Source organism: Amblyraja radiata, chromosome 30, assembly GCF_010909765.2.
Source record: "Amblyraja radiata isolate CabotCenter1 chromosome 30, sAmbRad1.1.pri, whole genome shotgun sequence".
Lineage (NCBI taxonomy): Eukaryota > Metazoa > Chordata > Chondrichthyes > Rajiformes > Rajidae > Amblyraja > Amblyraja radiata.
Window position 1 is genome coordinate 20623721 of NC_045985.1, and position 144179 is coordinate 20767899.

At 47.0% G+C, this 144179-nt stretch overlaps 4 protein-coding genes and 1 long non-coding RNA gene across 8 annotated transcripts; 2 read left to right on the forward strand and 3 right to left on the reverse strand.

The window, feature by feature from the left end:
- Positions 1 to 27550: 27550 nt before the first annotated feature.
- Positions 27551 to 39841, reverse strand: LOC116990182. Its single transcript, XR_004416456.1, has 3 exons — positions 39823 to 39841; positions 35510 to 35580; positions 27551 to 27861 (listed from the first exon to the last, which is right to left on the reverse strand). It is a non-coding gene; the product is annotated as an uncharacterized LOC116990182 (long non-coding RNA).
- Positions 39842 to 43893: 4052 nt separating this feature from the next.
- Positions 43894 to 78693, forward strand: LOC116990180 (zinc finger SWIM domain-containing protein 3-like). Of its 4 annotated transcripts, none has more exons than XM_033047732.1 (9): positions 43894 to 44077; positions 48697 to 48998; positions 52606 to 52714; positions 59124 to 59422; positions 62447 to 62555; positions 68973 to 69213; positions 72843 to 73278; positions 73791 to 74641; positions 78089 to 78693. In XM_033047732.1, the coding sequence occupies exons 2-9, from the start codon at positions 48742 to 48744 to the stop codon at positions 78139 to 78141; spliced, it is 2355 nt and encodes a 784-aa protein (XP_032903623.1). In that variant the 5' UTR covers positions 43894 to 44077; positions 48697 to 48741; the 3' UTR covers positions 78142 to 78693. The 4 variants fall into 4 exon arrangements, with proteins under 4 accessions (XP_032903623.1, XP_032903624.1, XP_032903625.1 ...); XM_033047733.1 differs by having other exon boundaries at positions 43971 to 44077; positions 73791 to 74511; XM_033047734.1 differs by lacking the exons at positions 59124 to 59422; positions 62447 to 62555 and having other exon boundaries at positions 43971 to 44077.
- Positions 78694 to 87011: 8318 nt separating this feature from the next.
- On the forward strand, positions 87012 to 107210 carry LOC116990181 (zinc finger SWIM domain-containing protein 3-like). Its single transcript, XM_033047737.1, has 7 exons — positions 87012 to 87115; positions 90895 to 91196; positions 93604 to 93712; positions 95908 to 96148; positions 98603 to 99038; positions 100778 to 101498; positions 105045 to 107210. The coding sequence occupies exons 2-7, from the start codon at positions 90940 to 90942 to the stop codon at positions 105045 to 105047; spliced, it is 1767 nt and encodes a 588-aa protein (XP_032903628.1). The 5' UTR covers positions 87012 to 87115; positions 90895 to 90939; the 3' UTR covers positions 105048 to 107210.
- A 22310-nt stretch (positions 107211 to 129520) lies between these two features.
- On the reverse strand, positions 129521 to 131652 carry LOC116990183. The gene has a single exon (XM_033047738.1). It carries the CDS (start codon positions 131538 to 131540, stop codon positions 129645 to 129647), a length of 1896 nt encoding a protein of 631 aa, XP_032903629.1. The 5' UTR covers positions 131541 to 131652; the 3' UTR covers positions 129521 to 129644.
- LOC116990033 (neoverrucotoxin subunit alpha-like) lies at positions 131599 to 143831 on the reverse strand. Its single transcript, XM_033047558.1, has 4 exons — positions 143592 to 143831; positions 140309 to 140435; positions 131733 to 133417; positions 131599 to 131640 (listed from the first exon to the last, which is right to left on the reverse strand). The coding sequence occupies exons 2-4, from the start codon at positions 140394 to 140396 to the stop codon at positions 131599 to 131601; spliced, it is 1815 nt and encodes a 604-aa protein (XP_032903449.1). The 5' UTR covers positions 140397 to 140435; positions 143592 to 143831.
- Between the last annotated feature and the right edge of the window lie 348 nt (positions 143832 to 144179).

Consider the following 144179-nt stretch of genomic DNA (forward strand, 5'->3'; position numbering starts at 1 on the left):
CGATGTTAAGTAAAGTTTTGAACTGGTCTACCAAACAGTTTGTGTGGTGTCTGTTTATTAAGAAGCGAACCTGGTTTAGTAGTTAAGAAAGTAGCTTTGTCATTGGCGCAGGCCTCGCTGGGACCACATCAACAGCTGACTCTGCAAGAGGTTGCAGAGGTTGCCGGGATTGGAAGGGAGATAACTGAGCTCTATCGGCCCCCTTGTAAGACCGACTCCCTAGAAACTCCCGGGAACATCTGTGATCCTTCGTCTGACATTGAATTGGTTCCCTGCCGAGGTTCTTAGAAACAGACAAAGGTAAGACCAGTTGGGCTTTATATGGGGTTTTTTTAAGACGGGATTGTGTATGTATTTTTAAGACAGAATTGTGTATGTATTTTTAAGAAGGAATTGTGTATATTTTTAAGAAGGACTTGAGCAGTTTCTCTTTTTCTCTCTCTGTCTATCTCTCTTTGTTTTCTTTTTTTCTCTCTCTCTACTAAGGGCTCATCGGCCTCGTTGAGACATCCGTGATTTGTCGGGTTGAGATACGGGGGTTGAGGTTTGCGTCTGGCTTATTGAGACATCCGAAGAGTTGTCGGATTGAGAAATAAGTGGCGTTGTATATTAAAGAGTTAAGAAGTCTGCCAGGTTGAGAAACGGGGGTCACGGATAGTGGGTCTGCTTCGTTGAGACACTTGGGGCTTATTTTAAGAGTTAAGGAGTCTGCCAGGTTGAGAAACGGGGGTCCCGGATAGCGGGTCTGCTTCGTTGAGACACCTGGGGCTTATTTTAAGGGATAAGACGTCTGCCAGGTTGAGAAAAGGGGGACTCGGTTAGCGAGTCGGCCTCGTTGATACACTTGGGTCATATATTAAAGAGTTAAAAAGTCAGCCAAATTGAGAAACTGGGGGTCTCGAGTAGCGAGTCGGCCTGGTTAATATATTTGGAACGATTCGGAATTAAGAAGTCTGTTTTCTCTTTCTTTCTATCTATCTATGTGGAATGCTCTGGATAACAGTCCAACATATGTGTTATTTGAATCCTAGGTATAATAAGAAATTTAGAATGTTAAGTTACAAGTTGACCAAACGGTTAGGGGATGAAGTCTGGCCAGTAGGGGGAACATGGAATGTAGAGACATTTATATGGGAAAGGAAGGCAGGAAAGAAATGGAAGAAAGGAATTAAAACATGGGACGCAGACGCAGTGAAGAAGCATGAGGAGAGTATAGAGTTTGAAGTTGGATGGATGCTGTATGTAAGAAGGGGATAGAGTTAAGAAACAAGGATAGCACTCGGAAAGGATGGAACGTATTGCAACTGGAATGCCAGTGGGCAGAGGAACAAGAGGAAATAATTAAAAGACAGACAGGAGGTGAGAAACAGGTGATGGTTAGTAAAAAAATAAACCCAGTACTGGTAAATCCTCTGGAGGAGACTTCATGTCTGGCACGACGACCCTATTTGGTAATGAAGATGAGGAGTTAGATAATCTTGGGAGATGTCCACCTCCATATGCCCTACCAGTAGCAATGGCATCTTTACCTGGGACAGTTCCGTCAGTAACATCCCTATACCTTGAAGTTCTGACCTTACAAAGCTCCCCAGGATTGGGAGCACGGGAATGCCTTTCTGTGCGTAATTTGTTTAACGCATTGATGCTACCAGAACAGCTGGTCATTGTTAAATGTACTGCACACACTGGTGCTGGGGACCCTATAGCAAAGGACAATGAGTTGCTGATAGTGTATCCAAACAGGCAGCCTGTACATCCAAATGCTTAGTGACTGCACATAAACAGATGCTAGCACATAGAACGGTCCTGCCAAACATGAAGGAGGTATGTACATTACAGAGGGACGCCTCTCATATATAATAATAACTATGGAAACAAGAGGGCTGTGCCATTGATTCAGCACACCCCGCTTGGACAAGTTGGTGTACACTACATTTTTACTTGTCTTACCCATGCTGGTAAGGAGGGAATGATAGGATAACAAAGGAAATGTGGTGGCAGGCCTCTGAATGTAAAATTTGCCAACAAAATAATCCAGGCAAATCAATTAAGATACCCTCAGCGGTGACGCCAATGCCATCACGATCGTTTGAATGCATACAGATTGATTTTATTGAAATGCCAAGGGCCCAGTGTTATAAATATTGCTTAGTGATTTTAGATTTATTTAGCAAGTGGAGTGAAGCTCTACCAACCACTAATAATACTGCTGAAACTACAGTAACATTGTTGTATTCCCAGGTTTGGCCTACCTACTGTCATAAGTTCAGACAATGGTCCTCATTTTAACCACTATTAATAAGGGAAAATGTGAACATTTTAATATCCGACAGCAATTCACTGTGTACACCACCCACAGGCATCTGGGATGGTGGAAAGAGTCAATGGGGATTGCAAAATAAAATTACCCCGGAGGTAAATCCTTTTTCTGACAGGCAACTATGTTATAAAAAAATTGGGGATGAAGGGAAATTTGATGGAGAAATGAGGAAAGAGCTAGGGAGACTGAAAAGTCAAGGGGAGTCTGACTAATCATGATCTGGATCAATGTCCAATTAGGGTTAGGTAACCAGGATTTTGGTAAACAGAAGTCTTGTCAGAAAAAGGGAAATTACAAAGAGACGTCTTTGAAGGTGAAATTATATACTGCTGGTAAAACAATGTTTTTGTATATGTACTGATTGTAAAGCAATGTTTTTTGTATGTGGAATGTGTGAAATTCGAAGCAATGAGCAAAATTGTGTGTCGCTTTAAGAAGTTTGTCCTTTAAAATGCAAATGGACAGTTTATGGTGTGCTCCGTTAAGAAACAGGCATGAATGGGGGGGGCGGAGCTATACTCGAATGATAAAGTGTTGGTTGATTATAAATCTTTTGAACCAAGTTTTTAAAAAAAAGACTCTTCCCGATTAAAGTGTTAAATGAGATTGGAAATGTCAAAATTACAGAGAAAAAGAAAATGTATTATTGATTACTGATTCTGAGTGAGTTCTTTTGGGAAAGATTGTTTTGATATGATAACAGAGGTTGTCTTTTAAAATGCAAATGAAGCAAGATTACTGTTTTCAAGCAAACAAAAAGATTTTGAAGCATGGGCTGTTTGAGGGAAATGATGGTAGATGAAAATTTGTATTATGACTTACAAAAGGGGGTTTGAGGGAACTCACAATGAGGGATGAAAGGTGAGAAGATAAAGTAGATTGGGGAAGAGAACATATTTGGAGAATTGAATATTCAGGTGGAGAGAGCCTCTTCGGATATAATCGAATTAAAGAATAAGTTCACAGGAAGTGTTAAGAAGGAACTGAGATACTGGAGGATCAAAGGAAGACAAAAGTGCTGGAGAAACTCAGCTGGGAACAAGATTGATACAGGAAAAGCTGCTGTGTCCACCCCCTGGAGAGTGGGGGGAAGCCACTTACAAGCCCTGGGCAATTAACTAATTATGTATGGTCGGCAATTAACCCATGTCTTGCCAGATCTACATTCCCAGGTTGGAGGAGTTTTTGCTGGAAACCAGTGACCAAGGCCATAAAAGCTATACGATGATGGTGCTGGGACTGAGAAAAAATTGAGACTGTATTGAAAAGAACAACCAAGTGTTGCTAACAACATGAACTGCTGTAAAGATTGAAGATCATCGTCGCTGGATACATTTGATTGACTGTGAACAGTTTGTGGAAACAAGGACGATGGGCTATTGATGCTCCCTTTATTCTGGGGTGGCCCAGCCCACATGGACTGAACTTTCTTCAGAATGGCAAACTTGCGGACTAACCCACATTTAAAGGATGGTACACACCTCCTTTTAAACAAGATTGAAGTCAAATATGACAAGCGCAGCAAAGATAGCCTGACTACAGACAGTAAGAGGTCTGCAAAGGCCAGTTAAATCTACCTGTTTTTGCCACAACCAAGGCACTGGTGTATTTTTAGGAAACAGTATATTTGTGACAGGGCATTGTTATGTTGCAAATGCAGTGCCACACAAGAGAAGCATGAACCAGTTACACCAGCACAAGGGGAATTCCAAGTGAAGCCGAATAAAAGCTGAGCAATTTTTATGATCCTTTTCCTGTCCTATGGTAATATATTAGTGTCACGTCCGGGGGAGGTTGGTGGCCATTTAAAATGTTTGGAGGGACTTGTGGAACGATTGTCCACTATGAAATGATTGCGTTACTAGTGTACTATTAATTTGTCTGATGAGATGCTTATGGTCTTTCGTATGTACTCATCAAGGACTGTAGTTGTTATCAAAATTTTAATAAAAGGATGGAATGATGAAGCTGAATTTTAGTTACAAATATAAGAAGATATGACTTCCGGTTGGCGCCATGATGTGAGTGGAATCGCGCCATTACAGCTCCGCAAAAAACTGAATTAAAAACGGGGGTAAAAGGGTCAAACAAACGCACTTACCACAGGAGATCGATTGCAAACGGCTCCGGCAGCGTTTAAAAGGTGCGTGACGTCATCAGGCGCGCGATTTTAAGAAGAAATTATGACCCAGCGCTCCCCTCCCCCCACCACTGGAAAAAAATCTATGAGAAGGGAAACAGGCCTGAGCTCGGGTGCTGCTGCTGCTTCTCAAGAAGATGTCTCACAGAGGAAAGCTGAAATGGAGGAACTCAAGACTACCATTCTAGGTGAGATAAAGAAGCAGAGGATGGAGTATAAGGAGGAGATAAAAAGTTTAAAAGCGGATATGCTGGTGTCTCACGAGAATATTAAAGAAGACTTAATAAAACAAGTTATAACGACGGTAAGAAGTATGATGGATGAGTGGAAGGAAAAGGCTAATGCCGAGTTACAAACTCAAATCGAGGAGGTAAAGGATATAGCTGCTGGGATGGAAAGAAAGCTGGATGGCAAGATAGATCCTACTATAATTTCGCTAGACCAACAAGGCGAAGCAATTAAAGAGCTAACTAAGATTGCTGAACTGAATACTAAGGAGACCGAAAAACTCCGTGCCGAGAACAAACGCCTCTCAGAATTATTACGCAAAACAAACGAGAAATGTATTGATCTGGAGGGACGCCAACGCCGTAAAAATTTGCGTATAGTTGGTCTGAGCGAAGGTCGTGAGGGGAGTCAAGATCCTCGAAAATTTGTTGCAAAACTTTTAAAGGATATTCTGAATTTGGATCAAGAACCCCTGTTGAGCCGTGCACATAGGGCTCTAAGACGGGCCCCTGGGATAGGTTCATCGCCCAGACAAATGATTGTAAAAGTGGCCTTTGATCATGTCTTCGAAGAAATGATGAAGATAATAATAAAAAAGAGAAACCTGAAATACGAGGGAGACAACATCAGTATTTTTAGAGACTACCCAGCAGAAGTGGCCAAGAAAAGATCACTATTTAGAGAAACAAGAGGTATCCTGAGGAATACTAAGGATCTGAGATATGGCTTGATGTACCCAGCAACACTGAGAGTAACTTATGATGACAAGGAATATCGTTTCGTTAAGTATACTGAAGCATTGAAATTCGCCCGAGGCATACAGCAGAAGCCAGAAGATGAAGAGAGAGAAGACGCGGAGGAAGGACCCGAGGGAGGAGAGGGCTGAACTTTTATCATCGACCTGTGGTTATGAAATACTCACTTAGGAGGAAGTGGAATAATGGACATTTAGTTGTAGTTCTGTATTAATTATTAGGAAATATTTAATTATTCCATAATAGTATTACATATTATAGTATTAAATACAATTGATATTAGTAATTAGCAAATAGTAATATGAATAATAGAAATAATTACTAAGTACTAAGTATATAAAGTTAGTACCCCACCCCAATATATATAGCATTTGAGATAGGAGCTGGTATAATTAACATCTTTTTTTTTTTTTTAAACGGAAGTCTTTAGATTAATGGCCACGTTAGTGTGGCTTTCACCTTCACATACTACACACTACATAAGTGTAGTTTCTTTTTTTTCTGAGCACCCTATTAACACCCTTTACTTTTTTTTTATTATTGATATTTCTTATTGTTTTTGTTTTTTATTGATCTTATATTATATATTATTTGAATGTAGATGTGAAGGATATTGTGTATTTAGTTTAAGAAGACATAGATGCGGATTAAGGTGGATAGAAATTCTCATTGGATTGATGTCCGGGCGCAACGGGGAGCTGGGGGAGTCAAGAAGGCTACTCCAAAAAAAGCCGCCCTAATAGTAAAATGCATGATATAAAGGTGAAGACTGGGGGTGATGGAGTAACCTTCTGCAGTTGGAATGTAAAAGGAATTAATGAACCAATTAAAAGGGGAAAGGTGTTAGCTCAGTTGAACAGATTGAAGACAGATGTCATTTTCCTTCAAGAGACTCATCTTAAAAAAGATGCTCAACATAGATTAACAGCTAAATGGATTTCTAAGGTGTATCATTCTACATTTATACATAAATCTAGAGGAGTTGCAATAATTATTCGCAAAGGTATACCTTTCATACAAAGTTCTATTATAGAGGATAAAGAAGGCAGATATGTAATAATTACAGGGGAATTATATTCAAAAAAGGTAATTTTAATGAATATATATGCCCCTAATTTTGATAATCCACTATTTTTTAAGAAAATATTTAATAATATTCCTATATCCACTCAACACAATTTAATAATTGGAGGTGATTTAAATTGTACTTTAGATAACTATCTAGATAGATCATCTGCAAAAAGGAAAGCTGCCTCGAAATCAAGTAAATTCATAAATGCTTTTATCAATACATCTAATATTAAAGACATCTGGAGGTTAGATAATCCATCCGGATGAGAATATTCTTTTTTCTCACCCGTACATGGAACCTATTCGAGGATAGATTATTTTTTAATAGATTCTAAATTACTTCCTTTTACGTATGACGCAAAATATCATAATATTATCATCTCGGATCATGCGCCATTAACATTTAAGATAAAATTAAAAGATATATCTAATAAAACTACTACCTGGAGATTTAACCCTCAGATATTAAAGGACAATGACTGTTGTAAATATGTGATGGATCAGATTAAATTATTTTTTGAAACTAATGATAATCCTGAAATTTCCCCATCACTATTTTGGGACACATTTAAGGCATTCATGCGTGGCGCAATAATATCCGCACAAGCACATCTCAATAAAGAAAATCGAAAAATAGAACAAAATTTAGAAAATGAGATAAAACGTCTAGATAATGAAAATATAAAACAGCCTTCCAAAGAGTTAAGTAATAAAATTGCATCAGTAAAATATAGATTAAATAAAATATATTCTAATCAAGTTATTAAACTTTTTCAACAAACTAAACAAGTGTATTTTGAATTTGGAGATAAACCACAAAAATTACTAGCACGACAGCTTAGAAAATTAGAAGATGAGAAGATGATACACGGAATTAGATCTGAGTATGGAAATATACTGATTACTCCAAAAGATATTAATGATAGATTTTTACAATATTATAAAAATCTTTATTTGTCAAAACTAACAGGACAAACAGATAGTATGGAAATATTTTTACAAGAATGTCAAATCAATAGCTTAGATCAGGAAGGTAGAGAATTGTTAAATGCTGAAATAACAGTAAAAGACATTATAGAATCAATTAGTTCGCTAAAGAACGGAAAAGCAGCGGGCCCGGATGGCCTGAGTGCAGAATTTTATAAAAAATTTCAAGATCTGATTTCTCCAAGATTACAAATAATGTATAGATATGCATATGACCAAGGAAAATTACCAGAATCTCTAAATGAATCCACAATTACACTCATCCCTAAAGTAGATAAGGATTTGGAAGATCCTGGATCATATAGAGCGATTGCCCTTTTAAATACAGACCAAAAAATATTAACTAAGGTCTTATCTAGGAGATTAAGTTTAGTGATCTCTAAATTAATACATTATGATCAAACGGGTTTTATCCCAAAACGTTATTCATCCCATAATCTCAGACGCTTGTTTAATATTATATATTCAAAAAGAATACGAGATACGGAACTAGCGGTTATATCATTAGATGCAGAAAAAGCGTTTGATCAGGTGGAATGGATGTATTTATTTAATATAATGGAAAAGTTTCAATTGGGGGATAGATTTTGTAAATGGGTAAGAATTTTATACTCGAATCCTATTGCAAGAATTTTGACTAACCAAATTTTATCAGCCAAATTCAAACTCTCTAGGGGATGCAGACAGGGATGTACGTTATCACCCTTATTGTTCGCATTGGTGATAGAACCATTGGCGGAAAAAATTAGATCTGAACCTGAAATATATGGCTATAATACTGATACAACAATTAATAAAATTTCTTTATATGCAGATGATGTTTTGATTTATATTACAAAACCGGAAATTAGTATTCCCAACCTGCTAAACATTATAACTAAGTTTGGTGCATTTTCTGGGTATAGGATTAATTGGGATAAAAGCGAGATTATGCCAATAACAGGGATAAATCTAAATACATTACAACAATACCCATTAAAAGTAGTTACAGACAAACTTAAATATTTAGGGATTAACGTAACTAAAACTCATAACTCATTAATAAAATCCAACTATCCTCAACTATTAGATAAACTTAGAAAAAATATTTTATATTGGAAAACACTTCCTATATCCATGATTGGTAGAATAAGTGCCATAAAGATGGTATTTCTACCACAGTTGTTATATTTGTTTCAGGCTATTCCTTTTTTTCTTCCGAAAACTTTTTTTTTTTAAATTGATAATATTGTTAATAGTTTTATTTGGGATTATAAAAATCACAGAATAAATAAAAAACATCTATGCAAAGCTAAGATAAATGGAGGATTAGCACTTCCAAACTTTTTATATTATTTTTGGGCTGTTCAGATTAAGAATATGAATTTCTGGTGGGTAAATATGGATCATGAACCGACATGGTTAAATATAGAAAAGGAAGACTGTCTACCTTTCAATGTAGGTTCGATAATTTTTGCACCAACGGAAGTACAAAAAAAAAATTATAAAGACAACCTAATAATATATAATAATAGACGTATTTGGAAACAAATAGTTAAGACTCTACATTTGGATAATCTCTCATTTAGATTACCAATTATGAATAACCCATTGTTTAAACCTGCTATATTAGATGGGGGGTTTAAACAATGGGATGATTTAGGAATTACAAGGATAGAACACCTTTATAGAAAAGGAAAATTTATTTTATTCCAGGAGTTACAAGATATTTATGGATTGTCTCCACAACATTTGTTTAGGTATTTACAAATTAGAGATTATATTAAATCCAATACACAAGATTATAAAAATAAAGAAGCAGACTGTTAGACGAACTGTTTAATTTATATCCAAATACAGAAAAATTAATAGCCTATATATATAACATCATTTTGGATAATGAGAATCCAATAACGGAAATATATCGTCAAGCATGGGAAAATGAAATGGGATTGGCTATAACAAAAGAAAACTGGGAAGAAAGTCTACAATGACATTAAACGCCAGACATATATTGATACAATTTAAAGTATTATATAGGTTACATTATTCGAAAACTAAATTAAATAGTATTTTTCCGAATCTCTCCGCTATTTGTGATAAGTGCAAGAAAGCAGAGGCAAATTTAATACATAGTTTCGTTACATGTCCTAAATTGAATTATTACTGGACAGAAATTTTTAAAGTTATTTCTGAAGTCATCAAAGTTAAATTGGACCCTAACCCAAAGCTAATAATATTTGGAATTCCGGATTTACATCTATCACTTACAGTAAATCAAAGAAATTTCTTTGATTACTGTTTGATAATTGGGAAAAAAATCATATTGAAATTTTGGAAGGGAACATTATCCCCCACAACCAAAATGTGGGCAGCAGAGATGATGGAGACGTTACATCTGGAAAGAATTAGATTTGTCCTATTGGACAAGTATAATTCTTTTGAACAGATATGGTCTCCATATATACAGTATTTAGAGAAGTAGCTGTTCTTGGCAACACAGCTCGGCGTGCACCCTGCGGGATTTGGTGAGAATAATTCATTTTTATATTGGAATTAACATATATGTCTTTATTGATACTATCACTTGTAGTAGTGTTATTAACAATACATATTGTGGTTTTTCATTTTTTTTTTTTTTTTTTTTTTTCGTTTTTTCGTTTCTCTTTTCTTTCTTATATATAATCAAATTATTATTTAATCACTCTCTTAATGATTTATAACTGTTCTATTCTTTTTCTATCATTATTTCTAAAAAAAAATAGTAGATAAGTATTATTAGTGTTTTACTTAATGCAAATTGAATTAATTTGATATAAAGTTGTTTGAAGCATTGTAATTGATTACCTTTAATAAAAAAATATATTACAAAAAAAAATATAAGAAGATATTAAATTGGCTTCTGGGCTAGCTTACAGCTTATATTTATTGTCAAATTAGGCTTGCCTTAGGTTGCGGTGTGTGAGATAATAAATCCTATAACATTGTCTCCCAAGTGACAAGCAGAGAGAAGCTAGAGAGATCTCTTTGAAGTAAGATGCCGTAAACCAAATGGCCAATGTTATCTTGTACTATGTAAACAAAAGGCCTTTGATGTGATGCGTTCTGTGGAAACCTTTTCCTGTACCTCTGACCATGACTAATGTCTGTGAAATGTGCTAAGGGGACAAAAAAAACCCTATTTAAGGCAATGTAATTCTGTTGTACAGGGAAATGGACGGAAGACGGTCAAGTGTCTGTATTGGTCACTTGACTGGAATTCTCGCTCCCTTCCATCGGCCGATGTTAAGTAAAGTTTTGAACTGGTCTACCAAACAGTTTGTGTGGTGTCTGTTTATTAAGAAGCGAACCTGGTTTAGTAGTTAAGAAAGTAGCTTTTTCAATAGTCAAGCAAAATGCAGTGATACGAAGTGATATGCAGTTACGTCGAGGGACTACGTGCCCTCCGCTCCCACCCTAATAAGATCAAAGGTAAGTTACGTTTGTATCACGTAGCTTACTATTATGCTTCGGAGTATATCATCTGTGATTTCACACCGCTGCTTTGAAGTTTGACGCGCGTGCGCCTGGACGGCCTTCTTCACGTAGTCCCTCGACGTAACTCCTCATAAAATAAAGATCAAACATCAAACTGGTAAGTTCTCATTTAATCTTACTATAAATGTGGGGTTATCCACTTTGGTGGAAAAAACAAGGGGGCAGATTATCTCAATGGGGTTAGGTTAGGTAAGGGGGAGGTACATCGAGACCTAGGTGTACTTGTACACCGGTCACTGGAAGTTGGTGTGCAGGTACAGCAGGCAGTGAAGAAAGCTAATGGAATGTTGGCCTTCATAACAAGAGGATTTCAGTATAGGAGTAGAGAGGTTTTTCTGCAGTTGTATAAGGCTCTGGTGAGACCACATCTGGAGTATTGTGTACAGTTTTAGTCGCCTAATTTGAGGAAGAGCATCCTTGTGATTCAGGCAGTAGGTTCACGAGATTGATCCCTGGGATGGCGGGACTTTCATATGAGGAAAGATTGAAAAGACTAGGCTTGTATTCACTGGAGATTAGAAGGATGAGGGGTTATCTTATAGAAACATATAAAAGGATTGGACAAGCAAGATGCAGGAAAAATGTTCCCAATGTTGGAACAGTCCAGATCCAGGGGCCACAGTCTTAGAATAAAGGGGAAGCCATTTAAGACTGAGGTGAGAAAAAACTTTTTCACCCAGAGTTGTGAATTTGTGGAATTCCCTGCCACAGAGGACAATGGAGGCCAAATCACTGGATGGATTTAAGAGTTAGAAGGAGCTCGAGGGGCTGGTGGAATCAAGGAATATGGGGAGAAGGCAGGCACGGGTTATTGATTGGGGACGAGCAGCCATGATCACAACGAATGGCGGTGTTGGCTCGAAGGGCCGAATAGCCTCCTCCTGCAGCTATTTTCTATTTTTTTGGACCCAGACAGGGGCCTGTGTTTTACAAGAAGCTCACTAATGCAAGATATAAGTATGCTGTTCGCCTCATCTATAAAAATGAGCAAGCTATGAGGGCTGATTCCATGACTAAGAAGCTGCTAAGTGACAATGAAACTGATTTTTGGAAAGATGTGAGAGCTCCTAACAGTTGCAAAACATCTCTACCATGCACTGTAGATGGAATCTCCGGATTAGCTAATATCGCGGAGTTATGACGACAACATTATAGTACTTTATTTAACTGTGTCCAAGGTGATTTGTATAGGGTGGACAATATTGAGAGTAATGACTCAATGGTGATTATGTCACATGAAGTGTATCATGCCATGAACAAGTTGTCCAACAACAAAGCAAGTGGCTTAGATCATATATCTGCTGAACATCTTAAGTATACGATACTTAAGTATACAATAACCAACCTGATCTCCCGGTACCTCAGCACTTCAACTCCCCCTCCCATTCCGAATCTGACATTTCTGTCCTGGGCCACCTCCATGGCCAGAGTGAGGCCCACCTAAATTGGAGGAGCAGCACCTCATATTTCGCTTGGGTTGTTTACACCCCAGCGGTATGAACATTGACTTCTCCAATTTCAGGTAGTCCCTGCTTTCTCCTTCTTTCCCCTCCCCTTCCCAGCTCTCCCACAGCCCACTGTCTCCGCCTCTTCCTTTCTTCTTCCCACACCCCCCCCCCACCCTCACATCCGTCTCAAGGGTCTCAACCCGAAACGTCACCTATTTCTTTTGCTCCATAGATGCTGCCTCACCCGCTGAGTTTCTCCAGCAATTTTGTCCACCTTCGATTTTCCAGCATCTGCAGATCCTTCTTAAACATTTCATCTACCCCACTACGAAATCTCCTCAAGGTATGCCTACTTTGAAGAAGTTCTCCTTCTCTCTCAGAAGACAGTTTAACAACCTCCTCTCTCACTGCCCCTCCCTCCCTCTATGATTCCCCATTCACTCCAACTCTACGACCACATCTTAACCCAGACCCATTTGCTTTCTCGGGACTCGATCCATCTTCTACCTCACGGTTTCCAGGTCCAGTTCCCTACCTCCCATTTCGGACCCAACCCGGACTATAGATACCGAATGACTATCTCCCGCCTTACATGTCAGTTCTCCTTCCGTGCTCTGCGATCTACTCTGGCTGCGATTCGCCGGCATCAGCAGGACCTCGCTTTGACTCTCCCAAAACTTCGGGCCTCACTCATGCAGACCTGCAACGGACCACAACTCTACTTCATCCAACGGCAGATCCACGCCTTCAATAAACGATTCCTGGCCCACTTGGACTCCACCAATAACTTTAAACTCGCCCGCCTCCAGATCGTTCCTGCCACCGACACTCCAAGCCTCGACCACCTGCAGGCCCCGGGCCCCATCACTGACCCCTGCATCACCAGGGCTGCCGAAACTCACCGCCTCACCGGACCCGCTGAACCTCGACGCCTCACCGGGCCCGCCGAACCTCGCTGCATCACCAGGACCGCTGAACCTCGCCGCCTCACCGGGACGGCCGAACCTTGCTGCATCACCAGGACTGCTGAACTTCACCGCCTCACCGGGCCCGCTGAACTTCGCCGCCTCACCGGGACGGCCGAACCTCGCTGCAACACCGGGACCGCAAAACCTCGCTGCATCACTAGGACCGCTGAGCCTCACCAGGACGGCAGAACGTTGCTGCATCACCAGGACCACCTCACCTCACCGCCTCACCGGCTGAACCTCGCCGACACACCGGGACAGCCGAATCCTCACCGCCTCACCGGGCCAGCTGAACCTCGCCGCATCACCGAGCTCACTGAACCTCGCCGTCTCACTGGTCCCGCTGAACCTCGCCGATACACCGGGACAGCCGAACCTCGCTGCATCACCAGGACTGCCGAAACTCACCGCCTCACCGGGCCCGCTGAACCTCGCCGCCTCACCAGGACCGTTGAACCTCACCGCCTCACTGAACCTCGCCGATACACCGGGACAGCCGAACCTCGCTGCATCACCAGGACTGCCGAAACTCACCACCTCACTGCGCCCGCTGAACCTCGCCGCCTCACCGGGACAGCCGAACCTCACTGCATCACCAGGGACCGCAAAACCTCGCTGCATCAACAGGACCGCTGAACCTCACCGGGATGGCCGAACCTCGCTGCATCACCAGGAGCGCCTCACCTCACTGGGACCGCCTCACCTCGCCGCCCCACCTGGTGGCCGCCCCACGGGATGGCCGAACCTCGCTGCATCACCGGGACCGCAAAACCTTGCTGAATCACCAGGACCGCTGAACCTCACCGCCTCACCGGGACGGCCGAACCTCGCTGCATCACCAGGACTGCTGAACTTCACCGCCTGACCGGGCCCACTGAACCTCGCTGCATCACCAGGACCGCCTCACCTCACCGCCTTACCGGGCCCGCTGAACCACACCGCCTCACCCGGATGGCCGAACATCGCTGCATCACCAGAACCACTGAGCCTCACCGGGACCGCCGAACCTCGATGCATCACCAGGACCGCCTCACCGGGACCGCCTCACCTCACCGGGCCCGCTGAACCTCGCCGCCTCACCGGGACGGCCGAACCTCGCTGCATCACCAGGACCGCAAAACCTCACCGCCTCACCAGGCTCGCTGAACCTCGCCGCCTCACCGGGACGGCCGAACCTCGCTGCATCACTCTGACCGCAAAACCTCGCTGCATCACCAGGACCGCTGAAACTCACCGCCTCACCGGGACGGCCGAACGTCACCGCCTCACCGGGACGGCCAAATGTCGCTGGACCACTGAACCTCACCGGGACCGCCGAACCTCGCTGCGTCACTAGGACCGCCTCACCTCACCGCCTCGCTGAACCTCGCCGCCTCACCGGGACGGCCGAACCTCGCTGCATCACTGGGACCGCAAAACCTCGCTGCATCACCAGGACCGCTGAAACTCACCGCCTCACCGGGACGGCCGAACGTCACCGCCTCACCGGGACGGCCAAATGTCGCTGCATCACCAGGACCACCTCACCTCACCGCCTCACAGGGCCCGCTGAATCTCGCCGCCACACCCGGTCCGCCGAACCTCACTGCATCACCAGGACCGCTGAACCTCACCGCCGAACCACGCCGCATCACCAGGACCGCCTCACCGGGACCGCCGAACCTCGCCGCATCACCGGGACCGCCGAACCTCGCTGCATCACCAGGACCGCTGAACCTCACCGCCTCACCGGGACCGCCGAAGCTCACTGTATCACCAGGACTGCCAAAACTCTCTGCCTCACCGGGCCCGCTGAACCTCACCGGGACGGCCGAACCTCGCTGCATCACCAGGACCACAGAACCTCACCGCCGAACCTCACTGCATCACCAGGACCACCGAAACTCTCCACCTCACCAGGACCGCCTCACCGGGCCCACTGAACCTCGCCGCCTGACCGGGACCGCATCACCGGGCCCGCTGAACCTCACCGCCTCACCGGGACGGCCGAACCTTGCTGCATCACCAGGACCACCGAACCTCACCGCCGAACCTCGCTGCATCACCAGGACCACCGAAACTCACCGCCTCACCGGGACCGCCTCACCAGGCCCGCTGAACCTCGCCGCCTCACCGGGACCGCAAAACCTCGCTGCATCACCAGGACCGCTGAGCCTCACTGGGAAGGCCGAACGTTGCTGCATCATCTGGACCACCTCACCTCACCGCCTCACAGGGCCCGCTGAACCTCGCCGTCTCACTGGACCCGCTGAACCTCGCCGATACACCGGGACAGCCGAATCCTCACCGGGCCGGCTGAACCTCACCGCATCACCGGGCCCGCCGAACCTCGCTGCATCACCAGGACTACTGAACCTCGCCGCACCACCGGGACCGCCGAACCTTCCTGCATCACCAGGACTGCCGAAACTCACCGCCTCACCGGGTCCGCTGAACCTCGCCGCCTCACCGGAGCCGCTGAACCTCGCTGCATCACCAGGACCGTTGAACCTCACCGGGTCTGCGGAACCTCACTGCATCACCAGGAACGCCTCACCTCACCGCCTGACCGGGACCGCTGAACCTCACCGCCTCACCGGGACGGCCGAACCTCGCCTCATCACCTAGACTGCAGAACTTCACCGCCTCACCGGGCCCACTGAATTTCACCGCCTCACCGGGACGGCCGAACCTCGCTGCATCACCGGGACCGCCTCACCTCACCGCCTCACCGGGACGGCCGAACCTCGCTGCATCACTGGGACCGCGAAACCTCGCTGCATCACCAGGACCGCCTCACCTCACCGCCTCACCAGGACCGCCTCACCTCACCAGGACCGCTAAACCTCACCAGGACGGCCAAACTTCACTGCATCACCAGAACCGCTCAACCTCACTGGGTCGCTGAACCTCGACGTCTCACTGGACCGCTGAACCTCGCCGCATTACCGGGCCCACTGAACCTCACCGCCTCACCGGGACCGCCGAACCTCACCGCCTCACCGGGACCGCCGAACCTCGCTGCATCACCAGGACTGCCAAAACTCACCGCAACACCGGGACCGCCTCACCAGGACCGCTGAACCTCACCGCCTTACCGGGACCACCGAAACTCGCTGCATCACCAGGACCGCTGAACCTCGCCGCCTCATGGGGATGGCCGAACCTCACTGCATCACCGGGACTGCTGAACTTCACCGCCTGACCGGGCCCACTGAACCTCGCTGCATCACCAGGACCGCCTCACCTCACCGCCTTACCGGGCCCGCTGAACCACACCGCCTCACCCGGATGGCCGAACATCGCTGCATCACCAGAACCACTGAACCTCGCCGCCTCACCGGGACCGCTGAACCTCGCTGCATCACCAGGACCGCCTCACCGGGACCGCCTTCGCTGAACCTCGCCGCCTCACCGGGCCCGCTGAACATCGCCGTCTCACCGGGACGGCCGAACCTCGCTGCATCACCAGGACCGCAAAACCTCGCTGCATCGCTAGGACCACTGAACCTCACCGGGACCGCCGAACCTCGCTGCATCACCAGGACCGCCTCACCTCACCGCCTCACAGGGCCCGCTGAATCTCGCCGCCACACCGAGACCGCCGAACCTCACTGCATCACCAGGACCGCTGAACCTCACCGCCGAACCTCGCCGCATCACCAGGACCGCCTCACCGGGAGCGCCGAACCTCACCGCCTCATCGGGACCGCCGAACCTTGCCGCATCAACGGGACCGCCGAACCTCGCCGCCACACCGGGACCGCCGAACCTCGCCGCCTCACCGGGACCGCCGAACCTCGCCGCCACACCGGGACCGCCGAACCTCGCCACATCACCGGGACCGCCAAACCTCGATGCACCTTATTGCTTTTAACAACAATTGCTTTTATCAACAATAAAGAAACTATTAATCAAAAGACTGTGTTGTGATGATTTATCTGTGATGAAGCTCTGAAGGTCTCATGGAGAGCTCACATGCGTATTACGACATTCTCCTTAACCATGTAGTTCAACTTAGTGGCTAGAGGGAGTAATCTCTTGAACGATATAAAAATCTGCCAGTACAATGACCATCTATCTAGACCTTTTTATTTTAAACCCAACAACAATGACTATTATGTTAGAGTGCTAAACGTGCATATACATCTAACCTACAATGACTGAATTAGCAATGTTTGCGATTTTGAGATTTAAAAAATCTAGTCTGCAATTTATCCCATCAGATAAAGCATAAAAAGAAGTTTAATTTGACACCTAATTCACTTTCATATCTTCAGTATTAAAAAAGTTATGGCCATTTTCATACTCGGAAATTAGCATCTTGTTCCCCAATGCTTTTCCACTGACTTAACACAAAAGCTGTGATGGAGGACAGTCAAAAGCCCATAACTTTCTTAAAAATTTAGAGAACTGAAAGAAATTATCAGTTATTATAGATTGAAGCATTCTGAAACGAATATGAAACAATCTTACTTGGATGACCTGAAATTAAAGCATATAATTAGTTACCCAATTGTAGCTAATTACAAAATTCAATTACTGGATCTAAACATCTATCCATTTCTTAAGAAAAGATGAACATTTTTAAATAGCCTAAGTACGTTCACACAAGAATTCACAATATAACATGATTTTTAAATCTCATTGTCATTAATTTATAGGCCAAATAGAAGGAATTTAGTGTTTAATCTGTTTTTAAATCACTTCTTAAAACCCATCTCTTCTCCGTGGCCTTTGATACCCAGTAAGATGTCGACTTTATTTACTTGATTTAATTTCTTATTTTGATTGCTTTTATTGCGTGGCTATTATTTTTACTCATGTTTTATGTCTTTTAATTCATTGTTGTATTTCATATGTAATTTTTGCGCCTCATGTGAGCTGTTATGTTGTCTGTTTATGATGTCTTGTTTATTCTTCTGTACAGCACTTTGGTCAACATCGGTTGTTTTAAAGTGCTTAACAAATAAAGTTGGATTGGATTGGATTGGATTTAATTCCCGTAAATTAATGGCCATTTTAATCATCTTGCGAGTGGGATTTTGGTGAACGTGATCGATTGGAACGTTGCGGTGAATTTAAACCCCATATCGACAGGAAAAATACTGCCGGTTCATATGGAGCTAAATCACCTTTTCGCAACGTAAAATTTGGATTCAGGTCATCCTAAGAAGCACGTTTATATGCAAAATAAACGGCTTTTAGTTGTCCCGTACCTGAAATCTGTCCATGTTGTCAGCATTCACGGCATTAGAAGCTAATTTTTATTTTACTCCAGCGCTGAAATTGTCCCGCGATTTAAAATAAAAAATTCACAGACCGACAGTTGGAACAAATCATCAGCATAAGCTCGCACCCCGAGAAAATAAAACCCCGGCAGGCAGGAGAAAACCGCATTTTAACCCCGCCCATCCCTCCTCACAGGCGCCAAAGTCGTGCACACGACCAATTGCAGAATTGCAGCGCCGCTGAAGGTAAGTTATGTAACATACCTAACTGAATAAAGAAACCATTGATTCACGGCGTTTGTGCCTCTACATTGGTGACCCGCGACGATCCGAATTGGTGGTGACTTGATGTCTGCAGCTGACAGCCCAGTCCAGCTCTACGGTAATTAACGCTATGTATGCTGCCATCAACTCTGCGTGGCAACCGGACGCCGCCTTGGGCCCTGCCGCCGCGGTCGGACCGCTTGATTCCCGCCTATGCCTGGTCTAGCCGATTGCAGGCTGCCTGGGTCGCCCGCCCACGTCCCACCGCGGTAGACAGCGGTGCAGCAGCCTCAGCCCTCGCTTTCTCTCCCGCTTGAGCTGAGCTACTGCGTAGTAGCCCCGTGCTCCCAGCAGCACTGACGCCCGCCTGACGGCCCCGGGAGCAGGGAGAGAGCATGCCCGCCCATTTCCCCGCCGGCCGCTGCTCAAGGCCTAGCCACCCGATACGGCGGGCCTACTTGGGGTGACGTCCCGAAGACGTCCTTCTGCTCCTTGCGCAGCTCAGATTTCACCGCAGTGACTACAACAATGGCCGCCACGGCCGGCCGGAAACGACTCTCGATCTGTTGACCGCCGTCAATAGCGCCACCTCTGGTCGAGTGGCGACTCTGCAGCCCGACCGTCGTCAGCAGCGCCATCTCCGGTCGAGTGTCATCTATGCAGCCTGACCGACATCTACAGCGCCACCCCTGGTCGGTTGGTGTTATTACAGCATCCAATTACAAGCACAGCTTCTCATTGCACATTGGACATTTCCAACTTTGGTTTCCTGTCCTACACTGCTTGATTCAACCACAGAACATTCGGCATCCGACCGCTTTGGACTTTGATGTACATTTGCAGTTTGTTCTCTGCAGTTTTTTCCATTTTACTCTGTAATGCCTTAACTTCACGTTACTATTAGTTTCTTGTTGTATTTGCATTGTTGCCGACGTCTTTCTCACGATCCCCTGTTGGTCGAAATGACTGGTCTATCCCTCGTCCGTCCGGCGGCTTTTGCGTTGGTCTTCTTGCACCCCTCGGCATACTTCGGGATCGGTCACAGCCCGGAGCGTCGATCTGTGCCCGCGGGCCCCTCCGTCCCAACTCACAGCCGGGGTGCCACCGTCCCCACAGCAAGAGCCGCCCTCGACCCTGCTTGTGCATCTTCCGGTAGAAGGTGAGAGCGCTCCATCCCTTTTCGACGTTTGCCCTCACGGTCTGCCTGTTAGTTTACGGGTCAGGCTGCATCGTTTTGTCGGCCTGCTCATTTTCCTGCCTCTGGTTCTGGGGGGGGGGGGGGTCCGGTGGCGGCACCCCGGTGGTTCGGCCACTAGCTAGACGATCCCTCAGCAGTCACTCACGTGAATGGGCAATGGCAGGGAGGAGTTGTGACGGGGTACAGGGGTGTGTCCTGGGATATGTAACGAACCCTGACACAACCCTCTCTTCCTATTCCTCTCTCTTCATGAGAGTGTCCTGCCACATCAGCAGGAGCTCAGCTCGAGCCCACAAGGTTACAACCTTTCAGCAACAACAATGACTATTATGTTAGAGTGCTAAACCTGCATGCATATCTAACCAACAGCAGCCAGTTGGGATTGAACCTGGTTCTCTAACGCTATAAGGCAGCAACTCTACCGTTGTCCCACCATGCCACCCCACTTAAGCTACCATGGTCGAATATGAGGTGCTGTTCCTCATGTTTGCCTGGGAGCACTCTTTGGCCATGGAAGAGGCGCAGAACAGAAAGATCACTATGGGAATGGGAAGGGAGAGGTGGAACAAGGGATAGCCAGTTAACCAAACCGCTCATCTTTAGGGAGTAAGGAGGAAAGGTGTGAAGCTGTGGGGAAGCACAATAGATCATGGAGAGAAAATATCACCTCAACATAGAGATCAGAATCAAACTCATGTCCGTGGAGCTGAAAGATCGCACCTCCTTGAAGAGAGATCGAGCAACTGTCCATATTGTGCCAGCGCAATAACCTGGCCCTCAACACCAGCAAAACCAAGGAACTGATTGTGGACTTTGGAAGGAGTAGGAGGGGGATCCACAGCCCCGTTTATGGTTGAAAGGGTCAAGAACTTCAAATTCCTGGGCGTGCACATCTCTGAAGATCTTTCCTGGTCCGAGAACACTAACGCAATTATCAAAAAAGCTCATCAGCGCCTCTACTTCCTGAGAAGATTACGGAGAGTCGGATTGTCAAGGAAGACTCTCTCTAACTTCTACAGGTGCACAGTCGAGAGCATACTGACCGGTTGCATCGTGGCTTGGTTTGGCAATGTGAGCGCCCTGGAGAGGAAAAGACTATAAAAAGTAGTAAACACTGCCCAGTCCATCATCGGCTCTGACCTTCCTTCCATCGAGGGGATTTATCGCAGTCGCTGCCTCAAAAAGGCTGGCAGTATCATCAAAGACCCACACCATCCTGGCCATACACTCATCTCCCTGCTACCTTCAGGTAGAAGGTACAGGAGCCTGAAGACTGCAACAACCAGGTTCAGGAATAGCTACTTCCCCACAGCCATCAGGCTATTAAACCTGGCTCGGACAAAACTCTGATTATTAATAACCACTTTCTGTTATTTGCACTTTACCAGTTTATTTATTCATGTGTGTATATATTTATATCATGGTATATGGACACATTTATCTGTTTTGTAGTAAATGCCTACTATTTTCTGTGTGCTTAAGCAAAGCAAGAATTTCATTGTCCTATACAGGGACACATGACAATAAACTCACTTGAACTTGAACTTGAATAAAGAAACCATTTATTCACGACGTCTGGGCCTCGACAATGTGACGTTTAACCAAGACACAAGGAGTTTTCTAATGTTTAAGCGATATGCTGGCATTTGACAAAGATTAAAGTGTAGGAGCCGGAGTATAAGGTTGGATGCACCTTATTGTTTTTTTTCAACAATAAAGAAACTATTAATCAAAAGACTGTGTGGGATGATTTATCTGTGAAGAAGCTCTGAAGGTCTCATGGAGAGCTCACATACGTATTACGACGTTCTCCTTAACCATGTAGTTCAACTTAGTGGCTAAGGGAGTAATCTCTTGAACAATATAAAAATCTGCTGCTACATTAAGTCGAAGAATACCTCTAATAGGAGGTGATGCCAGTCCCAGAGAGTGGGGCAGAAGAATCGGCTAGGATCTCGAAAGAGGTTTTAGCCAGAAGACTGGTTCCAGCCGAGGAACTGAAGACAATAGATCTCGGCCAGAGATGGCCTAGAGGTTTATCGACAGCAGCACAACTTATCTGAAGACATTCTATAGAATGCGAGTAGTGAACGACTCTTATCTCTTTGAATTTTGAAGCTGCAAAGCTTTAATTTTAAACGGCTTCTGTAAGAAGAGCCAGATAAATGAATGCGAGCCACTAGCTTGGAAGATAGCCAAATAAGTGTTTTTCCAATCTGTCTGGAAAAACAGAAGAGATTGCTTTGAAGTCTAGAATACACACATTCCTTCTGAACTAATGTCATTGTTAAGCCCGTGGATGTTTGAGAGATGTTGTCTACAATCTCAGTTTGTTATTGTACTGAAGAAGATGTTGACAAAAAAAAATTATAGCAACTGTAAGAAAACTTTGTTTGTTCAATTTAAAGACTTGGCAATCTGCCCGGCTCTGCCCCTTTTCCAGCATTACGTCCATGCCCGGTTGGTTTTAGAAAGGGACTACGCATTGTCCACTGGCGCCCTGGGGGATTTCCGGGACAACTGAGCACCGCGAGACGAGGAATGTACCCTCAATAAGGATGGTGATAGTTGTATAGTAGTATATTCAGTATATTTCTTTGACCTGTATTATGGTGGTGGGTTTCGATTTGATTAATTCTGTACTATACATATTATTGTAAATAATTAAATTATTTTTGGTTAAAAAAACTGGTCTGTTGAATCACCGGTGGTGCTGAGTCAGCGTACAAAAGAGAGAGAGAATATCTGGTTGAGTGTTGTCAGCATTAATTCGAACATTTAAAAGGATCTTAATTTAGTTGCTGCAAATCTGAAACCTTTCACACACAAACACAGTAGACGTCCTTGTGCAGTTTAGTTTAGTTTAGAGATACAGCACAGAAACAGGCCCTTCGCCCACCGAGTCCGCACAAGCCAGCAATCCCCGAACATCAACACACTAGGTACAATTTTTACATTTATACCAAGCCAGCTAACCTACAAACATGTACTTCTTTGGAGTGTGGGAGGAAACCGTAGATCTAGGAGAAAACCCACGCAGGTCATGGGGAAAAGGTACAAACTCCATATGGACAAGCATCCGTAGTCAGGATCGAACCCAGGTCTCTGGCGCAGTAAGGCAGTAGCTCTACTGCTACACCCACGTGCCACCTTTATTTAAAAGTCCACAAAATGCAAGTTACTATACAATTATTATCAAAGGAGAAAATGTGGTGTGTGCCTCTTAAAATGTGGTGTCACTCTCCTAGGAATCTGAGGGGTAACTTTATCACACAATGGGTGATGGGTGTATGGAACGAGTTGCCAGAAGAGGTAGTTGAGACTGGGACTATCCCAACATTTACGAAACAGTTAGACAGGTACATGGATAGGACTGGTTTGCAGGGATATGGACCAAAAGCAGGCAGGTGGGACTAATGTAGCTGGAACATGTTGGCTGGTGTGAGCAAGTTGGGCAGAAGGGCCTGTTTCCACACTGTATCACTCTATAATGTTTAGAAAATTAAACTAAATCTCTAAACTAAATAGTTCATGTCCAGCATTCAGCTGAATCTGGACGACATTCAGCGTAGACTAAACAGTGGCAAGTAACATTCATACACAGAAGAATCAAAGATCAGCTCCAAAAATCGCATACAGATGATGTTCAAATCGCATTAGCATTGTCAAGTCACACCAACATTCTGGGGTCGTCACTGGCCAGAACTCAACTAGATCAAACACAATTACTGTGGCTACAAGAGCTGGTCAGGGATTGTAGTAACCCATCTACTCATGTCCCGAAGTTTGCAACCAGATGCAAGGCAGGAGCTTGATAGCATTCTATCCATTTGCATCAATTAATGCATCTCCAACAGCATTCCCATAGTTGAGATCATTATTCAAAGCAGCCCACCTGTTTTGTATTCCACTGAAACAAGCTAGATATTCTTTCCCCACACCTCCATTGTGCTAGGACTAGCTTTTATAACTCACTTGCAGGTCAAGAAGTCAACAGGGCATTATCACAAGTACTATGAGGCAGATGCTCTCTCTTTTGTGGGCCGATGAAGGGAGCCAAGAGGCCATCTTCACTTAAAAAACTCATCTCTGCAGCAATTATGCCTTTCGAAGTACACGCTAGTGCACAAGTATGTAGGTAAATTGTGGCACCCAGGCAAGACTTTGTTCTTGAAAGGAAATAGCATGGAGAAATGATTTGTAAGAACCAATAAACAATTGTGAAAATACCAATAAACAATTGTGAAAATACCACAGCTGAGAAAGGTGGCTATAGGATCAGGAACATTCAGGAGTTAATATACAAAACCAATGGTGTATAAAAATGATGATCACTTGTGGTTGAGTTTTTGTTCCGATTGGAGATTAATTATGATAGTAACATGAATTAACTAATTTCTCCAACAACAATTCAATCACAATTGTCAATCACAATTCAATCACAAAGACTCTTCTTCCTCCGCAAGCTCAAGAAGTTTAGAGTAAGGAAACACCTCCTAATCCGATTCTACACAGCCATCATCCAAAGCATGCTCACTTCATCAATTACAGTCTGGTTCAGCAGTTTAGACACTCACTCCCGTAATAAATTACAGCGCATAGTTAACAAAGCATCCAAAATCATCAGCACTCCCCTTCCATCAATAGAATCACTCCACCACAAACGGTCCGTGTCAAGGGTGAAGAAAATCATCTCTGATCCCTCCCACCCAGCTCACCACATCTTCCACCTGCTGCCATCAGGAAGGCGCTACAGCTCACTGCCCGCCAAGACATCTCGATTTAAAAACAGTTCTTACCCACACGCAATCCGAATTCTGAACACACTATGACAACAGCACATATCCTCCCCATGCATGTACTGTATATTGTATGATGTTGTGTTTTATGTTATGTTTGACGGGAATCAGCCTACCTTGTAACATCCTGTACTGAACCTGAATTCCACCAGCTTGACTGTGTGGTCATTAAATAATCTAATCTAATCTAATCTAACCAGATATGATGCTGAGTAATTTGAACTAATCCATCTAGTGCACTTGCACCAAGTTACTTTGGGAGATGCAAAATCAGTCTTCCTGAGAGTGAATCCGCAGAAAGCACAGGTGTGGATGGGTCCCTGGCCAGCGTGTGGGAATATCAAATACAATGGAAGCAGAGAATCATTAGGATTATTACTACCGCAAAAAATGAAGCCAGAGGGAGAAGAGCCAACTTGCTGGAAGAAAAAGGTTTTAAAAACCGGCGGAAAGAGTTGCAGTTTTTCAAAATTGCTGATTGTGGAGATAGAACATAAGTGTGAAGCAGGTGTCCGACAGGCTTGTCTAGAGGGGGGAGGTGGAGAAAACAAAGCCTGGCAAGTGATCTAAAAGCATTTATTTCGAGAGAATTAGAATATAAAAACAGGGATGTAATGCTGCGGCTTTTGAAGGCACTGGTCAGACTGCATTTGGAGTTTTGGGCCTACATCTGAGGTGCAGGCTGGCTGTGCCGATATCCAGTGGTGGTTTACGAGAATGATCCTGGGGACGATTGGGTTAACGTATGAGCGTTTGACCACTCAAGACCTGCACTCACTGGAATTTGGAAGGCCAAGAGAGGACCTCATTGAAACTTACAGAATAATGATAGGCCTGGATGGGGTGGATGTGGAGAGGATGTTTCCACTAGTGGGAGCATCTCGGACCACAGGGCACAGTGTCGGAATTAAAGGACATACCTATAGAAAGATAAGGATGAATTTCTTCAGTCAGGGAGTGGTGAATCTGTGGAATTCATTGCCACAGGTGGCTATGGAGGCCATGTCATTGGGTATACTTAAAGCAGAGATTGACATGTTCTTGATTAGTAAGGGTGTCAAAGGTTATGGGAGAAAGTAGGAGAATGGGGTCGAGAAGGAAAGATAGATGAGCCATGATTAAATGGCAGAGTAGACTCAATGGGGCGAATGGTTAAATAAACTCGAATGACTTATGAACTTGCAAATGCATTTTAAATCGATTACTCAGGAAGGATACAAGTCACATTTACCTCTGACGGTGACACAAAAACATCTAGGCTTTGCAAGTAAGGCAATTTGTAATGGGATTATTAGTTTAATTAAAGCAAACGTGTTTTGCATACTTCTGGCAGGAGAATTTAGTGGTATTATCAGAAGCTTGTAATGATGGGAAATATTAATGCAGTTTGTCACCCATGTTTACGTGCGATTCTACAGTAGTTTTTAATGTCCAATGTTCTAATGATAGTCTAGAGTTGTCTGACTTGTCTGAGTCCTGTCATTGGTTGGAATGACCAGTACCTAAAACCAAGCATTGCACATCACCTCATCCCTTGAATCAATGCAACACTGCACAGTGTGCTACCTTAGCAACAGAGAAGGAACAGTAACCCAGCTCTCACCTCTAGAATTCCATGTAAACTAAATCGTACAATTTTATGGGGGATGTTGGGACAGAGACCGCTGCAGATGTACAAAGGGAATTTTTAACAATTGCAGAACAAGTTGGTTGAGTAGTCAGTTTAAAAAAGGAACACCAAACCTTTAGAACATAGAAGCAAAGTATAAAAGCAAGGTATGCTACGTTTTTACAAATCTCTTCTACACAAATCTGCTCGACTGCATTAAACAGCAAGAATGGTATCAAGATGAAAGGCTTCACTTACATGAAAAATCCAAAGAGAGTGGGATTGTCGTGCTTAGAGAAAGTTAAAAGGAATGTTCATAGATCAGTCAGGTACATACGGTTCTTGCCAAAGGCATAAAGGTTTCCAACCAAGGGATACTCATTCAGTGAAAAAGAATCAAAGGCAATACTTTTGATCTATTATGTGAAATAGCCAGGCATGTGTAAAGTATGCCTGGGAATGGCGAGACAATCCATTAATGACTTTGCTTGCCAGATTACAGATCATTATTCATTACAGAAACTAAACAAGCATATGGCAAATTTGTTGTGCCTCAGCATTCCGTCCCTCCATCCTGAATATAAAATTATAATCCGTGCCATAAATATTTTTCTATACCTCAATTAGATGATCTACACAACATCCCTCTTCAAAGCTAAAAGCATAATCAAATCAGTTCCTCAAGTATTTTTCTTGACATTCAATTATACCATGACAGAGCAGTACACAGGCCATCCCAGAGTAACAAATGCCCTACTTACGAGCAACCCATACATGCAGAAAAGCTCCAATACTAAATTCAAAAGTCCGATGTACATACATACGTTCATTTCTAGGAACGTTAGAACTAGTTTTGTCTCTTTGTTCCTTCTTGTCAGCATTGTGTGTTTTTTAATGCCATTCATTACAAAATGGCAGTGATTTTTATCTATTTTCTGACATGTACAAAATCAACATCTGTACAAATGGAATCAATTTGTTAGTCAGGGAAGGCCTATGCTCAGATTAATTTATGCATATTTGCACCGAATCCCTCATTAACCCTCCCACCAAAATTCTTATCTAACATGCCAGTGAAAGTACCAACTGACCCACAGCATCCAAAAAACCTTTTGTGGAGAGCGCTCCAGGTTTCCACTGTGTTGTGTGAATCAGACGTCTTGCCAGTTTCAAGGAATCGTAGAGTTGATGACATAGAAGATGGTATCCGTGCCGGCTGGAAAATAGCTGCCCAAATTCCAGAACTTGATCCGTAGCCTTTCAGGCAGGCGCACTGTTCATCGTCTTCCAAAATTCCGTAGGTTGCAGAATGGTTCACACAAATTGGAAGAGAGCAAATGACGCCTCACTATTTCTGGAGAGGGAGATAGAAAATGAGGAACTGCAGGTCAGTTAGGCTGGCATCAGCATGAGGGAATTGCTAGACTGTGGACTTAAATTAAAGATATGGGAGCAGGGTACATAAAAACTAAATCATTTAGCAGATGCAGCGCACATTTACAACTAGAACAATAAAGATAAAACATACAGCAGGGCTTGAAATTAATGGTTGCCCAGTTGCCAATGGCCACCTAAAGTCCTGCCGGGCAACCTAAAAGCCGTGTTATTTTGTCCGGCTTGATACTGCAGATACTGGTTTATACCGAAGATAGACACAAAAAAATAGTGTAACTCAGCGGTTCAGGACAGCATCTCTGGAGAAGAGGAATAAGTGACGTTTCAGGTCGAGACCTTCTTCAGAAGGAGAAAGAAATGCATTCAATTTCCATTAGCCCTCCAGTTATTCATATTCCGGAGAACCAAAACTTGCACTCTGATAGCAGTAAATTTGATGCAGTATTTTTTCCAGTGTTATTATTGCGCCCATTGGTTCAAATAGGGAATCTGTGGCCGAATAATGGTGCTCGCAAGCGTTGCCTGCAGCCGGTCGACATCGCAGAACTGCAGCCCACACCGTGGGATCCCGTCCCAAGCACTGCACTGACGCAAGCCACTGTGATTTTTTAATATGCAAGCGAGCTACAGTGGCGACCTGGCTGTTTTTTGTTTGTTTCAAATGCAGAAGCGAACGGAGATAGTTAGAAATAAATTAAAGAAATGGTTAGGTGTAGGAAGGAACTGCAGATGCTGGTTTAAACAGAAGATAGGCACAAAAAGCTGGAGTAACTCAGCAGGTCAGGCAGCATATCTGGAAAAAGGAACTACAGATGCTGGTTTATACCAAAGATAGACACAAGAAGCTGGAGAACTCAACCAGTCAGGCAGCATTTCTGGAGAAAAGCAATAGGTTTCGGATCGAGACCCTTTTTCAGACTGAGAGTCAGGGGAAAGGGAAATTATATCTATAGATGGTGATAGAGAAATATAGAACAAATGAATGAAAGTTATACAACAAAGTAACGATGATCAAAGAAAGGTGGAGCCTGCAATGGTCCATGGTTTGAGAAAAGGAATGTGTGACCTTTCTGGTCGAAATCCTTCTTCTCCAGAGATGCTATCTGTCCCACTGAATTACTCCAGCATTTTGTGTCTATCTTCAGTGTAAACCAGCATTTGCAGTTCCTTCCTACATACATGGTCCATTGTTGGCAGCGAAGATAAGACACAAAATGCTGGAGTAAATCAGCGGGACAGGCAGCATCTCTGAAGAGAAGGAATTGGTCCTCCATCCTATTCTCCGACTAATTTTACTGTCCTCCTGGTTTATTTTAACGTTTACATGCCTCGTTGTCACCTTCCCCTCAGCCAACAATGAACACAAAACGCTGGAGTTACTCAGCGGGACAGGCAGCATCTTTGGAGAGTCTGAAGAAAAGTCTCAAACTGAAACGTCATTCATTCCTCTCCTATCTATCTAGGGTGGGGTTGGTGTGTACGAAGGAACTGCGGATGCTGGTTTAAACCAAAGATAGACACCAAATGCTGGAAAACTCAGGACAGGCAGTATCTCCAGAGGAAAGGAATGGGTGACGGTTTTGGGTCGAGATTCTTCTTCAGACTGAGTCAGGGGAAAGGGAGACAGAGATATGGAATGTTAAGATGTGAGAACACAGATCAAAGGTTCATTGTTAGCGATGGGGAATCTGACAACGAGGCAAACAATCAGTAAAATGTTTTAATCAGTGAAATTATTCGGAGAACTAGGAGGGGTGGGGCGGAGCGAGGGGGGAAGCAATGCTTACTTGAAGTTAAATAAATCAATATTCATATCACTGAATAGATACAAAAAGCTGGAGTAACTCAGCGGGTTCAGCAGCATCTCTGGAGAAAAGGAATAGGGGACATTTCGGGTCAAGATCCTTCTTCATTCATACCACTGGGCTGTAAGCTGCCCAAGCGAAATATGATCTGCTGTTCCTCCAATTTACCTTGGACTTCACTCTGGCAGTGTAGAGTGGATTGAGAGACGCTGCAAGGGTTACTTGAAGGTAGATAAATCAATGTTCATACTTTAGTTTAGTGTTTAGTTTAGAGATACTGCGCGGAAACAGCCCCTTCGGCCCACCGAATCCGCGCCGACCAGTGATCCCAACCAACACATAACGCTGGGTTGTAAGTTGCCCAAGCGAAATATGACGTGCTGTTTCTCCAATATACGTTGGGCCTCATTCACTCTGACAGTGGAGGGTGGACGGCGAGATAGGGGATGCAAGGGTGAAGTCTGAAGAGGGATCTCGACACGAAACGTCACCTATTCCTTCCCTCCAGAGATGCTGCCTGTTCCGTTGAGTTACTCCAACGTTGTGTGTCTATCCTCGATGCGAGGGCTGCTAACTTGCAGTGAAGAAGGGAAGGCACGCCACATGGGCGCGGAGAGGTTTGTGGGCCGGCGCTCGCCGTAGGCAACGGCTGTAGTGCGGGGTGACAGAGGGTCGGAGTGAATGACAGGCCCCACACAGCAGTGGCGGCGGCTCCACCTCCCCGTCCTCATAGCAGCCGCTGCATGCCACTCCAACGGTGATAACTGCTTTCAAAACAAACCCTCCCACAGGCCGAGGCAGGGAGGAGGCAGGGAGGAGGCAGGAAGGGGGAGGCGTCTGAAGCACCTGCACCGCTCGGCCTCGCACCTTCCTGTTGACTGGTGGAGGAGGGGAGACGATGGCGAGACACCAACTGCCTCCCCCTTTGGCTGCAGAACTTGACGGTGGACAGGGACGGCCAAGGCAGCGGGGCGATGATGCCGGTGTTGTCCGAGGAGCACTGACCTTCCTTCCTCACCACCTCCACTGCCCCTTCCTCTCTCTCTCTTGTACGCCTCCCCCTCCACCCCCTTAATCCTGGGACTCCTCCTATCCATCCTGCACTGATCCCCATTCGAGCCTCTATTCAGTCCTCCCCATCTAACCCCCCCCAATCTATTCATCCTGCACTGATCTCCCTATCCACCTCACATTAATTCTCCTGCCACCCCCCATCTATCGTACACTGGTCCCACAACTAATCCTGTACTGACCCCACTTCCCATCCATCCTGCACTGCTCTCCCCATTCATCCTGTACTAATCCACCCATTTATCCTGCACCGAACCCCCCATCCATCCTGTCGTAAACTTCCCATTCATCCTGTACTGAATTCCCCCATTCATCCTGTAGCGAACCCCCCATTCATCCTGCAGATCCCCCGATCCACACTGTACTGACCCCCTCCCATTCATCCGGCACTAATCCCGCCGCCCCCTTCATCCTGTATTGATCCCCCCCATTCATCCTGCATTAATCCCGCCCCCCCCCATTCATCCTGTACTGATCCGCCCATTCATCCTGTACTGATCTCCCCATTCATCCTGTTGCAGTACCCCGTTCCTGCCTTCTCCCCATATCCCCTGACTACATTATCTTTAAGAGCCCTATTTAGCTCTCTCTTGAAAGTATCCAGCGAACTGGCCTCCACCGCCCTCTGAGGCAGAGAATTCCACAGACAGTTCTTGTCAGTTAGTGTCAGATGGGTATCATCGGTTTTAACAGCTATTATCATAAAATGCCTTTAGAAATTTCCTTGCAACCTATATATTTTGTTGTGGATAAATTATGTGGGAAGCAAGAGAGTTTATGTACTAATAACGACCCATGCTATGGCCATATCATGATAATTTTCCGTCCTTCACAGAAAACATGCTTGCATCAATCTGTAGTGTGTATGGTTAAGCATATATGTTACCATGGTCCAGGATTTATTGACACAGGTTGATCATACGCTGAATAATCCAACCACATTTGTTTGGAAGTGGAAAGAAATAATAAAAATTGCATTCATTGCAACGTGTAAAAAGAATTGAGATACTGTATTATAATTTTGCTGCATGTCATTGTGGTATATATCATGTCTTGATTGGTGAATATGTTTAGTTTGTGACTTTATTTGAAATAATTTGTGAATGCTTCACTGAGCATAATTCCGACTGGTAACTGCGCACTTCGTCCGAGCACATTACCGCACGCGCCATGCAAGCCATCTTAAATGACCACCTAAACTGTCATTTGGCAACCTAAAAAGCTGCCTAGGTTGCCCAGTTGGCAACAGAGAAAAAAAGTCCTGAAACAGTGCTAGTATAACTCAGCAGGTCAGGCTACGTCACTGAAGGGAATGAATAGGTGATTTTTTTTTTTGGTTGTAATAAGGGAAGGCGAGAAAGCAGAAAAAGAAGTGGGAGGAGATAAAGCCTAGCAAGTTATAGGTGGTTACAGGCGAAGAGGTTTTATTGGCAGATGGGCGGATAAACACTGGAAATAAAAAAGAGACAAGGCTGAGAGAAAAGGAGTGAAATGAGAAAAAAGGAGCGAAATACAATGCAGAAGGAGGGAGATAATTGGCTTATATTCACTGGAATTTAGACTGGGCTTATATTCACTGGAATTTCGAAGCATAAGATGGGATCTTATAGAAACATAACATATTTAAGGGATTGGACAGGCTAGATGCAGGAAAATGTTTCCCATGTTGGAGGAGAATAAGGGGTAGGCCATTTAAGACTGAGATGAGGAAAAACCTTTGCACCCAGAGTTGTGAATCTGTGGAAATCTCTGCCACAGGTGACAGTGTAGGGCAAATCACTGTATGTATTCAAGCGAGAGTTAGATATAGCACTTAAGGCTAATGAAATCCAGGGATATGGGGAGAAAGCAGGAACAAGGTTACGATTCTGGATGATCAGCCATGATAATATTGAATGGTGGTTCTGGCTGCAAGGGCTGACTGGCCTAATCATGCACATATTTTCTATGTTTCTATATAGATAGGATGGAGAGGGTTAAAGAAGAGGAGGATGGTGGGAGAAATGAGAGTGCATCTGAGGGGTGGGGGGAGAGAAAAGAGAGATTGGGGGACACAAAAAGCAAATGCAGGCCTTGGCGAAACAAGCGAAAATGTTTGGTGAAATGGCTGTCTCGTCTACACAACTCATAACCTGCAAAAGATACATCAGAACCAGAGATGTTTCGAAGGCCTTCATTAAAGTGCCACACAAAATCAAACAAAGTGAAAGGATCTAAGTAAAAGGATTGATGCTACGCAGTATCTTGTTTACTGCTCAGGATGTTTCCAGGAATGGAATAATGGAGTGGAATTATGCTAAAATAGATCATTGCTTTATTGTTTAGATATGTCAGTGATGACACTGCTGTGTAAAGTACTTAGCATGAGTCGCTGTCCTCGCCACCACTACACTGGGAACCTGAATGAGGGCCTCAGCCCTCTCCTGGCTCTCCACAGCAAAGAAGTGGTTAAAGTGACATATGGTTGGGTCTGGAATACGCCATGGTTGTCTGTAAGGGTTGGTAGTTTGTGAAATGGAGAACCAGAGTATTTTGTTCCTGTTGTTCCCCGTCAAATTAACTCATTGTTCAAAAGATGAGTAGTAATTCCCAATTTTGGTACACCGGTTGATCATGTTTGTATCCTCTCCAATGCTTCCATGTAAAGTCATACGCCTTTCCACATATGAAGCAGAATCAGAACTCAGTTTGAAATTTGCAATTGCAATTCCGTCTCTCCAGAAATAAATACTGACCAATGTTGACTTGAGGACTAACTTCTTGACAACCATGATTAGGAGTGTAAGATCTAGAGGCACTATGAGATATTTCTGATTGCAAATGTCTGGAATTGTTAAGTTTGTCTGGGTTATGGGGGTATTAGCTACAGGGAGAGGTTAGTCAGAATTAAGATTGTTTTCTCTCGAACGTCAGAGGTTTCGCCGAGACCTGATAGAAGTATATATAATGAGTGGCATAGATCAGATAGTCAGAATCTTTTTAATCTGCAGAATGGAAAATTCAAATACTAGAGGGCATAGCTTTAAGGGCATAGCAAAGTTCGAATGCGATGTGGAGGACAATTTTTATAGATCTATTTTATTTTTTATTTTTTACACAGGGTGTTGAGTGCCTAAAATGCACTTCCAGGGTTGGGGATGAGATAGATCCGATAGTGGCATTTAAGTGGCTTTTTGATAGGCACATGAATGTGCAAGGATGTGCAAGGAATGTAGGGATATAGATTAAATACACAGGTACGCAAGAGATGGTCTTGGCATCATGTTCAACACAGACATTGTGGCCCAAAGGGTCTGTTCTTGTGCTGGACAGTTCTATCAACATGCTTAAAGCATGCATCAGACTACAAGAACATAGATTTGCTGTTTAACAATATTCAGTTTCAGCTTGATTAATAAGAGCTGGTTCTTCTCCGTGATCAATGGCAGTCGTTATTTAGACCAACGTCATTGAAAATCTCCCTGAATTTGGGCTTTGCCATTATTTTGCTGAGCTGGATGTTAGTTTAACAAATCATTCACTAAAATAATGCACAAAAAATGTGTGCAAAATTACATGATGTCACATTAATACAATTTTTAACTTTGAAACACCTAATTTTCTGATGTGGCAAAATTCTAGGCTAGCTATCTAAGAATCTAAAGGGAATAAAAGGAATTTGGACTTACAAATATACAAAAAAAATCATGAAGTGGATTAAAAGGTCCAAGCAAAAAACAAACTGAACATATTTATAGAGGGACAAAACCAACATTTCAAAAACACAGTGTTGTGTTTAAAAAAAATATGGATACACTAGAAGAGTTATAAAAATGATTAATTATTGGTAGAAAAATGTGAAATTTTACTTCAGGAAAAGACGAAAACATTGAGGGAAGGTTTTTGGTCAACAGAATAGACATAATAACTTTTCCACTTAGTGAGAGTAAAACAACTTTTACAAAGCTATCAATGAGATTACAAGTAGGTAATTTAGAGGCAATTTCCTGATGCCACTGTCCCACTTAAGAAACTTGAACGGAAACCTCTGGAGACCCAAGGTCTCCGTGCGGTTCCTGGAGGTTTTTGTCGGCCTCCCTACCTGCTTCCACTACCTGCAACCTCCAGCAACCACCTGCAACCTCCGGGTTTGAATTGCCTCATATTGTGTTTTGAATTGAATTCTGTCTTTAATTTGTGTACTAGTCATGTCTCTACTATTTATTTCATTCCGCTTACATGTTTTTCCTCTACTTGCTAAATTTTTGTAAGGTGTCCTTGAGACTCTTGAAAGGCACCCATAAATAAAATGTATTATTATTATTATTATTACAACCTTTATTATGGAGAGGACAAGATTCACAGATTATTGCTAAATTAATCCATTTATCTCCAAATTTATGAATATTAAAAGCTGGTTGTTGAAGATTTCTGTTAAAAGTGATCAACAAGAAATTGAATAATGACCAAAACAAGCAAAGACTTTCAGACAAAGTCTGTAATCTCCACTAAATGTGAAACATCCCTTCATTATCATTGACATTACACCATCTGCTGTCTAATCCCTACTTTTGTTTGGGGAATGCCCACAATGTTTTCTTTAATTTGAAAGATGGTGGGAGGTTAAACAATGAGGGGCAAAGTGAATGTGAAGTGCAGTAACCAACACAACGGCACAGTAAATTATACTCCTGTAATACGTTGAAATAAAAGCTAATTCCAATAATAAGCCTTCCCCTATTTTACCTCGGACATCTGGGCACGAGTGTCGAATTTCCTGCCAATATTCTTTAAAGAGGCAATCTGTCCATACTTGACTGTGGAGAGAAAATAATTTCTGGTATCATAAACAATAGCATGTATGCTGCAACAAACACATTACTGGAGAAACTCAGCGGGTACTTCCAAGTACCGTGGAAGCAAAGGAATAATCTATGTCTCTTGTCGAGACCCTGCACCAGGATTGAGAGTGTAAAGAGGAGATAACCAGAGGAGGGGGTGAAGATTTTGCAAACAATGTGCTTCGAAGTAGAGCTGCAGCAATTGAATTTCATTCGATGACCCTCTGGAATTAATCCAATGCCTAGATATTTAGCGTCAATCAAAACTGCTGCCCAACTTATTAGGCAGTGAAATTGAGAGCCTTGCTGCTGCTATAGGGGGATTGCACGAAAGGTCACTGGGTCATAGGGCTCGACGCACGGAGCCGCTAAATCCAACTGGAAGACATTCGTCACTTCCGGTATATGTTATTAATGCTAGAAACACGTACTTTCCTACCTGTTAAAAACCGCCAAAATGTTGAATTTCTGCGCAGAAAAAAATTGTGGGAGTCGGGGTAAGTGTGAGAGACATGTACTCAACTTTAGAATTCCAAAAGTGAAGCGAAATGAAGGTATAGAGAAGCGAGAACTGAAGGGACTACAGCAGCTAAAGTGCTTGGTAAACATTGAAAATATTGGGAATTATCGCGTTTACTCACTGCATTTCATCAAGTAAGGCATTATTTGTGTTTTTTCTTGATTCCTTTGGTATCTAAAAATTCTCAGAAGTGATAAATCTGGCTGTTATTTTTTCTTCAGATGAGTTTTCATTTTGTATGTAAAAACCCACGAGAACCATGGGCGATTTAAAAAAATTACAGCCAGATTTATCACTTCTGAAACTTTTTAGATGCCAAAGGAATCAAGAAAAAACACAAATAATGCCTTACTGTTGATGAAATGCAGTGAGCAAACGGCCAATGTTCGCCAAGCACTCTGGCTGTTGTTGTCCCTTCAGCTCTCGTTTTTATCTACCGTCATTTCTCCTCACTTTTGGAATTCTGAAGTAGGCTAAATGTCTCACACTCTTATCCCGATTTCCATAATTATTTACAGCGCAAAAATGGCCAATTTCAGTGGGTTTTAACGGGCCCGCTACACTGGAAACAATGGTAAATGCCTACCTGCAGTTCATCGCGTTTAATCCATTTGGAGTAGCGTAGCAACAGTATGGGTCATGGGTCGTGACCTGACTGCCGTGAAACCTCCCTATAGAACTGTAATTATCACTTGGTGCTGCAGCAAGCATCAAGGGCAAGACTAAACAACTGAAATGCAGTACTTTGATTCGCTCCTTGCTGGTTAGGGGAGTGAGAAAAACAATTTAAGATGCTGAATTCGACAATTAATTATTATTATTTATTTTTTTGCCAGTTCTATGGCATTCTTCTATATCCTTCAATTGGCACCTGGATATGCAGGGAATGGAGGGGTATGGATCACATGCAGGCAGAGTGGATCAGTTTATCTTGGCATCATGTTCGGCACGGACGTTGTGGGCCATGAGGCCATAATGTTCTTTGTTCTATTCCTTTCTTTTAGTCAGTCAACTTTAGCTTAACAACAGCAACTTTGAGGTTAATTTGGCAACATTGAAATCAGTAACTTTGGCAAAAGTGTGTCGACTATCTGAATCACTTCCAAAGACAACTTGTGCAAATTAATTTTAAACCGTGCATAACCAGATTTTTAATCATGTAATTTATATGGGATACATAATCACATGGCACCTCTGAACCTACCTATGTAACATAACCGCAGCAGGGCTCCTGGTAAAGCATCCTCTTCGATCAGGAGGTGTATAACCATAGGAGGGACAGGAATCCGTAGCACAATTAGCCGATTGATATTACTGTAGAGACTGCAGGAGGATGAAAGAATCTCGAATGAGTACATATTTTAATTCAGCGATAGTGATTCAGCAGTGGAAGTCTCACTTCACAATTACCACTATCTTATGTACACGGCAAAGAGATGTGTACACTTATCCTCCATGACTCGCGGAATTCTGCTCCTGACGACTTTGGGGTGTGGGAGTAAACCGGAGAAAAGCCACCGAGAACGAAGGAGCCAACGCCGTGCAGCCAGCACCTGTAGTCAGGATCGAACCCGCATCTGTGGCGCTGTCTGTCAGGCAGCAGCAACTCTACCGCTGCGACACCACGACGCCGCCCCTCCCCTCGCTTTTCATGCTAAATGCTTGACGAGTTCTAGATTAAAACCTTTCTGAACTCGTCAAGCACCGTTTCACATAACACAGCCCAGTGAGCACCCGGGACCCTGGAGGTCGGGGGAGGGAAATAGGGAGCGGTGTGTGGGGCTGCAGAGGGAGAGAGCGCCCGGGGTGGGTGGGGCTGCAGGGGGAGGGAGGGAGGGAGCGCCCGGGGTGGGTAGGGCTGCAGGGGGAGGGAGGGAGGGAGCGCCCGGGGTGTGTGGGGCTGCAGGGGGAGGGAGGGAGGGAGCGCCCGGGGTGGGTGGGGCTGCAGGGGGAGGGAGCGCCCGGGGTGGGTGGGGCTGCAAGGGGAGGGAGGGAGGGAGCGCCCGGGGTGGGTGGGGCTGCAGGGGGAGGGAGTGAGGGAGCGCCCGGGGTGGGTGGGGCTGCAGAGCGAAGTTTATACAGGAGCTATAATCTTTGCTGCAGAGGGAGGGAGCGCCCGGGGTGGGTGGGGCTGCAGGGGGAGGGAGGGAGGGAGCGCCCGGGGTGGGTAGGGCTGCAGGGGGAGGGAGGGAGGGAGCGCCCGGGGTGTGTGGGGCTGCAGGGGGAGGGAGGGAGGGAGCGCCCGGGGTGGGTGGGGCTGCAGGGGGAGGGAGCGCCCGGGGTGGGTGGGGCTGCAAGGGGAGGGAGGGAGGGAGCGCCCGGGGTGGGTGGGGCTGCAGGGGGAGGGAGGGAGGGAGCGCCCGGGGTGGGTGGGGCTGCAGGGGGAGGGAGGGAGGGAGGGAGCGCCCGGGGTGGGTGGGGCTGCAGGGAGAGGGAGGGAGGGAGCGCCCGGGGTGGGTGGGGCTGCAGAGGGAGGGAGGGAGGGAGGGAGCGCCCGGGGTGGGTGGGGCTGCAGGGGGAGGGAGGGAGGGAGGGAGCGCCCGGGGTGGGTGGGGCTGCAGGGAGAGGGAGGGAGGGAGCGCCCGGGGTGGGTGGGGCTGCAGAGGGAGGGAGGGGGAGGGAGGGAGCGCCCGGGGTGGGTGGGGCTGCAGGGGGAGGGAGGGAGGGAGCGCCCGGGGTGGGTGGGGCTGCAGGGGGAGGGAGGGAGCGCCCGGGGTGGGTGGGGCTGCAGAGGGAGGGAGGGAGCGCCCGGGGTGTGTGGGGCTGCAGAGGGAGGGAGGGAGGGAGGGAGCGCCCGGGGTGTGTGGGGCTGCAGAGGGAGGGAGGGAGGGAGGGAGCGCCCGGGGTGGGTGGGGCTGCAGAGGGAGGGAGCGCCCGGGGTGGGTGGGGCTGCAGAGGGAGGGAGGGGGAGGGAGGGAGCGCCCGGGGTGGGTGGGGCTGCAGGGGGAGGGAGTGAGGGAGCGCCCGGGGTGGGTGGGGCTGCAGAGCAAAGGTTATACAGGAGCTATAATCTTTGCTGCAGTGGGAGGGAGCGCCCGGGGTGGGTGGGGCTGCAGGGGGAGGGAGGGAGGGAGCGCCCGAGGTGGGTGGGGCTGCAGAGTGAGGGAGCGCCCGGGGTGGGTGGGGCTGCAGAGGGAGGGAGGGAGGGAGGGAGCGCCCGGGATGGGTGGGGCTGCAGGGGGAGGGAGGGAGGGAGGGAGTGAGGGAGCGCCCGGGATGGGTGGGGCTGCAGGGGGAGGGAGGGAGGGAGGGAGCGCCCGGGGTGGGTGGGGCTGCAGGGGGAGGGAGGGAGCGCCCGGGGTGGGTGGGGCTGCAGGGAGAGGGAGGGAGGGAGCGCCCGGGGTGGGTGGGGCTGCAGAGCAAAGGTTATACAGGAGCTATAATCTTTGCTGCAGAGGGAGCGCCCGCCCGAGGCCTCAGGAGACGAGGCTTTTTTTGCGGTCCTTCACGACCGCAAATGTTATTTGTAAACCATGTAAATCACAGCGATTTCCTTCGCTCCCTAGATGCTGCTGCTGCACCCACTGAGTTTCCCCAGCAATTCCGTGTACCTTCGATATTCCAGCATCTGCAGTTCCCTTTTGAACACAATTATTTGTAAACCAGTTGGTCGTGGCCCGGTTGGAGCCGCGTCCACGGGCCGGCGGACGGACACAGACGGACACAGACGTGGAGCAGAAACCCCGCTTCACCTTCACCTTCACCTTCCCGCCCGCGCTCCGTCCTCGACCGTCGTCATGGCCGCATCGACAAGATGGCGTCTGGCGTCGCGTCACATGGTGGCCGCATCGACAAGATGGCGGCGCGTCGCGTCACATGGTGGCCGCATCGACAAGATGGCGTCGCGTCGCGTCACATGGTGGCCGCATCGACAAGATGGCGGCGCGTCGCGTCACATGGTGGCCGCATCGACAAGATGGCGTCGCGTCGCGTCACGTGGTGGCCGCTCTAATGACGGAGGCGGGACGTCACATGATCCTCCGTCCACTGATGTGGCGGGAAAGTCACGTGACGCCCATTCTATGACGTTTTATGGACGTCACGTGATCCTCTTGGTTTCTTGGTCCTCCAGAATATTCCAAATGGAATTTAAACTGTAGGTGGTGAAGGGAGGGCTTAAGCCAGAAAAGGCTACTTTAGATTTAGTTGCATCTGGTTGGGTAACTATAGTTGGGTGGAGATTATTCCATGCTTTAATTGTGCGGGGAAAGAACGAATTGCTGCACACATCTGTCTTTAGCTGGGATCACAAATTCGATCAAATGCCCTCGTCGGCTCCTAATTGGTTTGGGTTTGGTGTAGTCGCGGTGTGATGACCAAAGATTAGGAGCTCCTCTATAATCTTTGGTGATGACACTGGCGGGGCGCTACGTCAATACTTGTGTATTGTATGCAAAACAATGAATTTCATTGTAACAATACATGTGACAATAAATTATCAATCAATAAACTCCTTGCACACTAGGTGCAATTAACAGAGGCAACTGTGCTGCACATCATTTGGAGGAAACCCATGTGGTCATGAGGAGGACATGCAAACTCCATACAGACAGCCTGTGAGGTTAGGATGGAACCTGGGTCTCTGGTGCTCTGAGGCAGCAGGCCCAACACTGCAACACTGTGCAGACCCCTGTTCAAGAGTATGACATTTTCTAACCATACCAGTGACACCGCATTCCAGGGGTCAACAAATCTAAGACAAGAAGGGGACATAAGGAACTGCAGATGGTGGGGTATTGAGCAAAATATCAAGAGCTGGAGCAACTCAGCTGGTCAGACAGCATCTGTGGAGTGAATGGCCAGGCGACGCTTCGGATCGCGACCGTTCTTCAGACGCTAAAGAAGGGTCCCGATGCGGGTCCCGATCGCCTATCCATGTCCCCCACAGCTGGTACCTGACCTGCTGATTTACTTCAGCACTTTGTATTTTATCTAGATCAATGTAGTTTGCATGGACATGCACAGCTGGATCCATTCGAAAACTAGTCTCAAATCCCTGAGAGGTTTTCGTAATTAATATTGGGCAACGTATATCTATTGATGAGTAACAAAGATCCAATGGACGAAGAGGTAAAATAATCAATAAGATTATTTTTCCCCTAATTAAATAGTTAGAATTACACTTTCAGAACTAATCACTTTCAATAGTTAGCTAAATGCTTGAAATTAAGACAAAATTTGGGTGACGGGGGAGTAGACGTAAATAGGTACATTGAGCACATGGGCCAACTGGACTTTGGATAATGGTGCCAAAAATGGCAGTACCTGCCTGTGTAATATATGCAAAAAGAATTTCACTGTGCAGTTGCATTTGTGACAAATAAAGCACCATTGAACCATTGTTCATACAACGTGTCAGTGAAGACAAATGGTCTGTTGAATTTTTTACAAAATTACATTTATTCAGCTATTTGCAAAATGTATACATTGAACTGCAACAAAACACCCAGTATTTTTTCTCTATCCATGTGAGGAGGGACTAATTGACAGGTGATTGAGTTGGAGGTTATAATTACAGAAAAAAACAAATGGTGCAAATGGCGCATAAAATGCAGAACCAGGGGTGGCATGAGCATGGATTTGGCGATAAAAATGGTTGACTTGGAATTGGGAAGGGTGGGAGATGAGTGGATGGAGGAGGGGAAAGGAACTGGGTGATGGGGGTGGGGGGGAATTATGGTGTTTTTTTTCCATTTTTTTTGTGGCATTCACTGCCAGAATGAAATGTAAAACCAGCAAAACTGTTTGCGATTTATGCACCTAACCTGTGGTCGTCAAAGTAGATTAAAAAGAAACATGAATTTTGCCATTCACGCCACCTCCTCCAATCTTTCAGCCCTCTAGGTTTCCAGTACATCTTCATACTTTGGTCTCTTGCATAATTCCATTAGATATTTAACATGGAAATAGGCCTTTCGGCCCACCAAGTTTACGCTGACCATCGATCACCCATTCACACTAGTTCTATGTTATCCCACTTTCCTCACCCACTCCCTACATATACGGGGCAATTTTACAAGATACAAATTAACGTACAAAGCCAATGCATCTTTAGGATGTTGGAAGAAACCCACATGCTTGCAGGGAGAATGTGTAAATTCAACACAGACAGTGCCCGAGGAAAGGATCGAACCCAGGTCTCTGGCGTGTGACGCAGCAAGGCTACCAGCCGTGCCACTATATCGTGATTTCCAACACGCAAAAAATTAAACGTTGATAACTTTGGTTACTAAAAAAAATAAACAATCTATTTTCAGTCTTAAATCTCTAAGTCAGACTATGTCCCCCTTAACAGCAATTCACTTCAAGACTATGGGGCAGTTCATTGGCCGTAAAGTTGCTGCCTAAAAGTGCCAGAGACCCGGAATCGATCCTGAATATGTGTGCTGTCTGTACGGAGTTTGCTCTTTTCCCCTTTGATCGCATGGGTTATTTCCGGGTTTCATAGAACTTGTTTCCTTCCACATTCCAAAGGTGTGCAGGACCCTTTATCAGACCCAACCCAAAACGTAACATTTTCCTTTTGTCCAGAGATTCTCTTTGACCTGTTGAGTCACTCCAGCTTTTTGTGCCTAACTTCAGTGTAACCCAGCATCTGCAGTTCCTTCCTACACACACAATACTAAATGATGGAATTTTATTAATCCCAGGAGGGAAATTGTGTGTGTGTGTGTGGGTATATATACTATATACACACACATATATAAAAATATATATTTATATAGTTATATATTCATATATATATATAAATTTACACTATTTGGTTTCTCATTTATGACATTGTTTACAGAGTACTATGTTTACATATTCTGTTGTGCTGCTGCAAGTAAGGATTTCATTGTTCTAACTGAGACGGTAGAGAATAAAACACTCTTGACTCTAGACTTGCGTCCCTAATGTGTAGGGTAGAACTAGTGTACAGGTGATCAGCGTAGACTCGATGGGCCAAATGGCCTGTTTCCGCGATGTATCTTTAAATTAAACTAAAAGCACTAAAACGAGAGGGAGTCCAATAAGGGTCTTGAACCGTTACTTTACTGAACGTTTTTCCTTCCTATATTTAATATGTAAAAGAATATGTGTGTGTTTATGATTGTGTTTATAGTTTGTTTGGTTGTTTGTCTTTTCGCACAAAGTCCGCGAGCATTGCCACTTTTCATTTCACTGCACATCTCGTATGTGTATGTGACGAATAAACTTGACTTGACTCGAATCGAAACGTCACACAATTTCTTCTATCCAGAGATGTCAATCACCCTGCGAGTCGGGTCGGTTCCGGTTACTACAAAATCAACTCAAACACTGCTTGTGAACCATTTAAAAAGAAATGATTTAAAAAACATTAAAAAAGACAATTACCAGAATCAAATTTTATTGTTGACAAGAAGTATGAACTGACAGATTTATGAATCTAACCCACACAAACTGTTGCCCCACAACATTGATTACAATGCGAGTCGGGTCGGGTCAGGTAGGCTCAGGTTACTAAAATGGGCGTGGAAAAATGCCCAGGATCCCCTCCGTAGCGTACTACACGTCAGCCCATTGCATTTCGCAGGAGTAGCCTATCTTGCTCCGCTATAGGATCTTTGGTGCTGCCTGCTCTAGGGAGTTACTCCAGGGCGTTACTACAGCTCCAGGGAGTGATTCTGCGTCGGGTTGCTGCGAGGCGGCGACCGAGCAGTAATGGCCGCCAGATCTCCCGCAATGCAAAGGGAGAGAGAAAGTGCCCGGCGCCGACCAGTTGCCGTGGCAGTGCGCATGTGCAGGGGGAGGATGTGCAGGCCGTGGCAGTGCGCATGTGCCGGCGGATGAGGATCGGCCCGGAGCGCGAGCGAGCGGGGAGAGTGCGGCCCGGACAAGGAGGGCGCGCGCGCTGGGGGCTGGAGACGGAGAGTGACAGAGACAGGGAGAGACACAGAGACAGGGAGCGGGGCCGCTCAGAGTTGAACGGTAGGTGTCCCGGGTGCTGTGAGAGCGGCGCCGGCAGCGACAACCTGGGCCCGGGCCCGGAGCTGCGACAAAGCGCCGGGACCGCGGCTGCGCATCAGACGCCACCAAACAAGCGGGGAATCCCATCCCTGAGCCCAAGAATCCGGGATCATCCCAATCCTGCACCGGACTGCAACCGCCCCCCGTCCCAATTCATTAACCCCGCCCGCACGCGGGGAATTATATCCCAATCCCAGGAATTTGCATCAACCTAATTCAGGGATTGATCCCGATCTACTGGGATGTCAGGACTGTCTTATGAAGAAAGACTGGATAGACTTGGTTTATACTCTCTAGAATTTAGGAGATTGAGAGGGGATCTTATAGAAATTTATAAAATTCTTAAGGGGTTGGACAGGCTAGATGCAGGAAGATTGCTCCCGATGTTGGGGAAGTCCAGGACAAGGGGTCACAGCTTAAGGATAAGGGGGAAATCCTTTAAAACCGAGATGAGAAGAACTTTTTTCACACAGAGAGTGGTGAATCTCTGGAACTCTCTGCCACAGAAGGTAGTCGAGGCCAGTTCATTGGCTATATTTAAGAGGGAGTTAGATGTGGCTAAGTGGATCAGGAGGTATGGAGAGAAGGAAGGGACGGGATACTGAGTTGGATGATCAGCCATGATCATATTGAATGGCGGTGCAGGCTCGAAGGGCCGAATGGCCTACTCCTGCACCTAATTTCTATGTTTCTATGTACTATCCCGCGGATTTCCATCCCAATACTGAGCATTGGAAGACCCCCTATCCCAAACCCAGGGATTTATCCCCCACACATACACTAGTATTTTTTAATCCCTATCCCGTGAATTTGTATCCTATCGGGCAGTCACGGTGGCACAGCGGTAGAGGCAAAATGCAGCGGCAGAAACCCGGGTTCGATCCCTACTACGGGTGCTGTCTGGATGGAGTTTGCACGTTCTGCCCGTGATCTGTGTGGGTTTTCTCCGAGATCTTCGGTTTCCTCCCACACTGCAAAGATGTACAGGTTTGTAGGTTATTTGGCTTGAAATTTAAAAAATGTTAAATTGTCCAAGCAGAGTACTGCCCTGCTGACGACAAAATCTTCCCGACCCCCTATCCCAATGTTGAACATTGCAAGATGTCCCTACGCCAAACCTGGGGAATTATCCCATCAACCCCACATGGGTGGTTATCATTACAATGTTGCCCCAGATCTCCCATCCCAATCTCCCAATGTGGGGCCAAGATGCTCCCATTGCAAACATGGGGAATTACCACCCTATCTGCACAAGGGCGATTATTATCCCAATCCCAGGAATTTTCATCTACTGTAATCAGGGATTTATTCCGATCTACCATTCCGCAGATGTCCCTCATAATGCTGAGCCTACCTCTAACCCAGGGGAAATTACCTGCACACGGGTAATTATTATTCCAATGCCAGAAATATCCAACCTTTATAAATTAGCGATTGTCCCCTGATCCCAATGCTGAATATTGCAAGGTGCATCTACCTTAAACCCAGGAAATTATCCCCCACCCACACACAGGCAATTTTGATCTCAACCCCAGTAATGTGCATCCTATCTAAATCAGGGATTAACATAGAAACATAGAAAATAGGTGCAGGAGGAGGCTATTCGGCTCTTCGAGCCAGCACCGCCATTCATTGTGATCATGGCTGATCGTCCCCACTCCTCTTTGCTTCCTGTCTGCCAATAATTTTCTATCCACGTCAACACCCTACCCCCAATACCATGCGCTCTAATTTTAGTCACCAGTCTCCCGGGCGGGACCTTATCAAAGGCTTTCTGAAAGTCCAGATACACTACATCCACTGGCTCCCCCCTTCATCCATTTTACTTGTCACATCCTCAAAAAATTCCAGAAGATTATTCAAGCATGATTTTCCTTTCATAAATCCATGCTGACTTGGACTATTCCTTTTACTGCTATCGAAATGCCCCATTATTACCTCTTTAATAATTGACTCCAGCATCTTTCCCACCACCGAAGTCAGGCTAACTGGTCTGTAATTGCCCGTTTTCTCTCTCGTTACTTTCTTGAAAAGTGGGATAACATTAGCTATCCTCCAATCCACAGGAACTGATCCTGAATCTATTGAACATTGGAAAATGATCACCAATACGTCCACTATATCTAGAGCCACCTCCCTGAGGACCCTGGGATGCAGACCATCAAGTCCCGGGGATTTATCAACCTTCAGTCCCATTAGCCTACCCAATAGTATTTCTGGGGATAGGGGATTGATCCCAATCCCCTATCCCAATGCTGAGCATTGCAAGATACCCCTAACAAAACCCAGGGAATAACCCCCCAACCACTCATGGGAGATTATCCCAATCCCAGGAATTTGCAGCATACCTGAATCAAGGATTGCCCCCAACCCCGATCCACAATCCCGTGATTTCCCTCCCAATGCTGAGAATTGCAAGATGCTCCCAGCCCAGACTGGGGGATTCCCCCGGCTCACGGACGATTATTCCAATGTCTGGAATTGCCATCCTCTCTAACACAGGGATTACCTCAGATTCAACCAGTTTTCCGATATCAGGTAGTGCTATCTGAACCCAGGAAATTCCACTATCTAACCCAGGGATGCCCCCACCTCAAACACAGGCAAGTATTCAGCCACCCAATAACCCCTTCTGGCTTAAGCCCTCCCTTCACCACCTCCAGTTTAAATTCCATTTGGAATATTTTGGAGGACCAAGAAACTAAGAAGAACCAAGAACCTGCACTCGGTCAATTATTATTCCAACTCCAGGAATTTATATCACACGGATTGTTCCTGATCCCAATGATTCCCACTCCCATTGCACCGAAGGATTAGACCGTACAGTCTCTGATCCCAGTGATTGGACCCCACCTGTCCTCTGATCCCTTTTTCTTCTTCTTCTTTGGAGTTTTACGGCAGCCGGCATCCGCAATGTTGCATTGCTGCCACCTTCTGGCTTCATTCCACAGTACTCATGTCTTTATATTAGATCCTTTTTATAAGCCCAGAGGACCTCAAGAAATCAAACAACAACTTTATTCCTTTTCCTTTCCCTCACACTCTAGAATGTTCTTTACTGATATTTCTGTCAATCCAATTTTCCTCATTTCAATGATCATAAATCCTCTTTCTGTCTCAGATCTACATGCAACTAGGGCATGCTGAACTGTTTCTGGTTGATGGCATTCCTCACACAGCCCAGTAGGGTGTTTTCCCAATATTTTTAATGTGCTGTTCAGGTGAGTGTGTCCTATCCTCAATCTTGTTAATACTACCTGTTCCCCCCTCTTCTTGCTGTAATGCCCACTCTGTTTTGTAGCGAATAGAAGTGTCTCCCCTTTGTCTCCTGTTCCCAGTATTGTTGCCATTCCTGATTTATTTTCTTCCACACAATGTGTTTTCCTTCAGATTTTGATAGTTGTAAGTTTATCTCTATGTTTCTTTTTTTTACAGCCTCCTTTGCCAATTTATCCACCTTTTCATTCCCTAGAACACCAATGTGTGCTGGGACCCACAACAAAGTCACGTCACTACCCCTCCTTGTCACTTGGCTTAATAGTAGCAGGATTTCATAAACTAAGTCAGGCCGCCTATGGGATGCACCAGACGTCCTCTGATCCCTGGGATTGGAGCCTGTTTTATCCTAATCTCTGGGAATGGGCCCCACCCTGTCTCTGATCCCAGGGATTGGAGTTTGCCCCATTAGTGATGCCAGGGATTAAACCATAGTCCATCACTAATTCCAGGAATTGGATCCCACCTCATCACTGATCCCAGGAGTTGGAACATGCCCCGTCACTGATCCCAGAACTACCCAAATCTCACCCCAAATCTCAGGAATTGTCATTTCTGGAAACCCAGGAATCGGTGCCTTGAATCTCAGCCGCAGTCCCCAAACCCTCGGATTGCAACTTGTCTCCCCCAAGCCTAATGATTGGATCTCATCTCTGATCCAGGGAATTCCCACAACCCCAGGGATTCACCTCTATACCTTGAACCTGGGGAATTGCAATCTGCCCACAAACCCGGCTAGGTCTTTCCATCTTTCCAATTTCTGGGATTGCTGTGCCGTCTAAATCCTGAGCCACTGTTCTCGCAAACTGAGAATTTCCCTGTCTTCAAATTGTCCTCCATCTCTCAACCCCAATACCATAGTAGAACTCTTCAAACCTTTCATCTCACGCCTTCTTATTTCCTTCTCTGGCCTCTGTCTAACCATCTGTCTATCAAAAACCGCCCTTGCCTGTGTTCACCTCTTACCTTCTACTCTTTGCCCATGTTCTTCCTCCCTTCCAGATTTCTTCCCTCCATCCCTACAAACATTGTGAGGAAGGATCCCAACCCGAAACATCACCTATGTACCTATGTTTTGAATGTAACTCGATGGGCTGAAGGGCCTGTTTCCGTGCTGTATCTCTAATGTCTAAAGTAAACTGTAAAGACAGCATCCGAGCAAATGATCGATCCCGGGTCTCTGGCGCTGTCAGGCAGTGACTCTACAGTTGCGCCACCATGCCATTCTTGAACACTAGATATGAGCTGTACTGATCCATTCTACCTTGGCTGATCTGCATCTTCTGCATGTGGTCTATTCTCAGTGCCCGCTCTCCAGGCGGCCAACTCCATCTGACGCACGTGCAGCCATGACCCAGGTGACGGGTTTCCAAGTGGGCGCCGAGTTCTCGAGCTACAGCGAGCTGCACCAGGAGTTGCGGCGCTACCAGAGGGACAGCTCCATGCAGATGTTGACCAGGCACACGCGGACCATCGAGGCGCAGCGGCGACGGGCACCCAAGCGCCCGATGAACGATGCGCTGAAGTTTGCCGAGATTGACTACGTGTGCAATCATGGCGGCAAGTTATTCAAGACCAAAAGATTCTGCAAACGGCCAATCCGGAGGTGAGGAAATACTTGCAAGGGTGGCACAGGAGCACAGCTGGTAGAGCCGCTGCCTCACAACCCCCGCCTGGGATCCCGATTCGATCCTGACCTCGGGTGCTCTCTGTGTGTGGAGTTTGCACGTCCTCTCTGTGACCAGCTGTGTTTCTTCTGTGTGCTTCAGTTTACTCCCATATCCAAAACATGTGCGGGTTTCTTGGTTAATTGGCCCTCTGTAAATTGTCCCGAATGTGTAGGGAGTGGATGACAAAGTGGGATAACATAGAAAATGGAATACCTCGCCTCTATTTCCCATGCTCTAATTTAAAGATGTTTTAAATTTAATTATATACTAGACCAAGGGGGACCCATTGCGAGGGTGCCTGCGGCGTCACACAACACATACAGTGGGGGTGAGAGAGGGGGGGGGCGAAGGGGAAGGAGGAGTGGGGGAGGGCTGGAGGTGGAGCAGAGGGGGGCAGAGATAGAGAGAGGGAAATGCAACCGTGCGTCACGCATTCAGAATGGTCTGGAAATGAAGCGCCTGCGTCTCATGCACGAAAGCTGTCGGCAGCTCTATGGAATTCAGGGGAGGACCCACCCCACACACACACACTTACACAGCGGGTCTGATCTAAGCTGTCAATGAAGACAGCAAATTATTTTTTTTTAAACTCTTTGAAATTAAAAGTTAATGTTAAGAATTAGTGATGTTAAATGAGAAATAATTAAATTCAACGAAAAACAATGTAATCAACAACCTGGCAGGCTGGGCGGGGCCAGGAAGCAGCTGGGCCAGGTGCAAAGGCATTGTGAGGTCAGCGGGCGGGGCCAGCAGCCAGGCTGAGGGGGGCAGGGCCGGGCGGGGCCAGGTGCAAAGGCATTGTGAGGTGAGCAGCTTTTTAAAATGTCAGTTTGGTGGCAAATTTTAGTAAATATCTCTGGAAATGATCTATCAAATTGATAAAGGATTGGATTTTTGAAATCATAAGGGAAATATTCTACCAGAAGATGTAAAAATGTCACTGTTATTGTAACGTCAGCAGCTGGGCAGCGGGCAGCGGTCAGATTTTTTTTAAAAAGGTCAGATTAGTCAACAATTTTAATTTAAAAAAGTCAGGATAATAATGTACCAATGGTACAGAGGAGTGGATTTCTAAACTCGCAAGGAAAATCTCTACTGAAATATGTTAAAATGTTCCCGATTCGGCATCTGGTTTTCGAGGAGATACGTAACACATGCAAAATAACACACACACACACACAGTTTTAATAGATACTAGACCAAGTGCAGACCCGTTGGGTCTGTACCCCCAACGTGTGGTTGCTGGGGGGGGGTGGGGGCAGCATGCGGCGTCACACACATTACCTACGCCCCCCCGCACACACGCTAACTACCCCCCTTGATATATTAATATTATTAATTTGCTCCTTTTACCCCATAATGCCTTATCCACTGACGCATAGCCCCCAACTCGCAGGCGCATCTAGAGAGGGGGAGGGGGGGGGGGAGAGAGTGAGGACAGAGAGAGAATGGGGGGAGAAAGAGACAGAGGGAGAGTAGGGTGGAGGGGAGGAGGAGAGGGAGGGTGGGTGAGGGGGGGGGGGGACAGGGGTGGGAGATTGGAAGCTTCACGTGGTCCCACTAAAATCAAACTGCTGCATGAGTCACAGTGCCATCTCACAGATGTACAATCACAATGGATCTCGTTTACACATGATATCACAATGGGACAGAGGTGGGAGATCTCTCCCCCTCCCTGACATTTTAAAAATATTGAGTTTGCTCAGCTGCTGACCACACAATGCCTTTGCACCTGGCCCAACTGCCTCCAGGCCCCCCCCCCCCCCCCCCCCCCCCCCCCCCCCCCCCCCAGCCTGGCTGCTGGCTCCGCCCGCTGACCTCACAATGCCTTTGCACCTGGCCCAAATACCCCCCGACAGTTTAAAAAAAAATATTTTGCTGTCTTCATTGACAGCTTAGATCGGACCCGCTGTGTGTGCGCGGCGGGGGTGCGGGGGGGGGGCGGGGGGGCGGGGTGGCGGGTCCAGAGAGTCAAGCCGGTGTTGTCTCTCTCTGCTGTTCGCAGCCCACTCACTCGCCCGGCTCCCCCCCCCCCGGCACTTCAAAATGCGCAGAAAGAACGAGCGTTCTGCAGATCGGGAGGCCACCGGCTTGCTTCTGAATCCTCTCCCCCGCACGATGGTAGAACGTGGTGGCGGCGGCCGTTATCGTCGCACGGGGCACACGATGAGAAGGTGGCCCTCGCGGCCAATACTCCCTCTGGGAAACCTGCCCCCGGCGCAGGGAGTGAAGTCACGCCCCTCCCTGCCTCACGCTGCCAGTCGCGCCACTCGCAAGTACTTTGAAAAAGATCTTGCGAGCGGGCGAGCTTTGAAAAAAACCTTGTGACCCTCCACTCTCTTTCTCCTCCCATCTCTCTCTCCCCCCCATCTCTTTCTCTCTCTCTCCCCCATCTCTCTCTACGCCCTCTCACCCTCTCTCTCTCTCTCCCCCCCTCTTACTCTCCCCCCTCTTTCTCTCCCCCCTCCTCCCCTCCACCACCCTCCCTCCCTTAAACCCCCCTCCCCTCCAAAGTTAAAAGCGGCCGAAGTTGTGCATCGCTCGTCACAGCCGTCACTCTCCCACGGTCACCCTCCGTGGGCTGTGGATCGGGTGGAGCAGAGGTTTGGGACAATGTTCATGCCTTCACAGTGATGTGATAGACGCGGGGGTCTGGACCAATCGTTGACAAGTCTAGCCCCCCGACAACGTCAAGTCCGTTATTGGACTTTTCTGTTGAGCGGCAGTTGGTCCGTTGGCCTGTAGGCGACGCTGCTTTTCGGGTAGATGGCGTTTTGACAAAGCGGCCATTCGGTAAGTTTGCTTTTAGGCGACTCAGCTTTTCGGTTCCTTGGGTTTTAGGCTTCCCTCCCTTTTGGTTAGTTTGCATTTAGGCGTCCCATCCTTTCGGTTAGTAGACGTTTCGTCTTCGGACTCTTTCAGTTTATTGGCGTTTTGGCCTCGTTTCCATTCCGTTCTTTGGCTTCGACCTCTTTGCTTCGGCTTCTTGTCTGTCGGCGCCACGTCCAGATCCCTTTTATTGCAGCTGTTGCTTCAAGTGCCCCCAGTTTGTGAAGGAGTTTATTATCAGTCAAAGGCCATTCATTCAGCACACCATCTTGTCTTCCCATTTACACTGCTTGATGGACAATGTAAATCTAATATTTCTGTTGGATTCTGTGATGATTGTAAAAGATAGCCATACACTGCTGGTCTGAATCATCCTACCACAAGCAGAGAGCAGTCCTGAACTGCCATCTTCCTCATTGGTGACCCTCGGACTATCTTTGTTATTCCCTTATCATGTATCTACATACTGCAAATGGCTCGATTGTAATCATGTATTGTCTTCCCACTGACTGGTTAGCATGCAACAAAAGCTTTTCACCGTACACATGACTATAAACTAAAAAAAACTGAAGAAGAGTGTCTATCCGAAGCGTCACCTATTCCTTTAATCCAGAGATGATGCCGGATCCGCTGAGTTACTCCAGCACTTTGTGTCTATTGACTGCTGGTCTTCACCCAGTTGGCTTACACACTACCTCCCACTGTCTTTTTCAGAATCAACAAGATGAAGTGTCCGTGTATCATTAAAGTCCGTCTTTCTGCAGATGGAGACAAGTTTGTGGTGAAAGAGATGAATGAATCGCATAACCACACAGTGCCGCAGGTAAAAGCAGAACACACACACCAGCCAGGTGGAGTTTTTGTATCTGCCGCTGCTTCAGATTGTCGGGTCAGTCTGTGTGCGTGTGCGTGCGTGCGTGTGTCTGTTGTCCCACCTCTCCACATTTTCAGAGAGCATTATACTAGTTCTGTACACGCTCGGTTCCAGCCTTGGATCCTGGGCTGTTGAATATTTTAGTTCAGTGATACAGCGCAGAAACAGGCCCTTCGGCCCACAGAGTTCGTGCCGACCAGCGATCCCCACATTAACACTATCCTACACACACGTGGGACAATTTACACATACAACAAACCAATTAACCTACATACCTGTACATCTTTAGAGTGTGGGAGGAAATCGAAGATCTCGGAGAAAACCCACGCAGGTCACGGGGAGAACGTAAAAACTTCGTACAGACAACACTCGTAGTCGGGATCGAACCTGGGTCTCCGGCGCTGCGAAGCAGCAACTCAACAGCTGCACCATCGTGCCACCCAGAATATGTCCACGTAATTATACATAAAGAGCTTATATGAACTCTGTCTCTTTGCCCGTGAGAGAATGTTGCCTGAGGCACCAACGTATATCGGTGGGACTTAAAGCTGTAGCTGCAATAAAATGGGATTTGTAAATTGGTTCAAGATAACATAATACATAGCAACAAAGATAGACACAGCAAGCTGGAGTAACTCAGCGGGTCAAGCATCATCTCTGGAGAAAAGTAATAGGTGACGTTCAGATGCTTCCCGGCTGGTCTGAAGAAGGTCTCGACCCGAAATGTCACCTTTTTCTTTTCTCCAGAGATGTCTGACCCGCTAAGTTACTTCAGCTTTATGTGTCTATCTTTGGTGTAAATATCACAATATCACTAGTCATTTCCCTAACAGTAACAAGTTTTATTTACGTAGTTCTTCTAACGCACTAAAAATATCTCCAGCATTCAGGGACGTTATCAAAGTGATTGATGTGAACTGCCTTAGCAGGGATTCTGGAGATGACCTATAACTTGGGTGGAGATAGTGGATTTCAAGGAATGTCTTATAATGGGGTTTAAGGAGGCAAGAGTGTCTGAGGGTGATGAAAGAAGTATATCTGTTCATGAGAGGCATAGAATGGAGACCCTCGCACTATCTTTAATTGGACTTTATCTGACGCTAAACATTATTCCTTTTTTCCTGTATCTGTACACTGTGGACGGCTTACCACAACCCCAGGGATTGACCTCTAACCCTTGAACCTGGGGAATTGCAATCAGCCCACAAACTCGGCTAGGTCACCAGTGCCATGTAAATACACGGCAAATCTTTCCAATTTCTGGCATTGCTGTCCCACCTAAATCCTGACCCACTGATCTCGCAAACTGAGAATTGCCCTGTCTCCAAATTGTTCATCTCTTAACCCCAATATCATAGTAATTCTCCATGTAATTCTGGAGAGTCAAAAGAGCACCTCAGAACAACAACCGGCTCCTCTCCCTGCCCTGTAGAACGGAGCGGTTCAGGAGATCCTTCACCCCTGCAGCCATTAGATTTTATAATTCGGACCGCTAGGCTGTAGGGGGATGCATTTTGCAAATTTTAATTGTTAATTATTGGTCTTTTTAAGTATTTATTGCTCTCAGGTAGTGTCCACATTGTATTCTATGTATTTTCTGTCTGCGTTCGTTTTGAATCTATGGGTTTGTTGGTTGGGGGCTTCTGGACATCTGAATTTACCTGAGGGGATCAATAAAGTATTTATTATTATTATTATTATTATTATTATAGTAGAACTCTTCAAACCTTTTGTCTCACACTTTTCTTTTCCTTCCCTGGCCTTTGTCTAACCATCTGCTCGAACCCTCCCTTGCCTGTGTTCACCTCTTACCTTCTACTCTTTGCCCTGCTCTTCCTCCCTTCCAGATTTCTTCCCTCCATCCCTACAAACATTGTGAGGAAGGATCCCAACCCGAAACATTACCTATGTACCTATGTATTGAATGTAACCTCTCCATGTTTGCGGAAGACACAAAGCTGGATGGCAGTGTGAGGTGCAAGAGGGATGCTATGAGGCTGCAGGGTGACTTGGATAGGTTGGGTGAGTGGGCAGATGCATGGCAGGTGCAGTACAATGTGGATAAATGTAACGTTATCCACTTTGGTGGCAAGAACAAGAAGGCAGATTATTAATGTGAATGGGGTCAGTTTAGGAAAACGGGGGGCGCGACGAGACCTGGGTGTCCTTGTACATCAGTCACAGAAAGTAAGCATGCAGGTACAGCATGCAGTGAAGAAAGCAAATGGGATGTTGGCATTCATAGCTGGAGGATTTGAGTATAAGAGCAAGGATTTCCTACTGCAGTTGTACAGGGACCTGGTGAGACCACACCTGGAGTATTGTGTGCAGTTTTGGTCACCTAATTTGAGGAAGGACATTCTTACTATTGAGAGGGTGCAACGTAGGTTCACCAGGTTAATTCCAGGGATGGCGGGACTGACATATGATGAAAGATTGGATCAACTGTGCTTATATTCACTGGAATTTAGAAGGATGAGGGGATATTATAGAAACATATAAAGTTCATAATGAATTAGGTAGGTTAGGTGCAGGAAAAATGTTTCCAATGTTGGGGGAGTTCAGAACCAGGGGTCACAGTTTAAGAATACTGTGGCCATTTTGGACTGAGATGAGGAAAATCTTTTCAGTTTGGTTAGTGGAGGTGTTCGGCGAAACGATTGCCAAGCCTACGCTTGGTCTCACCGATGTAGATCAGCTGATATCTAGAGCAGTAGATATCTGGATGCAATAGATGAGGTTGGAGGAGATGCAGGTGACCCTCTGTCGCACCTGGAACGACTGCTTGGGTCCTTGAATGGAGTCGAGGGGGAAGGTAAAGCGACAATTGTAGCATCTCTTGCGGTTGCAAGGGAAAGTGCCCGGGGAGGGGGTGGTGCAGGAGGGAAGGGAAGAATTGACCAGGGAGTTACGGAGGGAGCGGTTTTGCGGAAAGGAGATGGGAAGATGTGGCGAGTGGTGGGGTCACGTTGGAGGTGGCGAAAATGATGGAGGACTATATGTTGTATGTGACGGCTAGTGGGGTGAAAGGTGAGGACTAGGGGGACTCTGCCCTTGTTACGAGTAGGCGGATAGGGAGAGAGAGCAGTGTTACGGGGTATTGAAGAGACCCCGGTGAGTGCCTCGTCTATAGTAGGGGTGGGGAACCCCCGTTCCTTGAAGAATGAGGACATTTCCGATGCCCTGGTGTGGAACACCTCATCCTGGGAGCAGATGCGGCGTAGATGGAGGAATTGGGAGTAGGGGATGGAGTCCTTACAGGAAGCAAGGTGGGAAGAAGTGTAGTCTAGATAGCCATGGGGGTCAGTGGGTTTATAGTGGATGTCGGTCAAAAGTCTATCACCTGCGATGGAGATAGTGAGGGGAAATGGTTCAGGTGTATTTGAGTGCCGGATGGAAGTTAGTGGTGAAGCAGATAAAGTCAGTCAGTTGTGTGTGGGTGCAGGAGGTAGCACCAAAGCAATCGTCGATGTAGCAGAGGTAGAGGTCAGGGATGGGGCTCTGGTACGCCTCGAACAAGGATTGTTCCGACGTACCCTACAAAGAGGCAGGCGTAGCTGGGGCCCATGCGCGTGCCCATAGTTAAGCCTTGTATTTGGAGGAAATGGGAATAGTCAAACGAGAAGTTATTGAGGGTAAGGACCAGCTCCGCTTGGCGGAGGAGAGTATCTGCAGACAGGGATTGGTTGGTTCTCCGGTCGAGGAAGGACCGGAGGGCTTTGAGACCATCCTGGTGGGGGATAGAAGTGTAGAGTGACTGGACATCCATGTTGAAGGTGAGGGGATGGGGGCCGAGAGAATGGAATGCCCGGAGACGACGGAGAGTGTCCGAGAGTATTTTCTATGTTTCTATTCAAGTTCTCCAGAGATGCTGCCTGACCCGCTGAGTTACTCCAGCACTTTGTGTCTGTTTTCCCATTGAATTACCCTCTGCTGACTCATGGTTGATTCAACAGGAAATATCTTTCAACCCCCGATCATCGCAATTTCTCCCAGTCCCAAATCTGGAATTTCCAATCCCCCCCCATGTCCCTAATTCCTGGAATCCACTATCACAGGTGTATAATCCCCTCTGCTCCACATCCCAGGGATTTGGCTAGGGCACATTGGTCGCATGGGCGAGTTGGGCTAAGGGGCCAATTTCCATGTTGTATGATTCTATGACTTGAGCGGTGCAGAGAGGTAAAGGTTAGTGGAAGAAAAACTAACGGATGCTATTACCAGCAGCCAACAAGGATAAGATCTGGACGGGATGAGATAGTGGATGGGTCGTGGAGATTCACTGGATTGCAAACTGCATAAGTACACCACGGTGGCACAGCAGTAGAGTTGCTGCCATACAGCACTTGCAGCGACAGAGACCTGGGTTCGATCCCGACTACTGGCGCTGTCTGTACAGAGTTTGAACATTCTCTCCTTGACCACGTGAGCTTTCTCCGAGATCTTCAGTTTCCTCCCACACGACAAAGATGTGCGGGTTTGCAGGTTAATTAGGACGACAGATGGCACAATGGGCTAAGTGTTCGGCTGGCAACCGGAAGGTAGCTGGTTCGAATCCCGCTTAGAGTGCATACTGTCGTTGTGTCCTTGGGCAAGACACTTCACCCACCTTTGCCTGTGTGTGTCCTTGGGCAAGACATTTCACCCACCTTTGCCTGTGTGTGTGAATGTAATTATGTGAAGCACTTTGGGGTCAATGCAAGTTGACTAAAAATGTGCTATATAAATAAAGAAATTTAATTTAATTTAATTTAAATTTAATTAGCTTCTGTAAAATAGTAAGTTGTCCTAGCATGTAGGATAGTGCTAATATACAGGGTGATCGCTGCTTGGGGCAGACTCGATGGGCTGAAGGGCCTGTTTCCGTGCTGTATCTGTAAAGTCTAAAGTAAACTAAAGACAGCATCTGAGCAAATGATCATTCCCGGGTCTCTGGCGCTGTGAGGCAGTGACTCTACAGTTGCGCCACTGTGCCATTCTTGAACTCTATATATGAACTGTTCTGATCCGTTCTACCTTGGCTGACGATCCCGCATGATGTCGGGACCAGCTCCGCACAACTCCATACGGCTCCGGCGATCGAAGTGGGATCGGCCCTGTGAGGCCGTACGGCTCAAGCGACCACGCTAGGTCGCGCTTGCCGCATGGAGTCGCATGCTCGTGGGACAGGCCTTTTAGGCTATTTAAAAATGTAACCTTTTCTTAAGAAATGGATAGACGTTGAGATCCAGTAATTGAATTTTGTAATTAGCTACAATTAGGTAACTAACTAATTATATGCTTTGATTTCAGGTCATTCAAGTAAGATTGTTTCATATTTGTTTCAGAATGCTTCAAACTATAATAACTGAAAAATTCTTAGTTTTCTCTTAATTTCTCTTCGAAAGCTCTTAATTTTTAAGAAAGTTATGGCCTTTTGACTGTCCTTGTTCACAGCTTTTGAGTTAAGTCAATGGAAAAGCAATAGGGAACAAGATGCTAATTTCCGAGTATTAAAATGGCCATAACTTCTTTAATACTGAAGATATGAAAGTGAATTAGGTGTCAAATTAAACTTCTTTTTATGCTTTATCTGATGGGATAAATTGCAGACTTGATTTTTAAAATCTCAAAATTTTGTAACATTGCTACTGCCTGTGGTCTATTCTCAATGCCCGCTCTCCAGTCTGCCAATGAAAAAGGTTAACTTATAATTAAACAAACAGGTTTATTTCTTAATAAACAGACAACTCACAAAGCGGTTTGGTAGACCAATTCAAAACTTTACTAATTATCGGCCGATGGAAGTGGCAAGGATAACCCCTGCCAAATGAGCAACATGGACACTTGGCTCTCCTTACTCCACTTCCCTGAACCCAGAATTACATGGTATTATATACTGTTCCTGTCACCTAAGCACATTGAAAAGACATTAGTCATGGTCAGAGGTACAGTAAATACACATTACTACAGGATGCGTCCGAGTTTGTCTCTTGTCAATCATTAGTCGCATCAAAAGCATCGGTCATGTGGTACAAGGCAGTTGCATATCAAAGGCATCCTGTCACTGCACACCTCAAAGGCATCGGACATTGTCTCAATAGCCCTCAATGGGATTAATCTGTGCTTCCTCTCATTAATTGGTAGACGCATTTCAAAGTAATCGGTCATTATTTCAATATACGTTACCTGGAGGCTGGGCTTGTTCAATACAGAGTCCCTTGAGCACATTAGTCATTGTCTGAATGCACAGCAACCTGGGGAATGTCTGGGCTTGTCTTTCTGTGTCAATCTACTGGAGAAAAGCCTGCTTTGAGACTAATTATAAGTTGTAACCTAGTCCAGGAATCCATAATATATATTTTTACATTTTTAACAGCATTCAGCCTTATCACCAACTCCATCTGACACACGTGCAGCCATGTCCCAGGTGACGGGTTTCGGAGTGGGCGCCGAGTTCTCGAGCTACAGCGAGCTGCACCGGGAGTTCCGGCGCTACCAGAGGGACAACTCCGTACAGATGTGGACCAAGCACTCGCGGACCATCGAGGCGCAGCGGCGACGGGCACCCAAGCGCCCGATGAACGATGCGCTGAAGTTTGCCGAGATCGACTACGCGTGTATTCATGGCGGCAAGTTATTCAAGACCAAAAGATTCGGCAAATGGCAAATCAAGAGGTGAGGAAATACTTGCAGGGGCGGCACAGGGGCGCAGCTGGTAGAGCCGCTGCCTCACAACACCGGAGATCCCGGTTCCATCCTGACCTCGGGTGCTCTCCCTGTGTGGAGTTTGCACGTCCTCTCTGTGACCAGCTGTGTTTCTCCGGTGTGCTTCAGTTTCATCCCATTTCCAAAACATGTGCAGGTTTCTTGGTTAATTGGTCTTCTGTAAATTGTCCCGAATGTGTAGGGAGTGGATGACAAAGTGGGATAACATGGAACATGGAACACACCTGCTCCTGTTATTTAAAGATGTTTTTTTGCTTTTAAATGTAATTATATGTTGAGCTGGGTAGTTAGTTTTGTTTAGAATTACAGTATGCAAACAGGCCGTTCGGCCCACCGGGTCCACACCGACCATCAATCATCCATTCACACTAGTTCTATGCTATCCCACTTTCTACACACTGGGGGCAATCCACTCACTCTGTCCCCCCTCTCTCTCTCTCTCTCTCTCCCCGCCTCTCTCCCCCCTTTCTCTCTCACCATCCCTTCTCTCTCTCCACCCCCTCTCTCCCCACTCCCCCCCCCCCTCTCTCTCTCCCCCTTTCTCTCTCTCTTCCCCTTTCTCTCTCTCTTCCCCCCCCTCCCTCCCGGATGCGGTATTATCCATATTTTCCCACTTTGCCATCCTCTGCCCACATACTCGGGACAATTTACAATTTGATAGTTTGTGTTTTATGGTTCACAGACTGGATTGATATCCCAGTGGGGGAGTGTGATATTATCCCATTAAATCACACAGGCTCTTCCGTCTACAGAGCTTGTAATGACCATAAAGCACCCAGCCTGTCATGTACTATGTGTAGTTAGGAACTACAGATGCTGGTTTACACTGAAGATAGACACACAATGGTGAAGTTTGGGTTTGTCACTCATCTTCAGACTGAGAGTCAGGGGAGAGGGAAACTAGAAGCTTCCCCCACCCTCGTCGTTCTATTAATTTCACTGTCGTCTTGCTTAGTCTCACTGTTTGTATCTACTTGTTATCATCTTCACCATAGCCACCAATGGACCATTGTGGGCTCCACCTTTCCTTTGTCATCGCTGCTGGCTTTGATTTGTTTCTTCATACCTTTTATTCATTTGTTCTTTGTACCCCTTCATCCCCTAGTTCCCTCTCCCGTGACTCTCAATCTGATAAAGGGTCCCAACCCGAAATGTCACCTATTCCTTTTCCCCAGAAATGCTGCGTGACTCGCTGAGTTACTCCAGTATTTTATGTCCATCCCCTTTGTTAAGTACAGGTGCACAACCTTTTATCCGAAAGCCTTGGGACCAGACACTTGTCGGATTTCGGAATTTTTCGGATTTCCGAATGGAAGATTTTTAGCGTAGATTAGGTAGGTAGCGCGGGCGGCTTGAAATGTCTGGAGCAGCTGCCTCCTCCCCGGAGACCGGGGAATCATTTTAAATCATTGCATAAATGTTAGTCAGTTATTTTGGAGGGATTTTAGGGAGGGGGGGGGTGAAGGGGGAAACTTTAATTCTTAGTCCCCTACCTGGTCGGAGAGGCGGGGAGCGGGCAATGCCTTACCGGGTCGCCGTGCAGTAAGCTCCGGAGCGCTATGGCCGCCGACTCCCAACATCGCGGAGCTGGGGCTGCGGGCGTCCGGCCGCGGGCGGCGCCGGTTGGAGCTCCGACCCCGGCAACTCTACCCCTGGCTGCGCGGCGCTCCAAATCCAGCGCCGCCCGCGGCCGGACGCCCGCAGCCCCAGCTCCGCGATGTTGGGAGTCGGCGGCCACAGCGCTGGGATACCAGCGGGAAGCCGGCAATGCCTTACCGCGTCGCCATGCGGTAAGCTCCGGAGCGCTGTGGCCGCCGACACACAACATCGCGGAGCTGGGGCTGCGGGCGTCCGGCCGCAGGCGGCGCTGGATTTGAAGCGCCGCGCAGCCAGGGGTAGAGTTGCCGGGGTCGGAGCTACAACCGGCGCCGCCCGCGGCCGGACGCCCGCAGCCCCAGCTGTGAGTTGGCGGCCACAGCGCTCCGGAGCTTACTGCACGGCGACCCGGTAAGACATTGACCGCTCCCCGCCTCTCCGACCAGGTAGGGGACTAAGAATTAAAGTTTCCCCCTTCACCCCCCCGCCCCCTTCACATAAAAGCCCTCCAAACTAACTGACTAACATTTAAGCAATGATTTACAGATGTTTAAGTGTCTCCCCGGTCTCTGGGGAGGAGGCAGCCGCTACAGTAGTACAGACCTGGGTTGACCGTGGGTCGTTTCGGGTCAAGTTTGGCGCCATGTTTTTCGGTTTCCGGAACTCCGGATAAAAGGTTGTGCACCTGTACTATGTTATCTTACACCAATTCTGCATGAATCACATTTTATTGCAGCTGTTGCTTCAAGTCCCCCCCCAGTTTGTGAAGGAGTTTATTATCAGTCAAAGGCCATTCATTCAGCGAACCATCTTGTCTTCCCACTTACACTGCTTGATGGCCAATGTCAATCTAATATTTCTGTTGGATTCTGTGATGATTGTAAAAGATAGCCATACACTGCTGGTCTGAATCATCCTACCACAAGTAGAGAGCAGTCCTGAACTGCCATCTTCCTCATTGGTGACCCTCGGACTGTCTTTGTTATTCCCTTATCATGTATCTACACACTGGAAATGGCTCGATTGTAATCATGTATTGTCTTCCCACTGACTGGTTAGCATGCAACAAAAGTTTTTCACTTGGTACACGTGACAATAAACTAAACTAAACTAAACAAAACTGAATGAAGACAAAAATGCTGGAGAAACTCAGCGGGTGATGCACCATCTATGGAGCGAAGGAAACAGGCAACGTTTCGGGTCGAAACCCTTCTTCAGACTGAAGAAAACTGAAGAAGGGTGTCTATCCGAAGCGTCACCTATTCCTTTTCTCCAGAGATGATACCGGACCCGCTGAGTAACTCCAGCACTTTGTGTCTATTGACTGCTGGTCTTCACCCAGTTGGCTTACACACTGCCTCCCACTGTCTTTTTCAGAATCAACAAGATGAAGTGTCCCTGTGTCATTAAAGTCCGTCTTTCTGCAGATGGAGACAAGTTTGTGGTGAAAGTGATAAATGAATCGCATAACCACACAGTGCTGCAGGTAAAAGCAGAACACGTGTGTGTGCGTACGTTTGTTTGTTTGTTTCGGATCCTTCCCGGCTGGTCTGAAGAAAGGTCTCGACCCGAAATGTCACCTTTTTCTTTTCTCCAGAGATGTTGTCTGACCCGCTGAGTTACTTCAGCTTCATGTGTCTAACTTTGGTGTAAACTAGAATCTGCAGTTTAGAAACCGGCCCTTCGGCCCACCGAGTCCAGGCCGACCAGCGATCCCTGCACATCAACACCATGCTACACACATTAGGGACAACTTTCAATTTTTCCCAGCCAATTAGCCTTTAAACCTGAACATCTTTAGAGTGTGGGAGGAAACCGCAGCTCCCGAAGAAAACCCACGGGGAGAACATACAAACTCCGTACAGACAGCACCCGTAGTCAGGATGAAACCCGGTCTCTGGTGCTGTAACGCAGCAACTCTCCCGCTGTGCCACCATGTTGCCCCTACACATAGAACATAACAAGATGGGTGCTTGACGGTCATTGCCGACAATGTACGTGGAAGAGCCAGTGTGAATCTGGGATAATATCACATTCCCCACTGGGATATCAATCCAGCCTCTGAACTGAGGCAAATTTAGCATTAACAGAGTCAGACTGAAACACTCAATATCTGTGGAAGAAATTAATATAGAGGGAAATGAAAGGAAAATGAAAAGCGGAGACTTCACATGTGTGCTTTAAGAGACTTTATTGCATGATATCATGGACAGATGGTGGCAGTTAACTGCTCACCAGTTCTCTGACTTCACAGCAGAATTAGCCGACAGTTATGCTGTGCAGTAAACAACTTTTGTTTTTTCTTATATACAACTACATGAAAATATACTATCTACTATATGGGTACCAATTGTTTCATTAGTCATAACATACTTTTTTTGCTTATGTCAATCATATTCAACAACAGATGGTTAATACAAGTCAAACACAATACACGGGCATCTTGACATTATTCTGTCTCACCTTCCAGGCTGACCGCACCACCATCCCCTCTCTGAGCCAATCATAAGCCCCCCCATTTACTGCAACGTATCTACGCTACTAATGGTAGGGGGTCTACTGTGGTCTACTAATGGTGGTCTACTGTGACACACTGTAGAGAGAAACAAGCTTCCTTATCTCCGTCGACTATTTCATGTTTACATTTACCATACACCCTTCAACACATTCCTAGACAAGAGGTAATAGGTCTAATCTTACTTTGCCGATTCCCACGAACCACTTCTATACCTGGTCAACGAGAGATGCCAATTGTCACATCCAAACACCCTTTCGTTACCTTGTTCAATTCCAATCAAAAATTAAAAATAAGTAAGAAAGGATATTAATGTTTTCTTCCACAATATCACTGGTCATTTCCCTAACAGCAACAAGTTTTATTTACGTAGTTCTTCTAACGCACTAAAAATATCTTCAGCATTCAGGGACGTTATCAAAGTGATTGATGTGAACTGCCTTAGCAGGGATTCTGGAGATGACCTATAACTTGGGTGGAGATGGTGGGTTTCAAGGAATGTCTTATAATGGGGTTTAAGGAATCAAGAGTGTCTGAGGGTGATGAAAGAAGTATATCTGTTCATGAGAGGCATAGAATGGAGACTCTCACACTATCTTTAATTGGACTTTACTGGACTTTATCTGACGCTAAACATTATTTCCTTTATCCTGTATCTGTACACTGTGGACGGCTTGGACACAGAAATCCGGAGGAACTCAGCAGGTCAGACTCTGGAGGAAAGGAATAGGTGACGTTTCGGGTCAACACCCTTCTTCAGACCTAGAGAAAAGGAATACATGACGTGTTGGGGCGAGACCCCTCTTCAGACCAGAAAAGGAATAGGTGAAGTTTTGAGACCCTTCTTCAGATTGATGCTTCCTGACCCGCTGAGTTACTCCAGCTTTTTGTATTTATTTTTGGTTTAAAGCAGCATCTGCAGTTCCTTCCTGCACATTTCGACTGTGGACGACTTGATTGTAATCATGGATAGTCTTTCCGCGGACTGGATAGCACGCAACAAAAAAACCTTTTGTTACATGTGACAAGAAACGAGACTAAACTAGACGGGGAAGATGTTCCAAATGGTTTTTCCCATGGTAGTTGTGGAGCTGGAGAGACACATAGATGGAGAAAGTTCCAAATAGCTGCTAAAGGAATAGTCAATTGCCAGGGATTAAAATTCAGGAATGGCCTAGGGCCAGAGGTAAAGAGATTTTGTATTATATATATATGACCTAGATGTAAATATAGATGGGTTGGTGAGTAAGTTTACTAATGACACAAATTAGGAGTTGCAGACAGCGAGAAATGCTGTCAGAAAATAGCAGAACATAAACCAGCTGCAGAAAGGGGCAGAGAAATGGCAGATGGAGTTTAACCCGAGCAAGTGTGAGGTAACGCACTTTGAGAGAAGAGTATAGTTAATGGCATGACCCTTAACAGCATTGATATGCAGAGGGATCTTGAAGTCCAAGTCCATAGCTCACTGAAGGAGGCAGCACAAGTAGATAGGGTGGTTAAGAAGACGTCATAAGTAATAAGAGCAGAATTAGGCCATTCAGCCTATCGTCTATTCCACCATTCATTCATGGATGATCTATCTCTCCCTCCTAACCCCATTCTCCTGCTTCTCCCCATAACCTGACATCTCTGCCAATCAACAATCCATCGATCTCTGCCATAAAAATATCCATTGACTTGGCCTCCACAGCCTTCTGTGGCAAAGAATTCCACCGATTCACCACCCTCTGACTAAAGAAATTCACCCTCCTCTCCTTCCAAAAGGAAAGTCCTTTAATTCTGAGGCTATGGCCTTTAGTCCGACACTCTCCCACTAGTGGAATCATCCTCTCACATCTACTCCATCCAAGCTTTTCACTACTCGGTACGTTTCAATGAGGTCCCCCCTGATTCTTCTAAACTCTAGAAAGTACAGGCCTGGTGCCGTCAAACGTGCATCATATGTTAACCAGTATGGGTAAAGTGTATGGTATGCTTGTCTTCTGTGCTATGGGGCATTGACTATAAGAGTCAGCACATGATGATGCAGCTCTATAGGGCTTTAGTTAGACTACATTTGGAGTATTATGTGTAGTCTTGTCGTCCCCTTACAGGAGAGATGTGGAGGCTTTGGAGAGGGTGCAGAGGAGGTTCACCAGAATGTTCCCTGGATTAGAATGTTTCAGCTACAGGGGGAGGTTGGATAAACTTGGGTTATTTTCTCTGGAACGTCAGAGGTTGAGGGAAGACTGGACAGAAGTATACAAGAGGCATACATAAGGTAATCAGTGGCTTTTCCCCAAAGTGGAAATGTCCAACACGAGAGGGTGTAGCTACAGTGGCTTGCAAAAGTTTTCATACCCCTTGAACTTTTCCACATTTTGTCACGTTACAACCACAAACGTAAATGTATTTTATTGGGGTTTTATGTGATAGACCAACACAAAGTGGTGCATAATTGTGAAGTAGAAGGAAAATGATACATGGTTTTCAAATTTTTTTACCAATAAAAAACTGAAAAGTGTGGCGTGCAAAAGTATTCAGACCCCCTGAGTCAATACTTTGTAGAACCACCTTTCGCTGCAATTACAGCTGCAAGTCTTTTGGGGTATGTCTCTACCAGCTTTGCACATCTAGAGACTGAAAATTTTGCCCATTATTCTTTGCAAAATAGCTCAAGCTCAGTCAGATTGGATGGAGAGCGTCTGTGAACAGCAATTTTCAAGTCTTGCCAGAGATTCTCAATTGGATTTAGGTCTGGACTTTGACTGGGCCATTCTAACACATGAATATGCTTTGATCTAAACCATTCCATTGTAGCTCTGGCTGTATGGTTAGGGTTGTTGGCCTGCTGGAAGGTAAACCTCCGCCCCAGTCTCAAGTCTTTTGCAGACTCTAACAGGTTTTCTTCCAAGATTGCCCTGTATTTGGCTCCATCCATCTTCCCATCAACTCTGACCAGCTTCCCTGTCCCTGCTGAAGAAAAGCATCCCCACAGCATGATGCTGCCAGCACCATGTTTCACAGTGGGGATGGTGTGTTCAGGGTGATGTGCAGTGTTAGTTTTCCGCCACACATAGCGTTTTGCATTTAGGCCAAAAACTTCAATTTTGGTCTCATCTGACCAGAGCACCTTCCTCCACATGTTTGCTGTGTCCCCCACATGGCTTGTGACAAACTGCAAACGTGACTTCTTATGGCTTTTTTTTCAACAATGGCTTTCTTCTTGCCACTCTTCCACAAAGGCCCGATTTGTGGAGTGCACGACTAATAGTTGTCCTGTGGACAGATTCTCCCACCTGAGCTGTGGATCTCTGCAGCTTCTCCAGAATTACCTTGGCTGCTTCTCTGATCAATGCTCTCCTTGCCCGGCCTGTCAGATTAGGTGACCGGCCATGTCTTGGTAGGTTTGCAGTTGTGCCATACTCTTTCCATTTTCGGATGATGGATTGAATAGTGCTCCGTGAGATGTTCAAAGCTTGGGATATTTTTTTTATAACCTAACCCTGCTTTAAACTACTCCACAACTTTATCCCTGACCTGTCTGGTGTGTTCCTTGGGCTTCATGTTCACTAATGTTCTCTAACAAACCTCTGAGGCCTTCACAGAACAGCGGTATTTATACTGAGATTAGATTACACACAAGTGGACTCTATTTACTAATTAGGTGACTTCTGAAGGCAATTGGTTGCACTGGATTTTATTTAGGGGTATCAGAGTAAAGAGGGCTGAATACTTTTGCACGCCACATTTTTCAGTTTTTTATTTGTAAAAAAAATTTGAAAACCATGTATCATTTTCCTTCCACTTCACAATTATGCGCCACTTTGTGTTGGTCTATCACATAAAATCCCAATAAAATACATTTACGTTTGTGGTTGTAACGTGACAACAAAAATGTGGAAAAGTTCAAGGAGTATGAATACTTTTGCAAGCCACTGTATATGGTGAGAGGGGGAAAGTTTAATGTGCGAGGCAAGATTTTTACACAGAGAGGGGTGGGGATGGGGAATGCACTGCCAGAGATGGTGGTGGATGTAGATACCATGGTGGTGTTTAAGAGGCTTTGGGATAAGCACATGGAAGTTCAGGGACTAGAGTGATATGGATCATGTACAGGGAGATGAGATCAGTTTAACTTGGAATGATGTTTGACACAGATAATGTGGGCTGGAGGGCCCATTCCTGTGCTCTCGTGTTCTATGTTCTAATACGGGATCTTAGCTTAGTTTACAGATACAGCCTGGAAACATAGGCCTACCTAGTCCACGCTGATCATCGACCACCTGTTAGTACTAGTTCTATGTTATCCTACTTTCTCATCCACTCCCGACTCACTAGGGGCAATTTACAGAGGACAATTGACCTCCAACCCAGATGTCGTTTTTGGGATGTGGGAAGAAACCGGAGCACCCAGAGGAAACCCACGCAGTCACAGGGAGAAGGTGCAAACCACACGTGGGTGGCACCCAGAGTCAGGATCAAACCCAGATCTGTGCCACTGTGAGGTTGCAGCTCTACCAGTTGTGCCACCGTGCTGCCTGCCCCGACATATCTGGTGGCACAATCCTCACCCCATTCCTGACCTCCTGTAGAATGAGAAATGAATGAGTTACTGCAACATGGAGGAATAGCACCTTGTATTCCGTTTGGGTTGCTTACAACCCAACAGTATGAACATTGAATCCACCAATTTTAGGCAACAAACCTAACTGTTTATGTCAACAAAATAGAGAGAGTACAGAGGAGATTTACTAGAATGTTGCCTGGGTTTCAGCAACTAAGTTACAGAGAAAGGTTGAACAAGTTAGGGCTTTATTCTTTGGAGCGCAGAAGGTTAAGGGGGGACTTGATAGAGGTTTTTAAAATGATGAGAGGGATAGACAGAGTTGACGTGGAAAAGCTTTTCCCACTGAGAGTAGGGAAGATTCAAACAAGGGGACATGACTTGAGAATTAAGGGACTGAAGTTTAGGGGTAACATGAGGGGGAACTTCTTTACTCAGAGAGTGGTAGCTGTGTGGAATGAGCTTCCAGTGAAGGTGGTGGAGGCAGGTTCGTTTTTATCATTTAAAAATAAATTGGATAGTTATATGGACGGGAAAGGAATGGAGGGTTATGGTCTGAGCGCAGGTATATGGGACTAGGGGAGAATATGTGTTCGGCACGGACTAGAGGGGTCGAGATGGCCTGTTTCCGTGCTGTAATTGTTATATGGTTAATTATATGGTTAAACCTACAATCAACCCTCTTTTTTTATCCTCCTCTCCCCCCCCCCCCCCCCTTCCACCTATATTCCTTTGTCCTCTGAATGGTTAGCATGCATCAAAAGCTTTTCACTGTACCTTGGTACACGTGACATTACACTAAACTGAACTGACCCTACGACCTTGCTTATACCACACAGGAAGAGGAGGAGAGGCTCCAGCACCAAAGGCTCTGTGTTAAAGCGCTGCGCGTGGACCCCACTTCTATCGTCTCGCCGCGGAGTAATGGAGCGGGTGTCAAGGTGCAGCTGGGGGAGGTTGCCAGCAAGGTGCTTGCTGACGAGGATGCCCATAGCCCCGCACGCAAGGAGAAATGTGGCCAGTTCAAGGTCAACAAAACCGACTTGGAGAAGATGGTGCCCACACTGGCGGCCGTCAAGGGTAAGGTCATAAGGAATAGTAGAAATAGGCCATTCGGCCCATCAAGTCTACTGCACCAATTAATCATGACTGATCTATCTCTCTCTCCTAACCCCTTTCTCTTGCCTTCTTAAACTGAATAAGGGGGGTGGAGTTAAAGGGAAAGGGTTTCTTAAATGTGTGAGCGTAGAGACAGAGGGGTGTAAAATGAGGGTAGAAGCAATAGGTAGCAAGGTGAAAAGTAAAAGTGGCAGGCCGGAAAATCCAGGGCAAAAATCAAAAAGGGCCACTTTTCAGCATAATAGTATAAGGGGTAAGAGTGTTGTAAAATCAAGCCTGAAGGCTTTGTGTCTCAATGCAAGGAGCATTCGTAATAAGGTGGATGAGTTGAATGTGCAGATAGCTATTTATGACTATGATATAGTTGGGATCACGGAGACATGGCTCCAGGGTGACCAAGGCTGGGAGCTGAACATCCATGGATATTCAATATTCAGGAGGGATAGAGAGACAGGAAAAGGAGGTGGGGTAGCGTTGCTGATTAGAGAGAAGATTAACGCAATGGAAAGGAAGGACATTAGTTTGGAGGATGTGGAATCGGTATGGGTAGAGCTGCGAAACACTAAGGGGCAGAAAACGCGGGTGGGTGTTGTGTACAGGCCACCTAACAGTAGTAGTGAAGTTGGAGATGGTATCAAACAGGAAATTAGAAATGCGTGCGACAAAGGCAAAACCGTTATAATGGGTGACTTCAATCTACATATAGATTGGGTGAATCAAATTGGCAGGGGTGCTGAGGAAGAGGATTTCTTGGAATGTATGCGGGATAGTTATCAATCAACATGTAGAGGAACCAACGAGAGCAGGCTATTTTAGACTGGGTATTGAGTAATGAGGGTTAGTTAGCAGTCTTGTTGTTGTACGTGCCCCCTTGGGCAAGAGTGACCATAATATGGTTGAGTTCTTCATTAGGATGGAGAGTGACATTGTTAATTCAGAAAGAATGGTTCTGAACTTAAAGAAAGGTAACTTTGAGGGTATGAGACGCGAATTGGCCAAGATTGACTGGCAATTAATTCTAAAAGGGTTGACGGTGGATATGCAATGGAAGACATTTAAAGACGGCATGGATGAACTACAAAAATTGTTCATCCCAGTTTGGCAAAAGAATAAATCGGGGAAGGTAGTACATCCGTGGATAACAAGGGAAATCAGGGATAGTATCAAAGCGAAGGATGATGCGTACAAATTAGCCAGAAAAAGCAGCATACCGGAGGACTGGGAGAAATTCAGAGACCAGCAGAGGAGGACAAAGGGCTTAATTAGGAAAGGAAAAATAGATCATGAAAGAAAACTGGCAGGGAACATAAAAACTGACTGCAAAAGTTTTTATAGATATGTGAAAAGAAAGAGATTAGTTAAAACAAATGTAGGTCCCTTGCAGTCAGAAACAGGTGAGTTGATCATGGGGAACAAGGATATGGCGGACCAATTGAATAACTACTTTGGTTCCGTCTTCACTAAGGAAGACATAAATAATCTGCTGGAAATAGCAGGGGACCGCGGGTCAAAGGAGTTGGAGGAATTGAGTGAAATCCAGGTTAGCCGGGAAGTGGTGTTGGGTAAATTGAATGGATTAAAGACCGATAAATCCCCAGGGCCAGATAGGCTGCATCCCAGAGTACTTAAGGAAGTAGCTCCAGAAATAGTGGATGCATTAGTAATAATCTTTCAAAACTCTTTAGATTCTGGAGTAGCTCCTGAGGATTGGCGGGTAGCAAACGTAACCCCACTTTTTAAGAAGGGAGGGAGAGAGAAAACGGGGAATTACAGACCAGTTAGTCTAACATCGGTAGTGGGGAAACTACTAGAGTCAGTTATTAAAGATGGGATAGCAGCACATTTGGAAAGTGGTGAAATCATTGGACAAAGCCAGCATGGATTTACAAAAGGTAAATCATGTCTGACGAATCTTATAGATTTTTTCGAGGATGTAACTAGTAGCGTGGATAGGGGAGAACCAGTGGATGTGGTGTATCTGGACTTCCAGAAGGCTTTCGACAAGGTCCCACATAAGAGATTAGTATACAAACTTAAAGCACACGGCATTGGGGGTCCAGTATTGATGTGGATAGAGAACTGGCTGGCAAACAGGAAGCAAAGAGTAGGAGTAAACGGGTCCTTTTCACAATGGCAGGCAGTGACTAGTGGGGTACCGCAAGGCTCAGTGCTGGGACCCCAGCTATTTACAATATATATTAATGATCTGGATGAGGGAATTGAAGGCAACATCTCCAAGTTTGCGGATGACACTAAGCTGGGGGGCAGTGTTAGCTGTGAGGAGGATGCTAGGAGACTGCAAGGTGACTTGGATAGGCTGGGTGAGTGGGCAAATGTTTGGCAGATGCAGTATAATGTGGATAAATGTGAGGTTATCCATTTTGGTGGCAAAAACAGGAAAGCAGACTATTATCTAAATGGTGGCCGACTAGGAAAAGGGGAGATGCCGCGAGACCTGGGTGTCATGGTACACCAGTCATTGAAAGTAGGCATGCAGGTGCAGCAGGCAGTGAAGAAAGCGAATGGTATGTTAGCTTTCATAGCAAAAGGATTTGAGTATAGGAGCAGGGAGGTTCTACTGCAGTTGTACAAGGTCTTGGTGAGACCACACCTGGAGTATAGCGTACAGTTTTGGTCTCCAAATCTGAGGAAGGACATTATTGCCCTAGAGGGAGTGCAGAGAAGGTTCACCAGACTGATTCCTGGGATGTCAGGACTGTCTTATGAAGAAAGACTGGATAGACTTGGTTTATACTCTCTAGAATTTAGGAGATTGAGAGGGGATCTTATAGAAACTTACAAAATTCTTAAGGGGTTGGACAGGCTTGATGCAGGAAGATTGCTCCCGATGTTGGGGAAGTCCAGGACAAGGGGTCACAGCCTAAGGATAAGGGGGAAATCCTTTAAAACCGAGATGAGAAGAACTTTTTTCACACAGAATCTCTGGAACTCTGCCACAGAGGGTAGTCGAGGCCAGTTCATTGGCTATATTTAAGAGGGAGTTAGATGTGGCCCTTGTGGCTAATGGGATCAGAGGGTATGGAGAGAAGGCAGGTACGGGATACTGAGTTGGATGATCAGCCATGATCATATTGAATGGCGGTGCAGGCTCGAAGGGCCGAATGGCCTACTCCTGCACCTAATTTCTATGTTTCTTCCCATAACCTCTGACATTGGTACTAATCTACCCTCGGAAAGTCAATGAATTTTAGATGTTAGAGACAGCAGACAATTAAAAAACATTATACTTAAACAATGTAAAAATAAAGGGCAAGAGTAAAAAGGGGCAGCTTTGCTGTATATTGCACATGTAAATATCTAAAGTGCACTTGGAGAGTTCATAAATGTTTGGTTTACAGACTAGAATGTAGTGGTGTAGAGCGGCTGTTAAGTAGGGCTACCACTCGTGGGAAGAACAGGGTACTGATTCTGGATGATCGGCCAAGATCATATTGAATGGCCGTGCTGGCTCGAAGGGCCGAATGGCCTACTCCTGCACCAATTTTCCATGTTTCTACTTCAAAGAGTTTGTGGCCAGGGTGAGAGCGGGTCAGTCCCTTGTTCTGACTCTTGTCTGCGTTTGCTTGCAGACAGCACGGTGGTGATGGTGGTGAACAAGGCCAACGTGTTGCAGGCCATCTACTACCAGGACGGCCGCATGAAGCAGACCTTCGAGAGGTTCCCCGAGGTGCTGCTGGTGGGCGCCACCTACAGCTGGGCGGGCCTGCAGCTGCCCACCTACCTGCTACTGGCCATCAACGGCAATGGGGAGAGCGAGCTGGCGAGCCTGTGGTTCCTGCAGAGCGAGGAGCGCGAGACCGTCCGGCAGCTTCTCCGCATCTTCAGGCAGAAGAACCCGGCGGCGGAGGGAACGCAGGCGGTGGTAGTCGGCAGCATGGTGTGCGACGGGGAGCTGGTGACCGATGTGCTGCCCCACTGCAAACCGCTGGCCTGCCTCGCCCACACCCTGAGCGTCTTCCAGGACGATGTGACCGCCGAGAAGCTGCACCTGACCGCCGGGCAACAGTAAGCACTGGCACCGACATTCCCTCGTGGGACTGGAGCGGGCGGGTGGGGGATGGGGGTTCCCAAATATTCCTCCGCCTGTCACATTGTGTTGGTTTGTTAAAGATGTGACTCTCATCCCTCTGCACAATCCAGTCTACCCATGTCCCATCTACTCCACTCTCTGCCCTCTCTCTCTTTTCTTTCCTTCTTTCTTACCCGCTCCTCCTTCCCTTCTCCCCCTCATTTCTCCGTCTCCCTCTTTTCCTCCCCCTACTCTCCACCCCCTCCTTTCCTTCCCTCTTCTCTCCACTTGCCCCCTCTACTCCACCATCGGGCATCAATAAGCTCTGGCATCGTGATTCTGTCGTGGGACAGGAGCGGGGGGGGGGGTTGGGCTCTCCACACAGACAATGCCTGTAGTCAGGATGGATCCTGGGACTGGCACTGTAAGGCAGCAACTCTACCACTACACCACGGTGCTGCACCGGGAGGTTCCTAACCTTGTCTCCTCTTCCCTTTCTTCCCGCCAGGAGCCAGCTGCTGCAGATCCTACACAGTATGTGTTACGCGACGTCGACTGAGGACTACGACCTGCTGTACCGCCAGCTGCTGGACTCCAACGCGGAGAGCGCCGTCGACTACTTCCACAAGACGTGGCACGGGTCGCGCCGCCAGTGGGTGGAGGGCTTCAAGCACGAGAACGAGAGCTACCTCACCAGCTCCCTGCAGCGGGTACAGGCGCTGAGCCAGAGGCTGGCGGCCACGGTCGAGGACTTCTCCAACGTGACCTCCTTCACCCGGGACCTCCTGAAGGCCGTGGACACGGTGCGGGCCGAGTGTGACCAGCGGGTGTTGCAGAGAGCGCCTCCTGCAGGGCCGGAGGACAACTCCGCAGAGTCTTTCTACCGGGAGCTGCTCACCGACTTTGCCTTCCGCCGGGTGCAGAGGGAGCTGGAGGAAGCGGAGTGGGTCTCCTTCCTCAGTGTGGAGGCCGAGAGGGCCTGGCCCGTGTGTCGGCGCCGGGCCCTCGTGACGGACCAGGCCAGCTGCCAGTGTGCCTTCCGCACCTCCATGAGGCTCCCCTGCCAGCACGTCCTGGCTCTCCGGCGGCGGCTGGGCTCCGACCTCTTCGAGCCCTCGCTCTGCGCCGGGCGCTGGACGCAGGAACACTTCCTCGGCGGTCAGTTCCCGTCCACGTCACTGAGGGAGCGGGACAAGGTGCAGCAGGAGCGATACCGCCAGGCCTTCAAGGTAGCTCGCAAACTCTCCTCCCTCGCCACCCGGTGTCCGGCCGAAGACTTTGGCAGGTGCCTGGAGGTTATGACGGCCGTCACCGACATCTGGGCCAGAGGTGGCCAGGTGCAAGTCACCGAAATCAATGGTTTGTAGCAACACAGTCTCAGAGAGAGTGAAGCAAAGATACACACAAAACATGGAGCAGTACAGCACAAGAACAGGCCCTTCAGCACACAATGAACATGATGCCAAGACCATCGCTTATCTACCTGCATATAATCCATATCTCCCCATTTCATGCATATCCATGTGCTATCTAATAGTCTTTCAAACTATTGTATCTGCTTCAACTTCCACCCCTGGCAGCGCGATCCAGGCACCACCCTCTGTGTAAAAAGAAACTTGCCCCACACATCTCCTTTAAACTCTACCCTTTTCACTTTAATGCAATGCTCTCTTGTATTTGATTTTTTTATTTCTGGGAGAAGGATACTGACTCTCCACCCCATCTATGCCTTTCATCATTTTACAAACCTCTATTAGGTCTCTCCGCAACCTCCGACATTCCAGAGGAAACAATCCAGTATGTCCAACTCTCCCTGTAGCTAATGCCTCCTAATCCAGGCAAAATATTCTGGCAAACCTCCTGCACTCTCTCCAAAGCTTCCAAATACTTCCTATAATGGGGCAACCAGAACTGGATGCAATACTCCAAATGCAGCCTAAACCAAAGTCCTATAAAGATGCATCATGACTTCCTGACTGTTAGAGTCAATGCACCCATGACCCATGAAAGTGAGCAGACCATATGCCTTCTTGACCACTCTCTACACATATGTTGCCACTTTCAGGGAAGTACTGTAGAAAGTGGACACAGTGCTGGAGTAACTCAGCGTATCAGGCAGCATCTCTGGAGGATGAGGATAGGTGCCGTTTCGGGTCAGGACCCTTCATACTAATAGGTGCAGGAGTTGGCCATTCGGCCCTTTGAGCCAGCACCGCCATTCAATGGTTGATCATCCACAATCAATACCCCGTTCTTGCCTTCTCTCTATATCCCTTGATTCTGCTAGTCTGCATCTTGTGAATCGGCCTCCACTGCCTTCTGAGGCAGAGAATTCCACAAATTCACAACTCTGGGTGAAAAAGTTTTTCCTCGTCTCAGCTCTAAATGGCCTACCCCTTATTCTTAAACTGTGGCCCCTGTTTCTGGACTCCCCCAACATCGGGAACATGTTTCCTGCATTTAGCTTGTCCAATCCCTCGATAATTTTATGTTTCTATCAGATCCCCACTCTTCCTTCTAAATTCCAGTGAATACAAGCCCAGTTGTTCCATTCTTTTATCATATAACAGTCCCACCACTGGGAATTAACCTTGTGAACCTATGCTGCAGTCCCTCAATAGCAAGAATGTCCTTCCTCAAATTAGGGGACCAAAACTGAACACAATACTCCAGGTGTGGTCTCACCATCACAAATACAGAAGAACCTTCGCTCGTACACTCAAATCCCCTCGTTATGAAGGCCAACATGCCATTAGCTTTCTTCACTCCTTGCTGTACTTGCAAGTTTACTTTTAGTGACTTATGTACTAGGACACCCAGGTCTTGTTGCACTTCCCCTTTTCCTAATATGACACCATTTGGATAATAATCTGCTCTTTCTTGCCACCAAAGTGGATAACCTCACATTTATCCACATTATACTGCATCTGCCCACTCACCCAACCTATCCCTTTCCAGTCAACTTTGGCCAGCTGCTCCATCCTGCCTCAATAGTTCCATTTGTTCAACTGCAACACTGACACTTCTGATTTTACCTTCCCCCTCTCAAATTGCAGATTAAAATTTATCATATTATGGCCACCACCTCCTAATGGCTCCTTTAGCTTGAGTTCCCTTATCAAATCCGGTTCATTACACAACACTAAATCCAGAATTGCCTTCTCCCTGGTAGTAGCAATGTTACAAAATTTTGAGATTTAAAACATCAAGTCTGCAATTTATCCCATCAGATAAAGCATAAAATGAAGTTTAATTTGACACCTAATTCACTTTCATATCTCAAGTATTTAAAAAGTTATGGCCATTTTCATACTCGGAAATTAGCATCTTGTTCCCTATTGATTTTCTATGGCCATAACAAAAAAGCTGTGATCGTGGACAGTCAAAAGCCCATAACCTTCTTAAAAATTAAGAGAACTGAATGAAATTTTCAGTTATCATAGATTGAAGCATTCTGAAACAAATATAAAATAATCTTACTTAGATGACCTGAAATTAAAGCATATAATTAGTTAGTTACCCAATTGTAGCTAATTTCAAACTTCAATTACTAGATCTAAACATCTATCCATTCCTTAATAAATGATTAACATTTTTAAATAGCCTAAGTGTCCAAATAATATTCACAAATAATTCACAATAAAACATGATTTTTAAATCTCATTTACATTAATTTATAGGCCAAATGGAAGGAATTTAGTGTTCAATTGCTGTAAATTAAAGTCCATTTAAATCAGCTTTCTAGTGGGATCCTGTGAACGCGCTGGTTTAGAACGTTCACATTGCGGTAGATTTGTGCCCTCAAATGCCCAGAAAAATACTGCGGGATATATTGGGCCCAAATTAGCTACTTGCAACATTAAACTTTGTATAAAGGGATCTTAAGAAGCCCTTTTTAATGTAAAAATAAACAGCCTACCTTCCGTTTTCCCCTGTATGAGATCCGACCCGTTGTCGGCGGTCTCGGGTTTAGAGGTTAATTTTTAACCTACTATATCAAGTAAAGAAAACCCTTAAAACTAAAAATAGCTCCAGCTACGGAATCTTCCAGCGATTTTTCGTTAATAATTAACTAGGCTGAACAACCTCGATTTGAACAGCCTAGGGAAAATCGCGTTTTAAACCCGCCCCCCTCTAAACGGCGCCAAAATCACGCACACTGGCTGGAACAGATTTTCAGCGATCTTCAGGTAGGCTTTGCAACATACCTACTGGTAGGCTCCTGTACAAGCTGCTCTAAGAATCCATCTCGGAGGCACTCTACAAACTCCCTTTCTTGGGGTCCAGTACGAACCTGATATTCCCAGTCTACCTGCACATTGAAACCTCTGACACCCGCACTAATCAAGAATCTATCTATCTCTGCCTTAAATATATCCACTGACTTTGCCTCCACAGCCTTCTGTGGCCAAGAATTCCACAGATTCACCACCCTTCCCTGTTCCAGGCATTCAACAAAATGAAACCAAGGAAAACAACTTGCCTCGCACATCTCCTTGAAACTTTGCCCCTCTCACCATTTATCTATCAGAAGATTACCTTTCCACTGATAGACAGGCCCTATGATACTTATTGACTGAAGATAGACACAAAATGCTGGAGTAACTCAGTGGGACTTACCGAGCCCTCTATTGTGATTTATTATTGTATGTTTCCTCAGATATTGTTTTACCGTTGCACCATGCTGTACCCTGGATACATGACTATGTGCGTCCCCCAATAATTTATTACTGTCTGTTTCCCTCTCGGCATACATTGCTGTGCCCCCTCCGACATCACTCACTCGTTGTGTTCCTTTCTTTTCAGTGACTGGTGCAACACAGCAAGAATCGTCGTCTCTAGCCACCGAGGCAAGTTGAAGGTGTGCGTAAGAACTGATTTCAGATCTGACTGACCGACAGACATTGGGAGCCGCTTACAGTCACAGTGATTCACCGAGATCCCAGGAATCAGGATCTGAAGTTGCTTTCTCTTCGTACCCCCGTGTGTACGCTTGTGTGTCTGTGTGTGTACAGATGCACCCAATGAACACTGCCATACATCGATCACCATTGATAATAAACTCGCTCAGCTCTGTGTGTGTTATGTGTGTGTACTTGTGTGTATGTGTGAGTGAAGGTGTGTGTATGCAGATGCATCCAATGAACAATGCCAGACACTGATCACCATTGATAGTGAACTGTCGGTCGGCCCTGTGTGCGTTACGCGGGTGTATGTATAGATGCATCCAATGAAGATTGTCAGACACCAATCGCCATTGAGAGTGAACAGTCGGTCGTCTCTGATTGAGCTTTGAAGCTGAATTATATAGCTTTCTTTAATCCCTATGCCGTTTGCCCTTACAGCTGATAAAGTAATTGTTGCTGTCAGTTTGCATGAAGTGTGCAACAATATGGTCAATAATGATGAGCGATGGTCAGCACATTGGGTAAGATTGAAGTGTTTAATTGTCATATGCAACAGTTGTGGAACAAGTGAAATACCTGCTTGCTGCAGCTTTGCAGACATATTAAAAGCAAGAACACGTCAAATAATAATATAAAATGGGAATGGGGGGTGAGGGGAACGGACGGACACACACTAAACAGGAGAGTGGAAGGGCGATGTTACTTAAAATTGGAGATTGCAATATTCATACCATTGAAGCTACCCTAAGCGGAATATGAGGTGTTGTTACTCCACTTTGCATTTGGCTTCATTCTGGCAATGGAGGTGGCCCAGGATTGAAAAGGTCAGTGTGGGAATGGGAAGGGGAGTTCAAGTAGTTAGCAAATGGTGGAATCCAGCAGGCCTTGGTGAACCAAGGGAAAATGTTTGGTGAAATGGCCGCCTCGTCTACACAACTCTTAACCTGCAAAAGATACATCAGAACCAGAGATGTATGGAAGGCCGTCATTAAAGTGCCACACAAAATCAAACAAAGTGAAAGGATCTAAGTAAAAGGATTGATGCTACACAGCATATTGTTTACCGCTCAGGTTGTTTTCAGGAGTGGAATTATGCTAAAATAGATCATCATAGCATTATTGTTTATACAAGTTAGTGATGGCAATGCTGTGTCAGGAACTTAGCATGAGTCGTTGCCCTCGCCATTACTACACTGGGAATCAAAGAGGGTCTCAGCCCTCTCCTGGCTCTCCACAGCAAAGAAGTGGTGAAAGTGACATATGGTTTGCTCTGGAATAAGCCATGGTTGTCAGTAAGGGTTGGTAGTTTGTGAAATGGAGAACCCTAGTATCTTGTTCAAGAAGGAACTGTAGATGCTGGAAGATCGAAGGTACACAAAAATGCTGGAGAAATTCTTCAGTCTGAAGAAGGGTTTCGGCCCGAAACGTCGCCTATTTCCTTCGCTCCATAGATGCTGCTGCACCCGCTGAGTTTCTCCAGCATTTTTGTGAACCCTAGTATCTTGTTAAGTTCCTGTTTTTCTCCGTTAAATTAACTCATTGTTCAAAAGATGAGTAATAATTCCCAATTTTGGTACCACACCTGTTGATCACGTTTGTATCCTCTCCAATGCTTCCATGTAGAGTCATACGTCTTTCCACATATGAAGCAGAATCAGAACTCAGTACTTTGAAATTGTAATTCCGCCTTTCCAGAAATAAATACTAACCTATGTTGTCTTCAGGACTAACTTCTTGACAACCATGATTAGGAGTGTAAGATCCAGAGGCACAATGAGATATTTTTGATTGCAAATGTCTGGGATTGTTGAGTTTGTCTAGGTTAGGGGGTATTAGCTACAGGGAGAGGTTAGTCAGAATTAAGATTGTTTTCTCTCGAACGTCAGAGGATTCACCGAGACCTGATAGAAGTATATATAATGAGAGGCATAGATAGGATACACTCATAACCTTTTTATCCACAGGATGGAAAAATCAAATACTAGGAGGGCATAGCTGTAAGGTGCGGGTGGCAAAGTTCGAATGAGATGTACAGGACGATTTTTATATATATACACTAGACCAAGTGCAGACGCGTTGGGTCTGTTCCCGCAACGCGCAGTTGCAAGGGGAGGGGGCCCGCCTGACGTCATCACGCAACGCCACGCGCTAGGCCTACGCTGTCAAGACGCTGCTTACGACATTGAGGCGCTGCGTATGACGTTGAGACGCTGCGTACGCCCTCAATGTGCCTGCGGGCCGACAGAGTACAAGCCAGCGAGGACGACGAAAAGCAGCGGGAGGAGCAGGCGATGTTTGGCTTCGGCCAGCGTGACAGAGCCGTGCCGGGGGAGGGAAGGGGGTAAAATCGCAAGCGAAAGGGGAAAAATGTCGGTCGCTAGCGAAATGGGGAAAATGGCGGCGTTTTTGGAGGAGAGCCGGGCGGCAGCAGCCGTTATGGTCGCTGGCCAGCAGGAGGCGAAAAAATGAGAGTGGGGGGGCGAAGGATTTTATTAAAAATGTGAACAGAAAAATGACTAAATTTAATGTGTGGATGAGCGAATGTAAAAGTGAAATCGCTAGCGAAATGGTAAAAATCTCGGCATGTTAGCGTCTGGTTTTGGCGGAGTAACGAATCAAAGGCCAAAAAAATGACATACACACACACACACACAGAGTTTTAAAAGTATACAGATGTTTTATTTTTCTTTACACAGAGTGCCTGTAATGCGCTGCCAAGGTTGGGGATGAGATAGATACAATAGTGGCATTTAAGAGGTTTTTTGATAGGCACATGAATGTGCAAGGAATGCAGGGATATGGATTATTCACAGGTAAGCAAGAGATGGTCTTGGCATAATGTTCAACACAGACATTGTGGCCCAAAGTGTCTGCTCTTGTGATGTACAGTTCTATAAACATGCGTACAGCTGGCTCTAACAGTGTTAGATAGCATGCAACGTTCAGGCTACAAGAACACAGATTTGCTGTATAAAGACATTCATTTTCAGCTTGATTAATAAAAGCTGGTTCTTCTCCGTGATCAATGGCAGTCGTCAATTAGACCAACGTAATTGAAAATCTCCCTGGAGATGAATTTGGGCATTGCCACTATTTTGCTGTGCCAGATGTTTGGTGAACAAATCACGCATTGAAATAATCATACGGGATTAATGATAGATGTTGATGCACCAAAAATGTGTGCAAAATTACATGCTGTCACATTAATACAATTTTTAACTTTAACACCTATTTTTCTGATGTGGCAAAATTCTAGGCCAGCATCTAAGAATCTAAAGGGAAAAAATGAAATTTGACTTACAAATGTACAAAAAAAATCATGAAGTGGATTAAGGTCCAAGCAAAAGCAAACCAAACATATTTATAGAGGGACAAAACCAAAGTTTCACAAGCTTACAGTGTTGCGTTTAAGTTGGCATGCTATTTAAAAAAAAATATGGATACACTAGAAGCCTTGTAAAAATTATACAGTATTGGAAGAAAAATGTGAAATTATACTTATCAGGAAAAGATAAAACCATTGAGGGAAAGTTTTTGAAGAACAGACATAATATACTTTACCACTTAGTGAGAGTAAAGCAACTTTTACAAAGCTATCAATGAGATAGGTAATTTAGAGGCAATCTCTTTACACCAGTGCTGTGCAACTTTTATTAGGGAGAGGACAAGATTGACAAATTATTGCCAATTGAATCCATTTGTCTCCAAATCTATGAATATCAAAAGCTGGTTGTTGAAAATTTCTGTTAAAAGTGATTAACAAGAAATTGAACAATGACCAAAACGAGTAAAGACTTTCAGACAAACAAAGTCTGTAATCTCCACTAAATGAGTAACATCCCTTCATTATCACTGACATTACACCATCTGCTATCTCTCCTATTGTTTTGGGAATGTCCATAATGTTTTTCTTTCATTTGGAGGTTAAATGATGAGGGGCAAAATGAATGTGAAGTGATAGCTCCAGTGCAGTAACCAACACAACGGCACGGTAAATTGTATTCCTGTAATACGTTGAAATAAAAGCTAATGTCAATAATAAGCCTTCCCCTATTTTACCTCGGACATCTGGGCACGAGTGTCGAATTTCCTGCCAATATTCTTTAAAGAGGCAATCTGTCCATACTTGACTGTGGAGAGAAAATAATTTCTGGTATCATAAACAATAGCATTTATACTGCAACAAACACATTATTGGAGAAACTCAGCGGGTACTTCCAAGTACCGTGGAAGCAAAGGAATAATCTATGTCTCGGGTTGAGACCCTGCACCAGGACTGAGAGTGTAAAGAGGAGATAACCAGAGGAGAGGGTGAAGATTTTATAAACAATGTGTGTCGAAGTAGAGCTGCAGCAGTTGAATTTCATTCGAGGACCCTCTGGAATGAATCCAAAGCCTAGATATTTAGCGCCACTCAAAACTGCTGCCCAACTTAGTAGGCAGTGAAATTGAGATTCCTGCTGCTGTTATGGAACTGTAATTATCACTTGGTGGTGCAGCAAGCATCAAGGGCAAAACTAAACAACTGAAATGCAGTTAGACAAAAATGCTGGAGAGACTCAGCGGGTGCAGCAGCATCTATGGAGCGAAGGAAATAGGCAACATTTCGGGCCCCTCCAAGCTGGTTACCAAGCTCTCAGAACTGGGATCAGTCTGAAGAAGGTTTTCAGCCCGAAGCGTTGCCTATTTCCTTCGCTCCATAGATGCTGCTGCATCCGCTGAGTCTCCAACATTTTTGTCTACCTTCGATTTTCCAGCATCTGCAGTTCCTTCTTAAACAATCTGAAATGCAGTACTTTGATTCGCTCCCTGCTGGTTAGGGGAGTGAGTAAAACAATTTAAGATGCTGCACTCAACAATTTATGATTTTTTTGCTAGTTCTATGGCATTCTTCTACAGGGAGGTTGCACGCAGTCGAGGTCACGACTCGTGACCCGTACTGTTGCCATGCAACGCCAACTGGAGTACACGCAGTCGGCCCAGGCCCCGCTCCACCCCGGCCCTGTGTGTGGGCGCTGCCGACCCACAGCCCCGTGACAGTGCGGCCCAGGGGGAGGCAGGGCGGAGGGCAGCCGTGGCCGGACAGCGCTGACCCCGGGGGGAGAGTGGGGGCTGTCCCGAGGGATGTGCTCCTTCGGCCGCTTACACCTTGGTGCTCGAGTTCAGAGCAAACCTTCCCGCTTTCAAATGACAGCACCCACAAATATTTATAGCACAAAATATGACAATTTTGGCAGTTCCAGGACAAGGGGTCACAGCTTAAGGATAAGGGGGAAATCCTTTAAAACCGAGATGAGAAGAACTTTTTTCACACAGAGAGTGGTGAATCTATGGAACTCCCTGCCACAGAGGGTAGTCGAGGCCAGTTCATTGTCTATATTTAAGAGGGAGTTAGATGTGGCCCTTGTGGCTAAGGGGATCAGAGGGTATGGAGAGAAGGCAGGTACGGGATACTGAGTTGGATGATCAGCCATGATCATATTGAATGGTGGTGCAGGCTCGAAGGGCCGAATGGCCTACTCCTGCACCTAATTTCTATGTTTCTATGTTTATGTTTAACAGGTAAGACGTATGCGTTCCGTGTGTTAAGTGTGTGTGCCGGAAGCTGCCATGTCCTTCACATGGATTGAGCTGCTCCGTGCGTCACGCCCTTTGACCCGATGATCCCCCAATATCCTTCGATTGGCACCTGGATATGCAGGGAATGGAGGCGTATGTATCACGTGCAGGCAGAGAGGAGTAGTTTATCTTGGCATCATGTTCGGCACAGACATTGTGGGCCAAAGAGCCATAATGTTCTTTGTTCTATTCCTTGCTTTTAGTCAGTCAACTCTAACTCAACATCAGCAACTTTGAGGACGATTTGGCAACATTCAAATCAGTAACGTTGGCAAAAGTGTGTCGACCATCTGATACACTCCCAAAGACAACTTGTGCCAATTAATTTTAAACTATGCATAACCAGATTTTTTATTGTGCAATTGAACCTACCGATGCAACATAACCGCAGCAGGGCTCCTGGTAAATCCTCCTCGTTGATCAGGAGGTGTACAACCATAGGGGGGGGCAGAAATCCGCAGCACAAATAGCCAATTGATATTACTGTACAGACTGCAGGAGGATGAAGTAATCTGGAATGAGTACATAATTTAATTCAGCGATATTGATTCAGCAGTGGAAGTCTCACCTCACTATAGGGTGATTTCACGAAAGGTCACTGGAGCGTAGATCCGCACCCACGTGACCGAAAATTTAAACTGGAGTACAAGCGTCACTTCCGGTACATGTTAGTGAATGGGAAAACACGCACTTTCACACCCACCCGTTAAAAACATCGAAAACGGCCCGTTTTTGAGCTGCAATTAACTGTACCCGTCGGGGTGACCGTGAGGCACAGCTACCAAAATTTACAGTCCAAAAAAAAGATAGAAACTAAGGTAAATTCAAGAGGGAGCTGAAAACAAAATGGTGGAAATGGTTCATAAAATGTAGAACCAGGGGTGACATGAGCATGGATTTGGCAATAAAAATGGTTGACTTGGAATTGGGAAGGGTGGGAGATGAGTGGATGGAGGAGGGGAAAGGAACTGGGTGATGGGGGTGGGGGGGGAATTATGGTGTTTTGTTTTCATTTTGCATGTGGCATTCAATGCCAGAATGAAATGTAAAACCAGCAAAACTGTTTGCGATTTATGCACCTAACCTGTGGTCGGCAGAGTAGATTAAAAAGAAACATGAATTTTGCCATTCACGCCACCTCCTCCAATCTTTCAGCCCTCTAGGTTTCCAGTACATCTTCATACTTTGGTCTCTTGCATAATTCCATTCGATATTTAACATGGAAATAGGCCTTTCAGCCCACCTTCGATCACCCATTCACACTAGTTCTATGTTATCCCACTTTCCTCACCCACTCCCTACACATGCGGGGCAATTTTACAGAGACAAATTAACCTACAAAGCCAATGCGACTTTAGGATGTGGGAGGAAACCCACATGCTTGCAGGGAGAATGTGCAAATTCATAACAGACAGTGCCTGAGGACAAGATCAAACACAGGTCTCTGGCGTGTGAGGCAGCAAGTCTACCAGCTGTGCCACAATATCTTGATTTCCAACACGCAAAAAATTAAACGTTGATAACTTTGGTTACTATAAAAAATAAACTATCTATTTTCAGTCTTAAATCTCTAATTCACAATATGTCCCCCTTAACAGCTATGTTTTAATTCACCTCAAGACTATGGGGCAGTACATTGGCCGTAAAGTTGCTGCCTAAAAGTGCCAGAGACCCGGAATTGATCCTGAATATGGGTGCTGTCTGTATGGAGTTTGCTCCTTTTCTCTTTGATCGCATGGGTTATGTCCGGGTTTCATAGAACTTGTTTCCTTCCACATTCGTAATATTTTCCTTTTGTCCAGAGATTCTGTATGACCTGTTGAGTTACTCCAGTTTTTTGTGTCTACCTTCGGTGTAAACCGGCATCTGCAGTTCCTTCCTACACACACACGATACTATACAATATAATTTTATAAATCGCAGGAGGGAAATTGTGTGTGAGTGGGTATATATATATATATTATACATACATACACACAAGCATATATATATATATTCATAGCAAAAGGATTTGAGTATTGGAGCAGGGAGGTTCTACTGCAGTTGTACAGGGTCTTAGTGAGACCACACCTGGAGTATTGCGTACAGTTTTGGTCTCCTAATCTGAGGAAAGACATTCTTGCCATAGAGGGAGTACAGAGAAGGTTCACCAGACTGATTCCTGGGATGTCAGGACTTTCATATGAAGAAAGACTGGATAGACTCGGTTTGTACTCGCTAGAATTTAGAAGATTGAGGGGGGATCTTATAGAAACGTACAAAATTATTAAGGGGTTGGACAGGCTAGATGCAGGAAGATTGTTCCCGATGTTGGGAAAGTCCAGAACAAGGGGTCACAGTTTAAGGATAAAGGGAAAATCTTTTAGGACCGAGATGAGGAAAACTTTTTTCACACAGAGAGTGGTGAATCTGTGGAATTCTCTCCCGCAGAAGGTAGTTGAGGCCATTTCATTGGCTATATTTAAGAGGGAGTTAGATGTGGCCCTTGTGGCTAAAGGGATCAGGGGGTATGGAGAGAAGGCAGGTACAGGATACTGAGTTGGATGATCAGCCATGATCATATTGAATGGCAGTGCAGGCTCGAAGGGCCGAATGGCCTACTCCTGCACCTATTTTCTATGTTTCTATATAGTTATATATTCATGTATAAATATATGCTGATTTGTTTTCTCGTTTATAACATTGTTTACAGAGTACTATGTTTACATATTCTGTTGTGCTGCTGCAAGTAGGGATTTCATTTGTTTTAACTGGGACATTAGAGAATAAAACACTCTTGACTCTCGATTTACGTCCCTAGTATGTAGGATAGAACTAGTGTGCGGGTGGTCGGCGTGGATTCGGTGGGCCGAATTGGGCCTGTTTCCGCGCTGTATTTTTAAATTAAACTGAAAACACTAAAACGAGAGGGCGTGTAAAAGGTCTTGACCCGAAATGTCAACCGATTCCTATCCAGAGATGCTGCCTGCTCCACGGAGTGGTTCGGCGTCGGGTTTCAGCGGCTGCGGCGACTGGAGAGCAATGGCGGTCAGATCCCCCATAATGCAAAGGGCGGGGGAAAGTGCCCGGCGCCGACTAGTTGCCGTGGCAGTGCGCATGTGCAGGGTGTCCGGCCGTGGCAGTGCGCATGTGCAGGGTGTCCGGCCGTGCTGGCCGTGCGCATGTGCAGGCCCGGAGCGCGAGCGGGCGGGCGGGGAGCCGGCGGCCCGGACAAGGAGGGCGCGCGCGCGCTGGGGGCTGGAGACGGAGAGTGACAGAGACAGGGAGAGACACAGAGACAGGGAGCGGGGCCGCTCACAGTTGAACGGTAGGTGTCCCGGGTGCTGTGAGAGCGGCGCCGGCAGCGACAACCTGGGCCCGGGCCCGGAGCTGCGACAAAGCGCCGGGACCGCGGCTGCGCGTCAGACGCCGCCAAACACGCGGGATATCCCATCCCTGTGCCCAGGAATCCGGGATCATCCCAATCCTGCACCGGACTGCAACCGCCCCCCGTCCCAATTCATTAACCCCGCCCGCACACGGGGAATTTTATCCCAATCCCAGGAATTTGCATCAACCTAATTCAGGGATTGATCCCGATCTACTATCCCGCGGATTTCCATCCCAATACTGAGCATTGGAAGACCCTTCCCCTATCCCAAACCCAGGGACTTATCCCCCGCACATGCACTGGTATTTTTTTAATCCCAATCCCATGAATTTGTATCCTATCTAAATCAGGAATTGATCCCGACCACCTATCCCAATGTTGAACATTGCAAGATGCCCCCACCTCCAAACCTGGGGAATTATCCCACCAACGCCATATGGGTGGTTAATATTCCAATGCCGGGAATTTCCATCCGATCTAAATCCCATCCCAGGGATTTCTCTCAGAATGCGGGGCCTTGCAAGATGCTCTCATTGCAAACATGGAGAATTACCACCCTACCTGCACAAGGGTGATTATTATCCCAATTCCAGGAATTTACATCCATCAAAATCAGGGATTTATTCTGATGTACCATCCTGTAGATGTCCCTCACAATGCTGAACATTGCAGGATGCCCCTACCCCCAACCCAGGGAATTGAATTATCCCCACCTGCACACGGGCAATTATTATTCCAATACCAGAAATATCCATCCTTTCTAAATTAGCGATTGTCCTCTATCCCAATGCTGAGCATTGCAAGATGCCCCAAACTCAACCCAGGTAATTACCCCCCAACCACACATGGGCGATTATCCCAATCCCAGGAATTTGCAGCATACCTGAATCAAGGATTGCCCCCAACCCTGATCCACAATCTTGTGATTTCCCTCCCAATCCTGAGAATTGCAAGATGCTCCCAGCCCTGACTGGGGGATTCCCCCGGCTCACGGGCGATTATTCTAATGTCTGGAATTGCCATCCTCTCTAACCCAGGGATGACCTCAGATTCAACCGGTGCTCCGATGCAGGCAGTGCTATCTGCACCCCAGGAATTTCCACTATCTAACCCAAGGATGCACCCACCTCTAACGCAATTATTCCGCCACCTGCACTCGGTCAATTATTATTCCAACTCCAGGAATTTTTATCCCAGGGATTATCCCTGATCCCAGTGATTCCCACTTCACCGAAGGATTAGACTGCACAGTCTCTGATCCCAGTGATTGGACCCCACCCGTCCTCTGTTCCCTGGGATTGGAGTGTTTTATCCTAATCTCTGGGAATGGACCCCACCCTGTATCTGATGCCAGGGATTGGAGTTTTCCCCATTGATGATGCTAGGGATTAGACTATACCCCATCTCTAATTCCAGGAATTGGATCCCACCTCATCACTGATTGCAGGAGTTGGAACATGCCCCATCTCTGATCCCAGATCTCCCCAAATCTAACCCTAAATCTCAGGAATTGTCATTTCTGGAAACCCAGGAACCGATCCCTTGGATCTTCCCCGCAGTCCCCAATCTCTCGGATTGCAACCTGTCTCCCCAAAGCCTAATGATTGGATCTCATCTCTGATCCACGGAATTCCCACAACCCCAGGGATTGACCTCTAACCCTTGAACCTGGGTAATTGCAATCTGCCCACAAACCGGGCTAGGTCACCAGTGCCATGTAAATGCATGGCAATCTTTCCAATTTCTGGGATTGCTGTGCCGTCTAAATCCTGAGCCACTGTTCTCGCAAACTGAGAATTGCCCTGTCTTCAAATTGTCCTCCATCTCTCAACCCCAATACCATAGTAGAACTCTTCAAACCTTTCATCTCACGCCTTCTTATTTCCTTCTCTGGCCTCTGTCTAACCATCTGTCTATCAAAAACCGCCCTTGCCTGTGTTCACCTCTTACCTTCTACTCTTTGCCCTGTTCATCCTCCCTTCCAGATTTCTTCCCTCCTTCCCTACAAACATTGCGAGGAAGGATCCCGACCCAAAACATCACCTATGTACCTATGTATTGAATGTAACATCTCCAAGTTTGCAGAAGACACAAAGCTGGGTGGCAGTGTGAGGTGCGAGGAGGATGCTATGAGGCTGCAGGATGACTTGGATAGGTTGGGTGAGTGGGCAGATGAATGGCAGATGCAGTATAATGTGGATAAATGTGACGTTATCCACTTTGGTGGCAAGAACAAGAAGGTAGATTATTATCTGAATGGTGTCAGATTAGGAAAAGGGGAAGTGCAACAAGACCTGGGTGTCCTAGGTGCAGGTACAGCAGGCAGTGAAGAAAGCAAACGGCATGTTGGCCATCATAGCTGAAGGATTTGAGTATAGGAGCAAAGAGGTCCTACTGTAGTTGTACAGGGACCTGGTGAGACCACACCTGGAGTATTGTGTGCAGTTTTGTTCACCTAATTTGAGGAAGGACATTCTTGCTTTTGAGAGGGTGCAGCGTAGGTTCAGGTTAATTCCAGGGATGGTGGGACTGACATATGATAATAGAATGGATCGACTGTGTTTATATTCACTGGCATCTAGAAGGATAAGATAGGCTAGCTGCAGGAAAAATGTTCCCAATGTTGGGGGAGTCCAGAAACAGAGGTCACAGTTTAAGAATGCTATGGCCATATAGGACTGAGATGAGGAAAAAACGTTTTCATCCAGAGTTGTAAATCTGGAATTCCCTGCCACAGAAGGAAGTGGAGGCCAATTCACTGGATGTGTTCAAGAGAGTTAAATATAGTTCTTAGCACTAATGGAATTGAGGCATATGGGAAGAAAGCAACTTCTCCTGAGATGCTGCCTGATCCGCTGAGTTACTCCAGCACTTTGAGTCTTTTTTTCCCGTTGAATTACACTCTGCTGACTCATGGTTGACTATCAACAGGAAATATCTTTGCCCCCGATCCTCGCAATTGCTCCCAGTCCCAAATCTGGAATTTTCCATCCCACGCCCCCTCCCCCAAGTCCCCAATCCCTGGACTTCCCCGTCACAGGTGTATAATCCCCTCTGCTCCATATCCCAGAGATTAGGCATGGACATGTTGATCACATGGGCGAGTTGGGCTGAGAGTTGAGCTGTATGACTCTATGACCTGAGCGGTGCAGAGAGGTAAAGGTTAGAAGAGGAAAAACTAACGGATGCTATTACCAGCATTCACAAGGATAAGATCTGGATGGGATGAGATAGTGGATGTGATGTGGAGATTCCAGTGGTAGAGTTGCTGCCTTAAAACCCTTGCAGTGACAGTGACCCGGTTTCGATCCCGACGACGGGTGCTGTCTGTACAGAGTTTGTACATTCTCTCCGTGAGTTTTTTCCGAGATATTCGGTTTCCTCCCACACTCCAAAGACGTGCGGGTTTGCAGGTTAATTCGCTTCTGTAAAATTGTAAATTGTCCTAACATGTAGGATAGTGCTAGTATACGGGGTGATCGCTGGTTGGGGGTGGACTCGATGGGCTGAAGGGCCTGTTTCCGTGCTGTATTTCTGAAGTCTAAAGTAAACTGTAAAGACAGCATCCGAGCAAAGGATCGATCCCGGGTCTCTGGCGCTGTCAGGCAGTGACTCTACAGTTGCGCCACCGTGCCATTCTTGAACACTAGATATGAGCTATACTGATCCATTCTACCTTGGCTGATCTGCATCTTCTGCATGTGGTCTATTCTCAGTGCCTGCTCTCCAGTCGGCCAACTCCATCTGACACACGTGCAGCCATGTCCCAGGTGACGGGTTTCCGAGTGGGCGCCGAGTTCTCGAGCTACAGCGAGCTGCACCGGGAGTTCCGCCGCTACCAGAGGGACAACTCCGTGCAGATGTGGACCAGGCACTCGCGGACCATCGAGGCGCAGCGGCGACGGGCACCCAAGCGCCCGATGAACATTGCGCTGAAGTTTGCCGAGATCGACTACGCATGCGTTCACGGCGGCAAGTTATTCAAGACTAAAGGATTCGGCAAACGGCCAATCCAGAGGTGAGGAAATACTTGCAGGGGCGGCACAGGGGCAGAGCTGGTAGAGACGCTGCCTCACAATGCCACCGATCCCGGTTCGATCCTGACCTCGGGTGCTCTGTGTGTGTGGAGTTTGCACGTCCTCTCTGTGACCAGCTGTGTTTCTTCTGTGTGCTTCAGTTTCCTCCCATTTCCAAAACATGTGCGGGTTTCTTGGTAAATTGGCCCTCTGTAAATTGTCCCGAATGTGTAGGGAGTGGATGACAAAGTGGGATAACATAGAACATGGAATACCTCGCCTCTATTTAAAGCTCTTATTTAAAGATGCTTTTATTCTTTTAAATTTAATTATATAAGTTGAGCTGGGTAGTTAGTTTTGGTTAGAATTACAGCGTGGAAACTGGCCTCTCAGCCCACCGAGTCCACAACGACCATCAATCATCCATTCACACTAGTTCTATGTTATCCCACTTTCTCATCCACTCTACACACTAGAGGCAATTTACAAAAGCAAATTAATCCACAAACCTGCACGAGTTTAGAATGTGGAAATAAACCACTTTGAAAAAACCCACGTGGTCACAGGGAGGACGTACAATCTCTGCATAGACAGCACCTGTAGTCAGAATCAAACCTGATTCTCTGGTGCTGTGAGGCAGCAGCTCTAGTGCTGCCCCTGTCTGTCTGTCTCTCTTTCTCTTTTTTTTCTGTCCCTCTGTTCATTTTTTCCTCTTTTGCACTCTGTTCATCTTTGTCTGTGTGTGTGTTTCTCTCTCCCCCACTCTCTCTCCCCCCCTCTCTCTCCCCCCCTCTCTCTCCCCCCCCTCTCTCTCTCCCCCCCTCTCTCTCTCCCCTCTCTCTCTCCCCCCTCTCTCTCCCCCCCTTTCTCTCCCCCCCTCTCTCTCCCCCCCTTTCTCTCCCCCCCTCTCTCTCCCCCTCTCTCCCTCTATCTCTCTCTCTCTCTCACCCCCTCTCTCTCTCTCCCTCTCTCCCCCCTCTCCCAACACCTATATTTGCTCATGCCGACCCGCACATACACTCTTCTTCTTGCGTATGGCGTGCGCAGCCTAAAGTAGGACAACTTGTTCTATTTGATCTTATTTGATTGTGCACGCCGGGTTGATTGCATTCGTCGAAACAGGGCGGACCACATGAAGGTTGCAATCTTCCACCCCGCACATACACGACTCGCTGGGATTGTCTAGAGTGGCAGAGTTATCCCACACAGAAATAGGCCCTTCGGCCCAACTTGCCACCGCTCATCGAGATGGCCTATGTACACCCGTCCCACCTGCCCGCGTTTGTCACTGGTCCCTCAGAACCTTCCCTATCCATGTACCTTTCCAAATGTCTTTTAAATGCGATAGTACCTGCCCCATCTACCACCACTGGAGGCTAGTTTCATTTACCCACTGCACTGTGTGGAAAAGGTTACCCCTTGGGTTATATATTAAATAATAGGTGACGTTTCGGTTTGTCACCCGTCTTCAGACTGAGAGTCAGGGGAGAGGGAAACTAGAAGCTTCCCCCACCCTCGTCGTTCTATTAATTTCACTGTCGTCTTGCTTAGTTTCACTGTTTGTATCCACTTGTTATCATCTTCACCACAGCCAACAATGGACCATTGTGGGCTCCACCTTTCCTTTGTCATCGCTGCTGGCTTTAATTTGTTCTTTCATAAATGTTACTCATTTGTTCTTTGTACCCCTTCATCCCCTAGTTCCCTCTCCCGTGACTCTCAATCTGATAAAGGGTCCCAACCCGAAATGTCACCTATTCCTTTTCTCCAGAGATGCTGCGTGACTCGCTGAGTTACCCCAGTATTTTGTGTCCCTCCCCTTTGTTATGTACTATGTTATCTTACACCAATTCTGCATGAATCACATTTTATTGCAGCTGTTGCTTCAAGTCCCCCCCAGTTTGTGAAGGAGTTTATTATCAGTCAAAGGCCATTCATTCAGCGAACCATCTTGTCTTCCCACTTACACTGCTTGATGGCCAATGTCAATCTAATATTTCTGTTGGATTCTGTGATGATTGTAAAAGATAGCCATACACTGCTGGTCTGAATCATCCTACCACAAGTAGAGAGCAGTCCTGAACTGCCATCTTCCTCATTGGTGACTATCGGACTGTCTTTGTTATTCCCTTATCATGTATCTACACACTGGAAATGGCTCGATTGTAATCATGTATTGTCTTCCCACTGACTGATTAGCATGCAACAAAAGCTTTTCACTGTACCTCGGTACACGTGACAATAAACTAAACTGAGCAAAACTGAAGAAGGGTCTCTATCCGAAGCGTCATCTATTCCTTTTCTCCAGAGATGATGCCGGACCCGCTGAGTTACTCCAGCATTTTGTGTCTATAGACTGCTGGTCTTCACCCAGTTGGCTTACACACTGCCTCCCACTGTCTTTTTCAGAACCAACAAGATGAAGTGTCCCTGTATCATTAAAGTCCGTCTTTCTGCAGATGGAGACAAGTTTGTGGTGAAAGAGATGAATGAATCGCATAACCACACAGTGCCGCAGGTAAAAGCAGAACACGCACACCAGCCAGGTGGAGTTTTTGTATCTGCCGCTGCTTCAGATTGTCGGGGGGGGGGGGGGGGGGGGGGGGGGGGTGGTGTGTGTGTGTCTGTGTCGTTTCGGGTCAAGACCCTTCTTCAGAAACTAGATGGGGAAGATGTTCCGAATGTTTTTCCCCATGGTAGTTGTGGAGGTGGAGAGACACATAGATGGAGAACGTTCCAAATAGCTGCTAAAGGCATAGTCAAATGCACAGGGATTAAAATTCAGGAATGGCCTAGGGCCAGAGTTAGAGAGATTTTGTATTATACTAGACCAAGGGGGACCCGTTGGGTCCTGTCCCCTCTACGCGCGGTTGCGGGGGTGGCCTGCGGCGTCACACACACACTAACCCCCCCCTTGATATTATATTAATATTATTCATTGGATCCTTTTACACCATCCCCGCCTTATCCACTGATGCATAGCCCCCACCTCACAGGTGGGTCTGGAGAGGGGGCGGGGGCGGGTAGAGAGAGAGGGCAGAGAGAGAGGGGCAGAGATAGAGAGATTTTGTATTATATATATATATATGACCTAGACGTAAATGTAGATGGGTTGGTGAGTGAGTTTGCTAATGACACAAATTAGGAGTTGTAGACAGCGAGAAATGCAGTCAGAAGATAGCAGAACATAGACCAGCTGCAGAAAGGGGCAGAGAAATGGCAGATGGAGTTTAACCCGAGCAAGTGTGAGGTGATGCACTTTGAGATTTTAAATGTAAGGAGAGAGTATACAGTTAATGGCATGACCCTTAACAGCATTGATGTGCAGAGGGATCTTGGAGACCCAAGTTCATAGCTCACTGAAGGAGGCAGCACAATAGACAGGGTGGTTAAGAAGGTGTCATAAGTAATAGGAGCAGAATTAGGCCATTCAGTCAATCAAGTCTATTTCGCCATTCATTGTTGGTTGATCTATCTCTCCCTCCTAACCCCATTCTCCTGCCTTCTCCCCATAACCCCTGACACCTCTACCAATCACCAATCCATCTATCTCTGCCATAAAAATATCCATTGACTTGGCCTCCACAGCCTTCTGTGGCAAAGAATTCCACTGATTCACCACCTTCTGATTAAAGAAATTCACCCTCCTCTCCTTCCTAAAGGAACGTCCTTTAATTCTGAGACTATGGCCTTTAGTCCGACACTTTCCCACTAGTGGAAACATCCTCTCACATCCACTCCATCCTAGCCTTTCACTACTCGGTACATTTCAATGAAGTCCTCCCTGATTCTTCTAAACTCTAGAGAGTACAGGCCTGGTGCCGTCAAACGTGCATCATATGTTAACCAGGGTATGGTATGCTTGTCTTCTGTGCTATGGGGCATTGACTATAAGAGTCAGCACATCATGATGTAGCTCTATAGGGCTTTAGTTAGACTGCATTTGCGGTATTACGTGTAGTCCTTGTCGCCTCATTACAGGAAAGATGTGGAGGGTTTGGAGAGGGTGCAGAGAAGGTTTACCAGAATGCTGCTTGGATTAGAGGGTTTCAGCTACAGTTGGAGGTTGGATACATTTTCTCTGGAACGTCAGAGGTTGAGGGAAGACTCGATAGGAGTATATAAAGTTATGAGAGGCATACATAAGATAATCAGAGGCTTTTCCCCAGGGTAGAAATGTCCAACACTAGAACTACACAGTTATATGGTGAGAGGGGGAAAAATTAATGTGCGAGGCAAGATTTTTACAAAGGGGTGGGGGTGGGGAATACACTGCCAGAGATGGTGGTGGATGTAGATACCATAGTGGTGTTTGAGAGGCTTTGGGATAGGCACATGGAAGTTCAGGGACTAGAGCGATATGGATCATGTACAGGGAGATGTGATCAGTTTAACTTGGAATCATGTTTGTCACAGATAATGTGGGCTGGAGGGCCCATTCCTGTGCTGTCATATTCTATGTTCTAATACGGGATCTTAGCTTAGTTTACAGATACAGCCTGGAAACATAGGCCTACCTAGTCCACGCTGATCATCGACCACCTGTTAGCACTAGTTCTATGTTATCCTAATTTCTCATCCACTCCCGACCCGCTAGGGGCAATTTACAGAGGACAATTGACCTCCAAACCAGATGTCGTTTTCACTGTACCTTGGTACACGTGACATTACACTAAACTGAACTGATCCTACGACCTTGCTTATACCCCACAGGAAGAGGAGGAGAGGCTCCAGAACCAAAGGCTCTGTGTTAAAGCGCTGCGCGTGGACACCACTTCCATCGTCTCGCTGCGGAGTAATGGAGCGGGTGTCAAGGTGCAGCTGGGGGAGGTTGCCGGCAAGGTGCTCGCTGACGAGGATGCCCATAGCTCCGCACGCAAGGAGAAATGTGGCCAGTTCAAGGTCAACAAAACCGACTTGGAGAAAATGGTGCCAACACTGGCGGCCGTCAAGGGTAAGGTCATAAGGAATAGTAGAAATAGGCCATTCGGCCCATCATGGCTGATCTATCTCTCTCTCTCTCCTAACCCCATTCTCCTGCCTTCTCCCCATAACCTCTGACACACGTACTAATCATGAATCAAGGCAGGTGAAGGTCTCCTCGCTTGTCCCAGGGCTAACGGGCTGCTCCAGGTTTGACGAGCTGCATCGTGACTATCTGACTTGTACTCAGTGCACCGACCGTTGAAGGCAAACGTACCTCACCCCTGTCACTGTGCGTTACCACTACTTTGTTCAGAATCAATTTCACAATCACACTCAATTTATCAGCCAAGCATGTACACATTCAAGGATTTTGCTCGCACGTGGTAAAAACACGAGACAACGGATAATTAAAAAAACATAATTAAACAATGTAAAAATATAGTGCAAGAGTAAAAAGGTGCAGCTTTGCTGTATATTGAACATGTACAGTGCATTCAGAAAGTATTCAGACCCCTTCACCTTTTCCACATTTTGTTACGTTACAGCCTTATTCTAAAATGGATTAAATTATATATTTTTTATCAGCAATCTACACACAATAGCCCACAATAAAAAAGTGAAAACAGGTGTTTAGAAATTTTTGCAAAATAATTTAAAAAAAAAAACTGAAATATCACATTTACATAAGTATTCAGACCCTTTACTCAGTACTTTATTGAGCCACCTTTGGCAGTGATTACAACCTCAAGTCTTCTTGGGTATCAAGCTTCAAGTTTGGCACACCTGTATTTAGGTAATTTATCCCATTCTTCTCTGCAGATCCTCTCAAGCTCTGTCAGGTTGGATGGGGAGTGTCGATGCACAGCTATTTTCAGATCCCTCCAGAGATGTTCGATCGGGTTCAAGTCCGGGCTCTAGCTGGGCCACCTACGGACATTCACAGACTTGTCACAAAGCCACTCTTGCGTTGTCTTGGACGTGAGCTTTAGGTCGTTGTCCTGTTGGAAGGTGAACGTCTGCCCCAGTCCGAGGTCCTGAACGCTCTGGAGCAGGTTTTCATCAAGGATCTCTCTATACTTTGCTCCGTTCATCTTTACTTCAATCCTGACTGGTCTCCCAGTTCCTACCGCTGAAAAACATCCCTACAGCATGATGCTGCCACCACAATGCTTCACCGTAGATATGGTATTGGCCAGGTGATGAGCGGTGCCTGGTTTCCTCCAGACGTGACACTTGGCATTCAGGCCAAAGAGTTCAATCTTGGTTTCATCAGGCCAGGGAATCTTGTTTAGGTGCCTTTTGGCAAACTCCAAGCGTGCTGTCATGTGCCTTTAACTGAGGAGTGGCTTCTGTCTGGCCACTCTACAATAAAGGCCTGATTGGTGGAGTGCTGCAGATATAGTTGTCCTTCTGGAAGTTTCTCCCATCTCCACAGAGGAACTCTGGAGCTCTGTCAGAGTGATCATCGGGTTCTTGGTCACCTCCCTGAATATGTTAGTAAGTCTCTATCCTAAGGCCCTTCTCCCCCGATTGCTCAGTTTGGCCAGGCTCTATGAAGAGCCCTGGTGGTTTCAAAGTTCTATTTAAGAATGACGGAGGCCACTGTGCTCTTCGGGACCTGCAATGCTCCAAAAATTGTTTTCCCCAGATCTGTGTCTCAACACAATCCTGTCTCGGAGGTCTACAGACAATTCCTTCGTCTTCATGGCTTGTTTTTTGCTCTGACATGCACTGTCAACGGTGGGACCTTATATAGACAGGTGTGTGCCTTTCCAAATCATGTACAATCAATTTAATTTACCACTTGTAGACTCCTATCAAGTTGTAGAAACATCTCAAGGATAATCAATGGAAACACGATGCACCAAAGCTCAATTTTGAGAGTCACAGCAAAGGGTCTGAATACTTACGTAAATGTGATATTTCAGTTATCTATTTTTAATTATTTTGCAATAATTACTAAACACCTGTTTTCGCTTTTATATTATGAGGTATTGTGCGTAGATTGATGATAAAAAAAAATGACTTAACCAATTTTAGAATAAGGCTGTAATGTAACAAAATGTGGAAAAGTGAAGGGGTCTGAATACTTTCTCAATGCACTGTAAATATCTAAAGTGCACTTGGAGAGTTCATAAGTGTTTGACTTACAGACCAGAATTTAGTGGTGTAGAGAGGCTGTTAAGTAGAGCTACCACTCGTGGGAAGAAGCTGTTTTTGTGTCTGGATGTGCCCAGAGGGGAGGACTTCACGAGAGAGTTAGATATAGGTCTTAGGGCTGATGGAATCAAGGGATATGGGGAGAAAGCCAGAACAGGGTACAGATTCTGGATGATCGGCCATGATCATATTAAATGGTGGTGCTGGCTCAAAGGGCCGAATGGCATACACCTATTTTCTATGTTTCTACTTCAAAGAGTTTGTGGCCAGGGTGAGAGCGGGTCAGTCCCTTGTTCTGACTCTTGTCTGCGTTTGCTTGCAGACGGCACGGTGGTGATGGTGGTGAACAAGGCCAACGTGTTGCAGGCCATCTACTACCAGGACGGCCGCATGAAGCAGACCTTCGAGAGGTTCCCCGAGGTGCTGCTGGTGGGCGCCACCTACAGCTGGGCGGGCCTGCAGCTGCCCACCTACCTGCTACTGGCCATCAACGGCAACGGGGAGAGCGAGCTGGCGAGCCTGTGGTTCCTGCAGAGCGAGGAGCGCGAGACCGTCCGGCAGCTTCTCCGCATCTTCAGGCAGAAGAACCCGGCGGCGGAGGGAACGCGGGCGGTGGTAGTCGGCAGCATGGTGTGCGACGGGGAGCTGGTGTCCGATGTGCTGCCCCACTGCAAACCGCTGGCCTGCCTCGCCCACACCCTGAGCGTCTTCCAGGACGATGTGACCGCCGAGAAGCTGCACCTGACCGCCGGGCAACAGTAAGCACTGGCACCGACATTCCCTCGTGGGACTGGAGCGGAGCGGGCGGGTGGGGGATGGGGGTTCCCAAATATTCCTCCGCCTGTCACATTGTGTTGGTTTGTTAAAGATGTGACTCTCATCCCTCTGCACAATCCAGTCTACCCATGTCCCATCTACTCCACTCTCTGCCCTCTCTCTCTTTTCTTTCCTTCTTTCTTACCCGCTACTTCCTTTCTCCTCCTCCTTTCTCCGTCTCCTTTCTCAGTCACCCTCTCCTCCTCCGTCCCACTCAACTCCTCCCCCTCCTCTCCGCTCCTTTCCCCTACTCCTGTTTCCTCCTCCTCCTGCTCACACACTCCTCCCCTCCTTCACCCACTCCTCCCCTGCTTCACCCTTCCTCTCCTCCACCCCCCTCCTCTCCTTCCCTCTAATCTCCTCCTGCCCCCTCTAATCTCCTCCTGCCCCCTCTACTCCACCATTGTGCACCAATAAGCTCTGGAATCGTGATTCCGTCGTGGGACCGGGGCGGGGGTTGGGGGGCGGGGGCAGGTTGTGTTTTCCCAAATATACCTCCTCCTGTCACGGCGTGGGTCAGATAAGGGTGTGACTCATTCCACAACATGGTCCACACAATCCAGTCTTCCCCTGCCCCACTCTCCCTCGTCCTCTCCCCCCTTGCCCCCTCCTTCCCCTTTTGCCCCTCCTCTCCCTTTCTGTAGATGGGGCATCTTGGTCAGCATTAGATGGGGCATCTTGGTCAGCATTAAATGGGGCATCTAGGTCAGCATTAGATGGGGCATCTAGGTCAGCATTAGATGGGGCATCTTGGTCAGCATCAGATGGGGCATCTTGGTCAGCATCAGATGGGGCATCTTGGTCAACATTAGATGGGGCATCTTGGTCAGCATTAGATGGGGCATCTTGGTCAGCATTAGATGGGGCATCTTGGTCAGCATTAAATGGGGCATCTAGGTCAGCATTAGATGGGGCATCTTGGTCAGCATTAGATGGGGCATCTTGGTCAGCATTAGATGGGGCATCTTGGTCAGCATCAGATGGGGCATCTTGGTCAACATTAGATGGGGCATCTTGGTCAGCATTAGATGGGGCATCTTGGTCAGCATTAGATGGGGCATCTTGGTCAGCATTAGATGGGGCAACTTGGTCAACATTAGATGGGGCATCTTGGTCAACATTAGATGGGGCATCTTGGTCAGCATTAGATGGGGCATCTTGGTCAACATTAGATGAGGCATCTTGGTCAGCATTAGATGGGGCATCTTGGTCAGCAAGGACGAGTTGGGCCGAGCGGCCTATTTCCATGCTGTTTGACTCCACTGTTCAGTGGACATTGAGGAGGTCGACAAATGTCCTGACAAATGACTCTGACAAAATCGGAGTTTTTCTTGCAGCCGATGGGGACTGTTGAGGTGAGAGTTTAGATTAGTTTTGGAGATACAGTGTGGAAACAGGCCCTTTGCCCCACTGAGTACACGCTGATCATTGATCACCCGTTCATACTAGTTCTAGGCCACACTCGTTACAGAGGCCAATTAACATACAAACCTGCACGGCTTTGGAACGTGGGAGGAAACCCACATGGTCACAGGGAGAACGTACAAACTCCACACAGACAATGCCTGTAGTCAGGATGGATCCTGGGACTGGCACTGTAAGGCAGCAACTCTACCGCTATGCCACGGTGCTGCACCGGGAGGTTCCTAACCTTGTCTCCTCTTCCCTTTCTTCCCGCCAGGAGCCAGCTGCTGCAGATCCTACACAGTATGTGTTACGCGACGTCGACTGAGGACTACGACCTGCTGTACCGCCAGCTGCTGGACACCAACGCGGAGAGCGCCGTCGACTACTTCCACAAGACGTGGCACGGGTCGCGCCGCCAGTGGGTGGAGGGCTTCAAGCACGAGAACGAGAGCTACCTCACCAGCTCCCTGCAGCGGGTGCAGGCGCTGAGCCAGAGGCTGGCGGCCACGGTCGAGGACTTCTCCAACGTGACCTCCTTCACCCGGGACCTCCTGAAGGCCGTGGACACGGTGCGGGCAGAGTGCGACCAGCGGGTGTTGCAGAGAGCGCCTCCTGCAGGGCCGGAGGACAACTCCGTCGAGTCTTTCTACCGGGAGCTGCTCACCGACTTTGCCTTCCACCGGGTGCAGAGGGAGCTGGAGGAAGCAGAGTGGGTCTCCTTCCTCAGTGTGGAGGCCGAGAGGGCCTGGCCCGTGTGTCGGCGCCGGGCCCTCGTGACGGACCAGGCCAGCTGCCAGTGTGCCTTCCGCACCTCCATGAGGCTCCCCTGCCGGCACGTCCTGGCTCTCCGGCGGCGGCTGGGCTCCGACCTCTTCGAGCCCTCGCTCTGCGCCGGGCGCTGGACGCAGGAGCACTTCCTCGGCGGTCAGTTCCCGTCCACGTCACTGAGGGAGCGGGACAAGGTGCAGCAGGAGCGATACCGCCAGGCCTTCAAGGTAGCTCGCAAACTCTCGTCCCTCGCCACCCGGTGTCCGGCCGAAGACTTTGGCAGGTGCCTGGAGGTTATGACGGCCGTCACCGACATCTGGGCCAGAGGTGGCCAGGTGCAAGTCACCGAAATCAATGGTTTGTAGCAACACAGTCTCAGAGAGAGTGAAGCAAAGATACACACAAAACATGGAGCAGTACAGCACAAGAACAGGCCCTTCAGCACGCAATGAACATGATGCCAAGACCATCGCTTATCTACCTGCATATAATCCATATCTCCCCATTTCATGCATATCCATGTGCTATCTAAAAGTCTTTCAAATGCCACTATTATATCTGCTTCAACTTCCACCCCTGGCAGCGCGATCCAGGCACCACACTCTGTGTAAAAAGAAACTTGCCCTACACATCTCAATCAATCAATCAATCAACATTTATTGTCATCTTGCAAAGCAACAATTGTACAGTGCAAAATGAGAAGGCGTTTCCCAGGGAATACCGGAGCATTGCACATGAAACTTAAAACATTTCACACATAATAACAGTAAAAACAATCCAGTCCCTGATGGAACAGTATAAATAGTTAAAAGCAGGTAAAACAGCAACATTAAAATACAGTAAAAAACAATCATTAAAATGTCCAGGGCAGCTGATTTGAGCGGCCAGTGCCAGAGTTATTAAAATGTCAGTGCAAAGCCACAGAATCAGGTGACTGAGTACAGAGTGACTGTTTAGCAGCCTCACAGCCTGTGGCTGGAAGCTGTTTAGCAGTCTTGTAGTCCGGGCTTTGATGCTACGGTATCTCTTGCCTGATGGCAGGAGATCCAGGTGTGTGTGGAGGGGGTGCAGTTTGTCCTTAGCTATTCTCAGAGCTTTTTTCAGACAGCGGCTCTGGAACAGTTCTTGTACCGAGGGTAGGGAGACGCCAATGATCCTCTCTGCTCTCCTCTCCTTTAAACTCTACACTTTTCACTTTAATGCAATGCCCTCTAGTATTGGATTTTTTAATTTCTGGGAGAAGGATCCTGACTCTCCACCCCATCTATGCCTTTCATCATTTTACAAACCTCTATTAGGTCTCTCCGCAACCTCCGACATTCCAGAGGAAACAATCCAAGTATGTCCAACTCTCCCTGTAGCTAATACCTCCTAATCCAGGCAAAATATTCTGACAAACCTCCTGCACTCTCTCCAAAGCTTCCAAATACTTCCTATAATGGGGCAACCAGAACTGGATGCAATACTCCAAATGCAGCCTAAACCAAAGTCCTATAAAGATGCATCATGACTTCCTGACTGTTAGAGTCAATGCACCCATGACCCATGAAAGCAAGCAGACCATATGCCTTCTTGACCACTCTCTACACATATGTTGCCACTTTCAGGGAAGTACTGTAGAAAGTGGACACAGTGCTGGAGTAACTCAGCGCATCAGGTAGCATTTCTGGAGGATGAGGAAAGGTGACGTTTCGGGTCAGGACCCTTTATACTAATTGTTGTAGGGGAAGCAAGCTGGATGATTCGTACGATAGAACTTTTATTGATCCCAGGAGGGAAATTGATCTGCCATCATTCATAAAACACAAGATACATGAAACATGAAATTAAAATGATGAGTGGAAAGGATTGGTGATGTTCAAATATTGGGGAGGGGAGTCAGTCTACCCCACGACAGAAGAGGGAGGTGTTGTACAGTTTGATAGCCACAGGGAGGAAGGATCCCCTGTGGCGTTCTGTACTGCATCTTAGTGGAATCAGTCTGTTGCTGAAGGTGCTCCTCAGGTTGACCAGTGTGTCATGGAGAGGATGGTATGCCTCATGAATGTTGCGTCATGGGGTGAGACAAATATCCATCTTGCCCATCTGGATGTGGACCCATTTCTCCCACATTCCCGCACCCCACTGCTTGCCCATTCCCTCCTGTCCCCTTCCAACTATATACCTTCCCCTGACTTTACCATTCATGCTTTTCCTGTCCTAGCCTTTTGGCTTTTCATCTCTGGCCTTATCTGTGCCCATCAAACCCGACCTGCTGGTGGGCGATGGCGAGGCGAGGGTCGGTGGAGTCGCTGTTGTAGGTCCGCAGGAGCTAGAGAAAAGTCTCAGTTTGAAGAGAGGTGTCGACCCTAAACGTCAACTCATCTCTATTCAGAAATGTTGCCTGAGCCGCTGAGTTACTCCAGCACCTTGTGTCTATCCACTTATCACTTGCCAGGCTTTGTCCCAACCCCACCTCTCTTTCAGCCTTCTCCCCTCCCTCTACTACATTGCCTCATCCTCTCCTTCCTTAGTGAAGACAGAACCAAAGTACCTGTTCAACTCATCTGCCATTTCATTGCTCCCCATAATAAATTCACCTGTTTCGGTCTTCAAGGGCCCCACATTTGTCTTAACTAATCTTTACCTCTTCACATACCTAAAGAAGCTTTTCCTAACCTCCTTTATATTCTTGGCTAGTTTACCTTCGTACTTCATCTTTTCTCCCCGTATTGTCTTTTTAGTTGCCTTCTGTTCTTTAAACGTTTCCCAATCCTCTGGCTTCCCGCTTATCTTTCCAATGTTATACGTCTTCTCTTTTATTTTTATACTGTCCTTGACTTCCCTTGTCAGCCACGGTCACCTCTTACCTCTTGGAATCTTTCTTCCTCTTTGGAATGAAATGATCCTGCATCTTCTGGATTATTCCCAGAAATTCCTACCATTGCTGTTGCACCGTCATCCCTGCTAGAGTCCCTTTCCAGTCAACTTTGCCCATCGCCTCGCTCATGCCTTCATAGTCCCTTTTGTTCAAACTGCAACACTTCTGATTGAACCTTCTCCCTCTCAAATTGCAGATTAAAACTTATCATATTAAGGTCACCACCTCTTAATGGCTCCTTCACCTTGAGTTCCCTTATCAAATCCGGTTCATTACACAACACTAAATCCAGAATTACCTTCTCCCTGGTAGGATCCAGTACAAGCTGCTCTAAGAATCCATCTCGGAGGCACTCCACAAACTCCCTTTCTTGGGGTCCAGTACCAACCTGATTTTCCCAATCTACCTGCACATTGAAACCTCTGACACCCGCACTAATCAAGAATCTAAAACTATCTTTGCCTTAACTATATCCACTGACTTTGCCTCCACAGCCTTCTGTGGCCAAGAATTCCACAGATTCACCACCCCTGCATGTTCCAGACATTCAGCATCTTCCGTGTAAAATGAAAATGAGAAAAACATTTCCTCGCACATCTCCTTGAAACTTTGCCCCTCTCACCATTTATCTATCAGAAGATTACATTTCCACTGATAGACAGGCCCTATGATACTTATTGACCGAAGATAGACACAAAATGCTGGAGTAACTCAGCGGGACTTACCGAGCCCTCTATCATGATGTATTACTGTATGTTTCCTCAAATATTGTTTTACCGTTTTGCACCATGGTGCACTCTGGACACATTACTATGTGCGTCCCCCAATAATTTATTACTGTCTGTTTCCCTCTCGGCTTACATTGCTGTGCCCCCTCCAACATCACTCACTCGTTGTGTTCCTTTGTTTTCAGTGACTGGTGCAACACAGCAAGAATCATCGTCTCCAGCCACCGAGGCAAGTTGAAGACGTGCGTAACAACTGATTTCAGATCTGAGTGACTGATGCTCACAGTCACAATGATTCACCGACATCCCAGTAATCAGGATCTAAGTTGCTTTCTCTTCATACCCACTTGTGTGTTACGCTTGTGTGTCTTGAGTGTGTGTTTGTGTGTGCAGATGCACCTAATGAACACTGCCATACATAGATCACCATTGATAATAAACTGTCGCTCGGCTCTGTGTGTGTTACGTGTTTGTGTATGTTGCATGTGCACGTGTGTGTATGGATGCATCCAACATAGGTGTGTGCCGTGTGTGTACACAGTCAGCCTTGTGTGCGTTATGTCTGTGTGTACACATATGTACGTGTGCGAGTGTGACCATGTGTGTAGATGCATCCTATGAACATTACCATACACTGATCACCATTGATAGTGAACTGTCGGTCTGCCCTGTGTGCGTTACGCGGGTTTATGTATAGATGCATCCAATGAAGATTGTTAGACACCAATCGCCATTGATAGTGAACAGTCGGTCGGCCTCTGATTGAGCTTTGAAGCTGAATTAATTTGCAGACTGTCGCGGTCAATGAATTTCAACACTTTATCCTGGAAGTGATTTTAATGGTGTTCTTCAACTGGACTTGGATCGGGTTCTGACATTCCAGGGATCATGACATCCATTCAGTGGGAAATTTAAGCAGCGAACAGGAGCCAGGATTGGATAACTGAACACAGCTCTGGCTTCTCTGCGGGAGCACTGACTGAGATCGGCTGATTCCTTGCAGGCTGGGAACAAGACCTATGTGTTCCCTTGTCAGTCTATGTACAACCTCTTGTCTTCCCTTAGGCTACTGCGGAGACACAGAGACCTGGAAATGTCAAGGAAACACATAGGAAATGTTGGAAATACACAGTGACTGAAAGATTTCTGTCAAGAGAAAAGGTGCTGGCACTTAACATGCGTTTTATACTTTCGTCAACTTGCAGCAGATTTGTTTTGATTGGGATCAACATTTTCTAAAGTTTACTATAAAAATCAGGTCTAGTTGGAGGTTGGGTCATTTCTCAGTCATGTGATGGAGCTTTCAATCCTGTCCCTCTATCCACAACTTGAGCCTATATTCGTAACCGTGAAGAATGAAAGTACTGCAGCAACTCAGCCTGTGTGGAGGGAATGGAATGGATAGGAAGCGTTTTGGGTTTGTTCCCGACCCAAAACATCATCTGTCCAATCCTGCCGCACATGTAGGATAACCCGCTGAGTTCCTCCAGCACTTTGTTTTTAGCTTAAGATTCCATCACCTGCTGTTTCGAATATTCTAGAAGCAGAAATAGGCTCTCACCCCCATTTTCCTGCCTTCTCCCCATAGCACATGGCACCCGAACTAATCAAGAATCTGTCAATGTCCTCACTGATAGCCTCCACAGACGTCTGTGGCAATGAATTCCACAGAATCAACACCCTCTGTCTAAAGAAATTCCTCATCAGGTTGTTTCCTCCTCCTCCTTTTATTCTGAGGTCATGGCCCCTGGTCCAAGGCTCTTCCACTAGTGTAAACAACCTCTCCACATCCACTCTATCCATGCCTTTCACAATTCAAACTATTCAACACAGTTTATTGTGTCTTCTTTGTAACCATCACTCAGTGCCACAGTTAGACTACATACAATGAAAATTACAAGGACATGACTGCACTCAGAATGCCCTCACTCTATCTGCCGTTCCTGGAACCATTGGAGCATCTCTGGGCTTTTCAGGTTGTTTAATTATTTGGTGTCTCGTTCTCTGTCCTAACTGTGTTCCTTATCTCGGTTGGTGAAATGGTTGGACTTGTGTTCCCGTATTAGATCAGCATTCGCATGTAAATATTTGGGTCGCGCCTGAGATTTGATCAGAGTTTGTACTTAGATTTAAAATTTAGATGTAAGTTTTATATAGCTTTCTTCAATCCCTATGCCGTTTGCCCTTACAGCTGAGAAAGTCATTGTTGCTGTCAGTTTGCATGAAGTGTGTAACAATATGGTCAATAATGATGAGCGATGGTCAGTATTTAATTGTTATTTGCAATAGTAGTGGAACAAGCTTGCTGCAGCTTTGCAGGCATATTAAAAGCAAGAACACATCAGATAAAATATGAGTTATTCCACGCCACCTGGACCATGGCTGTGCAAGGTGGTTGGATCATTGAGAGCTTGACAGGATACAATGGTCAGTGGCGATGGTCTCTTGTCCTGGGGACTGTATGGTGTTTGGGTTCTTTTCTGCAATACAGCTCCCTTGGTTCCCAATTCCCCTCACCCTGATCCCGATGCTGAGGAGGATGAATGGATGTTCCATTGTAGACACAAAATGTAAGAGTAACTCATTGGGACAGGCAGCATCTCTGGATAGAAGGAATGGCTGATGTTTTTGTTCGAGACACTTCAGAAGCAGAATTTTCTATTGTACTTGTGTCTCACCGTACTTCAGTTCAGCTTAATTTATTGTCAGTGAACAGTGAAAAGCTTTAGTTGTGTGCTATCCAGTTAGCAAAAAGACAATACATGATTACAGTCGAGTCATTTACAGTGTATAGAAACACGATAAGGGAATAACGTTTGGTGCAAGGTAAAGCCAGCAACGTCTGAACGAATATAGACTGAGGGTCACCAAAGAGGTAGCTAGTAGTTCAGCACTGCTCGCTGGTTGTGGTATATGTGGTGTCCTTATGCATTTGACAATAACGTTGTCTTGACTAGCAAAAGCCAGTTTCAGTTTAGTTTATTGTCACGTGTACAATATATCGAGGTACAGTGAAAAGCTTTTTGTTGCGTGCTAACCAGTCAGCAGAAAGACAATACATGATTACAATCAATACATTTATAGTGTATCCAGATTCAAAAGTATGGAGCGATTGCAATGTGAGTTTGTAGATCTGCTTCTGTGGCAAGCGCACAAATAATCGCCTGTGTTGGGCGCAATGTTTGAAGCATTCCCATCCACACCACCCTGACCCAAATAATTAACAGTATGATACATATGGCTCTCCTTCCTTCCCCATGCTCCTCAATCACTTTCTTACAGTTATAGTGCACTTTCGACCAATTCGTCCATGCCAACTAAGATACTTCATCTATGCTCATCCCATTTACCCGTGTTTGGCCCATATCCCTTTATACCCTTCCTATCCATGTATCTGTTCCTACCTCTATCTCACTCTCTGGTACTATCCCTATTGTAGATGCAACTGTTACATGCCCATCATAAGATCCAACGTGATAGGAGCAGAAATAGGCCATTTGGCCCATCGAGTGTACTCCGGCATACAATCATGGCTGATCTCTCTCTCCCTCCTAACCTCATTCTCTTGCCTTCTCTCTTTAACCTCTTACACGCAAACTAATCAAGAACCTATCTATCTCTATTTTAAATATATCCACTGATGTGGCAAAGAATTCCACAGATTCACCACCATCTGACTGAAGAAATTCATACTCATCTTCCTAAAAGAACGCCCTTTAATTCCGAGGCTATGACCTCTAGTCCTAATCTCTCCCACGAGTGGAAACATCCTCTCCACATCAACTCTATCCGAGCCTTTCATTATTCTGTACGTTTCAATGAAGCCCCCCCCCGCCTCATTGTTCTAAACTCCAGTGAGTCCAGGCCCAGTGCCGTCAAATGCTCATCATATGTTAATGGCCATTAACCCCTTTCCCCATCCACATCTCCACAGCAACTGAATCTCAGTGACCGATTCCTGCTGATCACTGCACCAGATAATGATCACAAATGGAAAAGAGAAACGTTGTTAACTTAATTATTTTTATGAACGTGAGTATTAATTTTTGACGTTGTTTAAATAATCTCCTTTTACCCCCATTTGTTCTTTTTGAAACACCTGATGTGATTGTGAGTGTTCGCATTTTTAGATTTGGGAAAATGAAATAATGAACACCAGACGTAATTATTTACAATAAAGAGTGTTTTTCATCGTAAAACCTGGAAATGCTTTGTTTGTAGAACCCGATCTTTGTTGCCACTGGTCATGAGGGAAGTTGATTCTGGGCACTACAAGGGAGTCCAGGGCGCTGGACCGTTCGCAGGGCTGCACGGTGTTGGTGGCGCAGTGGTGGAGTTGCCCCCAAACAGCGCCTGAGACCCGGGTTCCATCCTGACTACGCGTACTGTCTGTATGGAGTACGTCCGTTCCCCCCGTGACCTGCGTGTGTTTCCTCAGAGATCTTCGGTTTCCCCCCAAACTCCAATGACCTACAGGTCTGCAGGTTAATTGGCTTGTAAAATGTAAAATTGTCCCCAGGGTGTCTAGAATAGTGTTAATGTGCGGGGATTGCTGGTCGGTGCGGACTCGGTGGGCCAAAGAGCCTGTTTCAGCCCTGTATCCCTAAACTGAACTAAATCAATGGATGGATGGAAGTCTCTAGAACTGTTTTGATGAAGGGTCAGTGGACTTAAAGGATTAATGTCTGTATCTCTCCCACTCTCAGCAGATGCTGAAGGGCCAGTTGAGCTTTAATTGCACTTACAGATTTTACACAGGTTTCTGACATTTGCATGTTTTTTCGTTTGCTTTTCAAGCATGGTGGGCATAGGTCCTAAGGTCATACATGATAGGAGCCAATTTAGGCCATTCGGCCCATCGTCTACTCCAGAATGCAATCAAGGCCATTCGGCCCATCGTCTACTCCAGAATTCAATCAAGGCTGATCTTTCTCTCCTAGCCCCATTCTCCTGTCTTCTCCCCATAACCCATCAATTAGATCTACCTAACTATCTCTTGCTTATGAATATCCATTGACTTGGCCTCCACAGCCTTCTGTGGCAAAGAATTACACTGATTCACCGCCCTCTGACTAAAGAGATGCGTTCTCATCTCCTTCCTAAAGGAATGTCCTTTAATTCTGAGGCTATGACCTCTAGTCCTACATTCTCCCACTCGTGGAAACATCATCTGCACATCCACTCTATCCAAGCCTCACACTATTTGGTACGTTTCAATAGTGAATTGAATTGGGGAACCTCAATGAGGTCTCCACTCATAATTCTAAACTCGAGAGAGTACAGGCCCGGTGCCATCAAACGCTCATCATATGTTAACCAATTCATTCCTGGGATAATTCTTGTAAACCCTTGGACCTTCTCCAAAGCCAGCACCTCCCTCCTCATATATGGTGCCCAAAATGGCTCGCAATACATGCATGTATTGGGTAATATACATCAAGACATTTTGTGGCTTCCTATTGTTTAAATTCCATGCACTCGTTCCCTTGCCTTAATCATCCATAACCAAAGTTAACAAAGCCCTCGCCCAAGTTTTATCAACTTTAGCGATACAGCATGGAAACTGGCCCTTCGGCCCACTGAGTCTGTGCCGACCAGCGATCACCCCATACACTAACACTTTCCTACACACTAGGAACAATTTACAGTTTTGCCAAAGCCAATCAAACCTACAAACCTGTACGTCTTTGGGAGAAAACCTGAGCATCCAGAGAAAACTCACATGATCACAGGAAGAAGGCACATATTCAGTACAGACAGCAACCACAGTCATGATTAAAGATCTTAGAGCGGAGCAAGATAGGCCACTCCTGCGAAATACAATGGGCTGACGTGTAGTATGCTACGGAGGGGATCCTGGGCATTTTTCACCGCCCATTTTAGTAACTGGAGCTTACCTGACCCGACTCGCAGTGTAATCAATGTTGCGGGGCAACAGTTTGTGTGTGATATAGGGTTAGATCCATAATTCTGTCAGTTCATACTTGTCAAGAATAACATTTGACTGGTAATTGTCTTTTTTAATGTTTTTTAAATCATTTCTTAAATGGCTCACAAGCAGTGTTTGAGTTGATTTTGTAGTAACCGGAACCTACCCGACCCGACTCGCAGGGTAATTGACATTGCGGGGGAACAGTTTTTGTGTGTGATATAGGGTTAGATTCATAATTCTGTTAGTTCATAATTCTGTTAATTCTTGTTAAAGTATAAAATGTTTATAAACACACATACATGAATGTGATATAAATGTATATAATCATATAACACACACAATTATATTTCTTCTGATACAATGATGAACTTTATTTCAGATTAGACAAGGGACATTAAATAAGAAACATTGTAAACCTCCCCGCAACTTCACACACACTAGGCCTTATCCCACCCCTCAACTCTCCCCCCCCCCCCACCCCCCCGGCACTCCCTCGCCTGCCCCCACACTACAATGTCTCCCCCCCTCCTATGCCCCTCTCCCCACTGCCCCCCCTCTCCCCGGGCCCCACGCCCCCTATCCCCGGGCACCACGCCCCCTCTCCCCGGGCCCCACGCCCCCTCTCCCCGGGCCCCACACCCCCCTCCCCGGGCCCCACACTCCCTCTCCCCGGGCCCCACACTCCCTCTCCCCGGGCCCCACACTCCCTCTCCCCGGGCCCCACACCCCCTCTCCCCGGGCCCCACACTCCCTCTCCCCGGGCCCCTCTCCCCGGGCCCCACACTCCCTCTCCCCGGGCCCCACACTCCCTCTCCCCGGGCCCCACACCCCCTCTCCCCGGGCCCCACACTCCCTCTCCCCGGGCCCCACACCCCCTCTCCCCGGACCCCACACTCCCTCTCCCCGGGCCCCACACTCCCTCTCCCCGGGCCCCACACCCCCTCTCCCCGGGCCCCACACTCCCTCTCCCCGGGCCCCACACTCCCTCTCCCCGGGCCCCACACTCCCTCTCCCCGGGCCCCACCCCCCCCCTCCCCCGGCCCCACCCCCCCTCTCCCCGGGCCCCACACACACTCCCTCTCCCCGGGCCCCACACTCCCTCTCCCCGGGCCCCACACTCCCTCTCCCCCGGCCCCACGCCCCCTCTCCCCGGGCCCCACACTCCCTCTCCCCAGGCCCCGCCCCCTCTCCCCGGGCCACGCCCCCTATCCCCGGGCACCACACCCCCTCTCCCCTGGCCCCACGCCCTCTCTCCCCGGGCCCTACGCCCCTCTCCCCGGGCCTCACACCCCCTCTCCCCGGGCCCCACACTCCCTCTCCCCGGGCCCCACACACCCTCTCCCCGGGCCCCACGCACCCTCTCCCCGGCCCCACGCCCCCCTCTCCCCGGGCCCCACACCCTCTCCCCGGCCCCACACCCCCTCTCCCCGGGCCCCACACCCCCTCTCCCCGGCCCCCACACCCCCTCTCCCCGGGCCCCACACACCCCCTCTCCCCGGCCCCCACTCCCCCCTCCCCGGCCCCACACTCCCTCTCCCCGGCCCCCACACTCCTCTCCCCGGCCCCACACCCCCTCTCCCCGGGCCCCACAACCCCCTCTCTCCCCTTTCCCCACACCCCCCTCCCCGGGCCCCACACACCCTCTCCCCTGCCCCCCCCCCCCCTCTCTCCCCGGCCCCGCCCCCTCACCGGGCCCCCCGCCCCCCTCCCCCTTGCCCCACACTCCCTCTCCCGGGCCCCACCCCCCCTCTCCCCGGGCCCCACCACCCCCTCTCCCCCGTGCCCAACCCCCTCTCCCTGGGCCCCACTCCCTCTCCCCGCCCCACACCCCCTCTCCCCGGCCCCACGCCCCCTCTCCCCGGCCCCACACCCCCTCTCCCCGGCCCCACAACCCCTCTCCCCGGCCCCCCACCCCCTCTCCCCGGGCCCCACACCCCCTCTCCCCGGGCCCCCCACACCCCCTCTCCCCGGGCCCCACACACACCCCCTCTCCCCGGGCCCCACACTCCCTCTCCCCGGGCCCCACACCCCCTCTCCCCGGGCCCCACACCCCCTCTCCCCGGGCCCCACACCCCGCTCCCCCGGGCCCCACCACCCCTCTCCCCGGGCCACGCCCCCTCTCCCCCGGCCCCACACTCCCTCTCCCCGGGCCCCACACCCTCTCCCCGGGCCCCACACACACCCCCTCTCCCCGGGCCCCACACACCCTCCCCGGGCCACACACCCCCTCTCCCTGGCCCCACACACCCTCTCCCCGGGCCCACGCACACCCTCTCCCCGGGCCCCACACCCCCTCCCCCCGGGCCCCACACCCCCTCTCCCCGGGCCCCGCACCCCCTCTCCCCGGGCCCCACACCCCCTCTCCCCGGGCCCCGCACACCCTCTCCCCGGGCCCCGCACCCCCTCTCCCGGGCCCCACACCCCCTCTCCCCGGGCCCCACGCCCCCTCTCCCCGGGCCCCACAGCCCCTCTCCCCGGTCCCACGCCCCCTCTCCCCTTTCCCCCACTCCCCTCTCCCCGGGCCCCGCCCCCTCTCACCGGGCCCCGCCCCCTCTCACCGGGCCCCGCCCCCTCTCCCCCCCTGTTCCCCGCCCCCTCTCCCCTTCCCCACCCACCCTCTCCCCGGTCCCCGCCCTCCCCCGGGCCCCCCCCCTCTCCCGGGGCCCCGCCCCCTCTCCCCTGGCCACGCCCCGTCTCCCCCGGGCCACGCCCTCCCCGTTGCCCCACACTCCCCTCTCCCCGGGCCCCGCCCACACTCCCGGGCCCCGCCCCTCTCACCGCCCCGCCCCTCCCTCCCCCGCCACGCCCCCTCTCCCCGTTCCCCACACAACCCTCTCCCCGCCCCGCCCCCTCTCCCCCCCGGCCCCTCCCCCTCTCACCGGTCCCGCCCCCTCTCCCCGGCCACGCCCCGTCTCCCCTGCCGCCCCCTCTCCCGAGCCCCACCCACCTCTCCTCTTCCCCGGGCCCCGCCCCCTCTCCCCGGGCCCCGCCCCCTCTCACCGGGCCCCGCCCCCTCTCCCCGAGCCCCGCGCCCCGTCTCCCCGGGCCACGCCCCCTCTCCCCGGGCCCCACACTACCTCTCCCCGGGCCCCACAACCCCCTCTTCCCCCGGGCCCCACACTACCTCTCCCCGGGCCCCACACCCCCCTCTCCCCGGCCCCACACTCCCCGGGCCCCACCCCCCCCTCTCCCCGGGCCCCACACCCCCTCTCCCCGGGCCCCACACCCCCTCTCCCCGGGCCCCGCCCCCTCTCACCGGGCCCCGCCCCCTCTCCCCGGGCCACGCCCCCTCTCCCCGGGCCCCACACACCCTCTCACCGGGCCCCGCCCCCTCTCCCCGGGCCACGCCCCGTCTCCCCGGGCCACGCCCCCTCTCCCCGGGCCCCACACCCCCTCTCCCCGGGCCCCACCCCCCCCCTCCCCGGGCCCCACACCCCCTCTCCCCGGGCCCCACACCCCCTCTCCCCGGGCCCCACCCCCTCTCCCCGGGCCCCACCCTCCCTCTCCCAGGGCCCCACACCCCCTCTCCCCGGGCCACGCCCCATATCCCCGGGCCACGCCCCTCTCCCCGGACCACGCCCCCTACCCCGGGCCACGCCCCCTCTCCCCGGGCCACGCCCCCTCTCCCCGGGCCACGCCCCCTCTCCCCGGGCCACGCCCCCTCTCCCCGGGCCACGCCCCCTCTCCCCGGGCCCCGCCCCCTCTCCCCGGGCCACGCCCCCTATCCCATGGCCACGCCCCCTCTTCGCTGGTGACCAAAGACGCAGAAGCGACGCAAAAAGACGGCGCCTCTCCGAGTTTGCGCAGTGTGCGGGGTCAGCTGGCCGCCATTTTGTGGTGAGTGGGACGGTGAAAGATTTATTGTTGTTCCGTTGCGGGGATGGAGGGGAATCTGTTTGTTTTATATCGGGGGCTGTTAAACTACCCGCGATATGACGGTATAATCCGCGGGATCATTTGGGGGGGAAAAGGAGACCGTTCTCCCGTGGCCGGGCGGGCGGGCGGGAAGCGGGAATGACTGAGTGAAGCCAGTCCTGGCAGCGGCCGTGACCAGGCAACGCAACACAACACAACACAACACAACAGGGCCCAAGCCTGCAACCAGCGACCCCCCGCACGCTATCCCACACGCTAGGGACAATTTATACAAACCTGTGCGCCTTTGTAGTGAACGTGGAAACCCTAACCCTAACTCGAGGTTGATAGGCTTGATAGGTGCAGTCGTCTTTCTTACAGTTTGGCTTTCTTCCCAACCAATTGTTCAAGCGCTTTTGATTGCAACATGCGCCTTAATTTAGTTCAACAAAGAAACTGACAAGTTACTATAGAACCGGCAGTCGGGTCACGACCCATGACCTAGCAGTAGCAATGTTACAAAATTTTGAGGTTTTAAAAATCAATTTGACACCCAATTCACTTTCATATCTCAAGTATTAAAAAAAGTTATGGCCATTTTCATACTCGGAAATTAGCATCTTGTTCCCTATCGATTTTCCATGGACATAACAAAAAAGCTGTGGTCTTGGACAGTCAAAAGCCCATAACTTTCTTAAAAATTAAGAGAACTGAATGAAATTTTCACTTATCATAGATTGAAGCATTCTGAAACAAATATAAAACAATCTTACTTGGATGACCTGAAATTATAGCATATAATTAGTTAGTTACCCAATTGTAGCTAATTACAAAATTGACCATTGTGACAGAAATAGTAATAAACACCCAGACTGCATTGAAAATTCAAAAATGTGATATTCTCAAGATCAGAACTTTAATATTATTGTATAATATGCTGTAAGTCCGTTATGGATAGGTAAATAAATTACAATTTCTAGCAAAAGACCAAGTCTTTATGGAGAAGATCAGCTGCTAGCTGGTACATTGGCATATCATAATCAGTAGCATCATCATACTCCTCAGACTGCAACCAATAAGCAACTCTGTACACGTTGTTTTTCCTCAACTTTTCAATTTTGGCATTGTAAACTACAAGTTTTTGATCTTCAAACCACGCATGACATGCCTTTCTGCCAACTACTTTCCCATTAAGAATGTCGTGTAGATCATCACATTTGGAATAGTCCAAATTCGGATAATCTCTGCGAATGCTGTTTAAATCAGTCTCTTTCAATTTTTTCCCTATTTTTTTCCACTCTTTCGTGTCTCGAGCATGCTCCTTGCCTTTCTGTCGCTTGATGATTTCTGCTCTCAATTCCTTCTGTTTTTTCTTCCGTGTGTTCCTCTGCACTCTCCCCCATGTCACTGCCTTACAGAGCACCTCCTCCCTACGATGCTCCTCGAGATTATCAAGGAAGTTGACTGTTCTATTCTTGCAGGCCCGCATCCTACATGACAAATAACACATGGTGGCATTGGGAGATTTCTGTTTCGATGAACTAAACATCCCCATTATCTCCTCCGCATCAATGTTGTGTGACCTTGCTGATGCAGTCTCCTCCTTCAGTTTCTCAGTTACATCAAGTTCAAAGTATTACTATACTGCCTCTCCAACACAGTGATGACAGCTTGAAGACAGCTCCTCATCTTTGAACTGAACTGTGGATGTACTGGTAGCTCCTGAAGTTTTGTCAATGTGGCATCAAGATGTACCTCCTCACCGAAGAAATCTTCCCTTGCTAATATCAATTTCTCTGGATCTTCTGTGGCTTCCTTTAGAGCAACAATCACCCCTTTAACCACTATGATGCCATCAACATGGTTGATCTGATTCTGGCTTGAAGTGTAGAAGTGCTTCATCCAAGGCCGAGTCAGATATTTGCCAAGTAAGCCCAATATCTGAAGTTCTACTTTTGCTTCAGCCTGGGTGAAGTCATGTAGGATGGCACTTTTCAACCCCCCACAGGATATTCCGCTATTCAGCAGTGCAACAAAGTCATCATAATGTTCTATTAGCTTGCCACTAATGTGAAACAGTAGGTGCAATCTGTTGCCACGATACCGTGGGAGGACACCTCGGGGGATGTTCCTGTCATCTAAAAATGTGACAAATCCTTTTGGGTCCTCTTTTCTGTTTTTATAACGAAGCTTGCTCATCTGTAGAATGGCATTTACTGCTAGACAGTCTTTCCCAAACAAGAATTGTCCTCCGGATTGTTTCTGCATTTTTAGGGCTGAGCGAACTGATGTAGCAATGGAGTCAAGAGGATGTAAGTGGCAGTAGAGCTCGTTCAAATATTTACCCCACTCACTACTCACAATTCTAATAGCAGCATGATTTGCTGCACATCGGTCACTCATTGTGTTTGAAATGTCGGCGATCATATTTTGTCTGGTTTCTTGATAATTTGCTTGCTGATTGAAATAAGTGTAGGTTTTACATAAATTGTCAATTGTTTCACAAATATGTTGTGCATAGTCCGCAGCAGTCCCACCAGCCAATTCCTCGACTGCTGCAGAGAGACATTTGTTTGTGGTGGTGAAATGAACGCTGTTAATGTGGGTCTCATCCTGGGTGGTTGCGTCAAAACCCACAGTCAAACCCTTTGTTGCAAGGAGCATCTCTGCTGTTTGCAACTCAGCAATAGCCCCCAATTCTTGGGCCATAACTTCAACTGCACTGCGTTGAGGAAAATAATCCAGATGAAGTCCACTCCGCTTGTAGAACTGGCTTATCAGGATTGGAATGTTTGCTGTGGGAGTTTTGTTTACAATACAGTCAAACACATGCATCCTTATTGTTGAGGAGTAAGTTTTCTGGCCCACCTTTGCCTTGACAATACTGGCAGCCTGCAGAGTTTCGATTGTTTCTTTGAGGACAAGAATGTCAAATTCGAGGCGTCTCACATCCTCTTCCCTGTCCTTTAAATTTTCTTGACATTTTCTGAGCTGTTGAATTGAAACAATTTTCCTCTTTTTCGTACAGCCACGAAACATCAGCAATTGTCTGTGTGCTTTTTTAAGTTTCAAAAACTCTGCCTTGGTGTTAAGAGAGCTCTCGTGCCAAAGTGTTATCGTGTAATTTGGTTTTGAGTTCCTGAATCTTTCTGTCCTTTGAATCTATTTGCTTTTGCTTTCTCTTTAAGGCTTGATTAACTATACGTTTGGGAGTTTTCAACCGTGCCCTAAGTTCACTGATCTTTGTGTGATACTTTGTTGAAAGAGCAGCCCTGGATTCGGACACAAACTTTAGTCTTTTCTTCAATTTCTGTTTCCCTGGTGAAAGACTTAGAAATTCTCTGCTACATCTTGTTGAAACACCAGATGTCGATGGCATTGGTTCAGGTGAGGCAGTAGCTGTTGTTGGCGTTGCTAGATTCAGTGGAGGATGCAGACTATGACTGTCATCGCCCATGTCCTCAGTCTCTTGAAATATGGGCACTTGGCTTTCAGCTGATGTCAAGAATTCAGGATCTTGAGCACCAGGCAGTGGAATGTCATCTAAAGAAATGTGTTGACTGCCTTCTTGAAGTTTAAAAGTTTCATCACAAATTTCCATAAATGCTCCAAATTCCGTGGGATTGGTGAGTTTTTTTAAACTTAAGCAAAGTCCGGTTAACAAGAGCCTGCACTCTTAACTTAACAGCAGCACATGAATAGTCTTCTGCATCCGACAAAGAGAAATGTGAACTCAGCGATTTCTCTGTTTCAGGCAGACTTTTTCCAAATGAGGTAAACAAGTACAAGATGTGTCCATTTTTAAGATCCCTCATAGACTTAGGCATGACAGAGAAATTCACTTCAAGTTGAACTCTAGCTATGCCTGGCTGGGCTTTTGGATTGACAATTTTACATTTCTTCTTTGGAGACATCTGTTTACAATGTAAATAAAAAAAACACTGAACAGCATTAACAGAAACAAGTTATTATTTGCAGTTTTAGAAAAAAAGGTAGAAATTATAAAGTTAAACGCTAAAACAAATAGTAAATACTCAAAAAGAAAATCATGTTTAATCAACATTCAATTACTAGATCTAAACATCTATCCATTTCTTAAGGAAAGATTAACATTTTAAAATAGCCTAAGCGTCCAAAGAATATTCACAAATAATTCACAATAAAACATGATTTTTAAATCTCATTTACATTAATTTATAGGCCAAATGGAAGGAATTTAGTGTTCAATTGCTGTAAATAAATGCCCATTTAAATCAGCTTTCCAGTGGGTCCCTGTGAAACGCGCTGGTTTAGAACGTTCACATTGCGGTAGATTTGTGCCCCCAAATGCCCAGAAAAATACTGCGGGATATAATGGGCCCCAAATTAGCTACTCGCAACATTAAACTTTGTATAAAAGGATCTTAAGAAGCCCTTTTTAATGTAAAGATAAACAGCCTACCTTCTGTTGTCCCCTGTATGAGATCTGGCCCGTTGTCGGCGGTCGCGGGTTTAGAGGTTAATTTTTAAACCACTATAACGATTAAATAAAGCCCTTAAAAGTAATAATAACTAAAGCGATGGAATCTTCCAGCGATTTTTCGTTAATAATTAAATAGGCTGAACATCCTCGATTTGAACAGCCTAGGGAAAATCGCGTTTTAAACCCGCCCCCCTCTAAACGGCGCCAAAATCGCGCACACCCGCAGCGACAGATTTTCAGCGACGTTTCAGTTACGCTTTGCAACATACCTACATGACCCGTACTGTTGCAACGCTACTCCAAATGCGATGAACTGCAGGTAGGCACTTACCATTGTTTCCAACACCGCGGGCCCGTTAAAATTGTCCATTTTTGCGCTGTAAATAATTATGGAAATCGGGATAAGCGTTAGAGACATTTAGCATACTTCAGAATTCCAAAAGTGAGGAGAAATGACGGTAGATAGAAGCGAGAGCTGAAGGGGACAACAACAGACAGAGTGCTTGGTGGACATTGGCCGTTTGCTCACTGCATTTCATCAACTAAGGCATTATTTGTGTTTTTTTCTTGATTCCTTTGGCATCTAAAACGTTTCAGAAGTGAAAAATCTGGCTGAAAATTTTTTAAATCGCCCATGGTTCTCATGTCGGTTTTTACATACAAAATGAAAACGCATCTGAAGAAAAATTTACAGCCAGGTTTATCACTTCTGCGACTTTTCAGATACCAAAGGAATCCAGAAAAAAACACAAATAATGCCTTACTGTTGATGAAATGCAGTGAGCAAACGCGATAATTCCCAATATTTTCAATTCCGATATCTGCACGGCCAATGTTCGCCAAGCACTTTAGCTGCTGTTGTCCCTTCAGCTCTCGCTTCTCTTTACCTTCATTTCGCTTCACTTTTGAAATTCTAAAGTTGGGTACATGTCTCCCACGCTTACCCCGACTTCCACAATTTTTTTCAGCGCAAAAATTCAAAATTTTGGCGGTTTTTAACAGGTAGGAAAGTACGCGTTTCTTGCATTAATAACATATACCAGAAGTTACGGATGTCCTCCAGATGGATTGAGCGTCAAGCCCTATGACCCATTGACCTTACGTGCAACCCCCTCTATAAGTATAAATTGTCCTTAGTGTGTCTGGGATAGTGTGCGAGGATCGCTGGTCGGTGCCGAATCGGTGGGCTGAAGGGCATTGTCTCTCTGAGCTAAATGTGACACAGGGGCATCAGGGGTTGGTCTCGAGCCCCCAATGTCCTCATGGGTACTAAACTGTTGGCCACGAGTTGTTCCAGAGGCAGATCTTTCTTCCAATGGTCTCTACAAACCCCCAGAGGCAGCGGGCTTTTCAACTGGATACAGGCAATGTTAGCAATATACCAGTGCCACCCACCTGCTCTGGCCAATGAGTGTAAATTCCCACCACCCATTTCGAAGCAAGGCAACGGGGCGGGGGTGGGGAGGTGGGGGGTGTTGTTCCCAAAGTCTGCATTTATCCCATAGTCAATGTTACTAAAATAGGTGATGTGGCCTTCGTGCTGTGCTATTAGTGGGATCTAGCTGTCACAGGCTGGGTCCATAAACGGGGGGGCGTCGGGGAAAGATGGTTGGAGAATGGGAGAAGAGGGAGAGGGGAGAAGGGGTTGTGAGGGGAGGGAGCAGGGCCACCTAAAGTTCCGCCGGGCAAAAGCCGTGTCATTTTGCCCGGCGTGACACTGTAGATGCTGGATTAGACCTAGATAGACACAAAAAAATTGGTGTAACTCAGAGGGTCAGGCAGCATCTCTGGAGAAAAGAAATAAGTCTCTGGTCAGCGGCGGCGACGGCTGTAGTGCGGAGGGTCGGAGTGAATGACGGGCCCCGCACAGCAGCAGCAGTGGCGATGGTGGCTCCACCTCCTCCTGCAACTTGCCCGCCCTCATAGCGGCCGCTGAGTGCCACTCCGCCAACGGCGATAACCGTTTCAAAACAAACCCTCCTGCATGCCGAGGCTGGGAGGAGGGAGGGAGGGAGGAAAGAAGGGGGAGGCCCCCTTCCGCTGTCTGAAGCACCTGCACCGCTTTGGCCGCTGCTGTGCGGGGCCCGTCATTCGCTCTGACCCTCTGTCACCCCACATCCCGTATCTTTGCTCCGCACTACGTTGTCGTCGCCTACACGAAACGTCACGCTCCTTTTCTCCAGAGATGCTGCCCGACCCACTGAGTTACTCCAGTTTTTCGTGTCTATCTTTGGTATAAACCAATATCTGCAGTGCCAAGCCGGGCAAAATGACTGCATTTAGGTTGCCCGGCGACACTTTGGGTGGTCATTGGCACCCGGGCAACCGCTAATTTTGAGCCCTGCTTAATGCACATTCACTATGACTTTGCCCATGACTTGGACAAAGTGGTGAGTAGGTTTGCACAGTTACATTCTCGGAAAATGGAACTAGAAAATTTGATTTATGGCTAAATGGCAATATATGACTGCCCACAGTGTCTGCCAAGATTGTTGTCCAAGTCTGTGAGAGGAACCCTGAACTGTGTGATAATCCCCTCGCACTTTGGGAGCCCAAACAGGGCACTGCACGAAGAGGTAAAAGTCGGGCTACCAACATCAGTGTACTAGCTGCGGAATGACACAGGCCTTGGACAGCGTTAACGAACTGAGGACTGCCAATTAAAGATAAAGTCACACTTGGAGACCAAATGGGGCACTGCAAGAAAAGGTAGAAGTAGAGCCACCTACATCAGTGTACTGCGGAATGAAACATGCTTTGACAGCATTAACAAACTGAGGACTGCCACGTTAGATAAACCTCTCTGAGGTGCTATATTCGTGGAACCAGGGATGGCATATAGGCTCAGGCCAATGAATGCCTTTGCATTAGTAGAAGTAGTGGTAAATGGCAATATACATTCAGGAGCACTCAGCATGCTGAGTGACAGTGAACTAAGAACTAATTCCAGTCATACTAGTCAGCGTGGCTCAACAATAGTAACACTGGGTGATTCTTTAAAATTCTACTTACCATGCTGCTCACCTTTATGTGACATTTACCAAGAGCACCTGAATGATTATGCAGCATCATGCCAGCATGTTTGATTGTTTGGTAAGCTATATGATGAATTGTGAAATTTATGTTATGTTATGTATTTTTATATTATGGAATCAAAATCAAGAATTATAAATTCACATTTCCAAAATAGTTTCACAATTCAGTAGTACTGATTTTCAATATTCCATACTAATATTTGAGAATACATGAGGTTGCATGCAAAATACTGATTTTCAAAAGTCCAGTTTCTGTGTAGTATATTCTATTGCATTTATGTGAGAAATACCGATTTCCCCAACAAAATATTAATTTTCAGCCATCAAAATACAGAAATGCTCAGTGAAACTTGGCAGCTCTGCAATTATTCACAATCACATTATGTTTGAGAATTCAAAATGAGTCATGGAACTAGAATTTGTTATAATAGTATGACAGTAAAATAGATTAGTTTGGAAGCGGTCATGGTTATGTAAATGCACCATTTAGTTTGACTTCCATTTTCATGATGGAAATTTAAGTCGAACTAAATGTTGTATTCACATCACGATTTCATGTTGAAGTTGATGTGATGTGAAGTTGTTAGGTCAGGAGGACCATTAAAGGTGCACGGCACACACTAACACAGTCTAACAATAATAGGCAATCAAATCAACACACAAAACATTTTCTAAACAAAGTTTTCTTTACTGCAAAAACACACAGTATTTTATTTGCAGTTTTTGCATGCTCCTTTATATCATTTTACATAACATTTTACAACAGTACAACTTGATTATTAAAACAAGGACAACAATTCTTGATTTTAAAAAAAATGTATACACAATGACCCCAATCATCCCATTCCACCCACTCATTTCCCTTGACTCAACCAAAATTATTTCTGAAATATTGGTCATAAATTTGGTGCAAAAATGCTCCAAAATAAGGCTCAGAGCATTCAGGGCCCTTAAGCGGGCCCTGTAACCTGGACGTGAGGGGCTTCCAGCTTGTGATGTGATATGCACATTATTTCACATAAAATTTTTGTAACCCTGTCATGCCACCCCCCTTTTTGAAAAGCTTCGTACGGGCCTGCCTTACGAATGTTGTATGTTTCTGTAAGATCCCCTCTCACCCTTAAATTCTAATTAATTTCAAGCTCAGTCGACCCATCATTCATCATATGTCAGTCTCGCTATCCCGGGAATTGACCTGGTGAACCTACGCTGCACGCCCCCAATAACAAGAATGTCCTTCCTCAACATCATTGAAGAGGAATAATTGCAGATAATAATACAGAACAGTACAGCACAGAAACAGTCACTTTGGCTCACAGTGTCCGCGCCGAGAATGATGACATGTTAAAGTAATCGCTTCTTTAGACATGAGACTTAGGAGATACAGGGTGGAAACAGGCCCTTTGGTTCTCCGAGTTCGCGCCGACAAGCGGTCACCCCATACACTAGCTCGATCCTACACACGAAGGCCAATTTATAATGTGCATGAGCCAATTAATCAGTCTGAAGAAGGATCTCGACCCGAAACGTCACCCATTCCTTCTCTTTAGAGATTATGCCTGTCCCGCTGAATTACTCCAGCATTTTGTGTCTAACCAATAAACCTGTATGTCTTTATGAGTTCAGAAATCCACTCCTTGGTCAATTATTTCCCTAGATTTTGAATAAAATTTATCACAAAACTCAAATTAAAAAATCTAAACGTCGCTCACCAGCTGCTGACGTTACAATTCCCACATGCCAACCAATCCACGCCCACCTGCCTCCTGGCACCGCCCCCCCTGCCGCTGTGGACACAAGCTCCGCGTCCAGCACAAGTACGCTGGTACCGCGCCTTCCGCAGCTGGACCGCCCCGCCCGCTCCAACCCCCCGCCCACCTACTCCAACCCCCCGCCAGCCCGCCCACTCCAACCCCCTGCCCACCCACTCCAACCCCCCGCCCACCCACGCACTGCAACCCCCCACCCGCCCACTCCAACCCCCCGCCCACTCCAACCCTCCACCCACCCCCCGCCCACTCCAACCCTCCACCCACCCCCCGCCCACCCAATCCAACCCCCCGCCCACCCACTCCAACCCCCCGCTCGCCCACCCACTCCAACCCCCCGCCCACCCACCCACTCCAACCCCCCGCCCACCCACTCCAACCCCCCGCCCACCCACCCACTCCCACCCCCCGCCCACCCACTCCAACCCCCCGCCCGCCCACTCCAACCCCCCGCCCACCCACTCCAACCCCCCGCCCGCCCACCCACTCCAACCCCCCGCCCGCTCACTCCAACCCCCCGCTCCAACCCCCCGCCCGCCTGCCCGCTCACTCCAACCTCCCGCCCCTGTTCTCAAAATGCTCTGCAGATCGGGAGGTCACAGCCGGTTACCGGCATGAACATGGCGGCAGCTGTTATTGTCGCACGGGGCATTTACTCCCTCTGGGAAACCTGGAATTTTTCCGTTGATCGCAGGGACACGGGGAATCGTCAGGCGAGAGCTGCCGAGGCTCTCCACGTCGCCCGAGGTCGGCCGCGTCAAAGCCCGCTCACCGAGTTCAGATCCGCCCTCTCCCTATCTCTCCCCCATCCTCTCCCCATCCCCCTTCCCTCCCTCCCTCCCTCCCTCCCGCGGCAAACCCAACGTGCTGCCAGTCGCGCCTCTCGCAAGTCCTTTGATAAAAACCTTGCGACCCCCTCCCCCTCTCTCTCCCCTCCTCTCTCTCTTCCCCCCTCCTCTCCCTCTCTCCCCTCCCTGCTCCCCCACTCCCTGCCCCCCTCCCTGTCCCCCCACCCAGTTCCACCCCTCTCTGCCCACCCTCCTCCCTGTCCCTCCTCCCTGTTCCTTGGTTTCTTGGTCCTCCAAAATATTCCAAATGAAACTTAAACTGTCCACCCCCCCTCCCTCTCTCTCCCCCCCTCCCTCTCTCCCACCCTCTCCTCCCACTTTTTGAGGAGGGGGATGGCCTGTATTATTATCCTCCGGTTTTTGGAGGTCGACCAATAACAACATTTATAATCACCTGCTCCTATCTCTCATGTAGGCCCTACATTATCTTAAAAATACTTCAAATAAAAAACATTGAAACCATACTTCTACAATGCACTAAAACATGATTTTAATCCATCAAATTTCAAAAAGTCCCCAGTATGGGAGACCCCCCCCCCCCCACTCGGTCGCTCCATTCTCTCGCCGGGTACCCCCAAGGCGAATGATCAGTGATCGCTGAGCCCCCCCACCTTCAAAAATGCTCTGCGGCCCCTGAATACATTTCCTTCCTATTCCAAGTTCTTCTCCAGCCCAGAAGAGATTACCTTAAATAAAACACAAAGTGCTGGAATAACTCAGCGGGTCAGGCAGCTGATCTGGAGGACATGGATAGACTACGTTTCGGGTCACCATCCTCTTTGGATGTTTCCTGATCCGCTGAGTTACTACATCACTTTGTGTTTAGCTCATGATCCCGGCATCTGTTGTTTCTTTTTTTCTCCAGAGATATCGTTAATTGTAGCACGGGGCAGAATCTCCTTGTCTCTGCTGTAGAGAGCAGCAGCGTCTGTTCCCTCGATCATGCCAACCTCTGTCACTACTGCTTTACTCTTTTCGCCCAGTACTTGAATGGTCGCATGTGTCATGGACAGTGTGCACACATTCTGTGTTATCCTCGCCCTTATCCAAACATGAGTAAGAACCGGGTACCTGAGGGACGAGCATTCTCCAACAACCCTCAGCATCTCTCCACCTAGTTCTTTATCTGTCGTATCATCATGAACCCCCAATGACCGTTTGCCCGTCTTTGAATCATATTATCCCTGTTTTCATCTGCTTCTTTCACAACTGTTTCTTCTGGAGATTGTTATAACTGGCTGCTTAATTTACTGCTATTTCCACCATAATTTTCATGTAATGTATTATTTTAGAGAAATCACATGATTTATGTTGCTAGTGGAGAGGAATCAACTACCAGACACTGGTATTGAGAGCGTCAAGCATTTTATTTCATTTTATGAATCATTTATTATTTGATTACTGAACAAATACAAAGTAAATCAGGGGAAGAGATGACTTGGTTCTGGAAGAAATGAGTAGTTCGGGTCTGTACTACATCTTCTGTTTCCCTCTTTTGACTCCTTCGGGCACCTCTCCCATTGCCCCACTGTCACCTCTCCCATTGCCCCACTGTCACCTCTCCCATTGCCCCACTGTCACCTCTCCCATTGCCCCACTGTCACCTCTCCCATTGCCCCACTGTCACCTCTCCCATTGCCCCACTGTCACATATCCCATTGCCCCACTCTCTGTCACATATCCCATTGCCCCACTCTCTGTTGCCTCTCCCATTGCCCCACTTCATGTTGCCTCTCTCCTCCTCTGTTAGCGTCACCACATCCCTATCTCTCTCGATCACCTCTACAACCCACCCCCCCTCCGTGATCTATCTACCACTTTCTCTGCTCCTCTCCATTACCTCTCTGTTTTTGACTGCACTCACTTCTCTTCATCACCTTCGCTTTCCTCTTTCCCCAGTGGCTCTGCCTCATTTCTGTCACCTCTCACCCTCTCGTCGTCTCTCTCCATCGTCTTTCCTCCTCACCAACACCTCCCTCTTTCCCTAATGTTTCTCCCATTCCCTGACGCACGTGGTTCCGACGTCTCTCTCTCTTTCTCTCTGACTCCTTTCCCTCTATTCCTGTCTAATATCCTCCTCTGTTGAGTCGCTTACTCTTCTTTATTTCACCATCAACTTTTTCTCCTTCTGTTGTCACTCTTTCTGTCTCTGTCTTCTCGTCACCTTTCCCTTACTGGTATTCCCTGATGGTTACACTTACTTTGTTCTGTCTCCCAGTGGTCAGATATCCTGATCAATACTCATTTGTCGCTTCTGATGAGCCTACTCATTTGTCCCAGAACAGGAACCTAACTTCCCAACGAATCATCAAAGTTTGCACACACGGCTCATTAATCAAACCCAGCGCATCTATAATTGTTAATTTCAAAAATAGCTTGTTAGCATTAAGCCATATATTCATTACAATGCAATGTCTACCAGGTTTACATTCTTGAATATGCAGTAGCATCAACGTTAGATCAAAGTTAAAATTACACATAACTTTTGAAAGGATAATAAGTTGAACAATAACTGCTGGAGTAACTCAGCAGGTCAAACAGCATCTCAGTGGGACATGTCTTCCAGAGATGCTACCTGAACAGCTGGATTACCCCGGCACTTTGTTCTTAAAAAAATTATCCAATTGCATTTGGAAAATACATTTATCCTATTGCTTTCGGAAGACAAATGTTGTCAAGGAATGAAGAAAAGGGAGAATATGGAATAAAAAATGAGTATTGGACGTAATAAGTAAAAAATGCTTATTAAGCAAATGGGGGCACAACGTATCATTGCAGACATGATTAAGAATAAGACCAAAGCATTTTAAATGTAGCCAGCAAATGCATAGGACCCATTGGAACCATAGGATGTGGATGAAATCTGAAATGAATAATTCTTCTCTGTATTCACGGAAGGGAACGACATTGCAGTCGGTGAACCTTAAAACATGTTATCATTAAGAAGGAAATATTAGATAACTTGGAGGGATTTAAGATGGATATACCCAAGGCTGCTATGAGAGGAAGGGGATGTGATTGCTTTGAGCCTTGCAAGGATTCCTGCTGTTGTCTCTGAGTAAAGTACACGAAGGCTGAAGAGCGGAAATGTGCTCTCTTTATTCAAGGAGGGCAGTGGGAATAAACTAGGTTATTACAGCACTGAATCTACTATCAGTCATAGAGGAGAAGAAACGCTGTGGAACAGGGTTGATGTGCACTTGCACAGACAGAAGAACTTTGTTAAGAAGAGATCCTACTTGATCAATCTGATTATTTGTTTGAAGAGGCAATAGAATGTATTGACGAGGGCATTGAGGGTAATGTAGTCTTTGACAGGGCATATAAGGGAAACTTGTCACAGAGGTTCGAGCTTTTGGGATCTAGAAGAAATTGGATCCATAATGGGCTTATTAATAGGATTCAGAGCGTGATGTGGAGAATTTATGATCAGATGACCATGATCAATGTTGTGCCAGAGAGGCTGGTGATTGGGCCTGACAGTAGAAAAGAAGAATGATTTTTATCTCAAGACATAAGTCTGATTAGTAAGTTTGAAGATGACATGCAAATTGATGTCAGTCATGATCAGTCTAGTCTGAGACTACTTGATATATTGTTCATTTGGTGAGATGGACAGAGGGATGGCAGGTGGGAGTCACTGCCGATATGAGATATGATTTGGGAGGACAAACAAGGCCGGGACTTGCAAAATGTATGAAGTGCCATCGGGACTAGGAGGGACTCCATTCCGATATGCAGGACTTGCAGGCTAGGCATGTGCCACAGCAGGGCAGGAAGGAGTCAATGTGGTGACTCAGTCCGTTACCAGCTGGGACACAGAAACTCTGCCTCAGTTGCTGGCGAATCGATGAACAGGATGTGCATTAGGCAGCGGGGAAAGTAAGCTCGTACCCTGTCCCCGAGTGCAAGAGGGACTCTGAGCCTGTTCACAAGGGTGCTCAGATGTCCTTCCCCATCCTCCCTCGTTACCCTATACCTGAATTTCACCGATGTTTTTATCCCCGGTCCCGAAGGTAGAACAAGACCTCGGTAATATAATAAACATGGAACCAAAAGCTCACATCAAGGTGAAGGTCAAGCTGGAGAATGGGTCTGGTGCAATCTGGGATAGTCACAGCACGGTAGAAGGCCATTCAGTCCATCATGTCTGTGGAAGGCAGTCTAGCTCGCCCAACTAATATTTGCCTTTAACCAGGTCCCCAGTTCCCTGTAAACTCTACCATGGAATCTGCTCTGGATCACATTCCAATGACGGTGATACCCAGCAGCTATCTCCCAGCTCTAGTTCCAAGATGTCTGGTGCCCTGTGGTCCCTCTTGCAGATGGTTTTGTGTGCAGGTGGGGGTATTTGGTTGGCTTTGGCCTGAGGCTCCTTCTTCATGGAGAAGGTCCATCATCCATCGGGTGATGGGGTCCAGGACATGGAAGGTACTGATCACTGAGTGGTGAGCACACGGAGAGTGAAGGAGGTTGTTCTCTGATGTGATGCTCCATTTCATTTGGTCCTTCTCGGGCTCTTGATGAGCCTCGCTTCTCAACGTGCCTGTGAGCTGGAGGAGTTCCTGTGTGTGTGTCGCTGTCTCAGTGGCGACAGAGGTCGAGTCCTGCTGAGGTCGACGCACACTCTGTATCATGTCCTGAGGCTGGGGGGTAGAACAGTTTCCATGACACTGTCTATGACTACTTTACCCTCCACCAGCCCGTGACTCGGACTCTGGCGATGACCAGGGAGAGACACAGAGCTGACAGAAAGCAAGGTGTGGTGTGAAAGGCTGTGGGATGGTGAGGCAGGAGAAGGAGGGGGAATTAAAAGAATGGATTGTTTCTGGGCTGAGGGAAACATTTGCACCCTCTATTGGGAACAGTTGGAATGGTTATCATCTACTTATTGGATGTGAACCAATTTATTATTTTAGAAAATTTTCCTTCAGTCTTTTTTCCAGCATGTTTCCCAACTATTGGACCACCCTTCGACCCCCCTGGTAGCAGTTTCTCATTATTTGCTACCTTTTGTACTAACTCTGCCCGTTCCTTTACTTCTCTCAGTGTCTGAATTCGCTCCACGAACCCGGGCTTCGCCTCTTCTTTCTCAGACTGAATCATGAGGTCAATGTAAGCTGGGGTGGATAATGGGTTTGGCCTCAGAGCTATTTCTTCAAGTCGTCTAATGCTGCCAGATAATTGATCAATCAGCACCAGAACTGTGCACTCCACATCAGCAAACTCCCGCTTAAGTGATTCCATAACATTCTGCTGGGTCATCCTCGCGCCATAGGCCTTCTCGTACTTTTCTTTCAACTCACTGTATGTCCTCTTCTCCTTTTTCGTTACATAATCAAACTTGTACTTTTGGTTGAAGTGAACATTCCAGATGCACTTTTCTGGACAGATCTTGCAGTTCCCTTGTTTGTCCATTGCACTACATTTACGTTTATCATCATCGTTAGGAATGCCGCAGGGATAGTGGCAGGTAAAGAAACACTTCTGACAGTTGGTTATATAATTACCTCTCCCGCTAATATCCACCTGTACTGGATCTGTAACTTCAATCTCGTATTCAAAGTTTTTATTTGCATCCAGCTCGGTCTGGTGTTGGTTCAGAGCTTGTTCCGTTTTCCTGAGTTCTTCCAGTTTGGTGAGACCAGCTCGGATCTGGATCTGCAATCCCTCCACTGCAACTTCCAGCTGCTTACGTTCCTTCAGAACCTCTCTGGTTAAACTCAAACTTTTAGTTTCCATTGTGTTCAGAGCTGTGAAGAATTTCTTCATACTGTTTGCTCCCATCTTCCAAAACATTGCATCAAAGTTATCATCGTTCTCTCCCCCTACTCCGCTGTCATGGGATCTGCACTCGTTGCCATAGTTTCCAGAGGTCGGATGCTGGGCAAAAATTGCTGAATTGTTAAACTTGAAGTGTACTGGCAGACCCGTTGTGTCTTTGGGACACGGTACCTCAGCTAATTTCAGGGCATCCAGGATGGGGGGAGGCTGTCCATCTGCGAAAGTCACCAGGATCTGAATGTTTTCTGCAATATCTTTGCCAAAAATAGCAAGAATCGAATTAAAGACGTATTTCTGTGTGTGAGTCAGGCGAGCCAGGGAGGCTTGAGCAACAAAACACACGGCGTCAATCTGATCAACACCCTGCGGGGAAGTGAAGAACTCACGGATTTGCTCAGTGATATGTTGATCCCGGCTGATGCCCCTGGTGTCACCGAATCCTGGCGTGTCAATGATCGTCAGAGAGTAATCAATGTTAAATCCTACCTGATGGTGCAGCAGGTAGGCAGTGATGGAGGATGTCTGACTCTCAGCCTGGGATTTTCCTGTCTCTTCCGCTATTAACTTGTATCTGAAGTTGTCTCCCCATTCCACGCCCAAGATGTAGTTGATCATGCCATTGATGAGGGTTGTCTTTCCTGTGCCAGTTGCTCCCAGAACCATAATTGTCTTCATTGTGTATTTTGAGGTGGGTTTTCCGAAGGAGCATTTCACAAGCTGTTTGACTTTATCAGCTACCTCCTCCTGTAGTTTGAGCTTGTAAATGGAAGGGTTTCCTTTGGATATTAATTGTGTGTCTGTGCGATGTTTCCGGGTTATTGTGATTGGTGTGTTTCCTATTTTTATTGAAACCTCCTCACTTGCTTCACTAGACCCTGTTTCACCACAGTCAGCAGACACTCGCACTCGGTAGACGGTCGTGGGTTTTAGTCCCTTTAAACAATAGTGACATTGTGTGTCTGTTGTCTTAACTTCCTCCCATAATCCACCTTTCATGTTGAAATTAACTGACGGTTCTTCCCTATATTCAATGCTGTACCGAAATATATTTACATCAGCTCCAATCTGACCTGGACTGTCCCAGTGCAGTGTTGGGCTGGGTGAACAATCCTGGGACACTGGGTTACCAGGTGGATTTGTTGGCCGGGTGATGTCCCTGTAGCTCTCACTAGCCTTGCTGACCCCTACCTTGGTCACTGCTCTGTATCGGAAGTGATACTCTTGGTGTGGCTGTAACCCAGGTATGGTGAAGGAGTGGCATTGATCAGGTGTGTCCAGAATTGTCCATTCCTCCTGCTGGCTACCTCGGTACTCTACCTTGTAGCCCACAATCTCACCGGCACCAAATGTTGGAGGCTGTAACTGCAGCGTCACACTGTCATGTGTTGTTCTACTAGACGTAGGTATCTCGGGCTGTGACGGAGGAACAAAGCACCGGTTCTCCAGACATCCTCCGTCATACAGGTAAATTGACGCTCCTATGTTGCTGTCATCCCGCACAGATCCAACAGCAAATTTTATTTTCCCATCTGCTATATTGGCGGTGGCAAATTCCAGGAATGATCCTGATAGCTCCCTCATCTTCCGGGACACAGATGGCAAGTTAAACCAGGAGTCACTTTGTCGTTGTGTACAGGCTCCATCAGCAGGAGGTTGTGTCTCCATTTTCTGAGCTGTGGGAGATTGGAGGTAGTTGTTTGCTTCTGACAGGTAGAGATCCTCATTATGTAATGTTGTAAATGTAAAGCAGACCACGTAAACTGTTGCTAAATCCATCAACATGTCATCTAACTCACTCTCTGATTTCACAACTGGTATATCTTTCAATATTCTGAGGTAAAATCGCACAACCTTCATCTCCCGTGCCTTGTCATCCAGCCATGTGGTCAGTGCTTGGTGTTTGAATGGTGACTGCTCCCTGTTCTTCAGTATGTCCGCCAGCAACACTTCCTCCTTCACACCGCCCCGAATGGACGGTAAAACTCTGGCTAAGATCCCTTGGAAAACCAGTTTGTACTCCGGACACATCTCTCGGAATTGAAATATCCTGTCCCGGATCTCAGAAAACTGAACTGCGGCACTGTCTTTCATCAGGTCGTTGCACCTCATCACGGCCTCACTGAGCTGTTCCAGGACACGCTGCCAGCGATTAACCAGTCCCACGCTGATCTCCCTCAGCAGTTGGGCAGCTTTGGTGTCCAGTTTATTGAGAGGATAGAGCCAGACTGCGACGGGGACTGAATGTTCTCCATCTGAGCCCAGCAGGTGTGGGAGGGTTGCGTAGATATTGATGGCTTCTTTGAAGGTGGTGGGATTGTTCTTCAGTGAGAAGTCCCCGTAAAAGGTGCAGCTAAACTTCTCGGCCTGAGTGCTCTGTTCATCTGTCATTTCTAGGGAGGCCTCTCCCTCGATCGCAATCATAGGGAGACGTTTAATCATCACCTCCATGTTACCCTGAATATCCTGTATGTTCTCTGATGATGAAGCCATTTGGTCAAACACAAAGAAGGCCTGGGCCCCATACAACACTGCTGTAATGACATGGGTGGCTGAGCCCTCATCAAACACACTCGGGTAGGTAATATTCTGTCTCCCTAAGTGATTCATCGTCAGTTGGTCAAACCTGGTTGTTGCTTTGTACTGAAGGGTAACTCGTGCTTGTTGCTCTGATTCCTTCGTGTCACTGAGATATTTTGCTGACCCTTTCACCACCACTAACCCAGCCAGGAAACTCGCCTTCAGTGATGCTGACACATTGAGGGCAGTGGCTTTCTTCTCCATGGAGTCTGATGCAATGATGTGAAACTCAGTGCTGGGCTGGTCACGACAGTCAAGGTTGCTCTGCAGTGTCTGCAAGTCCCACAGGGTGATGCCTACAAAATAAATCAGCGATCAAAACATGTTAATAATGTGAAAATTACTCAAAGTGAATAATATTCCTTCAGTAGATTCAATCTCTGTATAGGCTGTGTCTTGGGCTGAAAGTACAACACTACACTCACTGGACTGTTTACATCAGTAATAGGTGCGGCATTGCGGCATGGTTGTAAAGTAGCTGTCTTACAGCGCTTACACCGCCAGAGACCCGAGTTCGATCCTGACTATGGGTGCTGTCTGTGCAGAGTTTGTACGTTCTCCCCGTGACCGTGTGGGTGTTCTCCAAGATCTTCAGTTTCCTCCCGCACTCCAGAGACGTACAGGTTTGTAGGCTTGGTATAAATGTAAAACTGGCCCAAGTGTGTGTCGGATAGACAATAGGTGCAGGAGTAGGCCATTTAGCCCTTCAAGCCAGCACCGCCATTCAATGTGATCCTGGCTGATCATCCACAATCAGTATCCCGTTCCTGCCTTCTCCCCATATCCCCTGACTCCACTATTTTTAAGAGCCCTATCTAGCTCTCTCTTGAAAGTATCCAGAGAACCTGCCTCCACCGCCCTCTGAGGCAGAGAATTCCACAGACTCACAACTCTGTGAGAAAAAGTGTTCCCTCCGTTCTAAATGGCTTACTCCTTATTCTTAAACCGTGGCCCCTGGTTTTGGACTCCCCCAACATCGGGAACATGTTTCCTGCCTCTAGCGTGTCCAAGCATTTAACAATCTTATATGTTTCAATGAGATACCCTCTCATCCTTCTAAACTCCAGAGTGTACAAGCCCAGCTGCTCCATTCTCTCAGCATATGACAGTCCCGCCATCCCGGGAATTAACCTTGTAAACCTATGCTGCACTCCCTCAATAGCAAGAATGTCCTTCCTCAAATTAGGGGACCAAAAGTGCACACAATACTCCAGGTGTAGTCTCACTAGGGCTCTGTACAACTGCAGAAGGACCTCTTTGCTCCTCTTGTTATAAAGGCCAACATGCCATTCGCTTTCTTCAGTGCCTGCTGTACCTGCATGCTTACTTTTATAGACTGATGTACAAGGACCCCCAGATCCCGTTATACTTCCCCTTTTCCCAACTTGACGCCATTTAGATAGTAAGCTGCCTTCCTGTTTTTGCTACCATAGTGGATAACCTCACATTTATCCGCATTAAACTTTATCTGCCGTGCATCTGCCCACTCCCCCAACCTGTCCAAGTCACCCGGCATTCTCATAGCATCCTCCTCACAGTTCACACTGCCGCCCAGCTTTGTGTCATCTGCAAATCTGCTAATGTTACTTTTAATCCCTTCATCTAAATCATTAATGTATGTTGTAAATAGCTGCGGTCCCAGCACCGAGCCTTGCGGTACCCCACTAGTCACTGCCTGCCATACTGAAAGGGACCCGTTAATCCCTAGTGTTTGTTTCCTGTCTGCCAACCACTTCTCTATCCATGTCAGCACTCTACCCCCAATACCATGTGCCCTAATTTTGCCCACTAATCTCCAATGTGGGACCTTATCAAATGCTTTCTGAAAGTCCAGGTACACTACATCCACTGGCTCTCCCTTGTTCCTTTTCCTAGTTACATATTCAAAAAATTCCAGAAGGTTAGGCAAGCATGATTTCCCCTTCGTAAATCCATGCTGACTCGGACCGACCCAGTTACTGCTATCCAAATGTGCGGCTATCTCATCTTTTATAATCTTCCCCACCACCGATGTCAGGCTAACTGGTCTATAATTCCCTGTTTTCTCTCTCCCGCCTCTCTTAAAACGTTGAATAACATTAGCTATCCTCCAATCCACAGGAACTGATCCTAAGTCTATAGAACATTGGATAATTGGAAAATTATCACCAATGCATCCACGATTTCTAGAGCCGCTTCCTTAAGTACCCTAGGATGCAGACTATCGGGCCCTGGTGATTTATCAGCCTTCAGTCCCATCAGTCTATCCAACACCATTTCCTGCCTAATGTGGATTTCCTTCAGTTCCTCTGTCACTGCAGATCCTCTGGCCACTACTATATCAGAAAGATTGTTGTGTCCTCCTTAGTGAAGACAGATCCAAAGTACCTGTTCAACTCATCTGCCATTTCCATAATAAATTCACCTTTTTCGGTATTCAAGGGTCCAACTTTGGTCTAAACTAACTTTTTCCTCTTCGCATACCTAAAGAAGCTTTTACTATCCTGCTTTATATTCTTGCCTAGCTTACCTTCGTATCTTATCTTTTCTGCCCGTATTGTCTTTTTGGTTATCTTCTGTTGTTCTTTAAACATTACCCAACCACTTGCTTCCCGCTCATCTTTGCTACGTTGTATTTCTTCGCTTTAATTTTTATACTGTCCCTGACGTCCCTTGTCAGCCATGGTCGTCCCTTTCTCCGCTTGGAATCTTTCTTCCTCCTAGGAATGAACTGATCCTGCACCTTCTGTATTATTCCTAGAAACACCTGCCATTTTTGTTCCACTATCATCCCTGCTAGTGTATCTTTCCAGTCAACTTTGGCCAACTCCTCCCTCATGGCCTCATAGTCCCCTTTATTCAACTGCAACACCGACACCTCTGATCTACTCTTCTCCCTCTCCAATTGTGGATTAAACCTAACCACATTATGGTCACTGCCTCCTAATGGCTCATTAACCTCGAGGTCCTTTATCAAATCCGGTTCATTACATAACACTAAATCCAGAATCATCTTCTCCCTGGTCGGCTCCAATATAAGCTGTTCTATGAATCCATCACAGTCACTACACCAAGTCCCTTTCTTGGGATCCAGTACCAACCTGATTTTCCCAGTCTACCTGCATGTTGAAATCTCCCATAACAACCACAGCATTACTTTTGCTACATGCCAACTTTAACTCCTGATTCAAATTGCGCCCTATGTCCAGGTTACTGTTTGGGGACCTGTAGATTAGTCCTATTAGGGTATTTTTATCTTTACAATTCCTTAATTCTATCCATACTGACTCCACATCTCCTGTTTCAATGTCACCCCTTGCAAATGATTGAATTTCATTCCTCACCAACAGGGCAATCCCACCCCTTCTGCCCACCTGTCTGTATTTTCGATAGGCGGTATACCTTGAATATTCAGTTCCCAGCCCTGGCCCTCTTGCAGCCATGTCTCAGTAATTCCCACAACATACTTGCCAGTTTCTAACTGAGCCTCAAGCTCGTCCACTTGCACTGAGCGATGTCGACTGGAATATGTTCCAAGCAAGTTCCAGTGACGTCAGTGAGTTCGCGGAAGCAGTCACGGAATTCATCGCAACAATAGTCGACAACATCGTCCCCACTGTAAGGTTAAGCACCTTTCCGAATCAAAAACCCTGGGTAGACAGGTCCGTTCGTGTTGCCTTGAATGCTCGCACTGCTGCCTACAACTCGGGCCTGGCATCAGGAAACATGGACGTCTACAAGGTATAGAGTCCTACCGACTGCGAAGGGCGGTGAAGGATGCAAAAAGGAGGTACAGGGACAAGATGGAGTCATAGATATAGCAGCAGGACACCAGACGCCTGTGGCAGGGGCTACGGACTGTAACCAATTACAGGAGCACCCCCCCCTCATCCGCAAGTGCCGGCACCTCCCTAGCTGATGACCTGAACTCCTTTTACGCTCATTTCGAGACGGGCAACACCACCCAAGGTCTGCCGACTAACGACAATACCGCCAGCGGGCTGGCTACCGAAGCTGAAGGGAGGAATGTGCGCACATTCTCGCTGTCTGAGCACGATGTGAGGAGGGCTCTGACACGGGTGAACACGTGAAAAGCTGCAGGCCCCGATGGCATCTCGGGGCGAGTACTCAAGTCCTGTGCTACGCTAGCTAGCTGTAAGATCAGAGAGATTGAGAAGGAGTTTCTTCTCAGAGGCCATTAGGACTGTAAACTCACCAGGGACTAACTTTACTGTACCATTCTACTGTTTTTTTTTAAATTGCTGTTTTATTTCTCTTTTTCCTTCCGCCACAATATTTAATATGTAAAAGAATATGTGATTCTGTTCCATTCTTTTTGTAGTTTGTTGTTTGTTTGTTTTTTTGCACAATCCGCGAGCATTGCCACTTTTCATTTCACTGCACATCTCGTATGTGTATGTGACGAATAAACTTGACTTGATATGACTCTACTTATTCCTTATACTTCGCGCATTTGTATACCGTACTTTGACCTCCGTATTCACTTCCCCCCTCGCATTTGGCGCTGACCGTATTCTGTTGTCCATTCTCAAGCTTTCCTTCCCATTAATTCGATAATCTTTTGAAATTTTTCCTGTAGCCACTTCCCCTTTAACTCCATCTTTATACTCCCAATTTGTCAATCCCTCCCCCCCACTATTTAGTTTAAAGCCACACGTGTAGCCCGAGCAAACCTGCCTGCCAGAACATTGGTCCCCCTCCAGTAAAGGTGTAACCCGTCCCCTTTGTACAGGTCACCCCTACCCCAGAAGAGATCCCGGTTGTCTATAAATCTAAATCCTTGCTCCCTGCACCAGTCCCTCAGTCACCCATTCAGATCCCCCATCACCCTGTTCCTGTCCTCACTAGCATGTGGTACTGGAAGCAATCCAGAGATAACCACCCTAGAAGTCTGGCATTTCAGGCTTCTTCCCAACTCTCTGAAGTCATGTTGGAGAACCTCCTTCATCTTCTTCCTGATGTTGTTTGTGCCTACGTGCACAACTACTGCCGGCTGTTCATCTTCTCTCTCTCGAGGACGTTCAGAATTCGGCTCGTGACATCCTGAACCCTGGCACCAGGGAGGCAACAGATCATCCTCGCATCTCGTCTGCTGCCACAGAATCTCCTGTCCGCTCCTCAGACAATGGAGTCACCCACCATTAGGGCTCTGCCCGACGTCGGTCTCACCAGTCGAGTCCCATCTCTAGGATTGGAGCCACCAACATGTCGGCCACTCAGACTGGAAACATCGTCTCCCCGGACAGTTCCCAAGAGGGCGTACTTGTTTACATTAGGCACAGCCACCTGGGTCTTCTGCACTCCACGATTTCCACCCTTTCTCTCCGTCACACACCTTGGTTCTGCCCGTAACCTCGGCGTGACTACCTCACTGTAGGTCCTGTCCAGGAAACTCGTTTTCCCGGATGGTCCTGAGGTCATCTAGCTACTTATCCAGTGCCCCAACACGGTCATTTAGGAGCTGAAGCTGGATGCACTTGCCACAGTTATAGCAGCTAGAGGCTCCATCTGTGTCCCTGGGCTCCCACATTCTGCAAGCCTCACACTGTCTCATCTGCCCTGACATGTGTTCACCGCGTTCTGTCCTCTCGCACTTTATGTGTAGCCTCCTCTCCTCAGCCTCCTTGCCGAAGACTCTCGAGCCAAGACTCACACTTTACTCACAACTCTCGATCCAAAGACTCACACTTTACTCACAAGGCCGCTCCCTCACTGCCGTCTTGCTTATATTGACTGATAACTTGCCTAATTTACCAACTGACAAACCAAATTCCTCAGTTTTAAACTGTTTTTCCCCCTCTGACTCATTTCTAACCTTCCTCCCACGGGCTAGAGCCAATCAGTGCTTTCTCCTGCTTCTCTTTGTTGCTGTTGCTTCACAATCCACGGGAGCTCCGAGTTAAGTCTGCCTGTGCTTTGCCTCTTTTCAACGGTTTTCGATAGTGTTCAGTGTTTAGTGTTTAGGATAGTGTTCATATGCAGGGATCACTGGTTGGTGCAGACTCGGTGGGCTGAAGGGCCTGTTTCTGCGTTGTATCTCTAAAACTAAACTGAAAATACGTTGAGTTCTACAGTAACTCAGCGGGTCAGGAGGCAATTCAGGAGAACATGGATAGGCAGCGATTTGGATCGTGTTCAAATATTCTTCAAATATCCATGTTCAGCTTAGTTTAGAGATATGGCATGGTAACAGGCCCTTCGGCCCACCGGGCCCGCGCCAACCAGCAATCCCCGCATACTAACACTATCCTGCACACACTAGGAACAATTTACAATTTTACTAAGCCAATTAACCCTCAAAACTGTACGTCCTTGAAGTGTGGGAAGTAAACCGGAGATTCCGGAGAAAATTCACGCAGGTCACGAAAGTACAAACTCTGTACAGACAGCACCCGTAGTCAGGATCGAACCTGGGTATCTGGTGCTGTAAGGCAGAAACTACCGCTGCGCCACCGTGCCACACAATATTCAATTCACTGTATAAACTGGACTAGAACTGCCAAGGTTGTGGTCACCATTGTGAGATTGGTCACCTGAACTTATGGCCCTGCATTGACCACCACTGTATCATAGAGCGATACAGCATGTAAAGCGGCCTGACTTGCTCACACTGACAAACATGTCCCAGCGACACTAGTCCCACCAGCCTGCGTTTGGCCCATACCTGTCCTATCCATGTACCCGTTTAACTGTTTCTTACCCATTTCGATGGTTCCTACCTTAACTACGTCCTCTAGTAGCTGGTTCCTTACATTCTCCACCCATTGTGTGAAAAAGTTACATCTCAGATTCTTATTAAATATTTTCCCCTTCACTTTAAACCTATGTCCTCTTGTCCTTGATTCCCCTACTCTGGGCAAGAGACTCTGTGCGTCTACCCGATCTAATCCTCTCATGATTTTACACACCTCTATGAGATCACTTAGATCACTCATATCAAACCATATCAAAGGGCATTTGACAAAATTCCACATGTTAAAATTCATTGAGTGGAAGGTATATCTGAATCCTACCACAACCAGAGAGCAGTCCTGAACCACTATCTTCCTCGTTGGTGACCCTTAGACTACCCTTGATCGGACTTTGCTGGCTTTACCTTACGCTATACGTTATTCCCTTATCATGTCTGTCAATTCACCTACTCTGGATCATGTGACTTCATGATTTGTGTGAAGACATTCCAGTACCTGGGATCAGAGCATCTGATCGGCAGTCGTACAGCATTCCCAACTGGAAAGGCCGGCCCAGAGTGGCCAGTTGCAAGAACTCACTCATCAGTAAACCGGAAATGGACAGTCAACAAAATCCAGTGATCTGAAACAGAAAGAGGAATAAAATATGAAGATGAATCCACTCAACGTACGGCTTTTTGAAGATGTGACCAAAAAGGTTTAGTTTAAAGATAGTGTGGAAACAAGCCCTTCGGCCCACTGAGTCCATGCCGGCCACGATCTCCAAAAACTAACACTATCCTACACATGTTAGGGACAATTTACATTTATATCAAGACAATTCACCTATAAACCTGTACATCTTTGGAGTGTGGGAGGAAACCGAAGATCTCAGGGGAAAAACCCACGCAGGTCACAGGGAGAACATACAAACTCCGTACAGACAGCACCCGTGGTAAGGATATAACCCAGGTCTCTGGCGCAGTGAGGCAGCAACTCTACCGCTGCGCCAGTGTTTATGTAGAGAGATGTTAACTACTGCACTGAGAATCAGAGTATGATGTTCATGTTGATGAAGGCCATTCTGCCCATTGAGTCCCTACTAACTCTGGGTAAGAACAATCCAACTAGCCCCACATTTCCGCCTTGAAAATTCTTTCCTTTCAGGAAGGAAATTTCAGCCCGACATCCGATGGGGAATGCTGCCGTCTGGGCCGCTCCATACTGCTGGAGTACGTGCCGGGGGACGCACTGAAGCTTGGTGCAGCCAACGCCAAGGCTCCATGGGGGAGGACCATTGTCTAGGGTCCTTCCACTGCTGGACATTGGGGGGCAGGGTCCGGTGTAGATACCCCTCAAACAAGTGAAGGGAAACAAGGTGAAGATCATAAGTGTTAGGAGTAGAATTAGGCCACCTGGCCCATCAAGTATACTCCGCCATTCATCCATGTCTCCAATAACCCCATTCTCCTTTGATACCTGTACTAATCAAGTCTCTTTCTCTACCTTAAATAAATCCACTGACTTTGCCACCAGAGCCTTCTGTGGCAAAGAATTCCACAAATTCACCACCCTCTGACGAATGAAATACATAGAAACATAGAAATTAGGTGCAGGAGTAGGCCATTTGGCCCTTCGAGCCTGCACCACCATTAAATGTGATCATGGCTGATCATCCAACTAAGTATCCTGTACCTGCCTTCTCTCCATACCCTCTGATCCCCTTAGCCACAAGGGCCACATCTAACTCCCTCTTAAATATAGCCAATGAACTGGCCTCAACTACCCTCTGTGGCAGAGAGTTCCAGAGATTCACCACTCTCTGTGTGAAAAAAGGTTTTTCTCATTCTCGGTTTTAAAGGATTTCCCCCTTATCCTTAAGCTGTGGCCCCTTGTCCTGGACTTCCCCAACATCTAGCCTGTCCAACCCCTTAAGAATTTTGTAAGTTTCTATAAGATCCCCTCTCAATCTCCTAAATTCTAGAGAGTATAAACCAAGTCTATCCAGTCTTTCTTCATAAGACAGTCCTGAATCAGACCAGGAATCAGTCTGGTGAACCTTCTCTGCACTCCCTCTATGGCAATAATGTCCTTCCTCAGATTTGGAGACCAAAACTGTACGCAATACTCCAGGTGTGGTCTCACCAAGACCCTGTACAACTGCAGTAGAACCTCCCTGCTCCTATACTCAAATCCTTTTGCTATGAATGCTAACATGCCATTTGCTTTCTTCACTGCCTGCTGCACCTGCGTGCCTACTTTCAATGACTGGTGTACCATGACACCCAGGTCTCGCTGCATCTCCCCTTTTCCTAATCGGCACCTCATCTCCTTCCCAAAAGAACGTCCTTTAATGCTGATGCTATGACCTCTAGTCCTAGACTCTCCCACTAGTGGAAACATCCTCTCCACATCGAATCTATCCAAGGGGAAAATATTTAATTGGAATCTGAGGGGTAACCTTTTCACAGTGTATGGAACAAGCGGCTAGAAGAGGTAGTTTAGGCAGCGATCACAATTGTTTCTTAACAAACAGGTACATGGATAGGACAGGTTTGGAGAAATATGGACCATTCTTAACGTCTTGAGTTTAGAAGAATGAGGGGGGACCTCATCGAAACATACAGAATAATGAATGGCTTGGCAAGAGTTGATGTGGAGAGAATGTTTCCACTAGTGGGAGAGTCTAGGACTAGAGGTCATAGCCTCAGGATTAAAGGACGTTCCTTTAGGAAGGAGATGAGAAGGAATTTCTTTAGTCAGAGGGTGGTAAATCTGTGGAATTCTTTGCTGTAGAAGGCTGTGGAGGCCAAGTCAGTGGATATTTTTACGGCAGAGATAGATAGATTCTTGGTAAGTACGGGTGTCAGGAGTTATGGGGAGAAGGCTGGAGAATGGTGCACCTATCGCTTATGACCAAAAGAAGGCAGGTGGGACTAGTGTAGCTGGGACATGTTGTCCGGTGTGGGCAGGTTGGGATGTAGGGCCTGTTTCCACACTGTCTCACTCTATGACTAAACAAAGCAAGTGGCCCACAAGTGTGGCAAAGGTCTGAAGAATGGTCTCGATCCAAACCTGTCACCTATTCCTTATGAAACATATTCCTTATGAATATGAAACAACACCTCATATTTTGCTTGGGCAGCTTACACCCCAGTGGTATGCACATTGACTTCCTGAACTTCAAGTAACTCGTGCTTTCCCTCTTTCCCTCTTCCCAGTTTACTGACCAGTCTTACATTTTATCTCTGTTTGCTTTGTTGTAACCTTCTCCCAACTAACAATGATCTATTCTACACTTCCTTATCTCTGTACCTCCCACTCCCCTGACATCAGTCTGAAGAAGGGTCTCGACCCCAAACATCACCCTTTCCTTCTCTCCAGAGATGCTGCCTGCCCCGCTGAGTTACTCCAGCATTTTGTGTCTACCTATTCCTTTCAACCAGAGATGCTGCCTGCCCCACTGAGTTACTCCAGCTTTTTGTCTTTGTGTTTACATTAAAGACAGGCAGCAGTACGAAAACAACAACACACACACAGATGGATACACACCCCTACTGTGCAGGTACCCTGATACCTGAGCAGAACACAAAATGCTGGAGGAACGGGCAGTATCTGGAAATGGACAGACGATATTTCGGGTCATAGAGTGATAGAATTTTACAGCGTGGAAACAGGCCCTTCGGCCCAACTTGCCCACACCCGCTAACATGACGTTTCGGGTCGAGACCTTTTAGATGAAGATGCCCGCATGTTTCGTTTCTTGTCCATTCCTGGGACACGAACCTGCATCACTCACCGATCGAGGAAGCGACCGTCTGCAGCTGTAAGGGGATTGCAGCGTTGGCGATGGGACGATTGGTCTTGCTTGGAGCTCCCCCCCCCCGGCACAATCAGTGCTGAGTGCAGACACAGAACCTCACTGGACCGACCACAAACCCCGGCGCTAGGAGCTGAGATGTACCGAGACTCCTTTCAGCAAACACAAGAATCGTCTCCAACGGCAGCGGCGATATCTGCTATTCTCCAGCGATCTCCACACCGGCGATTGGAATGAATTCTGGGGAAATACTTTCACTTTCGTTTCAGTGTGCAGAAACAATGAACAGTCGCGCACCTGGTACCTGGCCATAAACGAGGGCGGTGTTCATCAGATGCAGCAAGCTGCCTTGTGTACTTCTTCTTCTTCTATGTGGTGTTTTTTGGCGGTTGGCAAACAACTTTTTTGGTGCATTACCGCCACCAACTGGCATGGAGTGTGGATCAAACAACACCATTACATATACTAATAACCTATATCCTTCCGAACAAATTGGTTACCCTAAGAAAATGCAACAGGATTTGATAGCACTTATATGAACTTCCTTGCAAAATATCTACCAAATCA

Coding starts and splice junctions, on each gene's coding strand:
- LOC116990183 (XM_033047738.1), bottom strand. CDS start 131,540: ATGAAAGGTGGATTATGGGAGGAAGTTAAGACAACAGACACACAATGT.
- LOC116990180 (XM_033047732.1), top strand. CDS start 48,742: ATGACCCAGGTGACGGGTTTCCAAGTGGGCGCCGAGTTCTCGAGCTAC. Junction 52,715..59,123: donor ATAACCACACAGTGCCGCAG/GTAAAAGCAGAA, acceptor CATTTTTAACAG/CATTCAGCCTTATCACCAAC. Junction 74,642..78,088: donor GCAAGTCACCGAAATCAATG/GTTTGTAGCAAC, acceptor CTTTCTTTTCAG/TGACTGGTGCAACACAGCAA.
- LOC116990181 (XM_033047737.1), top strand. CDS start 90,940: ATGTCCCAGGTGACGGGTTTCCGAGTGGGCGCCGAGTTCTCGAGCTAC. Junction 93,713..95,907: donor ATAACCACACAGTGCCGCAG/GTAAAAGCAGAA, acceptor TATACCCCACAG/GAAGAGGAGGAGAGGCTCCA. Junction 99,039..100,777: donor CACCTGACCGCCGGGCAACA/GTAAGCACTGGC, acceptor TCTTCCCGCCAG/GAGCCAGCTGCTGCAGATCC.
- LOC116990033 (XM_033047558.1), bottom strand. CDS start 140,396: ATGAGTGAGTTCTTGCAACTGGCCACTCTGGGCCGGCCTTTCCAGTTG. Junction 133,418..140,308: donor ATCAGATGCTCTGATCCCAG/GTACTGGAATGT, acceptor TTTATTTTGTAG/GCATCACCCTGTGGGACTTG. Junction 131,641..131,732: donor GATACAGAGCAGTGACCAAG/GTAGGGGTCAGC, acceptor TTGTTCACCCAG/CCCAACACTGCACTGGGACA.